This window comes from Periplaneta americana, chromosome 4 (assembly GCF_040183065.1).
Source record: "Periplaneta americana isolate PAMFEO1 chromosome 4, P.americana_PAMFEO1_priV1, whole genome shotgun sequence".
Classification (NCBI taxonomy): Eukaryota; Metazoa; Arthropoda; class Insecta; order Blattodea; family Blattidae; genus Periplaneta; species Periplaneta americana.
The window spans coordinates 84883273-85027451 of NC_091120.1; the positions used below are offsets into that span (position 1 = coordinate 84883273).

The 144179-nt window shown below is 36.9% G+C and overlaps 2 protein-coding genes across 4 annotated transcripts; one reads left to right on the forward strand and one right to left on the reverse strand.

Annotated features, from left to right (window-relative positions):
* Positions 1–46570: 46570 nt before the first annotated feature.
* Positions 46571–84893, reverse strand: LOC138698003 (protein wings apart-like). 3 transcript variants are annotated; one of them, XM_069823676.1, is made up of 12 exons: positions 84832–84893; positions 82907–83020; positions 78998–79118; positions 73345–73578; positions 68918–69124; positions 67935–68145; positions 65568–65689; positions 63772–63874; positions 61249–61386; positions 57996–58087; positions 57446–57547; positions 46571–46883 (listed from the first exon to the last, which is right to left on the reverse strand). In XM_069823676.1, exons 2-12 carry the CDS (start codon positions 82999–83001, stop codon positions 46773–46775), a joined length of 1536 nt encoding a protein of 511 aa, XP_069679777.1. In that variant the 5' UTR covers positions 83002–83020; positions 84832–84893; the 3' UTR covers positions 46571–46772. The 3 variants fall into 3 exon arrangements, with proteins under 3 accessions (XP_069679777.1, XP_069679779.1, XP_069679778.1); XM_069823678.1 differs by lacking the exon at positions 61249–61386 and having other exon boundaries at positions 57996–58042; XM_069823677.1 differs by lacking the exon at positions 61249–61386.
* Positions 84894–86785: 1892 nt separating this feature from the next.
* Positions 86786–107559, forward strand: LOC138698004 (F-box and leucine-rich repeat protein 13-like). Its single transcript, XM_069823679.1, has 6 exons — positions 86786–86923; positions 89951–90095; positions 90485–90669; positions 91311–91471; positions 97379–98512; positions 107161–107559. Exons 2-6 carry the CDS (start codon positions 89963–89965, stop codon positions 107228–107230), a joined length of 1683 nt encoding a protein of 560 aa, XP_069679780.1. The 5' UTR covers positions 86786–86923; positions 89951–89962; the 3' UTR covers positions 107231–107559.
* Positions 107560–144179: the final 36620 nt, after the last annotated feature.

Consider the following 144179-nt stretch of genomic DNA (forward strand, 5'->3'; position numbering starts at 1 on the left):
AGGACATAGAGTGTACTGAGAGGACATACAGTTGACTGAGAGGAGATAGAGTGGACTGAGACTACATACAGTGGACTGAGAGGAGATAAAGTGGACTGAGAGTGGAGTGAGAGGAGATAGAGTACACTGAGAGGACACAGAGTTGACTGAGAAGATATAGAGTGGACAGAGAGTACATATAGTGGACTGAGAGGACAGGAAGTGGACTTAGAGGGCACAGAGTGTACTGAGAGTACATAGAGTGAACTGAGAGGACAGAGAGTGTACTGAGAGAACACAGAGTGTACTGAGAGGACATAGAGTGGACTGAGAGGACATAGAGTGGACTGAGAGTACAGAAAGTTGACTGAGAGGACAGAAAGTTGACTGAGAGGACATAGAGTGGACTGAGAGGAGATAGAGTGGACTGAGAGGACATAGAGTGGACTGTGAGTACACAGAGTGTAGTGAGAGGACATAGAGTGGACTGAGAGGAAATAGAGTGGACTGAGAGAACATACATTCGACTGAGGGGACAGAAAGTGAACTGGGAGGACAGGAAGTGGTCTGAGAGGACGCAGAGTGTACTGAGATTACATGGAGCGGAGTGAGATGACATAGAGTGGACTGAGAGGACATAAAGTGGACTGAGAGGTGATAGAGTGGACTGAGAGAACATAGGGTGGACTGAGAGAACATAGGGTGGGCTGAGAAAATATAGAGAGGACTGAGAGAGAGGACATAGAGTGGACTGAGAGTTCTTAGAGTGGACTGAGAAGATATAGAGTGGATTGAGTGTACATAGAATGGACTCAGAGGACAGAAAGTGGACTGAGAGGACAGGAAGTGGACTGAGAGGACGCAGATTATATTGAGAGGACATAGATTGGACTGAGAGGACATAGAGTGTACTGAGAGGACATACAATGGACTGAGAGGAGATAGAGTGGACTGAGAGGACATAGAGTGGACTGAGAGGAGATAGAGTGGACTGAGGGGAGATAGAGTACCTTGAGAGGAGATAGAGCGGACTGAGAGGACACAGAGTGGACTGAAAAGATAGAGTGGACTGAGAGTACATAGAGTGGACTGAGAGGACACACAGTGGACTGAGAGGACATTGAGTGGACTGAGAGTACATAGAGTGGACTGAGAGTGATAGATTGGACTGAGAGGAGATAGAGTGGACTGATAGTACATAGAGTGGACTGGGAGGACATAGAGTGGACTAAGATGACATAAAGTGGACTGAGATGACATAGAGTGGACTGAGAGGACATAGATTGAACTGAGAGGACTTAGAGTGGACTGGGAAGAGATAGAATGGACTGAGAGGAGATAGAATAGACTGAGAGGAGATAGAGTGGACTGAGAGGACATAGAGTGGACTGAGATGACATAGAGTGGACTGATAGGAGATAGCGTGGACTGAGAGGAGATAGAGTGGACAGAGAGGAGATGGAATGAACTGAGAGGAATAGAATGGACTGGGAGGACAGGGATTGGAATAAAAGCACAGAGATTGGACTAAGATAAGTGAGGGTGGGCTGAGAGTGGGTTGGGAGGACTGTGAGTGAACTGGGAGGGACCAGATTGGATTGAGTCGAGTGAGTTTACTGAGAGGACGGATGTTGGACTGAGAGGACAGAGAGGGGACTAAGAGTTCAGAGAGTGGAATATGAATGCAGTGAGTGGACTGAGAGGCCAGACAGTGGTCTGAGAGATCATAGTGTGGACTGAGAGTTCAGAGACTGGGCTGTTTGAACTGAGAGTGGACTGAGAGCAAGCAGATTGGGCTGAGAGTAGAGAGAGTGGACTGAGAGGACAGAGAGTGGTCTGAGAGTTCTTAGAGGGGGCTCAGAGGACAGAGAATGGATTGAGAGTTCATAGAGTAGTCTGAGAGTTGGAGAGTGGAATCAGAGTACAGAGAGTGGTCTGAGAGAACATAGAATGGAGTGAGAGGACCAAAAGTGGACTGAGAGGACAGAAAGTGGACTGAGATGACAAAGATTGGACTGAGATGACAGAGAGTGGACTCAGAGGACAGTGAGAGGACTGAGAAAACATAGAGTACTCAGGGACAAAAAGAGAATTGTAATGGCACAAAGTGGACTGAGAGGACATAGAAGAATGTGACAGAGTATACAGAACAGAAATATAGGTTGATCTCAAGAAAATTATTCCCCTCACTGAGACATGTAATCTTACATTTGATTAATACGGGTAGGAAGAAATTTCTAAAAAAAAAAAAAAAATTCGAAAGCAGAAAATGTAGATGTAAGTCTCTTGCTGTGAATCTTACGGGCCACTGTTGGAACTCAGTGAAGGCATTCTGTCTTGAGTTCGATCCTAGTAAACTTATAACATATGGTTATGGATATGAAGGAGCTTGAAATAATGGTAGTCCTGTAAATATGACGTCCCTTGTCCACGTTTTAGCAGGCCATAGTTAGAATCCTGTCAGGACATTATTTCGCGAGTTCGATCCTTGTAAACTTTTGAATGACAGGTAGAAGTATGAAATGCTAAAAAAAAAATTGCATAATTAGTAAATATAAACGCCCTTAGTGGAATAGTAACAGATCATACTCTGAAGTAAGTCAGAGAATTATTATCCTAATTCGAGCCTAGTGTAAACATATAACATTAGTATAGGTATGAAGTAGTTAGTACTCTAAAGAATGCAGAATTTGTAAAGAAGTCCCTGTCCTAAATAGTAATAGACAATTGATTTAAGGCTGAGAGGGCATTAATTCCTAAGTTCGAGCATTGTGAACTTATGAGTTATAAGTGTGTGTATGAAGGGAAAGGCAAAGAATTGGAAGATTATTATACTTCACGACATCTTACTGAAATATGCTAAGTATCACACCTGGAAGGGCATTATTTTCTAGAGTGTAATAATGTAATCCAATAAGAATAGTTGACACAGATGGTAGGGATAGGCCTAGTATGAGGGAAAGTGAGACATTAATCATGAAACAAGTAAATAAATCATACCAATATTTTTGTACACATAGAATGTAATACATATTGAACAATCCTAACACATTCTGGTATAAACAATAATAAACTACAGATAATATGAAGAAACAAATAATGTTAAACCAGTACTGGTACCAAACTGCGTGACAATGTTTAGGTAATAATGAATGCAATGACGGTAAAGCATGAAAAAACGCGTGCAAATGCAATTATTTTACAACACCAATATAAACTTTAAAAATAAGGAAATAGCATAAACTGTAAAGGAGGGTATTTCCATATAATTGCCTAACGTAGGAACAAACCTATCTTTTTTTTTCGGTTTTTTTACAGTTTATATTTGGCGTGACATGGGCTTCGATGTCTAAATCAATGATTTCTTGTAATACCCTTGCCTATACGATAAATGAAACCCTCGTGCATCAGTATTGTACCTATGTTAAACATAGTATAACACCTGCACGTGGGCAATCGAAGGTGCTTCCCCATCTCCACTGCGTCTGTTATTATGAAGAGGCTGCAGTAAGTCAACATATTGCATACTGTTGAGCCTGACGTAATTGAAAGTTCTGCGTGGCTGTGCAGTGTCGTGCCTCAACAAGGTCGAAGTTATGTTTGGGTGATTATCAATGATCACTACACTCATACTTTACAGTCTACGTACCACGTTCATAATTTAATATTACACGAACTCAACATGCCGTATTATATTTATTAAACATTATAATGATTTTTTTTAAATATTGAGTTTCAAATATGAGCAGTCCCTACTTTTTACGGCACACTGCTTTCAAAATATATCACTTGTCAGTCTATTTTACGGCACACTGCTTTCAAAATATATCACTTGTCAGTCTAATATGTCTGTATGTAGCTCAGTTGGTAGAGCAGCTGACTACGGACTGGAAAGTCCGGGATTCGATCCCAGGTGGTGACAGAATTTTTTCTCGTTGCCAAACTTTCAGAACGGCCCCGAGGTTCACTCAGCCTCCTATAAAATTGAGTACCGGGTCTTTCCCCGGGGTAAAAGGCGGTCAGAGCGTGGTGCCGACCACACCACCTCATTCTAGTGCCGAGGTCATGGAAAGCATGGGGCTCTACCTCCATGCCGCCCAAGTGCCTCATGGCATGTTACGAGGATACCTTTACCTTTTTACTGTACATAACGCTCCCCTCGCTTAGAAAGGAATAGTTTTGTATTGGGGCCTGCGGTACTGTTACTGCAACATATTTGTGTGCACCTGTAAAGTACCTCGTGTAGGGCCACGTTTTGTAGCGAGCTGGACTCCGTAGTCCTGATTATGACGTAATCGCGATAAGCGAGTTATATTAACATCTACAAAAGCTGGTACTAGTGTACGAAAAACGTTTGCTCTATATACATAAGCAGCACAAATTATATTATAATTCCGATAAGGAGAACAAGATTTCACTGTATGGATGTAGTAGCAAGTCTTTATTTATGATAATAAGCTCATTCCCAAGTGTTGTGTACTGCACACATTTCTTACGACGTTCTTGAACGTTGAGGATAAGTAAATTATGAATATAGACATAGACTATCCAAGTTGAGTATTGTGTGAATTAGCAGTTAAATGCCATTTATTACATTCTTGAAAATTATATATTATATGGATCATAAGAGGAGACAAAGAGGAAAGCAGAAAATAGGAAAGACTGTAGAATAATGGGTGTGCATTGCAAGGTTGCAAGGTTGCGGGTTCGATCCCGGGCCAGGTCGATGGCATTTAAGTGTGCTTAAATGTGACAGGCTCATGTCAGTAGATTTACTGGCATGTAAAAGAACTCCTGCGGGACAAAATTCCGGCACATCCGGCGACGCTGATATAACCTCTGCAGTTGCGAGCGTCGTTAAATAAAAAAACATAACATTTAATAATATATATTCATACTGCTCATCTTCTGTGGACCTCTGGAGAAAGAACTAAGGAAGGGACTAGTGAAGTGCTTTGTGTGGAGTGTAGTATTGTATGGGGGCAGAAACATTGACATTACGACGAAGTGGATAGAACCGACTATGAACATTTGAAATGTGGATGTGGAGAAGGAAGGGACGTGTGAAATGCGCAGACAGAATAAGAAACGAAACTGTGTTGTAAACATTGGGTAAGAAATAATGATGCGGAAACTTATCAGAGAGAGGAAAAGGAATTGGCTGGGTCACTGGGTGAAAAGAAAGTGCCTACTTAAGGATGCACTGGAAGGAATGGTGAACGAGAGAAGAGTTCGGGGCAGAAGAAGATGTCAGATGATAGACGACATTAAGATATATGGATCATATGCGGAAACAAAGAGGACGACAGGAAATAGGAAAGACTGGAGAATGCTGGGTTCGTAATGAAATACCTGCCCAAGGGCAGAACACTATGAATGAATGAATGAATGAATGAATGAAAATTCATAGTTTTCTGCCCAAAGGCAGGCCTTACAATGCAAACCCAACAATCTCAAATCTTCACTACTTTCTGCCTTCCTCTTAACCTCCGCATATAATTCGTGTATCTTAAAGTTGTCTATCATCTGATATCTTCTTCTGCCTCGAACTTTTCTTCCGGTCACTATTCGTTCCAGTGCATACTTCAGTAGACAGTTTCTTCTCAGCCAGTGACCCAGCCAATTATTTCTTTTCCTCTTTCTGAACAGTTTCAGCATTATTCTTTCAGCTACTCTTTACAACACAGCTTCATTTATTATTCTGTCTGTCCATTTCATACGCTCCATTGTTCTCCATATCCGTATTTTAAATGCTTCTGGTCTCTTCTTTTCACTTCGTCGTAATGCCCATGTTTAAGCCTCACAGAATGCCACACTCCACACAAAGCACATCACTAGTCTCTTCCTCTTCTTTTTTCATAGGTCGGCAGAAGATGCTCATTATTGTATTAAAGCTTCTTTTGCCATTGCTATTCTCCTCCTGACTTCCTAACAACAACACATATTACTGCTTATACTACACTCATTTTATATAATTATGTACATAGTCTAACTTGTATATGTTATTATTGTCACATAAAACCATGTGTTTTTCACTCCAAAGGCATAGCTAAGGCAGAGCTATCACTAGCAATAGGACTTTCATTCCACTACCACCACCGCCATCATCACTATCACTTCCATCATCTCATCTCCACTTATTCGAATTATTTAGTCCATAGATGACTCGCACTGTTACAGAGGCAGGTTGCAAGTTTGGAGGTACTCGCTCTCTTAACCATTTCTCTAAGCTGGAGGAATTCATTTCTTGGTTGTAGTCACCACTAGTTGAACCAACTTTATAATTGAGGAGACCACCATCAGGAAATCAATTTCGAAACCTATATCTACTATTATTAGCCTTTTCACTTGTTTCCTTGTAACATCTTATCTTTTCTGGTACTATTTTTGGAAATTCAAATCGGTGTCTATCGAAGACTCATAGAGACAATTTGTCTTTGCTCTGCTCTAAAGCGTTTAACTTTTGTCATATTCTTGCAACGCAAATCAATAATGTTCGGTCGTCCTCGAATGAGTCTTCGATCCTGTAATATCTTCCGCAGAAATCTCATGCTTTTAGTATAGTATTAAAAACATTACAACATTTTGCCATCTCTCTTCCTTCTAAATGCAAACTGTGACTTGCATAGAGGCAGAGATTTAAAATGTTTCTTTACAGTCTATGGAGCGGTAATGTTTTTCAACGGATATACCCTACTGAATATTATCTCAGTTATCTCAGCTCGGCATATCGCACTCATAGGTCGAGAGGTTACGATCTCCTAGTCCCTCAACACCTCTCTCAGAAGTAGCTACTAGACGCTGCCCTACAATACTATACGCTTTTGGTAGAAGTGACTAAAAATATACGTAGTGATATAGACCGTTGTTCCTAGCAAGAAATTCATGGTTGTAACTTGTGTAGAAGCGCCTCTGATACTGAAATTGAAAAACAATTTCCATTAAAACTCGATTTTAAAAATTGTAACATAGACCGTTATTCTGCCCTACGCTTCAACTATAATAGCTATCTAGCGTCTGGCTAATATAAAGGTGATAATGCAAGCGAAATGAGTTTAGGGTCCAGCGGCGAAAGCTACCCAGCATCTGCTCTAAAACGGTTGAGGGAAAACCCTGGGAAAATCGTCAACCAGTCAATTTGTCCCATACACGATTTGAACTAGATAGGGAATAATACAGTTAAGAATCTGTTCAACTACAAGTTTTCCTTGCCGAAACTCACGAACAATTATTTCCTTTATACGGAATTTACTACTTGCACTGCATCTAAATATTAGGGTGGTATTAATTTAATTGAAGACCTTACTTTTCTCATCTTCCTCATGAGCAAAACGAGTTTGATCTTTTTGCGAGGAAGCTCTGAAATGTATTAATAAAAACTATCGGAGCTTGTTCCTACTGTACGTGCTGTAGCTTGCTCACATAGTTTGCTTCACCTCGCGTGGAAGTTCTTATCAGTAGAGTCATCGGTCGAGGTCAGTCCAGCCACAACAAGCGATACCGGCACGTGTATTTCGATCGAAAGAATTAGTGATTGAGCTATGAGTGACACGGAGGCTGATGTTGAGGAAAAGGGAAATATTATTTTATTTCTGTTTATGGACTTCATTAAGCATTTTTCAGTTATATTTCAGAAGTCAGTGTTACCGAATTGGTGGCAAAAATAAATCCGCCGCATTTTCAGAAATTAGAAGTATCAAAAAAAGGGTTAGAGTGCCTATAAACATACTTACTTACTGGCTTTTAAGAAACCCGGAGGTTCATTGCCGCCTTCACATAAGCCCGCCACTGGACCCTATCCTGAGCAAGATTAATCCAGTCTCTATCATCATATCCCACCTCCCTCAAATCCATTTTAATATTATCTTCCCATCTACGTCTCGGTCTCCTCAAAGGTCTTTTTCCCTCCGGCCTCCCAACTAACACTCTATATGCGTTTCTGGTTTCACCCATACGTGCTACATGCACTGCCCATCTCTAACGTCTAGATTTAATGTTCATAATTATATCAGATGTAGAATACAATGCATCCAGTTCTGTTGTGTGACTTTCTCCTTTCTAAAAAAAATAGGGTAGCAGTAAACTTAATTACTCGTATATACCGATATGCTAGGATTAAAAGAGAATTGAAAAAATACTAGGATTAAAAGACAAATGAAAAAAAGCAAAGCAAGTACCGAACAAAATAACGGTTCGACTAGGCCTACTTGTAAGAAATTGAGTACTACACATCATAACAAAACGAACTTCTAGGACAAATGAAACTTTTATGACAAGTCATAAGGCGTAACTCTCTGACAGAGTCGGGTTTGTATGGGATCTTTAATTGTAGAATCCATAGTGACACTTGTGATGAACAAGGCTGCAGTTGGGTTTTCCTCGGGGTTATCCCGTTTTCCCTGATTAGGAATCTACTTCATTCTGTCAACATTTCTCCATTCAGTCATTATTCCATAGCATTCCTCGAATGCCGGCTAGTGACGTAAGAAGGGGCTGGCCTAGGGATGAGTGGGTTTGCCTACTCGAAACCTGGATACATAGCGCACCTTATTGTAGTCAGCAGGTCTGAGTTTGGGAATGTGCCTAGCTTGAGTATTAGTGCAATAGATCGTTATAGGTAGCAGTGCTGGGTCATAGTGCCCCTCTCCCGAAATTCCATTTCATTCTAGTGCATAACAGGCCCACCAGAACTGATAATTTCATGTAATTTACATTTGGTGTAAGTTGTAAATAAAGAGGTAATCGATATTTCGTATGTTATCAGCTGTGATTTGACATGCATTTTTTTGAATACTAAATCCTTAATAGCCATACTAATGTCACATGTTTACACTAGGGTCGAATTAGGAAAATTATTCTTAATTCAAAGTACAGCCTGTTACTATTTCAGTAACGGCGTTAATATTTACTAATTCTACAATTTTTTTTAGCATTTTCTTCATACCTGTACCGGCTGTACCTGTCACTAATAAGTTTACAAGGATCGAACTAGGAAAATAATGTCCTGACAGGATTCCAACTATGGCCTGGTAATAGGTGGACACGGGATATTATGTTTACAGAAATAGCTTTTTTTTTTTCCATTTCCTTCATATCCATAACGATATGTTTTAAATTTACTAGTTTCGAACTCATGAAAGAATGCCCTCACTGAGTTCAAACAGTAGCCCGTAAATATCACAGCAAGAGACTTATATCTACATTTTCTGCTTTTGTTTTTTCCTTTTTCTTTTCTTTTCTTTTCTTTTAGCATTTCCTTCTTTCCCCTACTAATAACTAGCAAGATTACAAGTCTCACTGAGGGGAATAACTTTCTTCAGATCAACATATATTTCTGTTCTCTCTATCTACTCTGTCATTTTCTTCTATGTCCCTTCAGTCCAAATTCTGTCCTTTTAACCCCTTTTCTGTCCACTCACTTCTCTATGTTTTCTTAGTTCACTCTCTGTCCTCTGAGTCCACTCTCTGTTCTCTCAGTCCAATCTGGTTCCCGTCAGTCCACTCTCTGTCCTACCAGTCCACTATATGTACTCATAGTCCAATCTCTGGCATCTCAGTCCACTCTCTGTTCTCCCAGTCAACTCTCTGTACTCATATTCCACTCTCTGTACTCATATTCCACTCTCTGAACTCTTAGTCCATTCTATGTCCTCTCAGTCTACTCTCTGTCATCACAGTTCATTCTCTGTACTCTGAGTCCCCTCTCTGAACTCTCACTCCCCTCTCAAAACTCTCAGTCCAATCTCTGTCCTCTCAGTCCACTCTCTCCTCTCAGTAAAATCTACTTTCTCTCAGTAAACACACCGTCCAACCAGTCCACTATCTGATACTCAGTCAACTCTCTGCCCTCTCAGTCAACTCTGTGTCCTCTTAGACCTCTCCCTGTCTTCTCAGTCCACTCTATGTCCTCTCAGTCCACCCTCTGTTCTCTAAGTACAATCTGTATACACTCAGTTCACTCTCAGTTTTCTCAGTACACTCTAAGTCCTCTCAGTCCACTCCCTGTATTCTCAGTCCAATCTGCCTCATCTCAGTCCAATCCCTGTCTTCCCAGTCCACTCTATGTCCTCTTAGTCCACTCCTTGTCTTCTCAGTCCACTTTATGTATTCACAGTAAACTCTATGTCCACTCAGTAAACTCCCTGTATTCTCAGTCCACTCCCTCTCTTCTCAGTCCAATCTGTCTCATCTCAGTCCAATCCCTGTCTTCTCAGTCCACTCCATGTCCCCTTAGTCAAATCCTTGTCTTCTCAGACGCTCTATGTATTCTCAACAAACTCTGTGTCCTCTCAGTAAACTCCCTGTATTCTCAGTCCACTCTAAGTCATTTCAGTACACTCTGTGTACTCTCAGTCCAATCCTTGTATTCTCAGTCCAATCTAACTCATCCCAGTCCAATCCCTGTTTTCTCAGTACACTCTATGTTCTCCTCGTCCACTCCTTGTTTTCTCAGTCCACTCTATGGCGTCTCAGTCCACCCTCCGTTCTCTCAGTACACTCTGCATTCTCTCTGTCCACTCTAGGTTCTCTCAGTCGACTCAATGTCCTCTCAGTCCACTCTAAGTCCTCTCACTCCATTCTATATACTCTCAGTCCACTCTATCTCCTCTCAGTCCACTCTATGTCCTCTCAGTCCACTCTATATCATCTCAGTCCACTCTATATCATCTCAGTCCACTCTATGTCATCTCTGTCCACTCTATCTCCTATCAGTCCGCTCTATGTTCTCTCAGTCCAGTCTATCATCTCTCAGTCCACTCTATCTCCTCTCAGTCCACTCTATGTCCTCTCACTCCACTCTATATACCCTCAGTCCACTCTTTCTCCTCTCAGTCCACTCTATGACCTCTCAGTCCACTCTATATCATCTCAGTCCACTCTATGTCATCTCAGTCCACTCTATTTCCTATCAGTCCGCTCTATGTTCTCTCAGTCCAGTCTATCATCTCTCAGTCCACTCTATCTCCTCTCAGTCCACTCTATATCCTCTCAGTCCACTCTATCTCATCTCAGTCCACTCTATCTCCTCTCAGTCCATTCTATGTCCTCTCAGTCCACACCATGTACTCTCAGTCCACTCTATCTCCTCTCAGTCCACTCTAAGCACTCTCAGTCCACTCTATGTCATCTCAGGCCAGACTATCTCCTCTGAGTCCACTCAATCTCCTCTCAGTCCACTCTATCTCCTCTCTGTGTAGTCTATCCCCTCCCATTAAATTCTATGTCCTCTCATTCGACTCTATCTCCTCTCAGTCCACTCCATCTCCTCTCAGTCCACTCTATGTCCTCTCTGTCCACTCTATCACCCCTCAGTTCACTCTATGTCCTCTCAGTCCACTCTATCTCCTTTCAGTCCTCAATATGTCCTCTCAGTCCACTCTATGGCCTCTCCGTCCACTCTGTCATCTCAGTCCGCCGTATCTCATCTCAGTCCACTCTATCTCCTCTCAGACCACTCTATGTCCTCCCAGTCCACTCTATGTCCTTTCAGTCCACTCTATGTCCTTTCACTCCACTCTAACTCGTGTCAGTCCACATTATGTCCTCTCAGACCACTCTATGTCCTCTCAGTCCACTCCATGTGCTCTCAGTACACTCTACCTCCTCTCAGTCCACTCTACGTCCTCTCAGTCCACTCCATGTCCTCTCAGTCTACTCCACGTCCTCTCAGTCCACTCTACCTCCTCTCAGTCCACTCTACCTCCTCTCAGTCCACTCTACGTCCTCTCAGTCCACTCTACGACCTCTCAGTCTACTCTATGTCCTCTCAGTCCACTCCATGTCCTCTCAGTCCACTCTACCTCATCTCCGTTCACCCTATGTACTCTCAGTCCACTCTATCTCCTCTCAGTCCCCTCTATGTCATCTCAGTCCACTCTGTGTCGTCTCAGTCCACTCTATGACCTCTCAGTCCACTCTATGTCCTCTCAGTCCACTCTATGTCATCTCAGTCCACTCTATCTCCTCTCAGTCCACTCTGTCTCCTCAGTCCATTCTATGTCCTCTCATTCCACCCTTTGTCCTCTCAGTCCACTCTATGTCATCTCAGTCCGCTGTATCTATCTCATCTCTGTCCAATCTATCCCCTCTCAGTCCACTTTATGTCCTCTCAGTCCACTCTATGTCCTCTCAGTCCACTCTAACTCGTCTCAGTCCACTCTATGTCCTCTCAGTCCACACTATGTCGTCTCAGTCCACTCTATTTCCTCTCAGTCCACTCTATCTTCTCTCAGACCACTCTATCTCTCATTCCACTCCATGTCCTCTCAGTCCATTCTATCAACACTTAGTTCACTCTATATCCTCTCAGTCCACTCTATCTCCTATCAGTCCACTCTACGTCCTCTCAGTCCACTCAATCTCCTATCAGTCCACTCTATTTCCTCTTAGTCCACTCTTTGTTCCCTCAGTCCACTCTATCTCCCCTCAGTCCACTCTATGTACTCTCAGTCCACTCTATCTCCTCTCAGTCCTCTCAGTCCAGTCTATCACCTCTCAGTCCAATCTATCTCCTCTCAGTCCACTCTATGTCCTCTAATTCCACTCTATCTCCTCTCTGTCCACTCTATGGCATCTCAGTCCTCTCTACGTCCTCTCTGTCCAGTCTATCTCCTCTCTGTCCAGTCTACCTCCTCTCAGTCCACTCTATCTCCTCCCAGTCCACTCTATGTCCTCTCATTCCACTCTATCTCCTCTCAGTCCACTCTATCTCCTCTCAGTCCAGTCTATGTTCCCACAGTCCTCTCTATGTCCTGGCAATCCGCTCTATCTCCTCTCAGTCCACTCTATGACCTCTCAGTCCACTCTATGAATTCTTATTCCACTCTATCTCCTCTCCGTCCACTCTATCTCCTCTCAGTCCACTCTATGTCCTCTCAGTCCACTCTATGTCCTCTCAGTCCACTGTATGTCCTGTCAGTCCACTCTATCTTCTCTCAGTCCAGTCTATGTCCTCTCAGCCCACTCTATCTCCTCTCAGTCCCCTCTATGTCATCTCAGTCCACTCTATGTCCTCTCAGTCCTGTCTATGTCCTCTCAGCCCACTCTGTCTCCTCTCACTCCAATCTATGTCGTCTCAGTCCACTCTATGTCCTCTCAGTCCACTCTATCTCCTCTCAGTCCACTCTACGTCCTCTCAGTCCACTCAATCTCCTCTCAGTCCACTCTATGTCCTCTTAGTCCACTCTATCGCCTCTCAGTCCGCTCTATGTCCTCTCAGTCCAGTCTATCTCCTCTCAGTCAATTCTATCTCCTCTCAGTCCATTTTATCTCCCCTCAGTCCATTCTATCACCGCTCAGTCCACTCTATGTCCTCTCAGTCCACTCTATCTCCTCTCTATCCAGTCTATCTCCTCTCATTCCACTCTATGTCCTCTCAGTCCACTCTATCAACACTCAGTCCACTCTATATACTCTCAGTCCACTCTATCTCCTCTCAGTCCACTCTACGTCCTCTCAGTCCACTCAATCTCCTCTCAGTCCACTCTATGTCCTCTTAGTCCACTCTATGTCCCCTCAGTCCACTCTATCTCCCCTCAGTCCACTCTATGTCCAGTCACTCCACTCTATCTCCTCTCAGTCCAGTCTATGTCCTGTCAGCACACTCTATCTCCTCTCAGTCCTCTCTATGTCTTCTCAGTCCACTCTACCTTGTTTCACTCCACTCTATGTCCTCTAAGTCCACAGTATGTCGTCTCAGTCCACTCTACTTCCTATCAGTCCACTCTGTCTTCTCTCAATCCACTCTATCTCCTTTGATTCCACTCATTGTCCTCTCAGTCCACTCTATCAACACTCAGTCCACTCTATGTCCTCTTAGTCCACTCTATGTCCCCTCAGTCCACTCTATCTCCCCTCAGTCCACTCTATGTCCTCTCAGTCCACTCTATCTCCTCTCAATCCTCTCTATGTCCTCCTCAGTCCACTCTATGGCCTCTCAGTCCACTTTATCTCCTCTCAGTCCACTCTATATACTCTCAGTCCACTCTATCTCCTCTCAGTCCACTCTATGTCCTCTCAGTACAGTCTATCTCCTCTCAGTCCACTCAATCTCCTCTCAGTTCACTCTATGTGCTCTCAGTCCACTCTGTGTCCTCTCAGTCCACTGTATCTCCTCTCAGTCCACTCTATGTCCTCTCAGACTACTCTATGTCCTCTCAGTCCACTCGATGTTCTCTCAGTCCAGTCTATATATTCTAAGTCCAGTCTGTCTCCTCTCAGTCCACTCTATCTCCTTTCAGTCCAGTCTATTTCCTCTCAGTCCAGTCCATCTCCTCTCAGTCCACTCAATGTCCTCTCAGTCCACTCTACGTCCTGTCATTCCACTCTATGTCATCTCCGGCCACTCTACCTCCTCTCAGTCGACTCTACGTCCTCTCAGTCCACTCAATCTCCTCTCAGTCCACTCTATGTCCTATTAGTCCACTCTATGTCCCCTCAGTCCACTCTATCTCCCCTCAGTCCACTCTATCTCCTCTCAGTCCACTCTGTGTCCTGTCAGTCCACTCTATCTCCTCTCAGTCCAGACTATGTCCTCTCAGACCACTCTATCTCACCTCAGTCCCCCCTATGTCCTCTCAGTCCACTCTATCTTGTCTCAGTGCACTATGTCCTCTCAGTCAACACTATGTCGTCTCAGTCCACTCTATTTCCTTTCAGTCCACTCTCTCTTCTCTCAGTCCAGTCTATCTCCTCTCAGTCCACTCTATCTCCTCTCAGTCCACTCTATCTCCTCTCAGTCCACTCTGTCCTCTCAGTCCATTCTATCTCCCCGCAGTCAACTCTATCCCCTCTTAGTCCACTCAATCTCCTCTCAGTCCACTCTATGTTCTTTCAGTCCACTCTATCTCGTCTGAGTCCACTCTATGTCCTCTCAGTCCACTCCATGTCCTCTCAGTCCACTCTACCTCCTCTCAGTTCACTCTACGTTCTCTCTGTCTACTCTATGTCCTCTCAGTCCACTCTAACTCATCTCTGTTCACCCTATGTACTCTCAGTCCACTCTATGTCCTCTAAGTCCACTCTATGTCCCTTCTGTCCACTCTATGTACCCTTATTCCACTTTATCACCTCTCAGTCCACTCTATGTCATCTCAGTCCACTCTATGTCCTCTCAGTCCACTCTATGTCCTCTCAGTCAACTTTATCTCCTCTCAGTCCTGTCTATGTCCTTTCAGCCTACTCTATCTAGTCTCACTCCACTCTATATCCTCTTATTCCACTCTATCTCCTCTCAGTCCCCACTTCGTCATCTCAGTCCACTCTATGTCCTCTCAGTCCACTCTATCTCCTCTCAGTCCTGTCTATGTCCTCTCAGCCCACTCTATCTCCTCTCACTCCAATCTATGTCGTCTCAGTCCACTCTATGTCCTCTCAGTCCACTCTATCTCCTCTTAGTCCACTCCATGTCATCTCAGTCCAGTCTATCTCCTCTCAGTATACTCTATGTCGTCTCAGTCCACCCTATGTTCTCTCAGTCCACTCCATGTCCTCTCAGTCCACTCTTTCTCCTCTCAGTCCACTCTATCGCCTCTCAGTCCGCTCTATGTCCTCTCAGTCCAGTCTATCTCCTCTCAGTCCATTCTATCTTCTCTCAGTCCACTCTATCTCCTCTCAGGCCACTCTATGACCTCTCAGTCCACTCTATGTCCTCTCAGTCCACTCTATCTCCTCTCAGTCCACCTATGGCCTCTCTGTCCACTCTATGTCCTCTCAGTCCAGTCTATCTCCTCTCTGTCCAGTCTATTTCCTCTCAGCCCACTCTATCTCCTCTCAGTCCACTCTATCTCCTCTCAGTCCACTCTATGTCCTCTCATTCGACTCTACCTCCTCTCAGTCCACTCTATGTCATCTCAGTCCGCTGTATCTATCTCATCTCTGTCCAATCTATCTCTTCTCAGTCCACTTTATGTACTCTCAGTCCACTCTATGTCGTCTGAGTCCACTATATCTCGTCTCAGTCCACTCTATATCCTCTCAGTCCACACTATGTCGTCTCAGTCCACTCTATTTCCTCTCAGTCCAATATATCTTCTCTCAGTCCTTTCTATCTCCTCTCATTCCACTCCATGTCCTCTCAGTCCACTCTATCAACACTCAGTCCACCTTAAATCCTCTCAGTTCACTCTATCTCCTATCAGTCCACTCTACGTGCTCTCAGTCCACTCAATCTCCTATCAGTCCACTCTATTTCCTCTTAGTCCACTGTTTGTTCACTCAGTCCACTCTATCTCTCCTCAGTCCACTCTATCTCCCCTCAGTCCACTCTATTTCCCATCAGTCCACTCTACGTGCTCTCAGTCCACTCAATCTCCTATCAGTTCACTCTATTTCCTCTTAGTCCACTCTTTGTTCACTCAGTCCACTCTATCTCCCCTCAGTCCACTCTATGTCCTCTCAGTCCACTCTATCTCCCCTCAGTCCACTCTATGTCTTCTCAGTCCACTCTATCTCCTCTCAGTCCAGTCTATCTCCTCTCAGTCCACTATCTAATCTCAGTCCACTCTACGGCCTCTCAGTCCACTCTATGTCCTCTCAGTTCAGTCTATCTCCTCTCTGTCCAGTCTATCTCCTCTCAGACCACTCTGTCTCCTCTCAGTCCACTCTATGTCCTCTCATTCCATTCTATCTCCTCTCAGTCCACTCTATCTCCTCTCAGTCCAGTCTATGTCCCCACAGTCCACTGTATCTCCTGTCAGTCCGCTCTATCTCCTCTCAGTCCACTCTATCTCCTCTCAGTCCACTCTATCTCCTCTCAGTCCACTCTATGTACTCTCAGTCCACTCTATGTACTCTCTATGTCCTCTCAGTCCACTCTATGTCCTCTTATTCCACTCTATCTCCTCTCAGTCCAATCTATCTCCACTCTGTCCAGTCTAGGTCCTCTCAGTCCACTCTATGTCACATCAGTCCACTGTATGTCCTGAAAGTCCACTCTATCTCCTCTCAGTCCAGTCTATGTCCTCTCAGCCCACTCTATCTCCTCTCAGTCCCCTCTATGTCATCACAGTCCACTCTATGTCCTCTCAGTCCACTCTATGTCCTCTCAGTCCACTCTATCTCCTCTTAGTCCACTCCATGTCATCTCAGTCCAGTCTATCTCCTCTCATTCCACTCTATGTCGTCTCAGTCCACCCTATGTCCTCTCAGTCCACTCCATGTCCTCTCAGTCCACTCTCTCTCCTCTGAGTCCACTCTATCGCCTCTCAGTCCGCTCTATGTCCTCTCAGTCCAGTCTAACTCCTCTCAGTCCATTCTATCTCCTCTCAGTCCACTTTATCTCCTCTCAGTCCACTCTATCAACTCTCAGTCCACTCTATGTACTCTCAGTCCACTCTATCTCGTCTCAGTCCACTCTATGTCATCTCAGTGCAGTCTATCATCTCTCAGTCCACTCTTTCTCCTCTCAGTGCACTCTATCTCCTCTCAGTCCAGTCTATCTCCTCTCTGTCCAGTCTACTTCCTCTCAGTCCACTCTATCTCCTCTCAGTCCACTCTATCTCCTCTCAGTCCACTCCATGTCCTCTCATTCCACTCTAGTTCTTGTCAGTCCATTCTATCTCTCAGTCCAGTCTATGTCCTCTCAGACCACTCTAAGTCCTCTCAGTCCACTGTATGTACTGTGAGTCCACTCTATTTCCTCTCAGTCCAGTCTATGTCCTCTCAGCCCACTCTATCTCCTCTCAGTACACTCTATGTTCTCTCAGTCCACTCTATCTTGTCTCAGTCCACTCTATGTCCTCTCAGTCCACACTATGTCGTCTCAGTGCACTCTATTTCCTATCAGTCCACTCTCTCTCCTCTCAGTCCACTCTATCTCCTCTCATTCCACTCCATGTCCTCTCAGTCCCCTCTATCAACACTCAGTCCACTCTATATCCTCTCAGTCCACTCTATCTCCTCTTAGTCCACTCTACGTCCTCTCAGTCCACTCAATCTCCTCTCAGTCCACTCTATGTCCTCTTAGTCCACTCTATGTCCCCTCAGTCCACTCTATTTCCCCTCAGTCCACTCTATCTCCCTTCAGTCCACTCTATGTCCTGTCAGTCCACTCTATCTCCTCTCAGTCCAGTCTATGTCCTCTCAGACCACTCTATCTCCTCTCAGTCCCCCCTATGTCCTCTCAGTCCACCCTATCTTGTCTCAGTGCACTATGTCCTCTCTGTCCACACTATGTCGTCTCAGTCCACTCTATTTCCTTTCAGTCCACTCTCTCTTCTCTCAGTCCACTCTATCTCCACTCATTCCACTCTATATCCTCCCAGACCCCTCTATCAACACTCAGTCCTCTCTATATCCTCTCAGTCCGCTCTATCTACTCTCAGTCCACTCTACGTCCTCTCAGTCCACTCAATCTCCTCTCAGTCCACTCTATGTCCTCTTAGTCCTATCTATGTCCCCTCAGTCCACTCTATCTCCCCTCAGTCCACTCTATGTCCTGTCAGTCCACTATATGTCCTGTCAGTTCACTCTATCTCCTCTCGGTCCAGTCTATGTCCTCTCAGCCCACTCTATCTCCTCTCAGTCCCCCCTATGTCCTGTAAGTCCACTCTATCTTGCCTCAGTCCACTCTGTGTCCTCTCAGTCCACACTATGTCGTCTCAGTCCACTGTATTTCCTATCGGTCCACTCTCTCTTCTCTCAGTCCACTCTATCAACACTCAGTCCACTCTATATTCTCTCAGTCCACTCTATATTCTCTCAGTCCACTCTGTCTCCTCTCAGTCCACTCTTCGTCCTCTCAGTCCACTCAATCTCCTCTCAGTCCAACTTACGTCCTCTTAGTCCACTCTACGTCCTCTTAGTCCACTCTATGTCCTCTCAGTCTGCTCAATCTCCCCTCAGTCCACTCTATGTCCTCTCAGTCCACTCTATCTACTCTGAGTCCTCTCTATGTCCTCTCAGTACAGTCTATCTCCTCTCAGTCAACTCTATCTCCTCTCAGTCCAGTCAATCTCCTCTCTGTTCACTCAATGTGCTCTCAGTCCACTCTGTGGCCTCTCTGTCCACTGTATCTCCTCTCAGTCCACTCTATGTCCTCTCAGACTACTCTATGTCCTCTCAGTCCACTCTATCTCCGTTCAGTCCAGTCTATGTCCTCTCAGTCCACCCATCTCCTCTCAGTCCACTCAATGTCCTCTTAGTCCACTCTATGTCCTGCCATTCCACTCTATGTCATCTCAGGCCACTCTATCTCCTCTCAGTCCACTCTATCTCCTCTCAGTCCACTCTATCACCTCTCAGTCCACTCTATGTCCTCTCAGTCCACTCTATCTCCTCTCAGTCCACCCTATGGCTTCTCGGTCCACTCTATGTCCCCTCAGTCCAGTCTATCTCCTCTCTGTCCAGTCTATGTCCTCTCATTCCACTCTCTCTCCTCTCAGTCCACTCTATCTCCTCTCAGTCCACTCTATGTCCTCTCAGTCCACTGTATGTCCTGTCAGTCCACTCTATCTCCTCTCAGTCCAATCTATGTCCTCTCAGCCCACTCTATCTCCTCTCAGTCCCCTCTATGTAATCTCAGTCCACTCTATCTTGTTTCAGTCCACTCTATGTCCTCTCAGTCCACACTATGTCGTCTCAGTGCACTCTATTTCCTATCTGTCCACTCTCTCTTCTCTCAGTCCACTCTATCTCCTCTCATTCCATTCTATGTACTCTCAGTCCCCTCTATCAACACTCAGTCCACTCTATATCCCCTCAGTCCACTCTGTCTCCTCTCAGTCCACTCGTCGTCCTCTCAGTCCACTCAATCTCCTCTCAGTCCTCTCTATGTCCTCTTAGTCCACTCTATGTCCCCTCTGTCCACTCTATCTCCCCTCAGTCCAGTCTATGTCCTCTCAGCCCACTCTATCTCCTCTCAGTCCCCCCTACGTCCTATCAGTCCACTCTATCTTGTCTCAGTCCACTCTATGACCTCTCAGTCCACACTATTTCGTCTCAGTCCACTCTATTTCCTATCAGTCCATTCTCTCTTCTCTCAGTCCACTCTATCTCCTCTCAGTCCACTCTACGTCCTCTCAGTCCACTCAATCTCCTCTCAGTCCACTCTATGTCCTCTTAGTCCACTCTATGTCCCCTCAGTCCACTCTATCTTCCCTCAGTCCACTGTATGGTCACTCAGTCCACTCTATCTACGCTCAGTCCTCTCTATGTCCTCTCAGTCCACTCTATGGCCTCTCAGTCCACTTTATCTCTTCTCAGTCCACTCTATGTACTCTCAGTCCACTCTATCTCCTCTCAGTCCACTCTATGTCTTCTCAGTACAGTCTATCTCCTCTCAGTCAACTCTATCTGCTTTCAGTCCACTCAATCTCCTCTCAGTTCTCTCTATGTGCTCTCAGTCCACTCTGTGTCCTCTCAGTCCACTGTATCTCCTCTCAGTCCACTCTATGTCCTCTCAGACTAATCTATGTCCTCTCAGTCCACTCTATGTCCTCTCAGTCCAGTCTATGTCTTCTAAGTCCAGTCTGTCTCCTCTCAATCCACTCTATCTCCTTTCAGTCCAGTCTATGTCCTCTCAGTCCAGTGCATTTCCTCTCAGTCCACTCTATGTCCTGTAATTCCACTCTATGTCATCTCAGGCCACTCTACCTCCTCTCAGTCCACTCTATGTCCTCTCAGTGTAGTCTATCATCTCTCAGTCCACTCTATCTCCTCTCAGTCCACTCTATCTCCTCTCAGTCCACTCTGTCGTCTCAGTCCATTCTATGTCCTCTCATTCCACTCTTTGTCCTCTCAGTCCACACTACGTCATCTCAGTCCGCTGTATCTATCTCATCTCTGACCAATCTATCACCTCTCAGTCCACTTTATAACCTCTCAGCCCACTCTATGTTCTCTCAGTCCACTCTATCTCGTCTCAGTCCACTCTATGTCCTCTCAGTCCACACTATTTCGTCTCAGTCCACTCTATTTCCTCTCAGTCCACTCTAACTTCTCTCAGTCCACTCTATCTCCTCTCATTCCACTCCATGTCCTCTCAGTCCACTCTATCAGCACTCAGTCCACTCTATATCCTCTCAGTCCACTATCTCCTCTCAGTCCACTCTACGTCCTCTCAGTCCACTCAATCTCCTCTCAGTCCACTCTATTTCCTCTTAGTCCACTCTTTGTCCCCTCAGTCCACTCTATGTCCCCTCAGTCCACTCTATCTCCCCTCAGTCCATTCTATCTCCTCTCAGTCCTCTCTATGTCCTCTCAGTCCAGTGTATCTCCTCTCAGTCCAGTCTATCTCCTCTCAGTCCACTCTATCTCCTCTCCGTCCACTCTATCTCCTCTCAGTCCACCCTATGGCCTCTCGGTCCACTCTATGTCCTTTGAGTCAGGTCTATCTCCTCTCTGTCCAGTCTATTTCCTCTCAGTCCACTCTATCTCCTCACAGTCCACTCTATGGCCTCTCAGTCCACTATGTCCTCTCAGTCCAGTCTATCTCCTCTCAGTCCACTCTATCTCCTCTCAGTCCACTGTATGTCCTCTCAGTCCACTCTATCTCCTCTCAGTCCACTCTATCTCCTCTCAGTCCAGTCTATGTCCTCACAGTCCACTGTATGTCCTGTCAGTCCGCTCTATCTCCTCTCAGTCCACTCTATCTCCACTCAGTCCACTCTATGTCCTCTCAGTCCACTCTATGTCCTCTTATTCCACTCTAACTCCTCTCAGTCCACTCTATCTCCTCTCAGTCCAGTCTATGTCCTCTCAGTCCAATCTATGTCCTCTCAGTCCACTCTATGTCCTGTCAGTCCACTCTATCTCCTCTTAGTCCAGTCTATATCCTCTCAGCCCACTCTATCTCCTCTCAGTCCCCTCTATGTGATCTCAGTCCACTGTATCTCCTCTCACTCCAATCTATGTTGTCTGAGTCCACTCTATGTCCTCTCAGTCCACTCTATCTCCTCTCAGTCCATTCCATGTCATCTCAGTCCAGTCTACCTCCTCTAAGTCCACTCTATGTCTTCTCAGTCCACCATTACGTCCTCTCAGTCCACTCCATGTCCACTCAGTCCACTCTTTCTCCTCTCAGTGCACTGTATCGACTCTCAGTCCGCTGTATATCCTCTCACTCCAGTCTATCTCCTCTCAGTCCATTCTATCTCCTCTCAGTCCACTCTATCTCCTCTCAGTCCACTCTATCTCCTCTCAGTCCACACTATCACATCTCAGTCCACTCTATGTCCTCTCAGTCCACTCTATCTCCTCTCAGTCCACCCTATGGCCTCTCGGTCCACTCTATGTCCTTTGAGTCAGGTCTATCTCCTCTCTGTCCAGTCTATTTCCTCTCAGTCCACTCTATCTCCTCTCAGTCCACCCTATGTCCTGTCATTCCACCCTATCGCCTCTCAGTCCACTCTATCTCTTCTCAGTCCAGTCTATGTCCTCTCAGTCCACTGTATGTACTGTCAGTCCACTCTATCTCCTCTAAGTTCAGTCTATGTCCTCTCAGCCCACTCTATCTCCTCTCAGTCCCCTCTATGTCCTCTCAGTCCACTCTATCTCCTCTCAGTCCACACTATGTCCTCTCAGTCCACTCTATGGCCTCTCAGTTCACTCTCTCATCTCAGTCCGCTATATCTAATCTCAGTCCACTCTATCTCCACTCAGTCCACTCTACGTCCTCTCAGTCCACTCAATCTCCTCTCAGTCCACTCTATGGCCTCTTAGTCCACTCTATGTCCCCACAGTCCACTCTATCTCCCCTCAGTCCACTCTATGTCCTCTCAGTCCTCTCTATGTCCTCTCAGTCCACTCTATGGCCTCTCAGTCCACTCTCTCATCTCAGTCCGCTATATCTCATCTCAGTCCACTCTATCTCCTCTCAGTCCACTCTATGTCCTCTCAGTCCACACTATGTCCTCTCAGTCCACTCTATCTCGTCTCAGTCCACTCTATGTCCTCTCTGTCCTCTCTATGCCCTCTCAGTCCACTCTATGTCCTCTCATTCCGCTCTATCTCTTCTCAGTCCACTCCATGTCCTCTCCGTCCACTCTACCTCCTCTCAGTCCACTCTATGTCCTTTCAGTCCACTCTATGTCCTCTCAGTCCACTCTGTGTCCTATGAGTCCAGTCTGTGTCCTATCAGTCCAGTCTGTGTCCTCTCAGTCCACTCTTTGTCCTCTCAGTCCACTCAATGTCCTCTCATTCCGTTCTATGTCCTCTCTGTCCAGTCTATCTCCTCTCAGTCCACTGTGTGTCGTCTCAGTCCACTCTTTGTCCTCTCAGTCCACTCTATCTCCTCTGAGTCCACTCTATGTCCTCTCAGTGTACTATATTGCCTCTCAGCCCACTCTATGTCCTCTCAGTCCATTCTATGCCCTCTCAGTCCAGTCTATCTCATCTCAGTCCACTGTATCTTCTCTCAGTCCACTCTATGTCGTCTCCGTGCACACTTTGTGCTCTCTGTCCACTCTATGTCCTCTCAGTCCACTCTATCTCCTCTCAGTCCACTCTATCTCCTCTCAGTCCCCTCTATGTTTTCTTATTCCACTCTATCTCCTCTCAGCCCCCTCTATGTCATCTCAGTCCACTCTATGTCCTCTCAGTCCACTCTATCTCCTCTCAGTCCACTCTATCTCCTCTCAGTCCTGTCTATGTCCTGTCAGCCCACTCTATCTCCTCTCACTCCAATCTATGTCGTCCCAGTCCACTCTATGTCCTCTCAGTCCACTCTATGTCATCTCAGTCCAGTCTATCTCCTCTCACTCCACTCTATATCGTTTCAGTCCACCCTATGTCCTCTCAGTCCACTCTATCTCCTCTCAGTCCTTTCCATGTCCTCTCAGTCCACTCTTTCTTCTCTCAGTTCACTCTATCTCCTCTCAGTCCGCTCTATGTCCTCTCAGTACAGTGTATCTCCTCTCTGTCCAGTCTATCTCCTCTCAGTCCACTCTATCTCCTCTCAGTCCACTCTATCTCCTCTCAGTCCACTCTATCTCCTCTCAGTCCACTCTATCTCCTCTCAGTCCACTCTATGTCCTCTCATTCCACTCTATCTCCTCTCAGTCCACTCTATCTCCTCTCAGTCCACTGGATGTCCTGTCAGTCCACTCTATCTCCTCTCAGTCCACTCTATCTCCTCTCAGTCCACTCAATGTCCTCTTATTCCACTCTATCTCCTCTCAGTCCACCCTGTCTCCTCTCAGTCCAGTCTATGTCCTCTCAGTCTACTCTATGTCCTCTCAGTCCACTGTATGTCCTATCAGTCCACTCTATCTCCTCTCAGTCCAGTCTATTTCCTCTGAGCCCACTCTATCGCCTCTCACTCCACTCTATGTCCTCTCAGCCCACTCTATCTCCTCTCAGTCCACTCTATGTCCTCTCAGTCCACTCTATGTACTCTGAGTCCACTCTGTGTCCTGTCAGTCCACTCTATCTTCTTTCAATCCAGTCTATGTCCTCTCAGCCCACTCTATCTCCTCTCAGTCCACTCTATGTCTCAGTCCTCTCTATCTCCTCTCAGTTCACTCTATCTCCGCTCAGTCCACTCTATGTCCTCTCTGTACTCTCTGCGTCCTATCTGTCCACTCCCTGTCTTGTGTCCACTCTATGACATCTCAGTCCACTCTATGTCATCTCAGTATACTCTATGTCCTCTCAGTCCACTCTGTCTTCTCAGTCCACTCTATCTCCTCTCAGTTAAGTCTATGTCCTCTATGTCCTCTCAGTTCACTCTATCTCCTCTCAGTCCACTCTATGTCCTCTGAGTCCACTCTATGTCCTGTCAGTCCACTCTATCCTCTTTCAGTCCAGTCTATGTCCTCTCAGCCCACTCTATCTCCTCTCAGTCCACTCTATGTCGTCTCAGTCCACTCTATCTCCTCTCAGTCCACTGTATGTCCTCTCAGTACACTCTGCGTGCTTTCTGTCCACTCCCTGTCTTGTGTCCACTCTATGACATCTCAGTCCACTCTATGTCTTCTCAGTATACTCTATGTCCTTCAGTCCACTCTGTCTTCTCAGTCCACTCTGTCTTCTCAGTCCACTCTATCTCCTCTCAGTCCAGTCTATGTCCTCTATGTCCTCTCAGTCCATTCTATCTCCTGTCAGTCCACTCTATGTCCTCTGAGAACTCTCTCTGTCCTCTCTGTCCTCTCTGTCTACTCCCTATCTTGTGTCCACTCTATGACATCTCAGTCCACTCTATGTCATCTCAGTATACTCTATGTCTTCTCAGTCCACTCTCTGTCTTCTCAGTCTACGCTGTGTCCTCTCAGACCACTTCCTGTCTTCTCAATCCACTCTATGTCATCTCAATCCACGCCCTGTCTTGTCAGTCCACTCTCTGTCCTCTTAGTCCACTCCCTGTCTTCTCAGTATACTCTATGTGCACCCTCTGTTCTCTTAGTACACGCTGTGCCCTCTCAGTCCACTCTATGTTTTCTCAGTCCAGTCTGTGTCTTCTCTGTCCACTCCGAGTCTTCTCAGTCCACTCTAAGTCATCTCGGCCCACTGTCTGTCCTGTCAGTCCACCTCTGTTCTCTCGGTCCACTCTATGCTGTCCAATCTCTGCTCTATCACTACACTCTCTTTCCTACTAGTGCACTCTTTGCATTCTCAGTCCACTCTTTGTCTTCTCAGTCCACTCTGTGTGCTATCAGTCCAATCTTTGTCCTAGCTGTTCAGTCATTTTCCTCTCAGTCTTATCTCTGTGCTTTAACTACTCTGTCCGTCCTACCAGTCCATTGTCTGTCCTCGTAGTTCACTCTATGACCTCAGCGCATTACCTTTGCTGTCATTGGGGCATTATATGTCCTAGTATTACGATAATTTGCATATCTGTGGTACTTATACATGTTCCACGGAATTACATTTATACGGGGATCGAACCCGGGTAATAATTTGTTTGGTCAACAGTTTCTTTGTCGTACGGTTTTCCTGAGCTGGAAGCATCGTGTCAATGCGACTCTGGTGTTCTGTCTGTAAACTACGTCCATGATTTCATACAGTTACAACCGTTGCTTACGGGATTACATAAGCTGGCGCATAGCACGATCGAGAGTAGGTCTCTGTGAGTCATGACAATTTCTGCCGCTAGGTTCGCCTCTCTGCCCTATGAAATGAATAGTACCATTACAAAGCATTGTGCATCGTGAAAATAGTTCGATTAATTGTGCATTACTGATTGTGTACGAATATTATAAATATGCCAAGCATATTAGAGTGTTATTTGAAGTTTGTTCAGCTAAGTTATATTCGAAAATTGTCTGTGTTTTGCTATGTGAAGAACTCGGTACCAACAGGTCGTATCTTTATAGGTTAAGGTAAATGTCAAAGTTCTCTCATATAACAAGCAATGCTATGTTAAAAGTGGCGAATTGCATTTTCCGACTCTCGAATGATGTGACCCGAAATGTAAAATAATTTCATGCATTGTTTCACTTACCAAGCATTACTGATATAGGCCTAATGAAAATGTGAACGACGTGATGTAAACATTGAAGATAATGTTGTTACTGTTTTCCCTTTCTCTTTTAGAAAATACCGACAAAAGTAATGAATTATCTTCATGCTGTACTTATTAGGTAATTAATGTGTATTTGTCTGTATTTTATACCTGTGTATTGTTACGTAATTATCAGTGAATTAGGTTAGAGAAATTAACAAGGTTAGTATGAGATTCGGTATGCACCTCAAACTGTAACTAATAATGGCTGCTGCCGAAATAGGCTGAGGTGGTTATCGTGTGAAACAAATTATATCTGGAATATCTAGTTTTATTATATACGGATACGTAAAGTTTTTTTTTTTTAGCATGTGTTTGTAATTTTGTGAGGTTATGTCTAGCCTAATTTCTTTTTATTCTTGTATCATTACCAATACATTAATTTATTTTATAATATTCATTTCAGGTGTTACATCTATGGTGGCAACTCTACTTATGTTAGGATATGAAATAACAGTATATATTCAACTTCATCATTTGCTAAAAATTAAAGAAAACTGTATGTGTTAGACTCATTCCATCGTCATTTCTTCTTATGTATGTGAACCACGTTCGTTCTAAAAGTGCTACAATAAATGAACACTATAGACAACGTGATGGAACAATTTACAAGTTACTGTCAAAATGCTCAACATTTTCAAGTGGTGCTATACCCATTGTTTCAAAATGTACATACATATTTTTACATTTCTATAAGAGGTGTCATAAATTATTTCAGCATATTTGTAAATTCTTCAAAATTAATTCTTCTAATTAATATCATAAAGTAATGAAATAATATAGCCTAGGCCTATATGTGATTTTATACTACCGGTATTGATGTTGATCTTGGTAAATTAATCCAATTTCACAGTGTTGTCTTTTGTATTGTGGTTCATAACAATTATAACAGTATGTACGTGGAAATGTTTTTAAAATAATAAATTCTAGCTCATGATTTTAAGTGGCCGTTTCAATGGGAGGTTATATTGGAAAGATGATCACAAATGGATAATTTACTGCAAGATACAAGAACTGAATATAAGTGAGTGTTCCGTTGAAAGTGAAAGTGAAAATTTCGTTTTACAAGAGCTAAGTAGGCGTACACGCACTAAAATACTACAGCGTTTACTATTACTATGCTCAATAGATTAATCAGTAGGCCTATAGAAATGTTTTCACCACTGCAAGAAAAAATCGCGCAATAATTATACTTCTCAGTTATTGTGACGTTCGTATTTTTTTTTTAAAGAGAGAGAAAAGTTAGGCCTTCTTGCAAATGCGTAATTATGAATTCAAGGAAATTAAAGATAATGCAGTACCTTAATTAGTTGCAATATCTTATTTAATAACAATATTAATAATATTAGGTGAAAAGGGTAGGCTATGTGCGTATATGTAAGATGTCAAGTTAATTTATTTCCGGAAATGTTTGGTGTATGAACTGAAGTACAGAGCAGACAGTCCCTCAGTTTATATGTAATATGTTTTAATATCAAGAATGACAGCCTTTTATTGTAATATAATTGAGGAGTAGAAGTTTGCAAATTACGTCTATTGTCCATAAAATATTGTACGAAGCATTTAATAAGCAATGATGAGTCCTTTAAATGTCCCAAATGTCAATGTCTTTTAAGTGTTCTGCTATGAATATATAGGGCAGAACAGCGCTCCGAGCGGCGGAATTGGCATTACGAGGGAACCACTTCAGACTCGTTTTTCGAGCTCTATGCGCCAGCTTGTATAATCTCGTAAGCAACGGTTACAACATATTGGCTATGGAAATGCATGATAGCAGCTTTTCTCTCATCGCAAAGGAGTGTAGTGTTGGCTGCCATGCAGACATGCTTAATTTGATTTACGTAGTAGCCTTGCGCGCGTCCGCCATGACACTTCGCCTCGGCAACCTAAGATTGGATTTAACCTTCAAGAAAGAGGTTAGGGTGCCAACATTTGCTCTGTCCAGATTTCCAGTGACCTAAACCCAGGGCCTAAATATTCATAATAGGTGTCATCCTCTTGTATTATTTTTATTTCAGTTGCACTGTATGATTGCTTCATCGTCCATTATGAATTTTGATCAGATTATCATAAGTTGATTAACGTACACTGTAAGGTCCTGTGTTTAGACATGAAGAATTCAGGGAAAAAAGTAAGAATTTTAGTCCAGTAGAAATTGATTTACTGCTCTCTTTAGTTTGTACAAAGAAAGATATATTAGAGTGTAAGAAATCCGATAGTGTATCTTTAAAAGACAAAGAAAAAGCTTGGCGAGAGCTAGCAGAAAGTTTCAATGAAATTAGTGGAACTGTAGTACCGGTAAGAGATTGGAAGATATTAAAGGAGAAGTATGAAAACCTCAAAAAGACCTGTAAAATGAGATTTTCCGAAGATAAAAAAATACAGATCAGGTGCAGATGGAGGTTCAAATCAACCAAACTTCATAATAACTTATATTAAAATAAAAGAGATTATTGGGACAATACAACTTGAGGGGCTACCATCTGTATGTGACTCAGATTGTCCTGGCCAGTCATCACTACTCGCATCTGTGGAGCATCCATCTGCAAACATTGGAAAAGCACAATTTCCTCCTCAAATCCAATCAATTCAAAATTCCAATGTAATTCCCTTTTCATCTGTGAATCTGTACAAGTCTGTAGCCTCTGAATCCCAAGCATTTGTCGCAGGTGACGATTCAAATACCACTGATCAGGTAATTGAAGATAATATATACCAATAGTATCTCAGGATAATATAGGAATTAATGAAGTAGAAGCCATTCCATGTAGCAGTCAATTCAGTATTAGGGACCTGAGGAAACCTACTTCCACTCCACTCCTAGTAAAGAAGAAAAGACCATCACTAGACAGTTCATTGACAGGAAAGAAACTTATGGCATCATGGCAAGAAAAACAAGTTCTGCAGTTACAAAAACAAGCAACAGAGGCTCAAATTCAGTTCCAAAGGATGGAGCATGAATTTAAAGTACCGGTAACATAAATATGAAAGAAGAACATAGAGTGAAGATGGTACTCACAGAACTTCATATAAAAAAATAAAGATGAAAAGAATTCTTGAACTTGATGTTAGGAATAGGACCTTAAAACAAACAGCTAACTGAAATCACAAGATTTTGAAGTAGTTATGGTGTTTATTTTGTTCAAGTCTATATGTTCTTTTTTATTTAAATTAAAAAATTTAATCTATCATATTAAATCACATTAGGTAACTTATATACTGATAACTTCAGTTTTGTAATGGTTTGTAGTGGTCGTAATATGTTATGATGTCATTTTGATATTTTCATAATGTCATTCGGTTTATATCATTCACTGTATTAATAATACCATATTCAACATATCACATCCGGTTATCATGCTACTTAAAACATAAGATATTTAAATTTATGTAGCTTCTTAAATAATTGAATAACAAGTTAATCAGTAGGAATTTTAACTTAATTCCAATTGAAAAACGAAATTTACTGCATGTTATCACCTATCACATAATTTATATATGGCTTATTTATAATATAGTAATAATACATAAGAAAAAAACAGTAGGCTAGGCCTAATTATAACTTGACATCAAAATGTTCATAAATCAATTGTTAGTTTCATTTCTAATTATTTTAATAGACATGAGCATAATATGAAATATACAGTATATCCCCTCCAGTTAATTTCGTATATGTTATAAAATAAACATACTGCATATTTCAAGTAATTAGTTACGGTACTTTCTTTCATTGAAATCCGACATTAATATAATTTTGATACAAATGCAGATATATTTCAACTTGTAACATCACTGCGTAATTAAAATAAAGTGGGATTTTTACATAAATTGTGACTACACTATAATGTGTTAAAATATTTGTGTATCAGTAGTAATATTTTCTACAACACAGTTACAGTTAAGTCATGTCATCATTAGATTCTATATTATGGCGGTTGTGTTGCATCTAAAGCTACATCACACAAGATAATATGTCAGATTTAAAAGAAAATAACAATTTTAAGCTTAATAATTTATGGTGTAAGTTACTGGTACTGCTTAATTTTCAGTGAAGTAAAGTTATAATACTTTTGAAAATATCCAAGTTTAACATGAATAATAAACAATGTTACATGTATTACAGTGAATGAAACTTACTTTATGTTAATTTCATCCCTTTGTTTCACCGATTCACAAACAAATTTTAGTCATGAACGTACTGATGGATAAGGTGCTGGTAATGCTTAATTTCCAGTGAAGTAAAGTTATAATATACTTTTGAAAATATGCAAGTTTAACATGAATAATAAACAATGTTACATTTACCGCAGTGAATTAAACTTATTTTATGTTAATTTAATCTCTTCCTTCACTGGTTCACCAACAAATCATGGAAGTACTGATGGATAAGATGGTTTCGCCTGAGATTATTTTCTGCTACATTTGGGTGGTTGTTAGCTGCTTGAGGGAAGTTATGCACACCGTTAATGGCATCCAACTGGCCATCAGTAACAGGAGGTATATTTTCATTCTCATTGCAAGCTATATTGTGTAAAATAGCTGTTGCCACAATTACACTTTGAATTCTGTCCAATTTTAGTCTGATTCCAGTAGCTAAAACAGAAAATCTTATTTTCTACACCTCATAGCTCCTCTCTACTGGACTTCTAGTCCTTATGATGGCCTCCTGAAAAAGTTGTTCCTCTGGCGTGTATGTAATTGTCAGTAGTGTAATGAGATAATTTTGTACAGCATATCCACTATCTCCAACTAGAATGGCTGCACCAAATTCTCCATCTTCAAATCCCCTCTTAATTCTTGAAGAATTAAAAATATGTGAGTCATCAGATGAGACTGGCCACCTAGCCACAATGTTTCGAATCAACAAGGAAGAATCAGACAGTTTGCACATTAATTGAAAAAAACTCCTTGCGATTTCTGAAGATTTCTGCATCTCCTCCACCTGGTGATTGTATTTTCACATGTGTTCAGTCAATTGCACTTATATAGTTAGGAAAACGCGAAATGGTATAAAATCCGTGCTTAACCCTTGCCGTTTCTTTAGGTGTTGTTGGCATGTTGATATAATGCTGTGACAAATGTCCTATAGCTGTAGAAACTTTTGCAAGGACTGAGAGAACAGAGACTGGAATTAGAGTACAGAGAGTGAACTGAAAGTACAGAGAGTACTGAGAGTACAGAGAATGGACTAAGAGGACAGAGAGGAGCCTGGGAGGATAGATAGAGCACTGAGGGATATGGAGTAAGCTAAGAGAACAGAGACTGAACTGAGTGACAAGAAGGTGGAGAGCGAGGACGGTGAATAGACTGAGAGACCAGAGAGTGGACGGAGGGGACAGAGAGTAGACTGAGAGGAGAGGACAGAAAGTGGACAGAGATTACAGAGAGTGAATTGAGAGGACAGAGAGTAGACTGAGGGGCAGAGAATGGAATGAAGGGACAGAATGGACTGAGACGACAGGGAGAGGACTCAGACAACAGTATGTAGCCTGAGGATAGGGAGTGGACTGAGAGGATAGGGAATGAGCAAGAGGAGTGGGAATGAGCTAGGAGAACAGAGAATGAAATGAGAGAAAAGAGAGTGGACTGAGAGGACGGAGAAGGGTCAGAGATTACAGAGAGTGAATTGAGAGTACATTGTGTGGATTGAAAGGACGGAAAGTGATACAAAGAAAACTGAGAGGATGGAGTGGGCTGAGGAGAAAAAGAGTGAACTGAGAAGACGCAGATTGGACTGAGAGGAGAGAGAGAGGACTGAGGTAATAGAACAGGGAAAGGAAACAGAGTGGACCAATATGAAAGAGAGATTACTGAAATTACAGTGAGTGAGCACAGAGAGGACTGAGAGGAAAGAATTCTGACTCGCAATTTCCCCAGTTCACTCTCAGTCTTCTCTTTATCCTCTCAGTTCACTCTCTGTACACTCAATCCACTCTCAGTTTTTCACCCCACTCTGTCCTCTCAGTCTACTATCTGTCACCTGAGTCCATATTCTGTACTCTCTGTCCTCTCGATCCACACTCTGTCTACTCTCTGTTCTCTCAGTCTACTCTCTGTCACCTCAGTCCCTTCCCTGTTCTCTCAGATCACTCTCTGTTCACTCTCTGTCATATCAGTCCACTCTTTGTCTTCTCAGTCCATTCTGTCCTCTCAGTCCACTCTCTGTCTTCACTCTGTCCTCTGAGTCCACACTCTGTGCTCTCAGTACACTCTCTGTTCTCTCAGTCAACTCTATCCTCTCTGTCCACTCTCTCTTCTCTCAGTTCACTCTCTGGTCCCTCTCTATTCTTTTAGTTCCCTCGCTATCCCCACAGTGCTCCATTTATCCTCTCAGTCTACTCTCTGTCCTCTCAGACCACTTTCTGTCCTCTCAGTCCACTGTCTGTCCTTTCATTCCACTCTCTGTAGGCCTACTCACAGTCCACTCTCTGTACACTCAGTTCACTCTGTCATTTTTGTGCCTTCTCTGCCCTTTGTCTTCCCTCTGTCCACTCTGTCTCGTCTCAAAGTTCAGTTCATGAAGGAAAGAGAAGACTGAGAATAAAACCGTGACGAGAAGACAGTGATGACTGAAATTTAGTGGAAGGGGTTCAATATGTAAGGTTTTTTTAGATTCACATTTTCCAGCAAATCCTTCATAACCACATTAATGAATTTTAATTTTAAGGGGCTCGAACTAAGGAGATAACACGCTCACTAGGTTCAAACTACAGTCCGATATTTAACGGAGGGGGTTCATTATGTATAAAAGTTTAGATTTTTCCTGCAATTCTTTATTCCTACAATAAGCAATAATAACTCAGGACCTGTCATTGGGTTAAAACTACAGACTGTAATGTGGCGGAAGATTTGCATTGTGTATACAAGTTTTTAGTTTTTCCTGAAATTTTTTATTCCTTTAATAAAAAATTATAAATTTTCGAGGCTCGAACTCAGAAAATAATACCGTCATTGGGTTCAAACTACAGGCTGTAATTTGGCGGAAGATGTGCATTGTGTATACAAGTTTTAAATTTTTCCTGCAATTTTTATGTCTCAAATGAAGAATTATAAGTTTACGGGGCTCAAACCCAGGAAATAATGCCGTCACTGGGTGCAAACTACAGACTGTAATTTGGTGGAAGTCGAGCAGTGTGTACAGTATACAAGTATTTAGATTTTTCCTGGAAATATTTATGCCTCTAATAAACAATTACAGCCTCACTTTCGGTATTCGAACTCAGGAAATATTGCCGTCACTTTGTCCAAACAAGAGACTGTAATTTGGCGGAAGATGTGCATTGTCTATAAAAGTTTTTAGATTTTTCCTGCAATTTCTTATGTCTCTGATAAAGAATTATAAATTTTCGGGGTTCAAACTCAGGTTATAATGCCGTCACTTAATACAAACTACAGACTGTAATTTCGCGGAAGTGGAGGATGGAGTGTACATGTTTTTGGACTTTTCTGTAATTTTTTATAGCTATAATGATTAATTATATATTTTCGGGGCTCGAATTCGGCCTTAATTGGTTCCTATGGTGGCGGTTCCATAGATGAACAGTTCCTACTACAAATACAATCTTTGTAATAAGACAGCAGTATTTTACACTCTTTGCGCGTCTTGTACTCTCTGCTCGACCTGCATTAGGTTTTCATCGAGAGGAAGATTGGCATAAGTAACAATTTTCGTTACAGTGGAGGCAGATGAGGTAAGGTTGGTAGCGCAAAAAGCGCTAGAAATATGTTAGCACTCCTTCAGATGTTACAGCATACCGGGACAAATACTGCAGTTGAGCCAAAGAGTTTGTAATATACATGCAATGCATGCAAATGGGTTAAGATTGGTACCATTGTAAAGAGGAAATTGGGAAGTTTTAATCCATTGTTGTTACTTATTTTTAGAAGACTCACGCATGCGCAGATCATTAAATAAGAGAATTCGTATCGTATCTTTAGTCAGTCAGCATGTGGACGCCACAGCAGAAAGCCTTTTGTGTGCTGTCATTAGCAGAACATAGATCCATAATTCGTGTACAGCGCTTGTTTCGCCGTCAGTACAATCTTAGACCGAGGGAAGCTGTACCGACGTACGTCTCAATAATGAAATGGGATAGGCAGCTCAGAGAAACAGGAAGTTTGTTGTCTAATGCAGGTAAACATTCCAAGCGTAAAGTGTCTGACGAAAATGTCGAACGCATTCGCGAGGCATTTCAGAGAAGCCCGCGGAAATCCATTCGACAGGCTAGTGTGCAGTTGAACATCCCACCAACAACAGTGCATACAGTGCTCCATAAAAGATTGCGTTTGCGAGCGTACAAGCTGCAACTTCATCAGATGATTACGCCGAATGATAAACTGGAACGAAAACGCTTTGCAGAAACAATGTTGGATAAAGTGGACGATGACGACACATTTCTAACTCGAGTCTGTTTCTCAGATGAGGCAACCTTCCACGTCAGTGGAAAAGTAAACCGACACAATTGTCGCATCTGGGGGTCGGAAAATCCAAGTGTCGTAATTGAACACCAACGGGATTCCCCTAAATGGAATGTTTGGTGTGGGATCATGCGTGACAGAATCATTGGTCCCTATTTCTTTGCTGAAAAGACAGTCACTGCAAACACGTACCTGGATATGTTGCAACTGTATGCTGTGCCACAACTCCCAGATGGAGCAATTTTCCAGCAAGATGGGGCTCCACCACACTTTGCCAACATGGTTCGCACATTCTTAGACGAACAATTCCCTGCAAGATGGATCGGAAGAGGATCACCGTACATCACATGGCCTGCCAGATCACCAGATCTAACACCACCTGATTTTTTCCTGTGGGGGTTTGTTAAGGACCAGGTCTACAGGACGCCAGTACGTGATTTGGCAGACTTACAAGAAAGAATTTATGCTGCTGTCAACAATGTTACACCACAGATGCTTCATAACACTTGGGTCGAGGTTGAATACCGGTTGGATATTTCCCGTGCCACCAATGGAAGCCATGTTGAGGTTTATGGAACATAAGGTAACAAAAATTCCCAGTTTTCATTCTTTGTAGCAGTTGGTTTCAACTATATACTTGTATTAATTCAGAAGTTATAGCTATTTCTTTTGTTATACTTATAAGCGGAACACGGTGTATAACTAGAGACACCAACGGCGCTAGTTTCGCGTATAAAATTGAACAGCTGTTCGGCCGCCATTAAAGGGAGTTGATGCTTCGCCGGGAGTGCATGTTTATTGAGGAGTACGAATAAATATAAGTACACTTGAAGGGAAATAATAAGAAAATGGTGAAATACTGCGCCGCAAATATTTGTTCGAACATAGCTACTATTGTAGGATGCCCAGGAAAGCATGCATATCTCAATATTTGGAAGAATGTTCCAAATGCAGTTCCTCCTTTGAATGTGTTTACAGAATGTCGGAATATTTCTTGGATAAAGTTTTTCCAGAAACACATTAATCAGGTTTATAAGGCTGATTTCAACAATGTATGCAAGGGTTAGGTGCCATCACATTACAGTACCGGTAGATTATAATAGCAGAGTGCATAAGAAAATCCGCAGACTATATTTGTCTAAAACTGTTTTGTTTCACAATAAATGAATTAACCATGTAATTTCCGTACAGCATGTACTTCTAGTTTTTGGTTCTATTAAATGCAAAGAAATTAGTGAAATTAGTGAAAATATAGCTGATGGCCTAGCTAGGCCTATTATTACCACTGCTACTAGGTCTACTATGACCACTACTACTAGGCCTACTATTACCACAAAACTAGGCCTACTACCACTAATACTAGGCCTACTATTACCACTACTGTTAGGCCTACCATTGCCACTACTACTAGGCCTACTACTACCACTACTACTACTAGGCCTACTACTACCACTACTACTACTAGGCCTACTACTACCATTACTACTAGGCCTACTACTACCATTACTACTAGGCCTACTATTACCATTACTACTAGGCCTACTATTACCATTACTACTAGGCCTACTATTACCACTACTACTAGGCCTACTATTACCACTACTAATAGGCCTACTATTACCACTACTAATAGGCCTACTATTACCACTACTAATACTGGTAGCAGTGGTAATAGTAGACCTAGTAGTAGTGGTAATAGTAGACGTAGTAGTAGTGGTAATAGTAGGCCTATTAGTAGTGGTAATAATAGGCCTATTATTACCACTACTAATAGGCCTACTATTACCACTACTACTACGTCTACTATTACCACTACTACTAGGTCTACTATTACCACTGCTACTAGGCCTACTAATACTACCAAAACTAGCCCTCCTATTACCATTACTACTAGGCCTATTACCACTACTACAAGGCCTATCATTACCACTACTACTAGGTCTATCACTACTACTACTACTACTAGGCCTACTATTACCACTACTACTAGGCCTACTAATACTACCAAAACTAGCCCTCCTATTACCATTACTACTAGGCCTATTACCACTACTACTAGGTCTATTATTACCACTACTACTAGGCCTACTATTACCACTACTCCTAGGCCTACTATTACCGCTACGAATTGTATTAAAAAGTCTGTACTGGCCTCTAACTTGGTGGTCATCAACTACACAATGAATAAATTGTTTTATGATAAAATTTATTCTCATTATATTTTTAATCAGTTTCCAGAATTTTTATGATCTCATATTGCACCACTAAATATTCTCTAAGCACCATATACCTTCCTCTTCCTTTGCATGAAAGGACTGAAATATAGATCATTTTAAATATTACAGTAAATGTCCATTATTATGTCCTTAAAACAATACTAGTAGGCCTAATACTGAAAATTAATGTTGACATTGCCATTATTCAATATTTCACATACTTATCCCGAGTGTATATGGTGATTTAATTTAATTTTTAGAATATCGCCAAAGATGAATCATTATAATACTGTAATAAATATAGCGCTCCTCTGCCATTCATGTTTATTTCATCACGACTCATCATTTGTAAAAGATGTTTAAAACAGTGTCTATCACCATGCTACATCAATGTATTGTGGTACTGTTTTCGAATTTCGCGCTGCAAGCACTCCCTTTAATGGCGGATGCTAGCCGATTCAATTTGTGACATTTTTCTTGCCTGCCACTCACGGGTATGTGTCTGTAGTAAGTATTACAAACTCTTTGAGTTGAGCCTAACCGTTATTTTATGTGTTGCGTTGCGGTTGCAATTCAAGATTATAGTTAGATAAGTGTAAATAAATATAACATCACAGTCTACTATATACAGTCGCGAAGCTTGAGGTGATTTTTTGCAAATCTCGTGATAAAGCGCTCCAAGCGGTTAGCAACTAGAAACAATAGACTGTCCACGGTCGACTTTGGACTGTGTCGTATTTCCATCGAGTGCTATAGCTCGTTGCGTATTTCACATTGATGCTTGTGAAATGTTCGTTATTGGTTGTAATGAAAATGTTAATGGCTAAAATACAATAATTGGCATAATAATATTTTACTAGAGACGTAGAAAAATTAAGTTTGTTTTAGTGAAATTTATCGATCACATTTTATTTTCAATTCTGGTGGGATTATTATTGCTTATGCCTATTTTTTTCAAAGGACGTGTTTTTAATTATAGCTGTTAATTTTGTTGTTATTTTTATTTGTTACTTTACTAGAGACGTAGAAAAAGTCTGTTACAATAAAATTTATTGATCACGTTTTATTTCCAATTCTGGCGTGATTATTATTGCTTCACCTCATCCCACTTTGTTAACTACGTAAGCCTACACTACAAGTACCGGTACACATGTTACTCCATTAATTCATATTTCCATTATTATTGTTGTAAAGGAAAATGCAAATTAATATTTATTGGTTTCATAGTTAATTATCGCTATAATCTTGAATGAGTGAAGCGATTATAGTAAATTTCAGTTCGTTTTGCACAAACAAAAATAATATTAACCTATTTCTTGCAGGTATCTTCGAGTTTATGGTGGAATTTAATATACTTCATTAAAATAATAAATTAACTTTATGCATTTAATATTTCAATAATGGAAGGAAGGTGTTAATTTTTCCAAAAGAACACAACGAAAGTGTAATATATTTTGTGCGAGATCGTGCGTATTTGCTTGCTTTCCGCACAAAACCAATACGCGGTAAGTGTGAAATATCACATTCAGTATTCCCAACGTAACACACATAACAATTTCCCTCTTCTTACCGCTTAAGCGCTATATTCATTTTACTGCTTTAGGCTTTTAACATATTATTTTTAGATACGTTTAACATAGTGATAATTATAAATTGGAAACTTACCACTGCAATTTCACCTAAATTGCACTGTTAATTATTGTTTTTAAATATTTGCAAAAATTAAGTAAACTCTACAACACCACAAAAGTTACTGCATTTGTAATGCAAGTAACATCAAGGAAGCCGTGAAAAAATCAACAAGATTCCAGACTCATCATAGACTGGGGGGGGGGGAACAGACGTATATCACGGCCTGCTGGAGTATAGTAAACACAGAAAACATTTTAAAGCAACAATGTTGAAGATAGATATTTTTGTTTTCCAAATTTGCAGTCATTGAACAGAAACCAAGATGGAGATTTCATTGCAACTAATTAGAAATTCCTCTTTCAGGTATGTAATAAACGATCTTCGCACAAAATAATGTACGATACACGAGCGGTATGTTTTCTTTCAATTCTCGGAAATTAAAAAAGCTCAACTACGTTTGCTTTTTCAAACTTTTCCTCGAACATGAAAACTTCAAAATACCGCTCTTGTAACGCATATTACTATTGTCGTCTACTAGGAGAGAGATCTGCGATGATGAGGCGATAGTAGCGATCCTAGTGGTGGGCAACTACCCATGCTTGCATTTTTACTACATATTGAGCTTCGCGACTTTATATAGTAGACTGTGATAACATGGTGTGATACATGCACTTGGGTAATCGATAGAAAATGCGCACGGAGACAGCAATTATAACTAGAATAGCAAAATTATTAGGAGTAAATATGTATTCTTAAGCAAATATTTCAAAGTGGCATTCGGTTTTCGGAGTTTGTACTAATCATTTCACGTGATAAAAAAAATACATTTTTAGGTTAGATCTCGTGAATCGTAAACTATTTAGTCAAAGCAATGAATTTCATGTTGTCAGATAAAATACATGTTAGTATTAGATCATATGATCATCTACTAATTCACAACAGGTAATGTGCGAGAGGTCCAGGAGAAAAATATAGGCCTACTCTTTCATAAATTATTGAACCATTTAGAAAACGCCTTCCAACATAAAGATGAGATGTAGTAAATAAATAAAAAAGCAAGACATTGTTATTGTTAATAGTATATTTTTATTATTGTACATGGCATTGTGATTTTACCCTCTTTGGTGATATCTGGTATTAGTTGGCAACACTGAAGAGACGGCCGAATTAGCCTTTTAAGAACTGCTCTTACATGATCCTCACTATAGAATGCGATGAATGTTGGGTCCAACAGGTGGCCTGGGTGGAATTCGTGAATCCGATGCTGACAGGTGGCCCTTCTGTCTCAGCCTTGACAGAGCTAGGTCTCATCCTCAAACAAATACAGTGAAACCTCTCTATAACGGACACCATAGGGACTGCAAAAAGTGTCCGTTATGGAGAGGTGTCCGCATAAGAGAGGTTTTTAAGAAAAAAGCTTTCATAATATAAAACTATTATAGTAAGGAAATTATCAATTTACTCTTATATAAAACTATTGAATTGAATGCTGAAATCAAAATTGTAATACATGCTCTATTAAGTTTATAATAAAAAAAAAACTTGCAATGTTTGTTTGTTTGGTACATTTTGGTTTCACAGTAATGCTCTCATTATGTATGATTAAGTCTTGTACCATTCTCAATCCGTTTTCATCTTCCTTTGCACTGTAGAACTGCTTTAACCGCTTAACACAATCCAGTGCTTCACTATATGACATTATTGGTGGAACATCACTGTTGTTGACAATTTCTACATCACCACCATCATCATCGTCGTCATCACTGTCATGGTTGTCATCGTCACCATTTTCATTTTCCTGAATGGACTGAAGGATCATTTTTGCATCTTCACTAGAACATTCGGTTAGAATATCCAGATCAATACAAACATAATCATTCACACCGACGGTGTATCCTGCACTATTTATGAGGTTCTGTGTGGTGTTCATTTCGTCAGAAATATCTGACTCCACATTCATTTCATCATTACCAGCAGGGAAACCAGCTTTCCGAAAGCAACTCTGAATTGTTGTTGTTGAAACTTATTTCCATGCATTTGTTATCCAACAAATTGCTTGGAAAACATTCAGTTCTTTCGTAAGACTTTGCAGTGACGTTCCATCTTCATCAAGTCTTGAAACAATGTGCTTCAATACTAAGTGTCTGTATTTCACTTTGAAGTTTTGGATCACTCCTTGGTCTAATGGTTGAGAGAGGGATGTGACATTGGGTGGGAAAAACATGACCTTGACATTGTTCAATTTGATGTCTGGATGTGAAGTGGCGTTATCCAGAAACAGCAACACTTTTCTATTTTGACGCATCATTTTCCCGTCCAGTTGTTCCAGCCATTCCGTCATTATCTCTCTCGTCATCCATGCTTTTCTGTTCGCATTCCAATCTACGCCGAACTTCGTTACATCCATGTTCTTAAAACAACGTGGTTTTAACGACTTGCCTATGACGAGGGGTTTCTCACGTTCTCCGCTCATACTTGCGCATAAGAGTACGGTTAGTCGTTCCTTAACCACTTTACCTCCAGCACAGGATTGCCCTTTGAAACACAAAGTTTTATCGGGTAAAGCACGAAAGAACAACCCTGTCTCATCAGCATTAAAAATGTTCTCAGGAGAATAACCACTGATGAGTGAAGGCAGCTTTTCCTCCCAGTTCGTAACAGTCTCCATATCAACACTAGAAGATTCTCCACAAATAGACCTGAATTTAATGACATGACGCTTTCTAAATTTTTCAAGCCAGCCATTCGAAGCTTTGAATTCGGAATCACCCAATTCAACTGCGAATTCTAACGCTTTAGCTTGAATCATTGGTCCCGATACAGGAACATTTTGGCTTCTGATTCTGGGCGTATACTGGTTAAAGGGTTTGGGCTACCGCTGACCCTATTATTACACAAAATATATCTAACAATTACTTTAATTTTAATTACTATGGTAAAACTAATAATACAAAATTATTACATTATGTTATATTATAAACTTTTTCTTTTGTAATTTCCTTGGGCTACCGCCGGTAGCCCGCAAAATACGCCCCTGTAAAGAACCACTCTATGACAGCCTTGCTAATAAGGGCATCACTCCCACTTTGAAATTGTCGGATGCGCTGCTCATTACCATTAAGGTGCCAATCCCTGAGAAGCTCGTCTTGTTTCTTCACAATTTGTGCTGCCTGTGTTTTCCCTATCTTGAACACTTCCGATAGTTTTCTTACTCCACACTTTTCACGCCTATGATAGTCGATCATGTCTACCTTTTCTTTTAAAGTCAAAGATTTACGCGGAGCCATCACAAACACGTGCTTGCCAGTTCGTTTGTTGTTGCAGACTATAAATACCGAGGCAAGGGATTTTTCAACCACTAGTGTGACCTTGGCACACTTTGTTTATTCCTATTAAGATCGGTTTTCACCAACCTTACAAGAAAAAGAGAGTCAAATATTTTTGTCTCTCTTTACTAGAAAAATACGATCCCTCTGTCAAGTTACTGTATTCCTCACACATAATAGCAGTCGGTCCCGTTAGGTTTGCGGACTATGAGAGGGGTGAGAGTCAAGCCTCCCGAGAAGCCTGAGTGAAAGTACTGTGGTACAGGCTGCTTCAAAAATACGTTTATGCATAATACGTTATGTTCCCATGTACATTTATTCCAATATTTTTTTAAGCAGTGTCCGTTAAGAGAGGTTTTGATCGTCATTTTTGGTACATATTTTGTGTCCGTGTAAGTAATAGAGAGTGTCCGTCTTAAAGAGGTTAATTAATGTGGAGTTTTGATATATTGACCTACGGACCGATAAAATCGTCCGTTAAGAAGAGGTGTCCGTTATAAGGAGGTTTCACTGTATCTGATATGTCCAGGGCCCAGAACCCCAAATTCTTTCTATATCAGCATCAGAAACCAGTACTGCCCCCATGACTTTATCCCTGCTTAATTCTATTACAAATGATATATGAAATGGGGAGGTGAAGAGTTTTGGTGAAATTATGACGAGAAACGGGAGTACTTCGAGAAAACCACAGCACAACGTCAGTTTTGTTCACCACAAATTCCATCACAGTCTGGCTAGGGATCGAACCTGGGTCGCCTGGATGGACGATCAGACGGTAGGTAGGGTAGGAGCATATGCTAACATTTACTCACTCTGAACTGCTTGTTTATATTAAGTGCTCAATGTGTTCCATCGTAGTAGGAGTAAGCGACAACAGTGGCGTGCATGCCATTGCAGTATATATATATATATATTTTTTATATGCTTTGTAATTAAATGTATTATAATTTATAATCAGGATTCAGATTCTTAGGATTTAACCTATTTTATTCCTTGCCACATATCCCGAATATTTTAACACTATTGTTTGTTTCATGCATCCCGCAGTAAATATATTGATCTTCTGAAACCTAAAAAGAGAGAAAAAAAAAAGGAGAACCAGACTAAATGGCGCATGTAAACCTGAACAGAGGAAATGAAGCCTAAAGACCAAGAAAGGCTAAATAACACAAAAATAACTTTAAAAAATGGATAATTAATAAATAATAATTATATTTACAATAAAGGAAAACTGTCTTAAGAAGGTAGCAATCTAACTGTACTACGGGACATTTAAATAACTTAATCTTATTGCTTCGATAGTAAGTTACGTATGTCTGTATCAACAATGTATTTCGACTATGGTAACATTAACACATTTTCGTCTGAATCCAATTCTGTATTTTGAAGCGGTAGTATTGAAGTTTGTGCATTAACATAGGTCTATACATTGTTACGTCAATCTGTGATGTTATGGCATAAGCTGATGTGTACATTTTCCTTATTTTACAGGAGAATAGTTTACAGCCGATTCTTTCAGGGAAACATTAGAAGACATATTTTTTTTTTTATCAGCAAATATTTTTTATGAAATTGTACATATCAGCTTGTGCCATATATTATCTGGACTACACTTGTACAATAAAATTATTCCTTTTATTCATCACTATTATTTCACGATGATGTTCGTTCGATAAATTTGTCACCTCTTGGCAGATCCAAGTATTTTCCAGAAGAAACTCAAAACAATGTGGAATGTTGAAACTATACTTTTTTCGCAGAATATGGACCAGTTTTGAATAAAAAAACACCTTGAGCTTGCAAAAGAAGCTCTTAAATTTTTTTGTAAAATTTGCAAACTTGCAGGGTGCGAATTAAGATTTCTGATGAGGGGGGAATAGAATCCTAGATAGAGAATATCATATATAAAATTATTATTATTATTATTATTATTATTATTATTATTATTATTATTATTATTATTGTTGTTGTTGTTTAGTAACTGTCTGAAGACAGGTTTGAACCACATAAGTAACACCAATAAAGCATCACTCATGAGGCAACTTGACTTACTTACCTATATCCAGGGGCGTATATTGCGGATGTTCAAGGTGTGTGCTGGACACCCTGTAAATTCGGTAATCTCATTTTTTATTTTAAGTTGTTTTATATAATGCAACAATAATTTTAATTTATCACAATTTAAATGCGTGGTAATCTCATTGGAAGTTGACGTATATAGTTCAAGACTAATTTTAATTCATTACCATTTAAATATTTTAAATGCCTGCTGGTTTAATGTGCACACCATCCCCAGAACGGCTTTCGTTTTATAACATACGCTCTGCCTGACGAAGTGGGATGAGTTCTGGTTTGGCTGTCCTGTCCGTACAAAAGAACATCCCCTGCTGAGAGTTACTGCTATAATTCTCTGCGTGTGCAAGGTGGCATGGTGGGGATACTCGCTCCTCTCAAGCTCGCAGGTCGTCCTGTATACAGGCAGCTCAACTTGTCAATAGCGTTAAAAATATTGTGTTTGAGGTGTGTGTTTACGGTTTGTGTGAGTGAATTTACTGTGTTTAGGTTTTACTAGGGTTCATAGTTGTGTGCCAGCACAGGTGAACAATTTAAATTACTTATTTAATGATAATAGCACTTGGAAATGTACACTGTGAAAGATCTTTTGCAAAAGCCATTCTCTTCTCGCCCACTAGGAGAGAAATTACATGTAGTGAATAAGGGTAAACCTACCCCGCCACTTCCGAATTTAGTGCAACAATATAAAACAAAAAGCGAACAATATACTAGACATTTTTCTATTTCACAATATGAAATTGTAGAATAGTTAGCGGGTTGTGGAACTTCAAACAGGTTATTTTGCTAGCCATGGTTATTGTTTGATCATAAATAATGCAATTTTGAATAACGTTATATTTGTAGTTGCTTCCTTTCTCCGGCATTTGCAGGGCAGTCATTGAAACAAGGTGATTAATTTTTAAGAAGTTGTGGTGCGAGGACTTTGAATAATATTTAAATGTCATTTTCTTTTAATTTCATGTCATTTTCCCTTTAGTTTAAGGGCATTTTAATGATCATTTTAAGTAGATTTTTAGGTCATCAACATCCGCCCCATAGTTATTATTTATAAATAATACTAAATTATATATTAAAAATGGCAGTTAATGTTGACCCGATATTTCACTTAGGCCTATAATAATTGTGCGACATAGACCAACTATATATTTTTAACAGAACACCCAAACTGCAGGTTCAGCATACGCCACTGCCTATATCCTGTTGTTCCTAGGTGGAACCTAGGGCAGCAGTGAAGTTCCTCCAGCGTACTCTGTCGCCAGCCATCCATTTCACCTCTTTCCAGCTTTTCCCACATCTCTCTACTTCCTCCTCTATTGATCGTTTTCATGTTTTTTTAGGCTGTCCTCTCTTCCTTACTCCCTGTGGATTCCAGTCAATTGCAGTCTTCTCAACAGCTCCATCTAGCTTTCTCAGAGTGTGGCCTATCCAATTCCATTTTCTTTGTTTTATTTGGTAGCATATTTGTGATTGGTTAGATCTTCTCCACAGTTCATTTGCTATTGTTTCCGGCCATGAGGCAACTAGGCCAGGAGATAATGGGGTGTGTAGCCAGTTCCTTTCATTATTATTATTATTATTATTATTATTATTATTATTATTATTATTATTATGGCTCAACGCTTGGTCACACTGAAGTGCTTGTCTTGCATCTTTATAATAATAATAATTATTATATGCATGAGCAGGCTTAAGCTAAGGTGTGTAATTCCTAAGTAAGTTATTGATTGTTGTCAGCTTGCCGGTGCTGATAATACATCAATATAATTTTCTTTGCTTACTTTATACTTTATAAAGTATACTCGTATTAAAAAAATTATATTTTGTGAGGGGGATAGACATTATCCCTGCTGGCAGGGATGTTTATGAATTTATGAGAGGAGGATAACTTCCAACAGGGGGGAAAATCTCCCCCATCCCTCTCGTTAATTCGCACCCTGCAAACTTGTGTTTATGTTTGTGGATTTTCTCCTAAAATATTAAAGCCATCCGCATAGACAAGAAGCTGATGTAACCAGTTCAATTCCAAACCCTCTCTGTTATCTTGAACTTTCCTAATGGCATATTCTGGAGCGAAATTAAAAAGTAAAGATGATAGTGTATCTCCTTGCTTTAGCCCACAGTGAATTGGAAAAGCATCAGATAGAAACTGGCCTATACGGACTCTGCTGTAAGTTTCACTGAGACACATTTTAATTAATCAAACTAGTTTCTAGGGGATTCCAATTGCAATAAGAATATTATATAAAACTTCTTTCTTAACCGAGTCATATGCCTTTCTGAAATCTATGAATAACTGATGTACTGTATCCTTATGCTCTCATTTTTTCTCCAATATCTGTCAAATTATCTGAAAATTGCGAATTATTATTTATTAATTTCTAGTACTGTATGTACTATGAATAAAAAAAGCAAAATATCTCTTAATAATTGTAACTATGTTTCAATACTAATAGAATATTTTATTTTTGAAATTATGAACACAATATATTACTCTTATTTACAGTGTAAGAAAAAATACAATAATTTCGGACATTTTTTCATACTTCTTTGACACTGGAATATTTATAACTGGAGAATGTTATAATTGCTTAGATGAATAAAAAGAAAGTTGTTCAAGTAAGCTTATTTAATAAATTAGTGTCTGCAATTCCTAAAATTGCTCTTTTGATTGAATCTTGTCTGTAGTTCTTATGATGAAGTTATTGGATCCATTTCAGCATTAGTGATGGCAATATTCAACTTCTTGAAGTATGTCATTGTGTAGGAAACATGGTTAATGATATCGCCACTATCAATAACCTAAAACAAAGACACTATGTTAGTAAAATCATCGTCATCTCTATTAAAATAATATATGTTCAGACTATATACAGTAGATCTCACCGAACAGTGTTTATTCACTTGACCAAATGAATCGATTAAAAATGTAATTTTTTCATTGGCTTCTCATTTTAGAAATTTTTCACTACACCACGCTACTCCCTCTACCACCACTTCCACAACAACTCTCTTCCTCATCTGGTATCTTAGTCAGGTACTCTGTTATTATTTCATTTCAGACATTCTCAGATTTTTTTATGCTGGTAATGCTGATTTTGATGAAAAATTCTGAGTATGGCATATATTGTGTTCCTACTTTAACCTAAGATCTTTAATGTATTCCAACATATGATGTTAATTCAATTCTTTTATAAATCCAGAATGTTTTTATGATAAAATTGAGTACTATCAGCAGTTCGTTTCATAAACTTTCATATGATTTAATTTTTTGTAATGATGTGATGATCTCTTCCGGTGCCCACCCAGCATTGTGAGGAATTTAAAGAGCTATAACAGGTAGCAAAATCAAGTTTCGAAAATCAGCTACAGTCCTGATTGGATGACTGTTAACCTCTGATGAGGCCTGTTGACGTGAGGTTGGCCCTTCATGGGCTGTCATGCCACGGATTAACAAATGTGTATTTTTGCCATCATCAATATTTTGATATTCATAAAGATATTGGAGAGTGCTGTAGTAAAAAATATAATTATTTTAGCATAGGTATCATATTTTTATATTATGGCAGCATATCACCTACATACAACCCCAAGCTGTTTGGAGAACCACACTTGCTGTTGGTTAGCAAGTCCATAATATGGATAATATTATGATCTAGCAGGGAGGATAGTCAGCCAACTCCGATGATTATATATCAACTTCACCATTTAGGGAATGCTTATGCATTCCATGGCAGATCAGCATGCTGCAATGGAATTTCCTCCATTTCTGATGAACAGTTATACCGCTGTTCATTCATTTACTTTATTCCATAGATCTTACATGAGCAATGAAGCTTTAAGATGTGGAACAAGTCAAAATTTTACAATATTACAATTACAATTTTTACAAATTTTTATAGTTTTACAATTTAGTAATTTTCTACAATTTTTACAATTTTGTGCAATTTTTTACAATATTTTCGCGAGATATAGTGAGATGAGGTGAGGTCCGAGGATTCGCCAAAATATTACCCGGCATTTGCCTTTTGGTTGGGGAAAACCTCGGAAAAACCCAACCAGGGTTGATGCCAAGTATTCGCCATAGACCATCCGGCTTCAGTCCCCAGCATAGGCGGAGTTATGTGGGGGCAGTACCCCCCCTCCTTCCAGACTTGGCCGAACTCTTTTTTTTTTTTCTATTAACGTTAGAAAATATTGAATTCAAAAGATTTTTCTTGCTTTTGTTTATGATTAAGTTTCTGTGCTTAAATTGACGAATTAATGTCTTCAGATCATGTGTCTGGACTATAATATTTATTTTTAATTTCTGAATGTATAAGAATTTCTATACTTCATTTGAGGAATGGAAGCACTGTAATGTTTTTTTGTACCGGTAACAGCCTGTACTGATGTGTTAGAAGTCTGCAGGTGTTCAGGATGCCACTTGGAGAAGTATAAATAACATACTGCACAACAATGCAGAAAAAAGAAAAGTGATCCTGATATAATGTGTAAACTTAAAGACGAGATTAAATAAAATAATTAGAATTTACATTTCATATGATATCTTGCTTTTTTAAATAAACAGATAAAGTAAATGTAAAATTGGTTCACTGCTGTGAAGTAATGGTTAACACGTCTGACCATGAAACAAGTGGGCCAAGGTTCAAATCCTGGTGTTAATTTTCGGTGTTGAACCTCGGACTCATTTCGCTATCATTAATTCACATATCATCATCCATACAATAGCCCGGGCTAAGTTCATGGTGCACTGTGCTGCATTTGCACAAGAGCGTGGTCATTTGGCTACCCAATCATTCACAAGAATGGGAGTGGTGAGCACAGTAAGCCTCAGACTGCAGTGCAAGCCTTCAGGTCCCTCCTCCGTACAAGAGGAAAAAAAAAAGTACAATTGTCTGTGTATTTTGTTACAATTTTACTCAATTTACAATACCTTTATTAAATGATCATATTCCGATATACTGTATCAAGTAGAGTCGGGCAAACAGCCTCTTACTCCCGCTCGTTCTCGCAGGCGATACTAGCTGGCCAATAACGCCAGTTCCGAGAATCGTATTCTCGAGATCGCCACTCTCGGGCACAAGGAATACCGGGTCCCGGCCTGTTATCGCACGGCCGACTTGTTATGAAATGCGTACACTGACTGCCGGCTTAATTACCGCTCATCACAACAACTCGTGACTCTTATTGAAATGTTAATGTTCATAAAGTGTGTAGGCTACACAATAATACAACATATTATGATGACGACATTCTTGTACAATTCATATTATTTTAATTAATTGTTGCATTTTCAGTATTAGCCTAAGCTCTTCAATAACAAGCTGTGATTGGATCTATAACGTGTTTTCTTGTTATCAGTATTTCGTTCACATTGTTTTTATTCATTCAATAGTGTTTTTGAATACAGTACCGCTATTGTAATGGATATCACAAGAGTGTATATTTACAATAGTAAGCAAAAACTAGTCCGCCTCCTTGGTCTGATCAAGATGGACCGGGTTCGATTCTCGGTCGTGAAGTCAGGGGTATTTAATTCGGACCTCTTCACGGGGACTGGTTGTCTGTCCAGTGTCCAAGTGTGTGTGATGTCTTGCAGTAGCCCCTGAATACTCTGACCCAGTAAAGGGGGAAGTCCTGCAGTGTGTGCATGTGTTCAATATAGTTGTGGGTCTAGGTACAATAAGCCTCAGGCTACGGTTCCGAAATTAGTAAAAATAAAAGCTAATTAAACAGTAGGTACTGGACAACAAATTACACGAACGATTTTACAATAAGAGTACATATTATAAAACAAAATGATATAATTTGAGTTAGTATGATTGACAATAAAATAATTAATACGGCAGTATAATATGTTAGAACGCATAATAGAGTAATTAGGCATTCGAATTTCATCATCATGAAATAAAATGACATAAAAAATAAATTGAGGTAGTAGAATATTGGCAATAAAAAATTAATTATAGGACGCATAGTAGACAAGCAAAGTATTCCAATAATTTTTTCACATGAAATAAAACGTTACAAAATGAAATAAAGTGAGATAGTTTAACTGGCAATTTAAAATCATTAATAATAGGAATTTAAATGTTAGAACTCATAAAAGACAAAGTATGGTTTCAAATTATGTCATTACAAAATTAAATATTACAAAATTAAATAATTTGAGATAGTATAATGGCAATTTAAAATCATTAATAATAGGAATATAAATGTTCGAACTCATAAAAGACAAAGTATGGTTTCAAATTATGTCATTACAAAATTAAATACTACAAAATGAGATAATTTGAGATAGTAATTTTAAATATTTAAGATTTAAAAAAGTGTACTATTATAAATAAAGTAAAACCAACCCCATGACATGCCAAATAGGTCTAGAGGATGGCGAGAGGTTAAGGCTTCCACCTTTACAGACACTCGGCATTTAATGGCAGTAGGGGTGTCAGTCCTACGTGCTCGCCGCCTTTACCTCCCAATGAAGTATGTCTCTACGGGTAGTAGGCCTACTCATTCCTGTTAGAGATTGAGTAGACCTCAGGGCCATAGTGCGGCTGGAAGGATTAGATCATTGGAAAAATCCATGACCCCATCGGGAATCGAACCCGCGACCTTCCGGCTTGAGCGTTATGCCTTAACAGCGACGCTACCATGCGTTTCTTTACATACAGTAAATACTAGTCTTTAATTCACGAATTTATAGTATTACCGTGGATTAGTATTAATTTGTCAAAATGAAATATTATAACTAAAGAACAACTTCCTTAACTTCCTTAAAAATTCATACCAGAAAATTTATCCAACATGCACTTGTTTTGTCATTTACAATCTTTCCCACTAATTTGTAGGTTCCATCCGCTAATTTACTCCTCACGGTTTCTTTTGTATTAGACTGCATTGTATTTAGCAAGCGCAATTCATCACCACGTATAGAATACTGGGTTAATGAATGATCTCTACAGAGTCTACACTTCATAAATAGCTTGAGATATCAATGACATTTGCTCTTTAGCATATCGTCCAATCTGCGAAAAAATGTGACGGCTGTTATCATCTCACATCCAAGTTGACCCGTTTTAACCCAAGTAACCATAACACAGATACCTGTCTCCATACGTCCTTATTCCCTGAAGGTTATACAGTTTGTGTTGAAATCGAAGTGAGATGTACTATTTTATACTTGAGCTTAATTTTGTGTTTGATTGATTGATTGGATTGATTTCACAAGGGCTGGATCCGGGATGGATCCTTGCACTTAGGCCAGTTAGGCCCATTGTACTCCCTATATGCGATGATTGCCTAACAATAAGTCCGAAGGATGGCCCGGGTGGCATCCGTGTATCGACACTGACAAGCACGCCATCCTTCTTGTACCTTGCAGGCAAGGTCCCATAATCTACTAACAAGCCCAAACCCGGGGCCCGGAGCTTCAAGCTCTTACAACCTCGGTAAACATCGGAAATCCGCACTACTCCTGGATATCATTCCAGCCTCTTTTTGACTATTACAGATGATAAGCGAAATGAGAGAGGGTGGAGTGTATTGGTGGAATGAATGAGAGAAACGGGAGTAACACGAGGAAAACCATTTGCAACGTCTATTTTATCCACCACAAATTCCATCCAGACATGACCGGGGTGTGAACCCGAACCGCCTAGATCAGTGGTACTCACTAGCAATTATTGAAGAGCCAACATTGAGAAAATGGTTATTTTCCGAGAGCCACAATGCATTTCATAGTATTGAAGCTTAACAAAATGCGTGGATTTATTATTATTATTATTATTATTATTATTATTATTAAATAATTAATAATAATAATAATAATAATAATAATAATAATTATAATAATAGTATGTGATTGGTGTTTCTGAAAATTAAGGGCGAACTTTGCTACTCTTCTGCAAAATCACATCAATAGTACGAGAAGGTTGAATTGTTATTTAATCTGTTTTTAATTTCCAAATTTTGAAAATAAAGTGTCACATAGGCCTACAACTGAAAGACACTCCTTTAACAATCTCCGCACCTGTAAATGGCTTAATTTCTGCTACGTGATACGATACTTTGGTTTTAGTTCGTTTTTATGTACAGTGGAATACATCGATTTCTGTTCAGATATCAGAGACATTTTTAATATTTTCAGCCTCCTGTTCTTGGATGAGAATATTTTGGACACTTCTTATCAAATTCTGAATGCATGCTATTGTAATATATATTAAGATAAACATGTTTACAACCCATTATTATATCAAGACATAATAGGCACATGGGACATCATGACTATCCTTTTATAAAGAAAACAAATAGCTACGTGTATTAGCTGAAAATCTTCATTGGCAGTAATGATACAGGGTAACCAAAGTTTTCTCCGGTTGCACATTATTACAGAAATTTATATATATATGTGTGTATATATATATATATATATATATATATATATATATATGTATATATATATATATATATATACACATATATATATAAATAATAATAGTAATAGTAATAGGCCTATTAGTTCAGGGGCCGCAATAAATGTTTCTGAGTGCCGAAAGCGGGCTGCGGACCGCGTAATGAGTACCACTGGCCTAGATGGAAGGTCAGCCTCATGTTATACATACTATATTAAAATACCATTTAATACCATCCGTACAATAACGGGTTTTAATGCGTAGAAGGGTTCCGTACTAATTTTACGGAACAAACGTTTGAGTCATGAGTCCTGCGACAACAGCTTCTTTGGTTAACTCGCCGTTATTCGAGAACCAGTAAAGATTTTGAGTGGCCATCACTTTTAAAAGTAATTTCCATCCTTTCTCAACATTTCTCTCGCTTTGACCCCCCATCTAACGTGAAAAATAAAAAAGTTTTCCGCTTACCAGAGGTGAAGTAGCAAATGTCTATTCTGAACAGATCAATCTCCATCGAAGTTAATATTTTTTTTCTCACTTTCCAAAAAAGATTTTCAGTTCGATTTTTTTCTATGCTTTCCTTAGACATTGAGCTATCAATCCAAAAAATTACAGCGCGATTGATTAAGTATTATAGGAGCTACGACATGATATATATAGGACCGGGAAATGTATAAGCCAATGCTTCTTATAGAAGCACGGCCGAGCGATATTGCTTCCTTATCAGTACTACAGTCCCGTCTAGACCTCCGAGACTGTCGGGAATGATCTAGTATCGGTAATCTCGGGACTAGGAGAATCTCGTGTTCTCTATCAATGAGTCATTTGGCTACGCTCGGTACGCGCGCACTAAGCGAGACTGTGGAGATTAAGCAACCGAGAACGGGTGATAATATGAGGCAGCCTGCCCGACTCTAGTATCAAGGTCAAGCTATAACGGGGGGAGGAGATAATGATGTCCCCCATAACCCCATTATATGGGGATTCTATGGTTTTGCTTTCCCCCCCAAGGAAACGGTTCTCTCTTCGCCTATGGTTTGTTAAGGTATGTATTAACGTTTTGGAGGAAAATCTAAATTTTTTAACCAACCTTTTTAAGATATTTATCAGACAACATATGAAAGTAGACTAACATAACCATATATCAGAAACTTCAATTTCACTTTTTGATTCCTTAAAAAAAATAATTAATTAAAAATTATTCTATTTCTTCAAAATGCCATATATTTTCTAAAAATTACTCAATTTTGAAATTTCTTTCACTGAGTTATTGCTGTTTATGCGTACAATGCTCTGTACTAGGATTTTGCAGCTAACATTATTACAAAGAAAATTTTAGTCAAAAAAAAAACGCCATTTCAAACATTAATACATACCTTAATAAAGGTTGCACTATGGGAAGGTGAGGAAGGGATTTGAGTAAGAGAGGTTATGGAAAACATTTCACTACTCCACTATGTGTGAGAAATGTTGGAGCAAGAGAGTTAATGGCTTTATTGCAAAAAACTCAGCATTTGCTCTTAACATATTTTGGTATTCTTCAGAGATAAGGTTAATACATATGGGATGAAAATATATCATTTAAACGCTTCAGAATTACTGTTACAGTTTCTAAACTTTATGTGAATAATGCTGAACTATCACCAAATATGATGGCTTGGAAGGTCCTCCCACCAACTTTAACATCCACACTGGAGTTCTGCAATGACCGATATAAGATAAGCTCAGCAAAGACATTAAAGTCCTGCAGAGAATAAATAATCGACCGTACTCCTTTACAAATTTTTGCACAGTCGACAATTTCTGTTTGAGTTTAATAACAGCAGTGTGGTGTTGGTAAAGATCATAATATACACATATTAGTCTGGTTATTTGCTGTGGGCAACCAATTTGTTTGAGTAGAGAAAAACATTTATACTAGTTCACCTTATCGAATGCTTTTCCATAGACAAAGAAACACACATTAAGATTTCTATTCATACTCAATATCCTTTCACCCACTCAGTATAAAGAACCAAACGCATCAAGCCGATTTTTATGGAAAGCAAACTCTGTATCATCTAGATACTGTTCAGTATAGCATTCTATTCGTTTTTCACTATCTGCAATAGGATTCCCAAAGCATAAGGAACAAGACTTACAGTCCAATAACCTTTAGATTCTACAGGCCATATTTTCTTTAGTATTGGAATGATGACTGAAGTGTAAAATTCTTCTGACCCTTTTCACTCTGCATAAATTTTTTCAGTTAGTTTGAAGATCCACTCAAGTGTAATTTTTCTTCTATTTTGATGACTTTGGCAATAAGTGCGACTTCAAATTCTTCTCTTAAGATGCTGTCTTCTGCTGTAGTCCTTATATTGTATTTGTACCGATACTGACCAATTAAATGTAACATGTTCACAGTGAAGATCTTTTAGACATTTCCTCCAAAGCTTCTTTTTGTAGTTCTTATCTAAGACTGGATTTCCTTGAACATTTCGTGCCAGTCTTGTACGAAATCTCTTTGTTTACTAGTTGTTTAGTTTATTCTTCTATAAGCCTATCTGGTCTACCATGCTTTCCTGAAATTTCACTTTCTTTATATTTTAATTTCTATCAATACGCTTTCTTTTTCTGCAGAACCTGTCGATTTCGTTTGTTTAGTTTTTGAACTTCCTTCTCTCGTCCATTTTTTTTAAGATTATGATATCCTAAGTGAGCCAAGGTTTTAGATTTTTTTTCGTTCCACTGATCATATCACTTTTGCAGCATTATGAAGGGAGAGTTCCAATGATTTCATGTAGATTATTCACTTGATTATACTTATTCATCAACAGCTACTTGATAATTCCTTTTAGTTTGTTCATTTCTAAGATTTTCAAAATTCCATTTCTTTGTTGGTTTTCACTAATATAGATACTCTTATGAGTTTCAACATAGCATTCATCACTACTAGTGTGTGATCAAAATTTATGTCTGCGTCTGGATAAAAAATACTTCTTAACTTGGTTTCTGTGTATTTTTTTAATCAGGATATAATCGATCTGTTGACATTGATTGTCTCTGGCAGTTTTCACATGTTGCAAACCATTTACTGGTTAGAATGTACCTTCTTTTTACAAAATTCCTAGAGGCATTGTCCCCATAAATTTCGTTATTTAATTTTAAATAGCTCTTTAATTTCTATCTCATCTTTCACTGTTAGAGCCTTGAAACCTTAAATTTTGTACTAGGACTGGGTCAAAAAGTACAGTATTTTTATAATGTATAAAATAGACCACGACATATGTATTTACACGAGTGTAAAAACTTTATTAGTACTTTAGTATTTAGTGTATCACTACCTCCATATCAGTTTCATAGTTTTTTTCTTAGAGGAAGGGACAGGAACAGAGATAACTTTTCAACCTATAATTACCAGACGACAAGACTTTTACATTTAGAAAAGGGCGTTTAATCAAGTGATGCACAGTACTTTTCACTATATGCAGACAAAACAACACCTTTCAATAGGACTACTGTTAAATATAATACTATACATTGTATTTCGTAAGAAAACTAATTTGAAACTTATATAGATACTAGGCCTACATATTTTGAATAATTTCGAGGGAAAAATTGTTCTAGGGCCGGGTATCGAACCCAGGGCCTTTAGTTAAACATACCAACGCTCTACCAACTGAGCTACCTGGGAACTCTACCAGACACCGATCCAATTTTTCCCTTTATATCCACAGACCTCAAAGTGGGCTGACAACCGTCAAGCAACCAACATTGAGTGCACACTAACTCTATGTGACTTAAATTGCGGGTTTCTGTTAACGAACAGTGACGTGTATTATGCAAATCAAGCTTTCAGGCATAACTCTCTGTAAAGTTGATTAGAATAATTTTGAGGGAAAAATTGTTCCGGGGCCGGGTGTTGAACCCGGAACCTTTGGTAAAACGTCTGGTGTCTCTCTCTGCCATAAGCTTATCATCATCATCATCATCATCATCATCATCATCATCATCATCATCATCATCATCATCATCAGCAGCAGCAGCATTTTTGCTGTAAGCGTCACTGTCACTAGAAATGTCATCTTTTTCTATGGCATAATGCCAGACAAATGACTTTCCATGTTAAACCTGAAATTAGGTGCAATTGAGTCCAAGATGGAACTTACAGTAGATAGATACAGTGTCAAGAAAAGTTTTCTTGGGATATACCAGTCCTATCAATTATCAGTAATGATGATAATGACGAAGTTTATTATTATTATGTTTAATATATCATTCTCTATGAATTTTCAATGACTACGGAAATTAACTAAACAGCCACCATCTCACATTTCAATCATAGTCAGGAACTTCCTCGCAATAGGTATGTGCTGTATTCAAGAAGGTGGCTTCCTGCGGTTAAAAGAGATTATTGTTTGATAGTTACAGGCATTTCGTAGCATCCTCATGCTTTCTGATGGAAAATTCACATAAATAGTCCGTAATAATATTGTCATAATTATCAAGTGGTGCAAATCATTAATCTCATGAACAAACCCAAGGAATCTTCTTGCCTTTTCTTTCTCTCTTTCATTATTCATTCATTCATTCACTTTTTGTAATTTTTCATCATTATCGTCATCGTCATCATTATCATCATCATCATCATCATCATCATCGCTACCATTCTATGAGAGAAAATCCTACAATAACTAAAAATGCAAAAACAGACTCTTCAACACTTCGTACAAATATCGTACTACTGGAGCCGAATACAGATTAAGAATTACACAGGAATGAATGTCCTTTTGTGTTCCAAAAAATAAGGGGAATAAATTATGCAAAACTGAAGGGCAACATTAAAATTAAACTAATGTTTACCTAAGGTTATTATCATTATCTGTAATTACCTCAACTAGTCAATGTCAAGTAATTAATCATATATTTGAACATATGTTAGTATAGCTGACAAAATATACTTACAGCTGATGAAATATCCAGAAACTTAAACACCTTCTCCAAAATGATAATTATTTTCTTGAAATTGTTTTCATGCCATCTTTGACAAACATACATTTCGTATTCCTATTAACAAAAATTACCAGACACAATTAATATTCACAAAAGTCATACTTCTTGATGCCATAGAGCCAATGATTGGAGATTTATATTATAAAAAATAGCTAGTTTCCTTTCATTTATTTTCACAGTGCACTATAATATTAGGAAATGGCCAATTCAGTGAGAAAATTATGGGTAGGGGAAAAATGACATCTAGAAAGAACAATCTTATAACACTATAAACATAAAATCATAAAACTTCTCTTATCATAACACTTATACAGTTGTAATACATGAACTCGAAAATTACTTAGATCATTATAACCCTTGAATCGTCTATATACTGTACCTTACAAGCACTTTGGGCATTCATTAAATTGACTATAGCCTACTCGTTGTATAATTATCCCACTTGTAAGCAAAATTCAGTATAATCAATTACTTTCATTCTATATTTGCAAGAATTTCTTACCTTACATCCCTTCATAATATACCCCAAGAGAATTCCAACGTGACCAGCTATCAGGGAATGTAGCATATTAGAATGTGCATCCTCTAATATTACTGAACAGAACAAAAAGAAAATTAATGCATGACATGAAACTGCATAATTTATGATTTGAGAATGAAAAAGAGAAGATAAAATATATTTAGTATGATATTACAAAAAATGTTAAAATATTCCACTGTAATGTATATAAACATACAATTCGATTATGCCTCCATAAGCAGGGCCTTAACGATAGCCTCTTTTGGTTTGTTTCTTATTTCTTCTTCGGTTGTTTTTGTATTAAGAATTATGAGTTAAGAACAAAAGTCCTCAGCTCTTGACTTTGCTATCAATTCCAACTCAATTAATAACAGTTGATATGAGACGGAAGTGCTAAATTATTAAAAAATACTAGGACATTCGAAAAGTAATGGCAATATAGTTACTGTTTCATACTCAATTTATTTAGGTTACTTTTGAGATTACATACTTCAAATATAGTCTTCTGCCATGTTAACGATAAGTTGTCAAATTCTTTGAAGACAGTGGACTCCATCTGCAGCAGCATTTCTGGATATCTCTCCCACTGATCAATCTAAAGCTCTTCGGATGTCAACTATCGACTGAAAGCGAATGCCTTGCTTCCACCCAACTTGCAATAGTTCAATATGGTAGGACATCTCTCCCACAGGCTTCTTGTAATGCCCTAAAGCACTGAGTTGCATGTTTTTCTCTTGTAACTTGGATTTTTATGAAGCACCTTTGTTCGTACCTTTAGTGCTGCATTGTTTACTACAAATCAGAAACAGCCTCTGTATTTATAAAATATGGCTACTTCGAGACTTTCAATATTGTAAATTTATAAATCTATTACATAGTACAAGATTTAAATGGTCACCACTAGGAGCACTGACTTACAGCATTGTTGCCATTACTTATAAAATGTTCTAGTATACGAGATGTGTAAATAAAGTAATGAGTGTTCAATTGGGCAACACTGGTGACGCAGGACTTGGAGGGGAGGCAGGTGAACATGTGATACATCATCAGTGCGAGTTGTACGTCACTAGAGTCACGTTGGTTGTCTGTAGCGCGTGTTTTAGTGAAGCAGGTTTTGCTTGTGCATTCTGACAATGAGTGACACGAATTTCGAGCCAATGGTGTGTGATCAGGTTTTGCTTCAGACTTGGACACAGTGCAACAGAAACATTTACAAAACTTCGGCAGGCCTACAGAGATAATGCTTGTCAAGGGCCCAGGTGTTTCGGTGGTTTAAGGCATTTGGAGAAGGGAGAGAGTCGTAGCGGAAGGCCTTCAGTTGCAAGAACTGATGCAAATGTCGACAGAGTCCAGGATCTTGTGGGTGCAGACCATTGGTTGACAGTCAGAATGATTGGGTAGAGTTGAATTTGAGTCACACCACCATTTATCAGATCTTGACCAATGAATTGGGGATGAGAAAAATCTGCTCAAAAGTGGTTGCAAGAAACCTCACGCAGGACCAAAAGGACATGAGGAGGGACAGGTCCGTTGGCTTTTTGGAATCAATTGAAAATGATCTCCTTTTCTGGAACGTCTCATTACCGGTGACGAAACGCCAGAGCATGGAATGGCACACTCCAAGATCTCCAAGGCCAAAAAAGCACGAATGAGCAAATCAAAGATCAAAAGCATGCTGATGTGCTTTTTTGATAGCCAGAGATTAGTTCACAGAGTTTGTCTCTCCACGCCAAAGGGTTAATCAACACTTTTACTGAGAGACTTCACAAAAGGATCATGAGTGAGAGACCAAATATAAAAAACAACTGGGTATTGCATCACGACAATGTGCCTTGTCATACAGCAATTTCAGTAAACCATTTTTTGGCCAGTAAGAACATTCCTGTGGCTCTTCAGCCTCCTTATTCCTCCGACTTGAGTCCTTTTGAATTTTTCCTCTTCCCGAGATTGAAAACACACCAAAAAGGACGTCGTTTTGGGGCCCTGGACAACATTCAAACGGCTGTAGCCGACCAGCTGAAGGCTATTTCAGTATCTGAGTTCCAGCACAGCTATGAGAAGTGGAAGAACCGTCTCCAGCGCTGTGTGGCTTCCCAAGGTAATTACTTTGAAGGGAACAATGTTCAATCGTAATGTTATTGGAATAAAACAGGTGAAAAAAAAAGTCAGTCTCATTACTTTATTTACTTAAACATATAGCAATACAGTGGATTCCAGCTAATGTAGGAATCCAGGGAAATTAAATTGCTGATACTCTAGTAAAAAAAAAGGTACAATTCTTTCCAAAATCAACAAAATTCTGGATGCCCAAGAAATAAAGTCACTTCTTAGGAGAATGACTCTGCAAATTTATAAAACTACAACCCAGAATGATACCAAAGATAAACAGTGGGCTAAAATAAAAGAAGAATGAACAGTCAATAAACAAAAACCACGGAAAGAAGCAGTAGCAACATTTAGACTGAAGACAGGTCATGATTATCTAGCAGCACATCTCTGCAAAATAAAGATCTTCACTTCTGAGGAGTGTACTCTCTGTCAACAGCCAGGGACAACAATGAATGTCGACCACCTTCTTACCTGCAGGAAACTTGATGCTAAATGATAGCAGACAGCCGACTTAGCCAAATTGGACAGCAAGATTCCAAATGAACTAGATGATTTCAGTTGGAAGAAGAAGAAGAAGAAGAAGAAGAAGAAGAAGAAGAAGAAGAAGAAGAAGAAGAAGACTTTATTTACACACCTTGTATACGTACGGTAGCCAATCAGAAATAATATAAAAATATTAAAATTTCCTTTCAAAAATATATCTAACACGAGCTTCAGAATTCATTGATACGAAGCAGAGAAAGAAAAAAAATTACTAAAGGAAGTAATGAGACACAAGAAAATATTAGGAGGGGACATAGCACCCTGGTCTTATTATATTAAAGATGAGAGTTAATACCTCACAAACTGGATTAATGACATTAGAATGAATGTTGTTTCATTTGGTTCCATCAATCACCTTTCTTGTTAACTTAATAATAATAATAATAATAATAATAATAATAATAATAATAATAATAATAATAATAATAATAATAATAATAATAATAATAATAATAATAATAATAATAATAATAATAATAATAACAATAATAATAATAATCTTCCCTGACACTATTATTTAAAACTATATATTGTTTACAATAAAAATAATACCGGTATATGATTTATCAGTTTTGTTACCTACATTGACTCCATTTTTGACGGCTTGGCATTTCTTCTCCCTTATTTACTATGACTTCAGAGAGATTTCTTTTAATATTTGCAAGTTTCGTATGTTCGAAGAACAATTCAATTAGGGCATCTACAGCTCTTCTGTTAGTTGCTGAAGAATAAAACATTTTAAGAGCATAATTTTAATCTAATGTCTCAGCTTAACCACACACATTACAGCATGAAAACTATGTAACTAACTCCCTATTTTATGAAATATGTTAATGTATATACTGATATACAGTGAATTCCAGTGAACATTTCCAGTGTTCTGCTGGTTGACCAGCAGCAGATCTTCCCCACTGCTGGCGCTGCTTACATCCGCGAATTTACGGCACTTCGCCAGCTTAAATCTCATGTACTAGTTATTAAAATAACATTCCGACTCACCATTCGCACAGTAGCTGTTAGAAGTGCTGCCCATCTTGTGTGATACATAATTCACACCATATCATTCCATTACTCACAAAGTCCGTTTCATTAAAACTATTCACTAAATTTAATATTGTTTTTCTACATGGAACTGGACGACCAGAAAATATACGTTTAAAGATTTCCCTTGTTTTGCTATAAGATTTCTTTTCTTGTATGTACGTTTTCAAAATGTGCACGTACACGAACTGAATATGTAACCATTGTAAAAGACAACACAACATAATAAAATGCATTTATTTTTAGCTGCGAGTCTTTACTGAAGGTTGATAAAGACAGACACAGCTAATTTAGAGGGACCATGCAGCTTTCATGCGATGATCTTCTATCTCTCTTTTTCTCATTCCCTCTCTTGGCATGTACTCAATAAAAGCTGATATGTGAAGATAACATAACAAACACCAGTCAGGAGTGACAAAATAAACTAAACACTAAGGGATTCACCAGCCATGCAGATGAACTCGTGAATAGTTATAAAACAGAGATGCCCAAATTTAAAAACTTATTAAATTTATTAATATAACATAGTACATAATTTTTAATCTGACAATGCAAGTAGCTCGAGGATGCAAGTAGCAGCAGTAGTGGGGGGCTTGGCTGATTGGGTTGACGGGTCCATACACGTAGGCACATTTGGCCCATTGTATGCCCTATGGTATGATTGTCCAAGTCTGATAGGTAGCATTCGTAAATCCGACGCTGACAGGTGGGCCATCCTGCCTCAACCCCTGATAGAGCCAGGTCCCGTTTTGCAGACGAGTAGCCTGATAAGCTCTAGGGGCCTGAAGCCCCAAGTCTTTCCTGATCAGCCAACGCTGAGTAGATAGGCCATCCTGCCTCAGTCCCCAATAGAGCCAAGGGCACGTCCGCATATGAGTAGCCTGATAAGCCTCAGGGGTCTGGAGCCCCAAGCCCTTCCTAAATCAGCATCGGGAACCTGCACTACCCCCAGACTTCACTAAATCAACATTATGTATCACTGATTTCTACTGCTACTCAGTACCAATTGTCTTATGAGGTGGTACCCATAACATCCTCCACATGAAAAGTCTTTCGAGGCCAATGAGACAGCTTCGCTTTGCTTTTGTTCCCTAAATTATTTGAAACAGGATATATTTTTCGACTAAAATGTCATAATTCACATGTATCCCTTCCATGTAAACAGGATCATTAGCTCTAAATATGAACAAAGTCAGTGGAATCATTCGTTCGATCTGCCAGCCAGGGCAAATCAGAATAGAATAAGAAATTAAGTAAGCCAATCCAGTCTATTAGACAGTTCAGTTCTGCTAGTACAGTGAGTCAACCAGTCCAGTCCTTCAGTGAGTGAGTCTATCAGCTAATTATGGTGCGAAGAATATGAAGTGTGGAGATCTAAATGATCCTATATAGTTTCCTTCATTTTCCATTATAAAAGGTAAAAGGTAAAGGTATCCCCATAACATGCCATGGAGGCACTTGGGGGGCATGGAGGTAGAGACCCATGCTTTTCATGACCTCGGCACTAGAATGAGATGGTGTGGTCGGCACCACGCTCTGACCGCCTTTTACCCCCGGGAAAGACCCGGTACTCAATTTTGTAGGAGGCTGAGTGAACCTCAGGGCCGTTCTGAAAGTTTGGCAACGAGAAAAAATCCTGTCACCACCTGGGATCGAACCCCGGACCTTCCAGTCCGTAGCCAGCTGCTCTACCAATTGAGCTTTCCATTATAGCATTCATAAGTTCAATTTATGCCAATTTACTTATGCATGTAATTCGTATTTGTTATGTTCGTGTTCAAATATCTAAATTAAAAAAAAAAAATGTCAATTCGAAACCTTATGTTCGAACTTTTTGTTAAGTGTGACATTTTATGATTTTATGTTAAAATTACAATGTAGCAGTCATTCAGGGCAATAAACTTGTTTTCATTTTCACTGGCATAGCTAGCTATACATTTAATCTTTGTCTTTATGCTGCTAAAATGTTTAAGAAATGCATTTCTATGTCACTTCCATCACACAAAAAACCTTGGTGAATTTATCACTTACATACATTATTATACTTTCTTAGCATAAAACTTACATACAAGGAGAAAGTGGTCGGGACATGATTGAATCTTTGCTTCAAACAATATTTTCCTATTGTACATATTGCTTTCCACCAAGTTTGTCAGTAGGAACAGCTCCTGCAAGTTTAGAAGTGAAATGTAAGCCAAACAGATCAATAATCTAATATTACCAATACATATTATAACTAAGATACCTTATTAATACCATCTTAAGAAAAATAAATTATTGTTGTTGTTGTTGACCAATGCTAAGGATCTTGGATTTTTCCATTCTCCTGTATATTGTAAATACACGGATTTTTTAAAGTAAATTATTTAAAAAGGACAAATGAGAAAATACAATACTTGCTCACAAAAGTATTGCTTGTATTATAAAGTACTGGTATTAATGAGATATTATGGATATAATTCTTAATGACGCAAGTAGAGAGGCGGGGGCAATACACAAAATATAATTAGGTATTAGATACATAATTTGACATTTTTTTCGTCTTCTTTCCTGTTCTGCAAATAGTCAACCATTATTGCATTACTTGAATGAAGAAGGATAACATTTGTACATTTGTAATAATACAGACAAATTATGCCCATTTTTTCGCAATAAAATACTAATGTCCTAATTGCATTTCAAGTTTATTACTTTCTATGATATTATGCATGAGCAGATTGGTTCAGAGAGTGGTTATACAACTTACTTACAAATGGCTTTTAAGGAACCCGGAGGTTCATTGCTGCCCTCACATAAGCCTGCCATCGGCCCCTATCCTGTGCAAGATTAATCCAGTCTCTATCATCATATCTCACCTCCCTCAAATCCATTTTAATATTATCCTCTCATCTACGTCTTGGTCTTTTTATGCTGTTCACAAATTATTATCTTCCCTTTTTTTAATCAGAAATTTAAAAATCATTTTGCACAAAACACTAATCCAACCTGTACTATTATATGGATCGGAAACATGGAGCTTACTAAAAAGAGAAAAACACAAATTAATGATTTTTGAAAACAAAACGTTGAGGAAAAAGTTTTGGTCAAATTTTTGACCCACTTGAAAACAAGTGGAAAATTCGACATAATAATCATATTTACAAACTTTACAATCAATCGTCAATTTTATATGTAATAGGAACCAGAAGATTAAATTTGGCAGGACATATTATATGTATGGATGACTACAGAAGCACAAAACAAATATATATGAACACCTTTAACAACACAAGGCCACTGGAAAGACCTCGAAGTAGATGGAAAGATGAAATTCATAAGGAATGCATGAAAATGGGAATTACCAACTGGGAGGAACTAGCAAAAGACAGAACAGAGTGGAATCGTTTTGTGAAATTGACATGGAGTCGACATGCTCCATAATCTCCTTTGATTGATTTACTGATTGATTGATTCTGACCCCTTTGGTTGGTTATTTAAAAAATAATGCAGCTCACATCTGATTTTTTGCACGAAACACCACTGGATCTGAGAGATCTGTCTGCAAAGATTTGAAGTCATTTTGTATGTGGATATTTTGAGTTAATGTTTTCAAATGTTAAAGCTCTCATTATTGTTGTGCCAGTATCCAATTTTTTAAAGTTTTGGTCTAAATATAAGTTATGTTCTACAAGAGGTTTTCTGCCAGCTACTGTGGGATTTCTAACTCTTGATTTATATCTTTCACAATAGTCAAAACATTCTTTCATGTTTTGAGTCTTACTGATATCCATTTGTTTCAGTGACTTTCAAATGTTAAAGAAACCTTTGATGCTATGTAAAAATGCAAATCTTCAGAACAAAATTATTGTGTTTCCTACTTACCAGAAAAATAAGATTAAGTTTCTCCTCATCTGGAATGTGAGCAGGAACTTGTAGCAGAAAACGCAGACAAACATCTATGAACCCTAGTCTCTTTTCGGTTAAAATTGTTCCTTGAGCTGAAACTAATTTTATTGCATCAAATTAATAATAATGCAATGAGTGTGGCAGCATAAAGATAATGTTATTAAAATTATTTTTGTTGTAATAATAATTTGAGAAATTTAACTAAAAGAACGAAATGTTTATGGTACGTACATAAGATATGGTATTTGGATAATTACGCCTTCAACATTTTAAAATTTCGTAAGGTCTCATCTTCAACAAGGGAGAGGCAACACACATGAATGAATATCTAACAAGGCCGTTTAAAGAAAGAAAACACAATTTCATGGAAAGATTTATTGGAACAGATACAGAAATTGTTGAACTATTTTTCATCATATTCCTCACCAGAATTGAGACATTTGTCATACCGTAGGATCAGCTTTTGTATCCCTGTGTCGTAGAAGTCTGCGATTTGGGATCGAAACCAGTGTGTGACAACTGTCTGCACCTCTCTGTCACTATGAAAATGCTGCCAGTGTTCTTATTGTACGATAACACTCGGCCACATATGCAGGGCCGGATTTAAGTACCGTATAATGTCACCCCTAGACAGTGATTAAATTTGCGCCCCCCTCCCCCCCCCCAACTCCCACAAACAATTTATAAGCAGCTATTATACAGGTCATGTTTAATTTAAATTAGTTTTAAATGTTACAAGTAAGAAAACAATAAATTACTGGAATCAAAATGCATACATCTAACTTGTGAATTATAAAGATTTCCTTCGCACTTTCTTCACAGAGAACGCATTGATGATGTCATCAAAGTTGATCTCACAAAGCACATCAGACTCGATGCAAAGAAACATATTATTCAAATTTATTCAATGTTGAAACAAAATTGATTTGTGAAAGCCAGACTGTGGTTTATTTTCAAGCATTGGTTTTGTTGATGATATAATTATTACAAGTATTTCTTACTTCAATAGGAAGTATAAAGTAAATTGAAAAATAAACTCCGACTCTTTGTGGAATAAACCTTTCATATCGAATTATATAGTGCACATGTTGGAAAGTGATTAAATATTATTGTCGACGATATACAGTATACTGGATATGTAACTCAGAGTTGTGATTACTATTCATAGCGATAAATTATAAACACACATCCAATTTGATTTTCAACAATGAATTATTGTTTATACAACCAGTTAAATAATTTAAGCAGTTTCGTAGTATAATATAGTGATACCAGTATTACAATATAATAAATGCAGCTGCACACTTTCCTTTTACTCTTGCTGCGACAATGCGAATTCCGACTTCCACAAGGTGTTCAAGAACAAAGTTCAGTAAAAATTTACAAACAAGTGTTATAAAAATAAATTTCACTGTGAAATGAAAATGGGGTGGGGAGGGGGAAGGAAAAAAAAGGAAGAGTGAGAGGGAGGAAAGAGAGAAAAAGAGAGAATGCCGCCCCTGGAAACTGCCGCCTTAGGCACTGCCTAGGTTGCCTAGGCCTAAATTTGGCATTGCACATATGGCTTGGTGCACAATAATCTTCTGCAGGATCGCTCCCAGCACTTATACTTCAAGAAATTCCTGTCTGGGCAGCATTTTCACAGTGACAGAGAGGTGCAGACAGCTGTCTGCACACTGGTACCAATCCCAGGCTGCAGACTTCTATGACACAAGAATACAAAAGTTGATCTCACAGCATGATAAATATCTCAATTCTGGTGGGCAATATGTGAAAAATAGCTCAACAATTATTACTTATCATCTTATGTTTCATTTCTCTAATCGGCCCCGGGGAAACTTACTTTCTGGACGCGTTTCGTTTTTATAATAGCAGAAAATGTTAACTCAAATCTTAACAATTAGTGCAATATGGTTCGTGATTGAAATGTAAATGATAAATGAATGTATACAATAAAGAATTCGTAGTATATTTGTGGAAATGAACAACAGGAAATTGTGAAATGGTTGGAAGAATTTCCTCTACAACAGAGTACTCAAGTACTTTCTTTGCTCTTTATGTATACATCTTTATAGTAAGTAGATAACTTCACAAAAAGAGAATTGACTAATAATTATGTAAATACTGTATACAGTATATTGGTACTGGTAATTAAATATATGAGAATATGTTCATTATATGATGAGAAAATTCTATAGACTCACTAATCAATAGACTGTATTTCAAACACGAATCGAAGTTTTACTGCACAGAGATGTATACATTTACAGTAGTAAATTAAAAAATGTCATCTTTAAAGTTTTTCTGCATATGTCAGCCTAAAACGTGTAAATCTATACTTACATTCGAATCCGTAGTCATGTGTGAGACATACAAGAATGTTTAATGAAACAATAAGAGATTTTAATAACATCGTGGTTGGTGAATCATCATTTATGAAAGAACTTGTGGGAATTTCTATGTCACAAACTTGACATATCTTGATCAGACTGTCAATCAGCATCCCATCTTTATGCTTCAAAAGGTACTGCTGATTTTTTGCATCTTTTGAAACCTACAAACGTTTTATCATAACATCACAATTCAATAAAATAATAAAATTACTATATTTAATTATTTGATCTCTTCAGTTATTGTAAGGTATGCAAAGATAAAATTAAGAGAATGTTACAATAGAAAAATTACAGCTTTAATGTAGTATAGAAATTGCATTATTAAATTAAGACACCACTTAATAGAAGCCATTCCATGGTGATTGAAGCATGACCTTGGAGCCCTGTGGACGAATATGTGTCTACTCTGTAATGTGCTGCAGCTCACATAACTTGCGTGAGATAACTAGGCCATGCTTCAACTACGGTGGAACGGCTTCTAATAATTAAATCTTAACTGAAATAATAACTCAAGTCACAAAATCCCCTGGTAGAGGGGAAGAGAAGGCCTGATGGCCTTATCTCTACCAGGTTAAATAAATAAATAATAATAATAATAAATAAAATAGAAAGTACAGTAAAATGTCGTTATAACGTATGCCAGTATTATGAAATTATCTGTTCCCTACCTTTTTCCCCATATAATTTAATGTTATAATATTTCAATGTAACGAATTTCGTTTCTATGGAAGCAACAAAATAAACATTTTGTTCCCTTGTCGAAAAAAAAATGTACTTTTTTAACGAAAAATATTTTGAGTATAGGCAAGTAGGGACATATTTTATACCCTATTACAATAATACTACAACTGTATAGTGGCCACATGGTCATTAAATATAAGAAAAACCATATGATGAAATGAATTAAATAATCATTATTATCGGTATACTTACATTTCCAAGTAATTTCAAGTTTCGTAACAAAAGATTCATTATGGAGTATGACGACTTTACTCTGTTGTTACTCACATGAAGACTGTACATATCCACAACTTCGACAATTTGTTCCAAAATTCCACATTCTCTTAAAATTCCTTTGAACCAAGCACTATAGCAGTCAGATGGTAGGTTTAGCAGTACTTCCATACAGAGTTCCTTAATCTAAAATTAATAGTTTTATATTACTGTAATAACTGAAACTCTAGGTACATATTACATCATGGTTTCACATAAATTAAAATAGCAAGAATTTGTTTAAGATGCTCGTGTACAAAAACATTACACTACATATGCACACCCTCACTCACATTCGTTTATTCATTCATTCATTCATTCATTCATTCATTCATTCATTCATTCATTCATTCATTCATTCATTCATTCATTCATTCATTCATTCATTCATTCATATTGTGGCAACCGTGCTGGAAAATTCTAATTGCCTCGGGGAGTTTCGCACGTGTCTGGGGAGAAAGGAGGCGTGTGGGAAGGAAGGCACGGGAAGAGGAGCACGAGCTTCAGCGGGCGCTGGGGCACGGCGCAGAGAGAGGGGAAGAAAACAGACTGCGTGGAAGTAAGGAAACACCTGGAGACCGATTGTTATAGAATCTTCGCGACGCAGTACATTCGAGAACGTGTGATTTAATAAATAAAAGGGGCAAGTGAGCCGTAAAAAGTCAGTCAGTGAATCAGCATCGAGCAAGCAAGGAAGCCAGCCTTCGAGACCGGGGTTCGACGTGAGGAGGACTGCAACGGTGGCAGTGACCAGGCGAGGATCTGAGTTCGACGTGCAGTGAATTTGAGTGGGTCCGCAACTGTGGCAGCATCCAGGCGAGGATGAGTTCGACATGCAGTGAACTTGAGTAGGTCCGTAACTGTGGCAGCGTCTAGGTCAGTGCGGCGTATCCGGAAGTCTTGGGTTCGAAGTCCAGTGAACTGTATCTGGAAGTCTTGGGTTCGAAGTGCAGTGAACTGTATGAGTGAGCTAGAAGAACTAGCCAAGGCGAACGAACTGTGAACTGAGAATTGACAGTTTTGTTTGTACATAGTGCTTTGTGAATATTAGTTGAGATTAGGAGCACATTGTTGTTCTTCTCAATAATCTACGTGAATAGTCATTATCGTTCTGTGGAGTGCAATAACGACTACTGTGTTGCAGAGTTGAATGGAATACCCATTGTTGACGGGTGTGTGGTTGTTGTTGAAATAAAAGTCACATTGTTGTTGTTTAAAAGTTACAATATGAAATCATTCTTGAAGTGGACAACCATGATCATCTCTAAACGTTTTGACGTAATGAGATTTGTTAATGAAGAAACTAAATTTCAAAATAAAAAAATAGGTTAAAACAAACCTTTTCTTTTTGCATCAAATAAAAAATTATTTCTTCAGTTTGTAGAAGCATAAAAAAGTTGACATAATAAAGTGCAGACAGATATTAGAAAAAGTTGTAATTCGTTACTAAAAGATGCAGCTAATAAAGTTGAAATTACATTTCTGATTGCATCCATCAAGTGGAAGATATGAAAAGTTTCATACACCTTCAGTACATTGTACATTTTTGTCTTTGTTACTTATGTACAGTATAAAGTGTATTTTTTCAATACCTTATAATAAGTAATCGAGGAATTCACTTGTAGTATTAATCATTTATACCTATTTAATTAAAATAAAACTTTATTACATAGATGCCATGAATGACAGACTGAATATTTATTCAATTGCAGAAGATTAATCCTAATACAAATAGAGGAGAACTAATTTCTTGTATCGTAACTATTTACGAAATAATGTTTGCCTGTGATGAAGTATAATTTTATTCTAATTATATAAGAAATACTTACACACTGAACTAAAACTACTTTTAACAAATGATTAGATTACATACCGTAAATCAAAGTTGAACCCAGGTTCAAAGATTTCAATTAGATCTATTATGTGGAATACTGTAATTTTAATATTTAGGTATTATTGTATATTTTTGTAGTCTGAAGATGCTCAACAGGCGAAAACATTAATTATTGTAATAAATGTAAATAATATGATGTAACATGCTAGTTGCAAATATTGTATGATAAGTCATATGTACTGAGTGTTTTAATAAAATAAGGATATTGTGATTAAAAGTATTGAATTGAGGGTTTTTCTTGTCTGTAGCAGGTGTATATACAGTAGAAGTCTCATTTAACGCGGTTGTTGGGGACAAATTTTGGTCCAGCGTTATAACTTAACCATGATATATCGGGAAATAACGGTAAACAGGTTATTAAACAAGCAAGCAAGTAAGCAAGCGAACAAATAAGTAAACGAACATACAAACAAACAAGTAAATAGTTTAGGTGACTGCATGAAGAGTCACTTATGACCAGTGAGTTCTATACTAAACTGGATGCACAACTCAATGCTTTAAAAGTGTGACGAAAATGCTGAGAGCCTAAGCGTATTGCTATCTTTTTCTAACATAGCCTAGTGTTGTCCTTATCTGTCTTGCAGTGAATGCTATCTTACACTAACGATATTTTTTTTTGCTTACTGCGCATATGCAACATCAACTTCATGAAAGACTCATTGAAACACATTAGTTAGAAAGAGAGCAAGTCACACTTTCAGACAGGAAAGAGCATTGCGGTGATGCCTCCAGTTTAGTTTATGGTTACCGAATTTATCTCTAGTATCATGTAATCACTTCACATATACGAGGCGCATCCAGAAAGTAAGTTTCCCGATTTTTCCCCTTGAAAGTAAACGTAATTAGCCGTGTCAATTGCGCATGCATAACAGATCTATGACGTATCAATCATATGCCAGCCGGACAGGTCCCGTCTGGTGCCAGCAGCATGGCAGCAGTGGTCCGAAATGGAAGCTCTTATTCCTTCTCCCACCGCCTGCGAGGTTCGGTCGGTGATAAAGTTCTTTAATGCACAAAGCATTGCGCCAATTGAAATTCATCAGCAGCTCTGTCAGGTCTATGGGCCAAACATCATGAGTAAGCAGATGGTGCGTCGCTGGTGTAGGCAGTTTTCCGAAGGTCGTCAAAGTGTCCATGATGAAGAGAGCAGTGGGCGACCATCCTTCATCAATGATGATCGTGTTGAGCTGGTGCGGCAGTGCATCATGGAGAACCATTGCTTCACGATTACGGAGCTGAGCAGCCATTTTCCTCAGATATCACGATCCTTGTTGCATGAGATTGTCACTAAGCACCTGCTGTTCAAAAAAGTGTGTGCCAGGTGGGTGCCAAAAAAACTGACACCCGAACACAAAATGCAACGTTTAGGAGCAGCACTGACATTTCTGCAATGGTATCACGACGGTGACGAGTTCCTCGACAGGATCGTCATGGGCGATGAGACTTGGATTTCGCACTTCACCCCGGAAACCAACCAGCAGTCAATGCATTGGCGGCATAGTGGATCTCCGGTCAGGACGAAATTCAAACAGATGCTGTCGGTATGGAAAGTGATGTGCACGGTGTTCTGGGACAGGAAGGGCATTCTGCTCATTGACTTCCTTCCAAGAGGTGACACAATGAACGCTGACCATTACTGTGAAACACTGCAAAAATTGCGACGTGCCATTCAAAACAAGAGGCGTGGAATGCTTACTGCAGGTGTTGTGCTCCTCCATGACAATGCTCGTCCACATACGGCTCAGCGCACAGCAGCTGTTTTGACGGAATTTGGCTGGGAGTTGTTTCATCATCTACCCTACAGTCCTGATCTTGCTCCTTGCGATTTTCACGTTTTCTTGCACCTCAAGAAATTCCTGTCCTCCGGTGAACGTTTTGGCAACGACAAAGAGCTGAAGACATCTGTCACACGCTGATTCCATTCACAGGCGGCAGAGTTCTACGACAGAGGGATACAAAAGTTGATCCCACAATACGACAAGTGTCTCAATTCTGATGGTGGCTATGTTGAAAAATAGCTGAAACATTGCTGTACCTGTTGCCAATAAATGTTTTCCTGAAAGTATGTGTGTTCTTTTTTTTTTTTTAAATAGGGAAACTTACTTTCTGGATGTGCCTCGTATTTAAATATCAACTGAAACAGTAAATACGACTTCAAGTAAAATTTACATGTAAAAATCTTATCTTGAAAATCAACCAGAAAAATATGAAGATAAACCAAAATCTCGTATTTCTTACTCTCTCTTCCTCTCCCTCTCTGTGAATGTGCACTTAGGTGAGTGCATGGAAGTTCACTTCACTAATTCAGGTCAACTATAAAAAGTTTTAAATTTGAAACCGAGTTTACTCTCATTACAAAGAAATTTCAATAAATTCTTTCTCAAACAATGAATCACTAATGCACTAAGAAGTTTCAGAAAATTTAATTATCTTGGATATTTTCAAGAAGCAATAAAATTGTCAAGCTACTTACTGTCAAATTATCCAAATTAAGATGTATTGCTTGATTCTGGTTTTGTAACTTTCCACACAGTTGTCGTACCTCTTGTTTTAACGTCAGACTTTGAGAATTGCTCAATTCATTTTTATGAATAACTTCATTTTTCAGTAAATTTACCAAGAGGTGTAAGAATTCCATATCCACATCCTCGTTTTTTATATTCTGACTCAATATAAGCATGACCATGGATGTACAGATCCCGAGAGACTGTAAAGTAATCCATACATACAGTTATTATACTAATTTTTATTGCAATTTATTCAAATTCTGATAGCTGTGACTGATTTGAAAAAATGCTATGGAAGTAAACATGAGAATAGGCCTACTGTAAGATAGTCTACGCTCAGAAAGTGAAAGATCCGTATTTCTATCAACTAATAATAACTTACACTGGTACAGGTACTTGAAAATTCGTTACATAGAATAAAAATTAAATCCTTAAAAAAATTAAAGTTAAGAAGTTAGTTAATGGGATTTAAAAAAGGCGTGTCAGCTATTACGGCTATTTACGGCCTTTCGTTAAGAATGTCCATACTCTGGACATACATGCAGGGTCCCAACAAAGGGGGAGGTGAGTTGGGTCTCCTCTTTGGTACCGGACCCCCCAAATATTATATATATATATATATATATATATATATATATATATATATATATATATATATATATATATATATACAGTGAAACCTCTCCTTAAGGACACCCCCAAGATACGGACAGTCCCCATATACGGACAGATTTTTATGTCCCAACTGAAATAATATAGAAATAATGATAAATTTAACTCTTATTTACGGACACTCTCAGACACGGACATGGGCAGTTGTTTCACAATCCTAAAGCTTGCTTTACCTCCTGACTGCGGACAGAGCTTGGATTTCAAGACCTAATGTGTTACAAAAATGGAAAATTTAGTTTTGAGAACTGTAGAGAAATTCTTTAACATGAAAGAAGACAATAAGGGTCTCGTAGGCTACCACTAGCCCAGTCGGCTAGCCCTTGTTAGCTGGTAGCAGGTGGATAAACAAACTCATAAAATTTAACCTGTCTGATGGGTCCAAGGTTTCAGTGATCGTGAAATTGTATTCGACACATGATAGGGTTAGTAGGATTATTCTCTTCACTTCAATCAATTGTTCTATTTCGAGAGACATGGCACCTGAACGTAAAGGTTAATTTGAAAACTGTAAATTACAGTACCGGTACTGCATAACTGTAGACCTAAAATAAAATTGCCTTGCACAGTACTGTATTTTCCTTTTTCGGTCTTATCTACTGTAGTAAAAGTTGCAAAGAATTTACTGTAGTACAGTAGACTGCATTTAGAATTAAACTACAGTAATACATTTAATTTAAAGTGTGAAGAGAAACATAATGCATATTATAAATTTACTGTTAGATTGGGGAGCCTCCCTCCCAATAAAAGACACCTCTCAGATGCGGACAGATTGTTAAGTCCCTTCAATGTCCGTAAATGAGAGGTTTCACTGTATGTATACATATATATATATATATATATATATATATATATATATATATATAATGATCAATTATACATACCAGTATCACTTTTCTGCACAAACTGTCTGCATACATTTATTGTGCAGTACAATATCAGAATAGAGTGTGCAGTGCTAAAAATTAACACAGCTTCAACAGGCAACAATGAATATCAATGGTATCATGTTTACACTTCAATACAAAATTGGCTTATACAAAACTTCCCTGGGGATTACGTTAGAGCTTTCGTCTCAATTATAACACGCAGTGCAATATCCTTCTCCTTATGTCGTTTTAAAATTTAAACTTTTTAAGATAGGCCATATTTAAAAAAAAATATATGGTTTATTTAACGATGCTTGCAACTGCCGAGGTTATATCAGTGTCGTCAGCATGCCAGAATTTTGTCCTGAAAAAGTTCTTTTACATGCCAGTAAATCCACTGACATGAGCCTGTTACATTCAAGCACACTTAAATGCCATCGACCAGGGTCGGGATCAACCCGCAACCTCAAGCACAGAAGGCCAGCGTTATACCAACTATGCTACCCACGCCGATGGCTATATTTAAATATGTTGCATATACTGTAAGGGCAAATTTAGTGAGTAAGGTTAGTTTAACATTATGCAACTCCATTTAGATGTCATTCTCGTCTTCTCATGCAAAATTATTGACGCAACCAACAATGGTTCCATTTATTAACAGGACACCATACTATAAAATTATTCCGTATTTCAGACTTCTGTCTCCAGTCCGAGACTGAATGTGTTTTTTCATTACAGATCAGTGAGCAGTGACTGTTACAAGTGCATAGTGAATGTGTTTATTTTTTATTGCTTTATTAGTATCATCAGTGTACTAGTACTGGAATTTTAATATTCATATTGTCTAGTGGTCATCTTTACCAAATTTTGTTATTTTAATTGCACTAATTATGTCCAATAGTTATAAAAATAAATCAGGCAGTCAAAAGAGGAAACTGAAAACGAAAGGGAGAAAAATCGTCAGAAAATCACGAAGTTTGTCAAATCTTTTTCAGAACATGAGGGTCACGATATTATTTCATCAGCTTCTGGTTCCAGTTGCATTCATGAAACTTGCCCCATTACCACAGACAGGGAAACTAAAGAGGCATTACCTGAAAACGTTTAGGGGGAGATATTACATGGAATCCAAAAAGACGAACTGAATTTCAAAGATCATGCTCTTCGTTACTGTTATAAAATAATGAATTAAATACTATTATAGTCACAATCATGCCATGGTATGAAAGAAAAATTTCACAACCACGAGCGGGAATCGAACCTGCGACTTCCTGTTCTCCGGTCATAAGCAGTGCCGACTAGGATCAGACGCTATGGACAGTACTCTATAACAGAGTCGCCAGTATGAAAGGATAATTCCGAGCCTTTGGCGTGAGACGAACTCGATAGCTCAGTGGTAGAGCGCCTGACCGGAGAACAGGAAGTCGCAGGTTCGATTCCTGCTCGAGGTTGTGAAATTTTTCTTTCATACCACGGCATGATTGTGACTATAATAGTATTTAATTCATTAATATGTCACATCAACGGACGTATATACGTCACCCAAACATCGTAAGATGAAGATTACATTTGTTATAAAATATTTTAAAATGCATTAAAACAATACCAAAGGATTTAAATAGTAAGTTATTCACAGAACTTCTGCTGTATTCTACATCATCAAACAACAGAGAAGAAAACTCCTCTCGACTGGTTAATTTATTGCACATCACAACAAACGTTGTATTCTTCCATGTCTTTTATTCAATTAAACCTTTACGAATCCAACTGTAAACAGTACCGTACCTAGCAATTTGACTAGAATCGTAGGATTTTCTCTAACAGAAGTACAGTGGAAAAAGTTGCATACTAAATTGCCACTTCATGAAAATAGTGTACTTCATCGCAATTGTTACTGTAGATGGAAAGAATTGCAGCAATCTTTGTTGTGTCGTGGAATAGATAATGCCTTACAAAAACATTGTCTCCATGAAGCTGAAAAATGGAAAGCTTTATTGAAAAGACTGCTTGGTGTGACATTATTTTTTGCATCCGGAGGTTTGCCCTTTCAAGGACACAGCTCGAGAATTGGCGACAGTCACAATAGAAACTTTCCAGCAATTTACTATAGTATTGTTTATGATGCTGCACCTGATGTCTCGCACGAAGAGAAAAATGTTTTTATTTTAAGATATTTGTTACAGAACAAGGGAACTGGACAATTCCAAATTAAGGAGAGGTTATTAAATTCCTGAATTTAATGAGAAAACTGGTGATAGTATTGCTTCTAAACTGCTTTCAGTCTTAGAACGTCATTAATCTCCTTAGCTGACTGCCATGGCCAAGGGAATGATAATGGTTCTAACATGAATTAGAAAATAAAGGGTGTAAAATCGAGAATACTAGAGAAAAACAGTTTTGCATTGTATTCTCCATGCAGTGCACATTCCCTTAATTTTAGACTGGCGTAAATGCTGTCAAGATGAATCATCATGTGGTCACATTTTTTTGTGAGTACGTGTGCAGAGGTTATAATGGTATGCGCTTTTCAGCAACAGTCCTGCAAAGTGAACCATTTTAAGGGAAGAGATTGGTATTTGTTATATCCAGTCTAAAACATGTTGGATCCTCGAGTAGAAACCAATCAGCCAATTGTCTACTATCTGTCGGTATTTTGAATTCTCTTCAATGTACTGTGGCAGAAATAAATTTGCCAGAAAAAAATCACGATAAAGTAAATTCTCTACGAAGATATTTCTCTTCATTTGAATGCATTTTGGCACAAAGTCCTGTCTTCTATAAATGAAAGAAATGTAATAATAAAATCTAGAGGGATATCACTTGATGTTGAGAAAAATTCAATGGATGACTTAAATAAAGAACTGCAGAATTTACGATACTGTATAATAGGCATCACATTTTTAATAAAGCACAATTATTTGCTGAAAATATGGACATTGATTCAAGTTTTCCTGAAGATGGAAAAAACAGTGAAAAAGAGGAAAAGGTTTCATGATGAGGATAATTCAGAAGACACTGACAAGGAAGTTGCAGCAGAAGATATCTTTAAAAGATAAATAATGTTTACTGCTTTGGACTTCGTGATAAATGACCTATAAAATCGCTCTGAAGCACATAAAGAAATTCTTAGTTTATTTTCGCCAGTGTTGAATTATAGGTACATGTATTTCACTATCCACAATAAATATTGAATAAAGGTCAAAAGATCTTGTTGAATAATACCCTGATGATCTCCTCACTTCATTTAAAAGATAAATTACTGCATTTAAGAAAAATTCACAATTCAGTATATCAAAAGGACAAGGAAATTCTTCACTGATGCTTTTAAATGAAATTATTCTAAAAAAACTGCAAGCTATTTTTGTGAATGTTTGTATTGCTCTGCGTATATTCTGTACTCTTCCAGTAACTGTTTCAGAGACAGAAAGAGCTTTTAGTAGCTGGGAAATCAACTGAAAACTTGGCAGAGATCTACCACAGAAGAAGAACACCTTAACTCTCTTTCTCGTTTAGCTATTGAACATAAACTGGCTCCAGAAATTGATTTCAATGAAACAATAAATGATTTTGCTTCAATGAAAGCCATGAAAATAAACTTAGGTTAGAAAAATGAGCTACAGTTTATAGCCAACATATAGGTCATTATAAATAATTATATAGTTTTTTGGCCTATTATATTTAAAGTGTAAATAGTGCAAAATGTTATACTTTATATTCTACATAATATGATTAAGTACCGGTTGCCTATATAGGCCTAGTTTTTGTTTTCTGTGAAACATGAACAGCAGTACACCTATGAAAAGGAGCAACCATGGAAGAAAAAAACTCGAGCTACTAGGTGAGCAACACTATTTCTGGTTACAACTAGAATAAGTTAAAACCTGTTTATGCTATTTTTGTTCTAAAAACAAGCGATTCCGACATTTTTAACATGCCCGCTACTGTATTTAGTTCCTGGACCCAGAATTTAATGTGAGGGATTGCATACATGCAACATTTATAGAGTTCTGATGTACAAAATAGCAGAAAACTTCGTATTCCTACCAATTAATTTTACAGAGAAGAAAAGACTATAACTTACCTGATATTTTGGAGCATCATATAACGCACAAAGTAACTTTTCCATTTTTCTATCAGACCACATACGCACTCTGAAGTCAGAAATCATACATTGGGTTGCTAAATAAATAGTTGACTGACATCTGTAACATAAAAATGGTCTCTTCATAGGTAAAAAAACATACGATTGCTTTTTTGTAAGACTTTTATTTTAATTTCTTACATACTGGTATGGTAGCCTATGTGAAATGAAATTTTATTTGGTGATCACTAGGTGATTACAACAGCTGCAGAGTGTGCAAGGAGTGGTACATGCCTGGACTCATATATTTAACAAATATACCGGTAACCTGAGAATATTAGAAAATAAAACAAAGACAATGACTCTAAAAGCTAAAACGAATGTAAAATAAAAAATTGTAATAAATAAGATTACTGAACAAATAAAATATGCTTTTAACAATCTAGATACTTAGCTGTCAGATCGCCAATATGATTGTTACGGTCAGGCACAGTCTCTTAGCTATCAGATTGCCAAAGAACTTAAAAAAAATTTAGGTTACACTATGTCTATAACATATACCGGTAATGTATAAAGATATAGTGAGAAAATTAAACAAATTCAAGCAAATGTGCAGCACAACCGGCACAATTAAAAGAATACTTGAAGAAGACACATAATTAAAATTTTATGAAACTATAACAATACCCACATTAGGCTCTAGGAAGAAGTTATACCGGTAATAAAACAGATATAGCTGTAACTGAGAGAGCAAAATTGATCCAACTGTACAGTTCTATTTATTCAGTAACAATCCGGTCATGATTGCACTGAAATTTACCGTTTATACGTAAATTTTAATGTTTTATTTATTAATTACTTAAATCATATTTGTGGGTAAACTTTTATTACTATTATTTTAATTGTGAAAAATTTATACTTTATTCTACATTGGGCTTTCATTTCAAAACTTTCCAGTCTAAATAACTATTTCTTTCAATTACATTTATTTTAAATAAAAAACATACCAATTTAGACATCGAGGGGTAAGTTTAAAACCAGTGTTAACTGCATTTGAAGAGTCCACTGCAAGAATGATGGATGTCATTTGGAATACATTTTTCAGGAGAAGCAATTGAAAGTTTGAAATGCTTAGTGCTCAAAGCTTAACTGTGATTTTCCGATCATTACTGGACAATGACTATCAGTGTTAATGCCATATAACTCTCTATGTACAGTCTATATGTCTTAACCTATGCATTGACAGTCTTGGTTCATTCTCGAATAGAAAGTGACATCCATCATTCTTGCAGTGGACTCTTCATTTTAGATTTCACTCCCTAACCCTCCTTTGAAATTTAAAATTGGCACCTCTATATAATTATTATGATACTTAAATTTGAAAGAGTATTCAGTTGTTTATAATTACATATCATTCCTTTGTTCTCACATTTTTTATTTCTGTCATCACCTGGCAACCTGGATTCTTATTATTGTTGATTAGCACTAAAGAGAATAAAACCACAAAGACTTATTTCAAGTAGTAACACAAACTAATATTGAATAATATTATAGTTGTGTATTATAAATCTATTCTTTAAAAATGTAAAACAGGATAGAGGATAATAAAGCCGAAGTTTAAATTTACGTTATTTATGTATGTTAATAAGATTTTGTTACTATGGTAATGCTATGTAGAGGAGTTCCGAAATAGACTGTATTATTGCCTTGACATGTTTTTGTTTAAATTAAGTTTAATTCAAATACATAGTTATTTAGACTGGGACGTTTCGAAATGAAAGCCCGGTATAGGCTTAAATTATAGAATTAAAAATATGTCAAATTTACGAGAAAATTTAAAAACTGTTAATAGGCCTACATCAATCATAGATTACTTTTTGGCATCAGTTGGAAGAAACCACTTCACATTTATTAAGTTTACTATCTGGTATTAAAGATGATGAGCCATAGGCTCTTAATAACAAAGTCTTATGTGAAATTGGTGGAATATACAGGGACAAAAATATACATATTAAAGGTGATAATGTAGCTTATGTAATCTTGAAGCTTGAAACACTTAAATAGTTTGAGTGTTACCAGGGTGCGAATTAAAATTTCTGATGAGGGGGGATAGAAGCCTAGATAGAGAATACCAAACATAAAATTATTATTATCCTCATTCGATACGGCTCAACTCTTGGTCGCACTGAGTTGCTTGTCTTGCATCTTGATCATAATAATAAAAATTATACCCATGAGCAGGCTTAAGATAAGATGTGTAATTCCAGTTATTGATTGTTGTCAGCTTGCTGGTGATGATAATACATCAATATATATATATATATATATATATATATATATATATATATATATATATATATTGCCTACTTTATAATTTATAAAGTACATATACTCGTATTAAAACAATTATATTTTGTGAGGGGGGGATAGGAGTTATCCCTGGCAGGGATGATGTAAATATGAATTTATGAGAGGGGGATAACTTTCCAACAGGGGAGGGGAATCCCCCCATCCCCTCCGTTATTTCCTACCCTGAATATTACTGTCTATACAAAAATATTTTTGTTATACTTCACTCAATATATAGCATAAAGAACCACCGTGTTTAAAATCTAGTGAATGTGTAACTCAGTATGATTTGAGACTCTCAAAGCATGCAACGTGGTGCAAGACTTTAGGGTTGGTGTGCCTTCCCTGATAATGAAGCCAATATGTTAGAGCTCTGAAACATCGGATGACTTTACATGTATGACACAGTGCAGCAATCCTTAAATATGGCACCAAATGCAGCAGAACTTTCCTATTTAATTATTAGTTTAGGTTTGTATGATTTTAAATCGGTTAGAATTATGTACTTATAATTTCAATAAGAACACAGATACAGTACGTAGTTTTCACAAAGGGAAAGCAATCATAATTCGCGGGTGCTCATGTAAAGGGGGCTAAGTCAAATTGCAAGGTATGTAAACTTCTCTCCTTTGGTACTGAACAAAACCCCTTTGTCACAAAATATGGAGCACTGTAACTGCATCATAGATGGAAGAATGACTTAACCCCTTTAACACAAGAGAAAAGTAATTGTGGATAGTTCAAATCTGTACTTATTCCAGTTTAGCCAAATCAACTTAACCCCCTTTACACGAGCACCCGCGAATTAGGGTGACCAGATGTCCTGCTTTTTGCAGAATTACTTTTGGTCCATTATCTTGTGGTCCGCATAAAAATATATAGGGTGATTCACGAAGATTGTGCAATACTCTAGGATGTGATTTCTGACATCATTCTGATGAAAAAAGTTAATATATACATATGTCCGATTTTGAACAGTTTCGGATAAAATAACGTTTCTTTCTTCTGTAACACGCATTCTTGTGAACTCTCTATCTTTGGATGTCTGGAGCTGTATGTGTTACAATACAGCTGATAGCAGCAACACAAAATCTCGTTACATCAGGGTCACGGTTAGAGATAACTCAACACCAGTACATCGTATCTACCTAGCATCCAAACAATGGAAATTAGGGAATGCGGCATATGCAGTTCACACTCAGTCGGCTACATGTATTGCTGCAGAAGGTGGGGGTCTTTGAAAACCGGCTTTAATACAGATTTTTCGGCGAGTAATAACGTGAATGTTCTTTAATGAATTTATAATACACCCAGTACCATTGTTGTAAATAATTTTAATGCTTAAACCTTCATAATATCTACGTTTATGTTTAACATTCAGGAGGGCGTAACTCAGTCAATTTAAAAAATATGACGTACCGATATGTTTATATGAACTTTTTTCATCGGAATGATGCCAGAAATCACATCCTAGAGTATTGCACAATCTTCGTGAATCACCCTGTATATAAATTTATAATCAGTATAACAGGTACTGGTACCTATAGAACAATATACAACCTTGTAATGAGGGTGTTTTCATCCGTAAGTCCTTTGGAAATATACTGTATATTGATATTAAAATCTTCAAAATCGTCCTTCTTGGATTCACTCATGTTTCTAAGTCGATTCTTCCTATAAAGAAAGAGTGTAGGGTACTTAATATCTTGAACTAGCAGATATTTTTCAATAGCCTAGTGACTCTAAAATTTGAAGTCACATCCATAAACACGTATAACTAAATCTCTTAGTGGACTGGAATCACTTATATATTACTTAAACTAAATTATAATAGGCTAGATAGAATTACCAAGTGTGCATTAGAAATTTACTTGTCATATCAATAGGTGGCCCTATAAGACGACTTTCCTCATTAACCAGTATACTGTATACGTTATGGAGTCATTCCATGTCGAATGATCCAATGCAAATATCACTTCCTTTTCATTTGATTTTTTTGCACAACTTCGATATAATATTTTAAGAGACAAATCCAAATGTTTATATTTTTCTCGTATCTATTTTTTGGGAGTTTAAAAATGTTAAAAGCCTGCAAATTTTGACATTCGTGAGTACACATAACTTACATGTGATTTTCTCGAGCTTTAATAAAACTGATATTAAAGCAAAATAAAAAAAACAGTGATAAGATATTAACATTCTTTAATTTCATATGAAATATCACTAGATTTAAGGAAGCTGACATTTTAGATTATTATGGACCCAAAAACTAAAAACCTATTTCAAATAAAAAAAAAACAAGATTAAAAATATGCAAATATAGCTTTCAGGTAAAGCTCCCTGTGAAGCAGACTTGAATAATTTCAAGGGAAAAATTGTTCTAGAGCCGGGTATCGATCCCAGGACTTTTGGCTGAATACACCAATGCTTTTACCGACTGAGCTATCCAGGAACTTCACCAGACACAGTCTCAATTTTTCCCTTTATATACTTGAATTGAAGTGCGTAACTGAGGTTCGTTTTGCAACCAAAGTTTGCAATTACGCGTGTTAACTCCACCATTAATATTTTTTTAGTAGGTTCTTTTACGGGGCTTTATCAACATCTTAGGTTATTTATCGACTGAATGAGATGAAGGTGATAATGCCAGTGAAATGAGTCCGGGATCCAGCACCGAAAGTTACCCAGCATTTGCTCATACTGGGTTGAGGGAAAACTCCGGTAAAAATCTCAACCAGATAACTTGCCCCGACCGGGAATCGAACCTGGGCCACCTGGTTTCCCGACCAGACGCGCTAACCGTTACTCCACAGGTGTGGACAATAATGGAATAAGGCAGACTGTTACAGTAAACGGAGAGCGCTACTACAGCATGTTACAGAACTTCGTCATTCCTGGATTGAGAAATCGCGATATGGAAAACATAATCTTCATGCAAAATGGCGCTCCACCCCACATCTTTATCCCTGCAAAACAATTATTTACGCAGATATTTGGCGATCGTATCATCAGTAGGCACTTTCCAACAATGTGGCCTTCGCGATCTCCAGACCTCAATCCGGCCGACTTTTGGTTGTGGGGTTACCTTAAAGAACGAGGTTTCCTGACACATCCAACAACCCTACTGCAACTGAAAGATGCCATCTCGCAAGAAATTGCTAATAGGCTATTCCAAGACATTATCTGCAAAATGCTGTGCATGGTGTCGCAGACAGAATGCTTACGTTGAACAAGAGAACGGTGAACATCTTCCCAATGTTTTGTAAACCCCGTTGTTTGCCCAACATTGTGACGTTTTTGTTTTTCCCTATCTCAAATATTATAATATTTATAGCAGTTTAATGTTTGAACTGACTTTTTAAATACCCTATATTTTAAATAAAACAGGGACTAAAACAATAATGATGTAAAAAATACACACATTAACACAAATTCCACTTTTAAAAAGAAGTGTAATCAGAAACACACATACTCAAAAAACGCACCTTTATAAATACTGTTGCTGCCTTCGAGCATTAAAGTATTTTATTTTATGTTCGAAGGTTGCTGCCGACAGTAGCATGAAAAAAAAAAAGAAAGACTATCGTCATAAGCATCGCCAACATCGCAATAGAAATTTATTGATGAAGAATGTTTCCTTAATCTGCCACCAGAAGTCATGGTCATATTTTTTAGTTCAATCATAGTCAGCAGATGATGGAAATAGCATCAAAACTAGTCAATCAGATACAATAACATCATAATATTTGGAAAGTTTGTTGTATGAGCATTAAACTACCGGTACCGTAGGTACTGTAATAATTAACCATAATACCACTAATACTGGCATTTCTATTCGCTAGGTACTGTCCTAGATCTAGGGTACTGTGCATAAAGTAGGCCGGATGTAGGGAAGCGTGACAAAACTTTTGGGTAAGCTGGGCTGAAGTATTGTACGGTAGTACAGTATCAAGATGAATGCTAAAGTGATTCTCCCTCTCTCGCCCCCCCCCCACCCTTCCTCATCACATTGTAGCGTTGTGAACAATGCTGCTTGCTGAAGTTTGTCGTCAATACAGTGGAGGAAAGTCAGAAAGCAGGCTGGATGCTATTACGAATTACATACCGTGAGAGATTTAAAGAGAATGAAAGCATTAAATACTTCTGTACCTCTCTGTCTCCCTTCCCCCCCCCCCAACAACCCATTGTTGCAAGCAGGCCGGAAGCTAACATCTCACATCGACCAGCTCGTTCAAATTTATCCAGAGTCAAACATTATACAGCATAAACATATTCACAATTTTAAAATCTGACTACTTTTTTTCCTTTATCCTTTCAATCTCTTCATGAAGCACTACGATATTTTTCGCGGAGTGCTTTAGCCTACAATATTGATAATTGTGAACATCACTGCTGTACATTTTTGATGTGGACTGTTCTGCCTATTCTAATCCACAATAGCTTAAAAATCAGAATTTTGAAATTCCTTTATAATTAATCGTAAATTTTTACCAGGAGAAATAAATAAACTTCTAGTTCAAAGATCTAACGGCTTCAAAGCTGAGTACTTGGTTCTAATGAGTGCATTGATGTTATAATTAACATGGAGGCATGAGATAATTACTCTGTCTGTTACAATCTACTCTGGCTTCACCATTACCGTGTCTGATTGATTGATTGATTTTAGATGGTTGCTGAGTAGACCTTTCTACTCAATGAATGAATTCATGGAGTGTGCTGTAAATATTATATTTAAAAAATGTAACCTTTAATACTTTAATTTTTATCTTTGTATTTTAATTTTTCATGTTGTCTTTGTATAAATGTGTTAACCTGCATCACACTCTGTTTATTTGTCAGTGTTTATTTATTTGTTTATGTTTATTTGTGCTAAGCTTGTTTGTCTGTGTATGTGTGCGTGCGTAGGTACGTATATTATCTAATCTGACGATATCATATCCAGGCTTTGTATACTGGCTTCTGACAAATAACAATAACAACAACAACAACAATAATAATAATAATAATAATAATAATAATAATAATAATAATAATAATACAGGACTGTCCTTGGACGAACCCTAACATAATTATATTTGCGCTTTATCCGACAGACGATCCGCATATTCTTGTAATTATTGTAAGCGCCGTAAAAACGTACGAAAATTAATTTATTATCGCCAGTTTGGAGATACCATCATTGTTGCTACCCAAAGGGTAGATTCAATTTTTGTCAACTTGCTAGCGAGGCTCGGCCCGCTCGGCTTGCCGTGCAACTTGGTTACACAGATCGATACTAAAATGTTGACGTTTGAAAATAAATCTTATTTCATTAATGAACATTGTTACTGGATTTTTAGTGGCAAACTTTAATAATGCAATTTGAAATAAAATTTATTAATTGTTATTTATGTTAGTTCCTAAATTCCCAATACAAGCAGCAGTCGTATAGTATGAATGGGAGAATCCCACGGTCTCATGTTGATTCTTGTTAATCAATAGAGCAGAATGACTCTTTATAGCTAATATAATTTTATATGTACTTGTAGAAGTTTGGTGGTTAGAAATAAACTTTTGTCCAAGAACAAACGTATATAAGTAAGTGTACAAATAAAATTTGTTGAACATTATGGTTTTAAGTGAAGTCTCTGTGTAAAGAATGATCTTAACCTCAATAATTCATAGCGGCTGACTCTATACTATATGTTTTAATAATGCTGCTTATATATCCAGTAAGAAAATACTGACTTCGTATAGCAATTTGTATCATAATTTGGTGGCTTTAAACATAGAGCTATTCATTAGTTTGAATAAATGTAGATTTTTTTTATTATTGATTATGGTTACATTTGTAATAGATCTTATTGAAATGGTTACTCGCCTTTATTGAGATGTAAAATAATAGCTTGCAGCTAGATATTTGTACATTATTTGTTGGAGCCTCTTTTACACCAGTGTGTAAACTTTATAATAATTCGATAACACAAGGAGTATCCTAAATGTTAGGGGTTAAGTGCAATATGAATAAGAGACTAGTAATTATTTACTTTAACAAGATCGTGGGTTTGCCGTATTTAAGCACGTATTAATGGTAGCCTGTGATCGTGGGGATCATGTTGCACTGTGTTTTATCTTTCACCGGCGTGTATTTCCGTAAATATTGCGAGTTAACGGTAAGGTTATGTTAGGTGAAGGAATAGCTAAGTTACATCAGGTTGAGGACTGTAACAAGGTTAGAGTGAGTTAGATGAGGGGATAAGTAAGTGACATAAGGTGGAGGAATGTGACAAGGAGTGCGTTAGATTAAGAGATAGATAAGTGACAGAAGGCCGAGGATTGTGACAGATGTCGCTACTGTCGACCCACATCTGGCTGCAGTTGGTGCTGCTGTAGTAAACAAATATTAAGACTTATAATTTTTTTGGTTTATTGAGGCCTAATATTTTTTATTTTGTTTGAATTCTGTCGTGATAGGAATAGAATTACATATTGACTTACTGTCAGAAACTATACAATTTATCATAAGTTGTTATAACATTATAAATTGATGTCAAAACTCTGTGCCTTTGTCTTTATTTTCTTTTGAGTTCCCTGCAGAGTGAATCAACTTTAAGAGACTGGCGCTCCTGCCATCTTTCGGTTCTACAGTGTGGCAAGCAGATCGCCAGCTCTCGCAGATAACGTCCTTGCCATCTCACAGCACTACAACCTAGCAATCGGTCTATCATTTAACTATGAAAATGAAAAGGATTTTGCCTAAATTTCAGGGCAATTGTCCAAAATTCTCTCCACTACGTTCTATACACATGGTGCAGTTATTTATGAAGTTCTGGGACATTTGCTGGAGCTCATCCTCACAAATATTGCGTATTATCTAGATGTGTACAACGTTTCTTATCGAAAACAGGACCCGTTTCTCCCCACCATAAAACTTCGTTTACCTTCACCGCGCTATCTTCAACGTAATAACTATAGATTAGGGGCTAAAGCAAGGATGCAGTAACTGGCGAGAGAGGGGTGGAAACATGGGAAAAGCGTTGGCCCCGTCCATAGTCCACCTGTGTTGAATGATGTCTCTGTGACACATATGCAATCACATAACACAGACGCTGGATACAAACCCTCTCCCTACCAAGTCAATGATACGTAGAGTGAAAGGAAGGGATGAGTGACGTATTCCGGCTTGTGATGTATGCCACAATTGGCGCCCAGTTCTGCAAGCCTGGCCTAAAATGTACAATCCATGGTGATCCTTATGTTTTTTCGCGTTAAAAATTAGTATTATTCTCCTGAAAAAAAAATGACGCCTTCTATAAATCTATGAATAAAAGATGAATATTTCCCTAAAAGACGAGTATTTCCCCTGGAATACACTTTTGTATTCTATTGTGGACCAAAATAATAAAAATAGAATAGGCTATATTGCCTTGATATACTGTAATTAGCGACATGTACACTTCCGAAGGCTATGGTACGGGTTACTTTAGAACAAGAATTTAATGACTTCAGTCAATTTGCTTTCTTAGCTGTTGTAGTGAAGGTGATTGAAATGTAATGCTCACCACTTATTAAATAATTTACCAACACAATGTTTCGATAGTTGTGTAGTCTCTTGAAAGATCCTCCAACACTTAAGAGAACACAACTCTTACGATTTCTTCAGTGGGTACATTTCAAAGAGGGAAATGTGTTGTTTTACTGTGTATCTAACCATGGTTAAAAATACGTATTTTTCAATACAGTTCAAACAGTTTGCTAACTGAGACTGACAGTGTTAAGTGCAAGTATGGTGCAACAACTCATAAGGAATACCCACGCATTGTGTCCTGGGCCGACCGTAAAGCAAACCTAAGTGCCAGGATTCATATCGGTCTGTGAAAAGACAGTGTGGCATCTAGTGCAGTTAGTTTTCCCTACCTCATGTATAGAGTGGAGTGCGCCAGAACTTCATACATGACTGCAACATGTGTATAGAATGTAATGGAGAACATTTTGAGCAAATACTCTGAAATTCAAGTAATATTCTCTCCATTTCCTTAAATAAATAATTCACTAGTTATGCAAAAGAGCACTTGCCAGACTGTATTCCTGTGAGACAGCAAGAACATTTTCTGTAAAAGCTGGAGATCTGTTTGACAGACTTGACAGACTGCAGTGTCAAGAGACTGCAGGAAGTGCAAGCCTTGGGTTTGACCCTCTGTGTAAAGATAGAAACACAGCATTTTGGAGAGATTAATGATAATAAAAAAAAAAAATAAAAAAAATGGAGCAGATGTTGTCATTCGTGTTTCTCCCAGATGAACGAATTGTTTGGGTATCTACCTTATTTTGATAACTGATCTTGAATCAAAGCAACAGCAGACACAAAAGTGAAATGTCTGTTCATAACTTGTGGAATCAGTTTTACTGTCTGTTGACATGGTACTGAAACAAAGATTGTAGGCCTGTTTCTTCTGCTAATATTGCTTTGGGAAAATTATAAAACTGATTATGTTTTGGAAGTGTGTCATATGTAACAGTATAAGTAATGCAGCTAGTGCTTTAATACATTATTTGTAAGGTGTGATAGAATGAATAGTCCAAATGGCATGATTGTGATGATGTTTGTTTTTATTTCTTTTGCAGATAATTTTCGAAATGCCTACCCATAAGATGCAAAGATTGTACCAGCTTTGCCTTGAAAACATTGTTCAAAATGCAAACTTCTGGCTGCAAGTGAAACAGATTCAAGAAAAGACAGGATTATTAGGCAGTCCATTTGATAGTCTGCGTGAGTAGTGTACTGGATATATTACTTAAAAAAATAGTCATGTTGTAATCTGAAGTTTAGCTATGTAAACTAGAAAGTATTTAGTGTAAGTACATTAACACGTTGCTAAATTGGAACACTTTCAGAAGATGCAGGTTACAGCCTTCAAGTGACACGAGAAAAGGAGAAGAGTGTGAATCAATTTATTTTTCTCCACTATTGTTTTAAAAGATAATAAGTAGGCCTATGTGCCTGTATTTTATCATTGTGATTTAGTCTTCATACGCACTTGTTTGTGATAATGCACATAATATCAAGTTTATAGGCCTAGTTATTACTTTAGCTTATTATTTTATTTTTTGACTGTCTTTTCAAGAATTATCATTGCTATAATAACGTTATTCTTACAGCTGCAAGTTTGGAACAAGATCTTCTTGATATGTATGAACGGATTCATGGTCTGCCAGGTCGAAATAATTTCTGGTTGGAAAGACAGGAGAAATGGAGGCTGTTTATTACACGAAGAATTACACGCCTGTCAATCACTGAGTACACAGAGAAAATAAGTCTTGTGCATATCGCTGCCACTTGTAGGGTAATATTCCAAATTACCTTTTGCTTCTATAATCAGATTCCATTTAAAATACAGCATTTTAGAGAGATTGAGAAAATAAAGTTTTTCACGTTGTTACATTTCGAATGTACAAACCCAGAAAGTACTGCGGATGCGTAGTATGTTATAACTGGAACTTCAGATGTCTCAAATTTTGTTTCTGGGTCTGTACATAAAAATAGTGCTAATGAATAAAATTATATAAAGTGCTACTAAGTGAAAATTGAATCGCTATAGCCATTTGTTTTTTCAGATGGATAAAAAATAAAGAATAAATAAATTGTTTGACTTTGGTGTATCTATTGTTGAAATGAAATTAGAGACAACTTATCAGTTTGAATCTAATAAAAACATAGTGACATAAGAAGTGGATATTAGTACATATGCTCTGAAGCATTTCATTAGTAAAAATCATTTTTGCTAATTGTAGTTTCAATGTTACTCTTCTTTGTTGACTTTTTTTATTTATAATCTCTCTGAACGTAATGAAAGTAAGATAAATTACAAAAAGTAGATAGGTCTAACTGGTTACATGAATGTACTGTATGTATTTACGAAATTAATTCTTACTCTTTTCGAATAATATGAGAGTATAACATATACTAATAATGATTTATTTTCAGAATTTAAAACACTTAGAAGTAAGGGATGTGCAAGAAGCCTTGCCATACCTGAAGGCTGTTGCTCCGTGCTTAACCACAATTGTATCTCTCAACATAGACACAATGGCACATGTCACAAGTGCATCACTGAAGTACATCCGCAACCACTGTCCAAATCTCAGGTAATGACAACCACTGAACCTATATTTATACTATCTGCCTAATTGCTCTGTTCTCAAGAATATTTAGCTGCGTGAAATATACTAAAAATCAAGGAGCGTGGAAATAATATATTCCAATTTTATTTTTGTTACTCACAAGTGCTATTTACTAATTATGCATTTGTTTGTTCCTGAGAAATGATATTAAGCATCTTATACTTCATTAAAAGACATGGTGAAAAACATAGGAGAGCTACAGAACATTAGATAGTCCCCTTTCCTCCTTCCATCTTTATTTGAAATTGTTCGACTGTTTGTTCTGCATATTCATTGATAACTGGCGCTACAGCCCGTTGAGTGCGTGGGCCTCCTCCAATATTTGTAGCCATTCTGTCCTGTGCTAGTCTCTTCTACCTCCTAACTCCAGTCTTCCTTAAGTCATCCTGCACATCTTGCACCACCTAAGTCTGGGTCTTCCTCTTCGTCTTGCTCCATCTGGGTGTCCATGCAGTGCTCGATTGGATAACCTAGAGTCTGGGATCCGCTCAACATGGTCCAACATATATAATGGTATATACTGTATGTTAAATAGGTAAATAGGAGAAAAATAATTATCATAATAATATAAAAAATAGTCTTGTTGCTGGTACATATTGATACAAAAATAAAAGCAAATGTTACAAAGAAACAAATACAAGCAAATATAGCATAGCCAGTTAGTTTGCTAATGTTTCTTATTTACACTACATGTAGTTTGCTTCATGTTCAGAACCAACTTTTTTCTTTAATAACAGCAGAATTCGTGATTAAATTAGACATTTACGTGAAACAAAATTCAACAAGTTTCGTTGGGTATTGAAATTAATATCACGTGTAATTACAATACAGTTTCATATTATTTTCAGCAAACAAAACTTGACAGAACTGCACGCATTGTATTCTTCACCTGACATAATTAGGAACATTAAATTCAGATGTTTGAGATGGGCAGGGCATGTAGCACGTATGGGCGAATCCAGAAATGCATATAGAGTATTAGTTGGGAGGCCAGAGGGAAAAAGACCTTTGGGGAGGCCGACGTAGATGGGAAGATAATATTAAAATGAATTTGAGGGAGGTGGGATATGATGATAGAGACTGGATTAATCTTGCTCAGGATAGGAACCAATGGCGGGCTTATGTGAGGGCGGCAATGAACCTCCGGGTTCCTTAAAAGTAAGTAAGTAAGTAAGTAAGTAAACAAAATTTGACAATAAAGTAAATTTAACATAGTAGCAGCAACCTTTCAAAATCGTAGTACTTTACATTGATGATGGCTTATATGATGAAAATTGCCAGGTTTTGTTTTTCATAGTCTTTTCTTTTTCATATGTTTTACATTCCCCATATTGAACACCTCTATAGCCATGTAAGTCATTATTCAAAAGACCTAACGTATCATATGTAACTGAACATCATATGAAACAACAGGAACCTATTACAGTTATTTTTGTATGGATACATTGTTGTTTAGTCAACTGTCTCAAGACAGGTCTGAACTTCACAAATGATACCAACAAGGCACCACTTATGAGGCAATTAGGCCAAGAGATAATGGCAAATTCCTTTCTCCCTCCATTGCATACATTGCCGACTAGCTACACGGATACATATTAGATTCTAATTTCTGTAAAATAATAACTTCTCACAAAGAAAGGGAAATATCTGCCTGACATAGCAGATGACCATTCAGATCCAGATTGCAAACATACAAGAATTTAATTTAATTAACATGAAAACTATACTAATTTGGAAACTAATATTAGTAACTATAAAAATTGGTATAAAATTTTGATAAAATCACATTAATATTTAGAATACAAATGAGTATTTAGTATAAGTATAGAGTCCTTAAGAATTTGTAGACAAATACTTTCTATATCATGCTGCAGTATACCTGGAGAATTCAAATAATTATTATTAGTAGACCCTTTACCTCCCATACATCCGATTTTTTTAGTGTACAAGAATATTTACATTTGTTGTTTGTTTTGGTATTTATATTTTATTACTTTCATCACATATGTATGAATTATTTTAAATACAGTTATTCACCTTTCCATTTAAATCCATGTGCGTGGAGTTTAGAAACAATTCTAAAATTGCAGTCGACTTAAATATTTTAGTCATTGATTTTACAACTTCACTTTAGTCAAAGGGTTCGAATAACTGTCAGTGCTAATGTGTCCTTTAAATATATCACTGTTACTATTGAATTGATAACTATTCTGACTAGGGTTCTATGAAAGCCATTCTTGATCTACAGAAATGGCCCCAATGAAATCTCTGAATTTGATTGCTTTCTCTATGCGTCCAACCACACAATATATAGTCATTTTGGTTAATATGCAAATTAATGAGTGAACCTGTTCATTGACCAACATCTGTCTCAAGGGAATGATGTAAGGACTTTGTAGGTGTGTAGTAATAGGGCAGTGATCAGCAACCCATGCTCATTGTGCAAGAGCACTCTCCGCTGCACCAAGAGCAGATCCAAAGACATTCGAGGGATAGATAGACTACTGTGGCTGAGCACTGAAGCACCTCTGTCACCCACTCCTTCACTATGAGGGTATACTTAGCACGAAAATATGACGACCTTCCCTCATCCCCTTCACCAGTTAACTGCAGGCACGCGCAAGGGATAAACCCTTAGCCGAGTTGCCAATTCTTGAAGTCATTGTGATTTGCGAACGTTTTTCAAACTGTGTTCCGTGAAACCGCGATTTTCAGCGAGACTATATTATATTTGTAATATACCTTAATTTATGATTACTAAAACAAAATTGGTATAAAAATGAACAAACTTATTTTAAAAATACTTTATATTTATATTTTCAATAACATGTTTTGCCTAAATAAACAAGGAAATGCAGAATTATATAAGTGTTAAATTCTCATGTTATTGAAGTTCCAGAATTTTATACTTAATTAAGGATGTTGTGCTGGTAAAATTTTCGGAAACTGTAATCATTGAATAGAAATTTATAGTGCAAGAGAGTAAAATTAAATTTTGGGTGATAATTTCCACGAGCACATAAAATCTGTTTACATACCAGTAATGAATAAAATATTGTATAGCATACAATATTTTATTCATTACTGGTATGTAAATTTAATTTTAAATTGTAAGTCTTTTCTTTGGAAAAGAAGTTCATATATATTCATTTTGTTATTGCGAATATGTTGGTTGTCATGTAGAGAGAGATTTAAAAACATTTAATTTACTGCTGTAAGTTAGAAAACTTTTAAGCACTGCTGTGAATAACGTCATTATTTAGGTTGCTAAGGACGGTGAAATAAAGACCAGTTTAGATACCAGTCATGGATAAATGTATTCCTTTTACATCATTATTTCATAACACGAAAATCATATTAAAGCACAAAAGAATATATTTGTTTCTCTGCCAGTTTAGTTGCCGATTCGATGCAAATTTTCTGTAGGCCTAAGGAACGTTATAAGATACGAAATACGATTGAATTAATTAAGGTGGCATTTACACTTCTTATACCTTAAAATTCTGTTATGTAATATATAGGCCTAATATAAAATTTAAATTTCTACACCAACTATTGAAGTTCATTCAGGTAAAACAACCTATATTAGCTTTTTTTTTTTTTAGTTATTTAACGACACTGTATCAATTACTAGGTTATTTAATATCGATGGGATTGGTGATAGCAAAATGGTATTTGACGAGATAAGGACGAGGGTTCGCTATAGATTACCTAACATTCGCCTTACTGTTGAGAAAAACCTCGGAAAAAACCCAATCAGATAAATCAGACAAAGCGGGAACTGAACCCACGCCCGAGTGTAACTTCGGATCGGCAGTCAACTCAGCCAACTGAGCTATGCCAGTGACTCTGTATTAGTTCTGAAATTATGATTTTTAATGTAAAGTGCAGCATTGGCTATAATAGCTGTTACGTGGAATACGGCATAAGCTTTTTTTTTCTTCTTCGCAAACTATATTCCTTAAAACCCTTTTCCGAAAGTGCTGATTAGAATCGAATGAAAATTTTTCTGCATTCTTAAACATAATGTAAAATTCAGGCCAGAATATTTCCGCAAATTTATTTGCTGTTGGCGATATCTCTTTCAAGTACTGTTCGCATACTGTTCGACGAAGTAAATCACGCATAAAATCGTCTATCTTACCGAATTCTGTTTTAATTCTTAATTTCTATGTCCCATATATATATTTTTTACCAACTCCGCCGGTTGTGTCCGATGTTAAGTGGTTAAGATTTGTACTTATCAAACTGCCTCAACTTTCGATTACTCTATGGATAGAATTTCTAATGTTAGACATAAATTTAACACTTCGTTTTCTTAGCTACGCTCCTCTGCAAATAACATATTCTGTTTTCTTCGATGGTGTTATTTGTTCTTGTCATGATCTTCAGGTGAATCAGGAGGCCTGAATGCTCCAACACTCTTTAATCATGGCCAGAATAAATTAGATATATTGAAGCGCACAACGGTATAAAACAACACATCGACAAATGTCTAAAAAGACACTGAGAACGGGTGAAACCGAACAGGTATAGAGGCAATGACTGCTACATTTGGCAATGCTGGGATCTATTGTATTTCTGCCACGCGGCTAGGGGTTGAGTAGAGAATGGGGGTTTATGAGGGATTACCAATTCCAAGAAGAGAGGCCGTCATGTTTTCGAGCCAAGTATACATACTATATTATGTACCGAGTGAAAATACTATAGGCATCCAACAAGGAAAACTCAGTGCGCAGAAACCAGCGGGCATGACTGTTTCATGCAGATGACGTATGCTCCCATTGCAGCATGCTCTCACGCATACTGCAAGGGGATAAGAGGGGTATAAGTATGCACTCTGCGAGGAGTCCAAGCTGAGTTTTGCTTATAGGATATCTATATTTACATTTCATATTTGCTAACTTTCTTGGTTGTAGAAATAGAACAAAAGCATGGAATCTAAAGTTAGATATGTGGAAGATATGTTTTAATGAATTGAGAAACAGTTAAGGCATGTAGATATTAATGTATAGCTATGGTATAATTTTAATTGCGTCACATGATATACACAGTCCTATTACCTGAAGTGCACGTCATTTGATTAAAATTTGTATTAAAATTTGTGATTTTACGTAGGTATAATATTTTTCTTTATCCTCAGACTTAATGAGTTTATGTATTTTGTTTTGCACTATACAGCACAATTAGGCATAGTGAGATTTATTCCTGTTGTTTGGCAAAATAAACAAATACATATAATTTTACAGTGCTCAGTCTGTTTTAGTAATCTTCATAGAGGTTACATTCATTCACTTCATGCGTTACCCTGATTGTATGGTACTCAAAAGCTACAGCAAATAAAGACTTTTGAAGTCAATTGTAAAAGAGTCAAAATCAAGCGAATGGTCATTCAGATTTTCAAGTATGGCAATTTCTGCAGTCTGCTTGGTAATACATGCTCTATAAAACTATAATATTGCTACGTCCCTCCCTCAAACCGACTTCAAGTTATAGCATGACAAGTGTCTCCTATTCCTCCAATATCTTCGGAATCTTGCACATGGCTGGCTTGCTTGCTCGCGGGTGCATTTACTGCCTCGAAAGAGCACCTGAGTTGATGACCACTGTAATAGGGTATGTTACAATAGATAACAAGGTTAATGCTTTCTTAGAGTCAGTGATAATGTGATGATCGAGAATTGTTGAAATACGAAAATATTCCAAAGATCTATATTGTCAACCGATTTCTTCTCTTAGTGTCCAAGAATTGAATCCAAGTCTCTGGCTTCCATAGCGATTCACTAACTATTTAGCTAACAATATTTTGGTTTTTTGACTGAATTCCTGTTTTTCTTTGTGGTTAATGATAACACATTTTTTTTTTTTCAGAGTGTTGGGATTGAAGTCATGCTTCTTGAATGACAAAGCAATGGGCCATTTGAAGCACATATCAACACTGGCAGAGCTAGATCTGCGTGACACAGAGGTCACTGCTGCAGGCGTCAGCCAAGTTCTCAAGTCAAACCCTCAGTTACGCAGTTTGCATCATCCTGAAGTTGTTCGTGCTCTATACAAACTCCACTCTACTCGCACGTGGTTAGTGAGAGTGGAGGCCAGCCTGTTGACACCTTCTACAGCAGCCTGTTATCACTTACGAGAGATAGAGCTTGAACTGTCTCGTAAGGATAACCCCAGCATGCTTGCTGTAGTTGTATCTGTTTGTCCTGAAATAGAAAGGGTTCGCATTGAATTTGATGCTAGAGCATCACCTTATGCTCTTGTTCCACTTGCAGCATTGAAATGTTTGACAGAATTGGACGTTCAGTGTGTGGCCGATACTAACAGGAAACCTTGGGATGATCATCCAACAAATTCAACTGTGTTGGAATGTGTAACATTATTTGAGGGAAGCATATTACCCATACTTCAGTCATGTGGAAATCGTCTACTTACACTATCACTTGAAGGAGTTTCAGGAGTAGATATGAAAGCTGTTGAGTGCCATTGTCCCCATCTTGTGAGTCTTGGTTTATATTACAACACTTATGCTAGAAATTCGTTCAGAATTCCCGACAATAAAGCATCTGTCAAGCCATTTCCTTCCTTACGCCGACTCCTCTTTGGATCCAACTCTGGCAATGATGATTTTTCGGCAGCCTATCTTGAATGGCTTCTTTCTAATGAAAATTTGGAGGAACTATCGTTATCAGGTTCACCTCTCTTCACAGACGAGCTGTTTGCTTGTGCATTTACCAATTCTGCCGCATTTCCTCGGTTAAGACGTCTGGAATTGGATTATTGCAATGTGACTGCAGAAGTTATTACTGGGTTTTTGTATCACTGTGGACGTAAGTCCCTGCGAGAACTGAGTATATGTGGACCATTTGTTCGTGAACAGGCTTCACCAGCTCTCTGCTATATTATCTGTGAAAAACTGGATGTACAACTGGAGGCATACTTCTATTCATTCATCAAAATGAAGAAACGTATGGTGCGATATAAGCAAGATCTCAACTTCATCAGGTAAATTTTACATTATAGAGTTACGCATATTCAAATGTATATGCAAAATTTCAGAGGAAGATAACAATTTTCATATATCTTTAGATATGTTTCTGAGTGTTGTCTTGAGTTCATGATAATATGATGTAATGACTTGATTAGAGTCCAGATTTTAATGACCTGAAAATACTTAAAAAAAATGACCTAAAAAGATGACTTTAAAATCAATGAAAAATGACATAAAAAGAAAAAAAAAATGATTTAAAACTTATCTTTATTTGATCTTCATACACAATTATTTCTCCGTTGCATTTTTCTTTGTCTCTGTGCTTCAAGACCTCGCCTATGTTTTTCTCTATTTACATGTTGGTCGATAGTGAATCTTTTTTCTGCTGCCACTTTGACATCACAAATTTTACAGTACAGAATACTGTATGTGGGGGTGTAATGGACACCCCCACATAATAGATGCACCGCAATTTTTCGCGTAAAAAAAAAAAACTCCACATAATAGACACATCTCATTTTAAATAAAGATCATTTTAATAATATCGAAAGTCGTAAGATTGGATGCACTGCTTAGTATGTTTAAATTCAAGTTTTTAAACAACAATGCATGGTACCACTGCAATCGTAATTGGTTCTTTTTTATGCGCGCAAAATATAGGTACTTTCCAATTAATAACGCAATATTATTAGGACATCTGCAGTAATCAGTTGTGTTGATAAAATTGTGTTTCGACAATGGATAAGAACCGACCGAAATATTCAAGTGTCTTGTCTTATTGTTGCTGTATTCATTGTTACAAGTTATCATCTGTTTATATAACTGCTGCTAACTATCAATTGTCTTAAGTGCGACGCAATTGATATATAAATTAGTCGAGGCCCTTATATCGTTATGTATTCTATTGATTATTTCAACATTCGAGCTGGTGCACCTTTAATGCGGGTTTTTTTTTTTTTTTTGCACTAAAATTTTTTCCTTGCATAAGGACGCACCCTAATTTTTTGTTATAAAAGTCGAAAAAAAAAAATGCGTCTATTACGCGGGTAAATACAGTACTACTGTCACTTGAAAATACAGTATCACCGTACTCTAAAACAAACTGTTTTAATTTCGCGGAAATACTTGTTTTTATTTTCAGCATGATTTAACACTTGACTGAGACATGGTATGTGGAAAACTTAATCGTAGATGCAGAATGGAAATTGACTGGGTTGTAAAACCCTCAAACAATACATTGAAAATAGTGACACCCTCACACTCTGTAAAGAAAAAGTTTTCACTCTCATGTGTTGACAATAAGAATGAACCCTTGCAGTTGAACTAGTCCAAGTTCGAACAAAATATCGAGGAGTAAAGATTTTTTTTTATTTTTTTATTTTAGTTGGTTATTTAACGATGCTGTATCAACTACTAGGTTATTTAGCGTCGATGAGATTGATGATAGCAAGATGTTATTTGGCGAGATGAGGCCGAGGATTCGCCATAGGCTACCTTGCATTCACATTACGGTTGGGGAAAACCTCGGAAAAAACCCAACCAGGTAATCAGCCCAAGCTGGGATCGAACCCGTGCCCTGATGCAACTTCAGACCAGCAGGCAAGTGCCTTAACCGACTGAGCCATGCCGGTGGCTAGGAGTGAAGATTCTGGAAATTGATTTTCACTAATATTTTGATAATAATGCATTAAAACTGGCTAAAAATGACAAATACCTTAATTTATACTTGAAAATAACTTTGAAATTGCATAAAAACTGCAAAAATGTCCTGTTCTAGAAAAATAGCAAAACAATTTTAAAAAGATCATAAAACAAGGTGCAAAGCCATTGAAATCTGGACCCTAGACATGACACACAGTCTACACTTCAACAAATTAAGTACCTGTAAGAATAAAATAAGCTATTCATGAGCGTGATTTTTATTTCTTGCATAAAATGAATATAATTCATTAACTGTTGTTCTCTCATTTTGGGACAACTGGATAAATAATTGATTGAGACCTTAACAAGCCAAGAGACCTAAACCTGAAAAGTTGATGATGATGATGATGATGATGATGATGATGATGATGATTAACATACAAAATATTAATTGTAAAAAATTATTAATGAAATTACGTAAAGTTATGAGAAGTGACTAATATTTAGATGTTAATGTTGCAATAGAATGTGTATGTGATGGTCATACGAATTTTATACAAAGTGGACTCTTCAGACATCATTAGGATTTTAACGTAGTATATTTTCCCTTCCCCCTACTGAAAATGTAGACAACTGTTGTTGTTTTCTGATGCCAGGCATTTGGCAATAAAGTCATTTGACCTCTTGAACTCCAATATTTTTCAAAGATATTATCATGGCCAGCCACTGAAGCACAGATTTTGAGGTGTTCCGAATCCATTTCTTGGTTTGAGTTGCAGAATGGGCAGTTAGGGGACTGATATATTCCAATTCTATGCAGGTGTTTGGCCAAACAATCATGGCCTGTTGTCAATCTAAATGTACTACAGACTATTTTCGTGGTAAATCGGGAATTAACTGTGGATTATGATGCGGAGAGTTCCATTTTCTCCCTTGAGATTGTGTTACCAAATTTTGTTTGTTGGTCTAAGTATGTAGATTTAATAAATCTTTTCAGAGAGTAATACGTAGATTTAGGTCTGTAAGTAACAGTGCTGCCCTTCTTTGCTAAAGCATCTGCATTCTCGTTTCCCAGGATTCCACAATGGGATGGTATCCATTGGAATACAATTCTTTTATTGAGTGATATTAGAATGTAGACAACTACAAAAGGACTTAGGTGGTATTCATAGTCGACACTTTCGATTAAACTATCCTTTGGAAGATGCAAAGTATCACTTTTCTGTTGCACAGTCGACACTTTGGTGCAAAGGAACACTTTGGATGAAAGTGTACTTCCGACCACACTTTGACCCGAAAGTGTCACTTTGTAGAAAAATGGCGGACGTCTTGGAAGTTGTCGAATTATTTATTAGAACAATTAGTGGACAATGTACAAAAGCACTACATTAGGGATAGGCCTAAAGGCAATCCCGTGGAAGTTTATAATGATATAGAATTAAAAAAAGGTTCCGATTTGATAAAGAAACTGTTATTGAGATTGCTTATCTTTTCGATGACCAGTTGACAAAAACGAATAATAGAGGTTTGCCAGTGCCTTCAATAATACAGTTATTGACTGCATTAAAATTCTATGCTACAGATATGTACCATACATTAATATCTATAATATTATAGTTATGGTATTTCTGTAGTAACATTCGTATATTTATAATCTCAATTCGATGAAGTGATATGTAGGTAGATATGCCTATATAACCTATTTTTATTACTGAAACGAATTTTTTAACTTAAATAATATTAAACTAACTTCAATCTCAGTCATCTCTTAAATTAGCATTGTGAGACCTCACGTGCCTGCTTTGTAACCAGATTCCATAATTATATTAGGTTTTAAATGATTTTGATTTTTGTTGACTACCTGTATTTTGAGATAAGATTTATCTTGATGCTGATATAATCATTACTGTTTTGATAATATATATTTTCATGACGGTAAGCAATACATCTGAAATGGCTGCTTCTGCTGAGATACTATCTCTAGTTCATATGCAGTCATAACCTCACCATGAAAAGAGATCTCATACCATTAGGCCTATTTTGTTTTGCATTGTAGAAAAATTTGGCATTCAAAGTATTCCTGAAGAGCAGGCAATAATGGAAACAAGAGAGAGAGAGAGAGAGAGAGAGAGAGAGAGAGAGAGGGAGAGAGATATAATAATAATAATAATAATAATAATAATAACAATAATAGTAGTAATATGTTTATTTCATTCTTTTGACTTCTATTCACGAAAAAGACAAAAATGAAAGTGAAGGGAATAAAACGATATATCAGTTACGCAGATACATATAAAACCTAACCTAACAATATAAATATTTTATATATATATATATATATATATATATACACACACACACATACATACTCAGTCCAACCCTAGATCATATATGTAACAGATAACTCATCGCTATGTTAAAATCGGCAGCACTTTGAAGAGAACAACTGCCAGGATCACCACCTGTCCGCCGTAAACGAATACGAGATGGCAGTACAGTCGCTAATGCAATTTAAATGGGAATTATGACGTGATTCCTAATGTAACAATTAGATGGCAGCGTAGTAAACCTGATAAAAGTTGTTAATGTCAAAGCCTATAAGGCCGACTTATCTGTTACATATATGATCTAGGGTCCAACTTAACCTAACTATACAGGGTGTTTCAAAAATACGGATCATAATTTCAGGTATGTATTTCCCACATGTAGACAATCAAAATAGTTCATTACAACATGTGTCCGGAAATGCTTCATTTCCGAGTTATGGCCTTCACAACATTGAAATTCACTGGAACGTTTTTCTTTCCGCAGGTCATTGCCGTCAAAGGAGACATTAAGAGGGCACTCTGACAGTTCATTCCAAGGCGAAGGTTACATTCAGTGTTGTGTAGGCGTTAGACTGTGCTACATGTATTCAAATCAAGAGCTGGCAGAGATACACTTCATGTACGGTAAGGTGAACGGCAATGCTGCGCTGGCTCGTCGTTTGTACCAGGAGAGGTACCCACAGCGACAATGTCCAGATCGGAAGACATTTGTACGTCTCCATTACCGTCTGTGCGAGTATGGAAAATTTAACTCTCCTGGTTTGGGAAGGGGACGACCAAGTTCTACAACTCCAGAAGTACAGGAGGAGATTCTGGAGGCTGTGAACATGACTCCTTCTATCAGCACACGAAGGGTAGCGTTGCAAGTCAATGTTCCTCATACGACTGTCTGGAGACTGTTGAAAGAGTATCAATTATATCCTTATCATTTGCAACGTGTACAGGCCCTGTCATCAGCAGATTACCCTGCACGAGTTAGGCTCTGTCAGTGGCTCTTGCAGCATTGTGGTGTAAATCCGAACTTTCCTGCCTTAGTATTATTTACAGATGAAGCACAGTTCACACGAGATGGCATAACAAATTTCCACAATCAGCATGTATGGGCATATGAAAACCCACGTGCAACTGTTCCATCTCATCACCAGGTGCGGTTCTCCCTCAACATGTGGGCCGGTATCATTGGTGATCGATTAGTTGGACCTCATGTACTTGTAAACAGACTTACGGGGCAGGTGTACACAAACTTCCTGGAAAATACAATACCTCATGTTTTAGAAGACACTCTACTGATCAATCGTCAACACATTCACTTCTTGCATGATGGTGCTCCTGCACACTTCAGTCGTACGGCTCGCCAGTACTTGGATCGAAGGTTTCCTGATTGATGGATAGGTAGAGGTGGCCCAATTGCTTGGTATCCACGCTCACCTGATCTGAACCCTCTCAATTTCTACTTGTGGGGCCATTTAAAATGATTGGTTTATTCGTCTCCAGTGCCTGATTTGGAATCCCTTCGGAATCGAATTGTGGCATGTTCTGAGGACATATGCAATATTCCTGGAGTTTGGAATCGTGTTCGCAGGTCAATGAGACATCGATGTGAGGTCTGTATTCAAGCAGGAGGTGGACATTTTGAACATCTTCTGTAATGACAACGACCTGCGGAAAGAAAAACGTTCCAGTGAATTTCAATGTTGTGAAGGCCATAACTCGGAAATGAAGCATTTCCGGACACATGTTGTAATGAACTATTTTGATTGTCTACATGTGGGAAATACATACCTGAAATTATGCCCCGTATTTTTGAAACACCCTGTATAAACCAATAAAAGATACCTATGTACAAAATCTAACCTAACTATATAAATCAGTGGAACAGATACATACAAAACCTAACTTAACGATATAAATCAATCAAAAAGATATGTACAAAACCTAATCTAACTATATAAATCAATGGATCAGCTATGTACTGTACAAAACCTAACCTAATATCACCAGCAGTATCACTATCTATTTAATAAAATATTATATATCTGAACTGACTGAAATAATCTAAATTATCGGCAACACAAACTAAAAACTGAAATAAAACAACTTTAAATATATATTTTCTTTCTTGCGCGATCAATTAGGCTCCCAACTCAAATCACAAGCATTATAATCGGTGGGTTACACATTAATTTGTTATTGTTTGTTCACATGTTTTGAAAGGCATTGTGGGACTTCTGTTACCAACCAAATTGTAACTCTACACTTTGCTGGCGTAAAGTGACACTTTGTAAAGTGCAATTCTTGAATCGTCTATGAATACCACTAATATGAAAGAGCCACTTTCGTCAAAAGTGTCACTTTGCAAAGGGGTGATATAAAGTGTCGACTATGAATACCAGCCTTAGACGCGAATTCTGACTAGAGAATGAATGTTACTCATTGCCTATATGAAATCATGGTTTGTCATACATGAAGATCAGACATCCTGCTGCTCTCGTGACATGGGAATTCACAATGTGTTCAGTGCTAAATTGGAAAACTCAAAATAATATAGCTTTTTCTGGATTAGATTTACATTGTAGAGTCAAGAATTAATTAATATTAAGCTTAGCTTACATATACGTAAATAATTTCCCAAAATATTTTATTTTATATTCACACACAGCAAATCTCTATTTTTATGTACAGTGCTCAAAGAAATTGTTGCATATCATTTTTTAGCACAAAAATTTTTTAAGTTTGCAATAAAATACTATGTAAATTTCTTTGAACACTGTATTAATATTTATTTATTCAGACAGAAGAAAATAATATGTAATCCTCATTTTTCCCCCCATTATCTTAAATATATTTTAACATTTTGTTTTCCCAGATACGCCTGTTGTCCTTTTAAAAGGACAGTGATCATTATTTCAAATTACCCTCTCTACAGCTTTGCTTTTTCACAGGTGTCACTATTACTGGTCTTAATTAGAGGCTTGTTAGATGTGGCAATACAGGTAATGTGAGTTCTTGTCATTGTTGAGTTTGAGATGTGGACGTGAGAGTGGTTTCTTTTATTTCAGCTATGACATCCGAAACGCAAATCAGATACGAAAGTTGAATATTGTTACAGTTCGAAATTATTTTACAAATTGTTATAGATCAAATGACTCCTAATAAACATAAATAATACGTGAAACAATACGTTTGAAATATCTATTCATTGCGACATTACAATGACGAAAACTTGTGTGTCCTTTCAAAAGGACAATAGAAATATCCCCATACACTTTGAAATTGCGTCTCTTTTTCAAATTTTAGTGGATTTTCCCTGTATGAAATGCTATCTATGTTTGAAAATTATGATATGGGCAAAATTTCATCTCAAATACAGACATATGCTATAATGCCGCCTGCAAATGCCATTGAAGACGTAACAGACGAGGATTCAGGGGACAAACGTGATGTAACACCTACTAATCTATCTGGTTCACAGCTTGCAGCAGGAGCAGAAATATTTCAGCATAGCCTTCTTGAAGAGGAGGGGGAGGGGACTATATATTACATAAATCTGGCTTTCAGGTATACGTTAACAGAAAACCACAATTAAAGTTGCACAGAGATTGTGTGCACTCAAAGTCGGGTTTCTGGCATCTTGTCAGCCCACTTGAGGTGTGGATATAAAGGGAAAAGTTGAGACAGTGTCGGGTGTAGTTCTGGGTAGCTCAGTCGGCAAAGCATTGGTGTGCTAAGCCAGAGGTCCCAGGATTGATACCCAGCCTTGGAACAATTTTTCCCTTGAGATTATTCAAGTCTGCTTCACAGGGAGCTATACCTGAAAGCCAGATTTGCACAGCAAGATCTGTTTACAAGTGGAAGACTGGTGATGTTCTGGAGGGAGGTAATGAATGGACATAAGTTTATATTGTTTTTCATTCAGCATTTTTGGGAGAGGTCTTATTTTCGTCATTTAAATTGTCATTGTCATAACAATGTAGATTTGAGAAAATGAACTCTAACCTCTCTCTTGACATCGCCACAGCAATTGCTTCATTATTTATGTATCATCACTTCTCTCCCAACATAGCCTCCTCCTCGAAACTTAAGCACTCTTTTCCCCTATTACGTCATTTTTACGTATCAATAGCAATACTGTACTCAATGACGATAGCATTCTAGAATTAAAATGAATGTAGCCACAATGCATCACTTTTCAGAATAATATTAGTAATAATAATAAAGAAACAGTAACAAAATAACAATGTAATAATTTGATGATGATAATAATAATAATAATAATAATAATAATAATAATAATAATAATAATTGTAAATTACAACAATGACATTGTTTCCTTTCATGTAAGCATAGTATACAATTCTTCCTCAAAATTTATGCTCATATGCCTACTGTCCTTTTAAAAGGACACCTGTTTCTAGCTCAACCATTTAAAACTAGAATGTTTCGACACCATACATGTACTTATATAGTGCATTAAATGTGATTTGTAAAATACACAAAAATTGCAAAAAAAAATATTTCAGGCATATCTAGATTAAGCTCTTGGCTGTGTTAAACAATTTTACATAATGGCATTCATTCATTCATTGTGAATGCAATCGTGGAGTAAGCTGAAATCTTGATATTCAGTATATTTTCAGAGCACAAGCTATATAAAAGATACTATATTTTACTATTTTACTTTTTTTTTTTTTCAGTTCTAAGTCTGATATTGCATCTCCAAGACATCTGCGAGAGAACTGCCGCCATGCAGATCGACACCAGTAGGGGATGCTGCTTTCAGAGAAAAACATGTTCCTCTCAGGCTAAAACATTCTAGTCACGATCTGCATTACGACTGGTTTCGTCTGCTATAGGTCATGTGTGTTGTAACTACCCACTCCACTATGCTGTGATGTATTCAATATGTACATATCATTTTACCCAACCAAAGAGCAAGGAATCTATTACAACATTTCCATTCAAGATTCAAGCATTTTAAGTACGGTATCTCCTCAGCTCCTATTTGTTAATATTGTACCCTATTCTGTCCTCTTATCCTTTTTATTGTTGAGACTCAGTTCACGACTCTTTGTACAGATTATGATTCAGGTGGTAATAACAGCCAGCCTATTTAAAATTCAAAACTGTTGATATGTTTTTGAAGTAGGCTACTGGTAATTATCGTTTCTGCCTAACATTTCAAACAACCTTTTGTGGTAAATTATAAATTTACTTATAAAAATGGCTGTAAAAAAATTCAGTAACTGAAAAGTGACTAATATTTGGATGTTTATTTATTTATTTCATCGCTACTACAGAACATGTGTTCCAATTACAGTAGGATATATGATTATAACTATAACTAACATGCAACTAAAAGTTAACATATCATGAAACTATTGCTAAGTATATAGATACAATAGAATATGTATGTGATGATCAGACGAATTTTATACAAAGTGGACTGTTCAGACATCATTATTTCATTATATTTTTAATTATCAATCTATTATCCATACTAATAAAGTACACACCATTCCGTATCAGGTTACAATTCATTTATCTACTTCACATTTTTAAGATTTTTAGAACACAGGCTATGTTATGTACAGTGAAACCTATTCAAGACGGAAGTGACAGTCCTAATTTTTTTTCCGTTGTGGACAGGTTTCCGTATTATTCAGGTGTGACATTAAAATGGAATATTTTGTCATTCATATACATGAAAAACAAAATGGCATGTCCCAAACTGCAAGAAGTACAAAATATTCCATTTAACACTCATCACATTAAATCAGCTTTCTGTCGCTTATTACGTTAGTGAATCATCTTGATTAAAGTCTCATTTTCTGTATAAATATTATTGTAACTCATTCATTAGTCATTAAACATTACTAAAGTTTACTAATCTCATTATATTTAATATCTAACACTATACTCTAATACTGTACTGCATATCACTGCACATTATTAATTAATTAGACTAGGAGCCATCTATTAGAAGCCTTGAATTTTGGTTTATTTAATTTCTTTTCCAGTTCAATGACTTGCTTTGCAGAACGGATCCAGAAATTGGCTTGTTCTTTGAAAGGTCATGAAGAACCCACTCTTACAACAGTTCATTTATTTTCACATAAACAGTTGCTTTCTGGTTCCTTTTGTGTCACCAATATAGGCCGCATGCCACTCACTTATGATCTTTATTTTTTAAAGTGTCACACCTGAGTTTTCCACACCTGTACTTCAATATTATTTCACATAGACTTTGTTTCTAATTTTCCTTTATCTCGATAACTTTTACTTCATCAATGTTAATGCCACATTTTATGCAACTTTTTTTTTTTTACCTGTAAATCACTACACTTGCGCTCTGTCTAGCTACAACAGTATACGGGTGTGAAAATCTTTGAAGGGACTCGTTTGCCTAATCAACAGGATAATAAAATTTATGACTGACAGGCCAACACATCCTCATATCCTCTAAAATTTTGCAAAGAAAACTTGTTTTTATCTTAGTGACCTGTTATCTTGAAATTACACCCTGTTTCAAAATATAGTTACAAAATATAGTGTGTCCAAAATATTGTTTCCATTTTGAACAGTAGCAGACAGTATCCATTTCCGCGGTGGACAGTTTCCGTTTTATTCAGCAAAAATTACACATAATACATACAAATTTCGCCGGGACCAATAAATTGTTCCGAAATAGACAGGATTCCGGATTATTTAGGTTCCGATTTGAATAGGTTTCACTGTATCTCTGAACTTTATTTTTCCTTGTTTACCTGTATAATTTGTAAGTAATTTGTCTCTTTGTATGATTGAAAGGGTCACAATACTACATTTTATTAAAATTACTTTTTTAGAGACAAAAGAGAAATTATATAGTTGAATCTCAAAAATAAGGCCTCATAACACTTATACTTTTTTTTTTTTTTGATTTAGTGGAGACTTTTCCTTTAAAGCTGAAAAATGCTTGAATCTTCTCTAAACATATCAAATTAATGTGGTCCTCATAAATATTTTTGTGTATGCTGATTACATAATGGGCATACTATTGTACTTTATGCATAAAAATGTAAAAGTAAAATTTATTTTAATTTGTTAACTTGCTATTTCTGTTGTAACATCATACAATATGTATATAATATAAAGACTGGTTCACATTGTATATGAAGAGGAAAATTCTGGAACACTACTGATATGAAACATTATTTTCCGCATATAAAAACAGTAGGTTTTCCATTAACAATTAGCCCCAACCTATACTTCCTAAGTCAATGATGTCACTTTATGCTTACTGTAAGAATGATTTCGCATGTGATCAACATGAGCAATAATTTCCAGAAGATGAACCATCAATGGCTATATTTACTAGAACAATTTACTTATTTCATTAAACCTTACACCTATAAGTACTTCTGGAAATGTCTGCAATCTTATCAAATGCATGTCTCACACCTCTGAATAAATTCTGAGATGAATGCTGCAGCTCATACAGGTATTTAATTACTGTTATTCTAGGATATTGTTTGTAAGTGCTGCAGTGTGAAAGGGTTTGTTTCATGAATCTTATTTTTAAGATCTCCCCATATTTAAAAATGAAGAAATCTCAGTGACAAAAATTGAAGTTTATCGAATCATGAAACACAAATTCCAGTACATACATAGAATAACCAGTAATGTTTCAGTAGCATAGTGTTGTTGGAAATAGCAATAACTTTTTTTTTTTTTTTTTCCACCTGTTAGTTCCTTAAAGAATGGCCAAATATAGTCTTGGCATAGTTTTCTAATCTTAGAGTGTCATACAATTTTGGTTCTAAATTTATTTTATCACTAACTTTCTGTGACTCTTTCTTAGTTAAAAAAAAAAGACTTGTTTTTCGTTCATCTTGTTAAAAAAAACTGCAATTTTGTTGCACCATTTTTACTATGTCTGAAATATCTTCTTGTTACATATTATCATTGTTAGTATTGTGTATAAACATACGTTGATTTAATATATCTATCATCAAACCACACTGAACCATAGAAAACATACTTCTGTCTTTTATTTTCAAAGTAAAAGATACCACGTGATATTTTACTGTCAAACTTCCCTGCTGCTGTGTCAGCTCTGGCTGATAACATTTCCAACATAAATAAGTAGGCTAGAGACAATTATTGTCAACAGAACACCTGCTATTACATAACTGAAGAAATTACTATAAACTCTGAATGTATATTAATTATGCTGTTCTTTACTCAACATCTATTCATTACATTATGTAAAATATTTGAAAACTGTTAAACTTTTGCTTACATGAGCAAAAGCTGTCTTATACTTTAGCAATTCTTTAACTATCCAGTATAATGTGCTAATTTTCTAAAATAGTTGTTTTCAAGGTCACTGAGATGTAAGACATACTTTTCAGTTTTATACCAGAAAGACTCGTATTCTAATTTAATTCTAAGAATGGAAAGTATAAGTTACGCAACTTCTTATTGTGGAACTGTGCAAAGATGCATTTGATGAGATCTGAATAAGAATTTAATTATTTCACCTGTTTTTTTTTTTGGTTTTTAATTTCTATAGAACTGTATACAATTTTAGTTGCATTGATTTGAGAAAGAAGTGAATGTCTTATACTAAAATTCTTAATTCTGTTAGTTAAAATTAATGTAACAGAATTAATTTATTATGTAGAGATGTTAACCATAAACCAGTCTTTAATATATAATATACGTGAATTTAATTTAAAGTTACGAATTATTTGTGATGAAAAGAACCAACAACTTCGCAAAATCGTCATTTTTGATGGTATTATCATTTACAGAGTTAATTAAGATGATTCATTCAATTTCAAGTGAGCATAATTTCGTACTTATTAACCCTGTATTAACTTGGCTTACACCAAATGAAAGGGAAAATCTCTCGAGTTTTGTAAGATTGCCATGAGATGACTCCACTGTCACTAGCTCTATGACAGTCTGTGAGAAAATGACGATTGTACAGCAGAAGGCTTTTTGTATGCTGCAGTTTTCGAGATGTGAATCGGTAGCCATATTACAGCATTATTTCGTCGACATTATGAAATTAATCCTCCATGTGCTCATGGTTCCATCAGTGATATTAGCAGTACGAGAAAATAAGATGGCTGTTATGGAGTCAGTGACAGTGGGTATGTTGCAGCTGATGTGGAAGGAATTAAACTGTTGTCGTGATGTTGCTCATTCAACTATGGGATGTCGGAATGTCGTATAGAACACTTACAAAGTGAGAGACAAAACTTGGACAGATTTTCTTTTGATTGATACATCACTAATTACTTTATATTTGTAAACTTGAAAATTATAATCACTTGAAATGGGAATAACCATGCATAGTACGTGTATTTATTAGACGTGAACACTCACCAACACGTGAGGAGAAGGTAGGGAAATGTAGTGGGACTGATTCCTTTGCATTCCTATGTTATGTAGTATGAGGAAAAAAGCAGATTGAGATACTAAAACATTTAGTTTTACCTGTTACACTTGCTTTATCTCGAGTTGCTCAAAGTCAATATCTGCCATACCACATTTTCTCACAATAGTCTTATTTAACCACAGTGATAATCAGTATAATCACAGAAGTCATGGTAAGTAATCATAACATAGAACACGAAGATAACAGTTCTCAGTCGGTTTATTAGCCTTGATAATGGAGTATAAGTCTGTATAACATATCCTCATTTTAAGAGATAGGCCTACTCCTCTTCATAAGTAAAAATATTTCACTTATGTTTGAATTTAAAGTAAGAGCAGAATTAATTTATTAATATGGGGCATTGTTAATAAATAAAATACTATTAGAAGAAAGTCTGGGTATTAATTTTTTTAGTCTCTTCTTACATGTTGAACTGTTCATGTTGCCATGATAATCTTCTGTCTTGTTTTGGTGTTAGACTTGAATCTGACATAGGTGTTATGTACAAAATCCTGTTCACTGCCAGCATGCAAGATGATGGCCATGAATACATACATGTAACCCATATACAGGGTGTTTCAGAAATACTTTGACAAACCTTGGGGGCATGTTCCTCACACCAAAACAAGAAAAGAAATTCATATAAACCTATGTCCGAAAACCCTTAGTATTTTAGTTATTAATGAAAGAACATAATGAAACAGCTAGATGTTAGATATTGTCAGCTTGGTTGCAAGTGTTGCAACTTTAATCAATCCAGAAACTCATAACAATGAAAGTGAAAGCAAGAGGAGAACATTTTGAACATATGTTATGAGTTTCTGAATTGATTAAAGTTGCAACACTTGCTGCCAAGCTGACAATATCTAAATGTTTCATTATGTTCTTTTATTAATAACTAAAACATTAGGGATTTTCGGACATATGTTTATATGAACTTTTTGTCTTATTTTGGTGTGAGGAACATGCCCCCCAAGGTTTGTCGAAGTATTTCTGAAACACCCTGTGTATTATTTTGTCGAGACATCATTTCTTAATGCATCTCAAGTATGATGATCTTTGTCTTCTGATATAATTTTGCGCCATAAGAATTTGGTAGTAGTTTTTCACCTTTTTCCATTTGAAAGTGAGGAGAATTTTTTCTTAATATTGATATGTTTCTGTTGAAATTAATTGTTCATTTCAATTTTGCGTGTGATTTCTCCTCTTCAGTGTTATAATTCCTGAACAGTAATGTAATTTTCCTTCTTTCGCATTCGTGACCACTCTTTGTGACAGGTGGAAAGTGATCTAGGTGCACATGCTGTTTGTGATCCAGTTGATCTCTTATTTGGTGAAGAGACCTATTTAATGCTTTTGTTACTTCGGCTGTTCTGCGCTGTCATTAGGGAAATAGATGCTCTCAAGCCTGTTGCTTTCTTCATAAACACATATACTGTACATTACTAATCTCCTCACGTGTTCGAGTGTGTAGGACTTTGCCATTTAATTTGCTTAATTTAAGTGGCATTTTATCAAAAAGAAAATGTTTTCAGTTCTAGTAGTACACCATAGGCCTAAGTAAATTGGACACAATGTTATGCACGTGCATATAACTGAAACTAAATTAATTCATACATCCTTCATATTTCCTTGACATTGGCAACTACGCACTTTATGTACAGTGTTCACGTCTAAGTAATCAAACTGTATCTATAGAAAAATAAATCTGTAAATACTTATGGTCACTTGAGAATTAGTGGTTTCATCAAGAGGAAAATTCACATATAACTAAACAAATTATAAATAAATATTCTTAATGATCATTAACTGACATTGGAACCTTTATGAAGGGACTGTAATGTTTGGAGGAAATAGTTTAGAAACCACACTCTATAATATTTAAAGTTTTTCTCCCCAAGTTAATTAATCAGGCTCAACTTTTATTGATACAAGAGATTTTTATAATTCTGCGGATACAATTATTGTTATAATATTTGTTTAATAATTTCTGTATATTCAGTAGCGTGAAGCTTGACTCTATGTGTCCCATTATTAACTGATCATAAACTTTTCATTGCTTTATGTACTTAGTGTCTCTTATTTTTCATTTAATATATTTCCCATTTAAGATATCACTGATGTAATACCAGTACAGAATGTTGAAATATGGGGAGACCAGAATCTGTCTTACATCATGATATATAGAACTATGTTAAAGCAAACATATCCTCTTTTCCAGAACTCCTCGTAACTCTGTACGTAATAAAGTGACTGTGCAAAGTTCATAGCAGGGTTGGACGTAATGAGGTCTTCAGTTGAATTATACTGTATTTGGAAATAGCGTTTAAAAGTGTTTTAAGTGAAATGTTATACTTATTCCCGTGATATTCTTAAATTTGATTTGTCAGGTTTAGAGTGTGGTTACCATTCAGATGTATATTTTATTTACCATAGATGAAATGGATTATGCTTTAAATGTATGTATGTCCATTTGTGTTTCAGAATTGTTGCAAAAAGTGTGCTTTATTTTCATGTGTGAACATATTAGACAGCTTCTGCATACATACACCTCACACATATGGCAGTATCGTTCAGTTGCTGATATTGTTACAGGACATTCATGTTCATGGTACAAAGAATGAGCATAAGTGTGTACCAATCACTAGACCCACTATTACATTAAGAATTTTATCTTTTCATTGACCATTTTTTTCATTCTATTTTATTCGTTTTGGTTGTTATTATTTGAGATTTGAATTCTAGTTATTTACAATTTCATGATATAATGAATGCTGACCATCTGCATAATTGCTCCGTTCTAAGGAGTACTTTACACAAGTTTTACTGGAAAGTCGGGGAGCATTTTTTTTTTAACTTTTGCTATTTATTATGCATTTATCTGTGTTTGAGAATTGATAATGTCAAACTTCTTGTGCTGCATTCAAGACAGAAAAACAGTGGAACTTTAAATATCTCAAGACTTTATGTTAAGCCACATTAATAACGAACTCCTGTGAAAGCAATGTACGACTTGGATGCATTAGATTAAAAAAAAAAAAATTAAAATAGTTAAAGTTATAATGATTTGCAAAATATACCAGAGAAGAAGTCGTAGTTTCTAATGATATGAAGACAGAAGCACTCTTGCATCAACAAAATATTTGGGAGCAAAAATCAGTTAGTTTCATAAGTTAAGTAATTGGCATATTCATTCTATTTTTGCATTTTTCGAAAGGTGTAACTTAATATAGCTATCATTATTAAGACTATGTTATTTTTTTCCCCATTTAAATGTTTGTTATTTAAAGATGATATAAATATACTTTACAAGAACATAGTAAAATCTTTTCCATACTTTGAAGTGGAAATGTAACAAGAAGAAAAGGAAAGGATATTGTCAATACTTATTTGCTTTGTGCTGATGTTATGTTGTATATGTATCCATCATATAGGAAGTTACCAAAGAGATATTTATATTTTGTGTTCGCAATATAAACATTTAAAACTAGTCATTAGCATTGCTGGGCGTTTCAATCACAAATGAATGTAGATCCAAAAGCATGTGTGTACTGCTATATACATGTATGGAAACAGAGAGAGTGAGAATTGGAACGTACATATTTTAATGAAAAATGTTCGAAGGTAATGGTTGTATATCCGAAATGAAATTTCAGAGACCACTGGCTTTCATGACATTTGTTCCTTTTTTTTTTTTTTTTTGCATAGAAATTGAGAAAAAATAATAAAACCGGTTTTAAAATACATGCATTGCAGAATAGTAAATAGGCATTCTTCATTTATACTCTTTGATGGATAATACTGTATGATTAATATGGTGTTCCCTTCTGTAACATTTGCCTCATTTAAATCTTGGGTGAAAACTAAAGTAAATCCAAAACTAATTAAATTATTTATATTGTTGCCTCAACAGTAATTGAGAAATTTAGACCACAAAATTACTCTCTTATACTTATTGGTGGAAATCTGACATGTATTCAGCGATATTTTATTTTTGATATTTGATATGTGGCATACATAATGTTATTTAAATGTGTTTAGTATAGTGTTTCAGTATCTTATTATGGGGTTCTTGCATAGACTTGTACAACTATGATATTACAACTTATCATGTCAGCATGGTAGTACAGCAGTTATATAAAGTACCAGTACATAACTTTACTGACAGGAGATGTGAAAGAGAAACATACAGTTCTGATTTGTCACACTTTAGTAGGAGATTAAGTAGCAATTATTTTGGTCGAGAATTATCATTAATGATCAATATTACAGGATTTAAGAAGTAACTTTCTTACGTGGCTAACGAGAAAGATAGGCAAATCAGAGTCACATGGCCATCTTGACAATCGCCTAATATAAATACACGTTCAAAGTTCTAAAAAACAAAGGAATTGCTATATTAAACTCATGTTAAACCTGCATTTATATATAAACTTGTTCACTGTTGGCCATGTTATGACTAAGGATGTGACGTCGCGCCGTAGAGCCTGTCTTTCTCGTTAGCCACGCCTTCTTACATGTTAATACATGAACATGCACTTATGCTCAATCTTCTATTTACTAACTGCAGCTTTCTCCTTGTAATTTGTTGTTTTATTTCAAATTCTAAATGGTGAAATATTCACAGCTTGTGTACAGTGCTACATGGAAACTGTTGTTACTACTAGCTTGCAACATATGTCCCTTTCATGTTATCATGTTACATTTGTACAACTCCCCTTGCTCCTCCTTTTGTTTTTACAAATATTCCATAGTTTAAAGTTTTGACATCAAGAAAGTTTTTATTCATTTGCTTGTGACATGCAGATGTCTACTGTTAATTAATTATAAGTTGAAATATAATTGATCTCATACATATTATATAATATACTGTATTTAATTTTAGCTTAGTGTACTGTATATCTATACGTGTATGTAATCTGAAATGAGCTGGTGTTACGGCAGAATAATGCTCATTGTATTACTGTATATGTGCCAAGTCTTCCAATGTTTCATTATGGTCGTGAATGACTTATTACTATTTTTTTTAATGGAATCTTATCAATCTAAGGGAAGAATTTTTACCTGATTACTAACGCATTATTCAATTCAACCATTAGACTTGTAAATTCTGTAAGTTATGGCATACAATCGAACAGTCATTGTGATTTCAACCAATGTCAGGTTTATCTCAGGAAAACTAAAGCCATTTCCTGCTGAAATTTGGCTACTATCATTTGAAATTTTTCTTCGTCTTGTGGCAGACACATTAAACTATCTGCATTATAGATCTGAAATCATTGTCTGAGATTTTAAGCCACGGCAACGTCATGCAGCTAATTCTTCTTTTTTCATTTACTTATCCTCAGTGCTTTTCTTCTGTGTAGAATATACAGAATGTCCCGCAGCGGATTGTCCATAGCTTACCTACATGTTCCTGGGCTTATTTTGAGTGAAAAAGTTCTAATCAACATGGGTCTGAATTGCAACAGTATCTACAGAAAACACAATTCTAAATTCATAATTTTATTACTTGTGATTGACTTACAATTTTGTTTTGAGGAATACACATTCTGAATTGTCACATTTGAGGTTCGAAATGAGGTTGTTGAGGCATCTTTCAGCTATAAACTCTCTTACAGACAGGTATGAGAGTTTATCGCTTTCTTTCTGATAAAAAGAGGAATGTCCTCCACCAGCAATGGTAATGCAGATCATATTGAGCTGTCAAGGTGTTTGGAAAACTCAACAGGTCCGACAAATTGGTTTCCAATCATACCACACGAAATATTTACCGAGAACCAGGTTTGGAAATGTGTTTCCTCAGATGCATGTGGATTCCCAAACCGGTCAGCCCACATGTGCGTTTCTTGTGTTTGTGATGCCATCTCTTTTGAAAATTGCTTTATCTATGAATAAAATCTTCGAGCACAACTCAAGCTTTCAAAAGAGGCAAGTGTAAAAGTTTTCACGTACAATGTAATTATTTGATTGCAGAGCCTGTACACTTTGGTTTATACCCATTTCACAACCAAAGTCATGTAGCTGAGCGATGTATGCGTATTCTGTTCAGGATTGTATTGTATTGTATTTATTAACATTCCATGGTATTCATACATGCTTACAGCTAGAATATGGAACAAGTCAAAAAACTTAATACTATTATAAAATCTTAATTTATAGTCACAGTCTAGATGAAATATATACAGACGAGATTTACAATATAGTCTACTAGTACAACACATAGTTTTAGTATCAATTTCATGAAGTGTTATTGAATGTCATGAATTCACCTACAGAATAGAAGGCGTGAGAAATTAGGTACTTCTTTAATTTGGCCCTAAATAATTTTATGTTTTGAGTTTCATTTTTTATATCGATAGGGAGGCTATTAAAAATTTTTACTGCCATATAACGCACTCCTTTTTGATAGCACGATAGACTTGCCGATGGAGTATGAAAGTCATTTTTTTGACGTGTATTTATGCTATGAACTGTTGAATTAGTTACAAAGTTTTCACGATTACATACGAGGAAGACTACTAATGAAAAGATATACTGACAAGCCATGGGCATTATTTGTAGTTTTTTTAAAATAGTCCTACACGATTCCCTAGATTTGGCGCATACTATTATTCTAATTACTCTTTTTTGTAATAGAAATATATTGTTACTATCTGTGGAATTTCCCCAGAATATTATTCCAAAACTCATTACCGAGTGGAAGTATACAAAGTATATTGTTTTTAAGGTATTGATATTTACTATCTTTTGCATAGATCTAATAGCAAAACAAGCTGAATTTAGTTTGGGGGTAATTTCTTTAATATGATTTTTCCAATTTAACACATCGATTTTTAAGCCAAGAAATTTGGTTGTTGTTGTTTCTACTAGGGATCTATTGTTAATTATTGCGCTAGAAATTTGCGACGTTGAATTTGGACAGGATTTAAATTGAATTATGTTAGTTTTGTTACAATTTAATACTAATTTATTGACTGAGAACCAGTCAATAAATTAACTGAGGATTAACTGAACTACACCCATACGAGGTTGCATACTGTTGTAAGTAAATCACAAGTAAAATTATTAATTTAGAATTGTGTTTTCTGTAGATACCGTTGCAATTTGGACCCATGTTGATTAGAACTTTTTCAGTCAAAATAATTCCAGAAACACGTAGGTAAGCTATTGGTATAGACTGTGTATTATAACAAACGGGGACATGGTTACTGTTCAGTGCAAGGGAATTTTGTCATTTTTAACCTTCTTTTCGTCCAGCTTTAAGACTGTAAAGGTCTACGCGGAGCTCGAAGAATAATTATGTTAAAAATATAATTATTAACACATTTCTCAGTTCCATGAAAAACATAACAAAAAGGTGCCGAAATGCTGTTCCACCAGAAAAAAAGCACTGCTTATCCTTCCATAATATGTATATAGAAGGACATATTTTTTGTACCTGAAAATATACCAGATGTGTGATACTAGTGGTGAAACCTCCCAAGTTTTCTGCTTTTTGTGCAGAATTAAGTGTTATTCAACTTCTCTGATTAAGATATGCTTAGCATAATTTAAATATCTCGATATCATTAATAGTGTATACTTTGAGTATCTTCCCTTGAATGTGATAGCACTGATATTATAAAATATTTCACTGTTATCTCATTTTAAGTTTTAATTTTAATTCTCCATTGCACTTTTTATTTATTTTTTTTATGAATTCATTACTATTTTCATTCTCTGTTGTATCCCAAATTCAGAATTACATGTTTCAATTATACAACACTTATTTTTTAACCTTTTAGTTCTTCCTAGATGATTTCTCGCAACAGAAAACTGGAATGTGCTTTCATTTTCTTCACTAACAATTGTCTACTTAGTTTTATGTATATTTATTTTTAGATTGTATTCAGTACTAGCTTTAGAAACTTTGGTAGTAAATAGTAAATTGTTCAAATTATTACATTATGTGAATATGAAGATCTGAATGAGTAAAGAAATCAGAAGTTTGGCTTCTATTCATAATAGTGCATAATGTCTACTTCTGAAGCTTGTGTTGCTAAACTATTATAATCCATTAGTACCAATTAAAATCGATGCCAGAAGCAATTCTGTCGTATTTAATCTTTTACAAATATGAGACATTGCGAGTTTTTAATTGCAGCTGATTAGCAAGTTTGGTCAATTGTGAGGCAGAAATATATGTCATCATCGTATCAACATATGTAGTAGGTACTCAAAAATGTATGTCAAGTCTTTGTTTTTTAATGATCTGAAAGAATTATTTTTACTGAGAACAACAATGAACTGTCATCAGATGTTAAGATTTATAATATGTATTTTTAACTCCACTGTTTAGGGAGAACTTCCACTTTCAAGTGAGGAAAAAAATATATCCTATTACAACACAAACTACTGGCACTTAACTTATATTCTTTAAAATTAAATACCTAACATATATCTGTTACTGAAATGACAAAAAAAATAATAATCACGTAAGATTTCATAAATCTGGGCACATTACATAGGCCTACCCAATTTTCTATAAATATGAAGCATATTCTGTCGAAACACTGGCCAAGATATCAAAAGCTTCTTTCCTTGCCATTGTGGATGGACTGGCACGAAGTGTGTGACATTCTAATGGGAGAGGCTCGGAGCCATACCCAGTTACAGCATTTAGTGTTCTAGAAGGTTGATTATTGCTGTGATATACTGTAATTAATATGCTGCCATTGTGAACTTTATTGCTGCCTCTGCTGCTGTTGTGTCCGTGGTATGTACAATATATTGATAAAGTCCGTGACAGGTTAGGCCTACAATAATTATTTTGTGCTCACATGTCTTGTCTCTGTTTTAATAAATGTGTTCTACAGGTTTTTACCTCTGTCAAAGAAGCTAAGACAGTACTTACAGCTTTACAAAATAAAGTTAGTGTAGTCAAAGCCCATGTACAATAATTCACATTTCGATTAAAAAATGCTTATCTTCTCTTAAAATATATATTATGTATTGAAACTGATTGCAAATAAAAAAATATGTTTGAGTTAGTTAATTAGTTTTGCTTGTAATATTATGTAGGCCCAGTGTCTTACGATTTTCTCCTTAATTGTTGAAGTCCTGTGGACAGTTTATGCCATTCTTAATAGTCATTTGAAATCTGTTCATCTAACTAATGTGCACATAATACTAGCTAGCTTTGTAATTAAACTACCCCTTAACCAGTTGTCAATTGTCTCGTCAGATACTACTATTGAGATTAGGAATTGAAGAGTCTGAAAGGGTTCAGTTGAGAATGGGAGATATGTCTTGTCTTAAAATAATTTAAGAATGTGTCTTACCTTTGCGAAGATAAAGGTCGGACTATTAAAAAATCGTGACAGGAAGAGGTAATGAATGCAATGTCATCATATTGTCAGAATTTGTACATATAGCCTAACAAAGAAGACTGCTTCATGTATACACAAACTAATAGTAAAGATTTACAAATAAATGTTTGCTTATGAAAGTGATACAGCATTTTTAACTTTCTAATAGGGCAATATCATATTTCCCTCGGAAGAATAAAAAACTTGTAATTTGAATTTATTAAGAAAAATAAACATTTAAAAAGTTTGGTAACTACTATTTTCTAGCAACATTCCTAATATTTTGCTCTGGAATTAATTTAGTTTCAATTTGCGCTTTTAAAAGTGTATAATATTGGAAGATTAAATAAAACATCATAATTGTGTTAGAAAATTGTTTATTCTCTTTATGTCTGGTTTATGTACAAATAGTATCATCCATAATTTTATCGAATTAAAAGTAACCTTGCTGTTTTTTTGCACTTATGTAATAACATATCAAACTACATGAAATTAATTAATTTTGACTAATCACTGGAGTAACGAACAATGTTATCGAAGTTTTATTTTTGGGAACCTGCACCGGACTTTATTAAATGTATTGTATCTGTGTGTTGCAGGAATTTATACATAGCTCTGTTGCAGTCATGTAGAACATAATCTTTGAGATACAATGAAGTCAATTTTATACACGGGAATTTCATAATGTGTAGGTAAAATAAATAAAAGACACCAATCACGTGTGTTTTCAGTAGCTTTTTAGTGTATCAAAAATAAAATGGAAATGTATGCTAGATCTTTATTAAAATGAATTTAGTATTAGTGACTGAAGAAAATGAAACATTTTTGAAATTGTTAATATGCATAAGCTGGAAATGAAGGTTTTATCATTTGTTTTTATTTTTATATAACATGAAACTGAATTTTTATGTGAATTTGGTACATAATTTTAACATTTATTACTGTGATAAGAATGAGCTTAACATAAAATTCCTGCCAAACCACAGTTTGACAATTTAATTCACTGTTTTGTTAAACACCATACTGCTGCTATCACAAGCATTAAACATAGGGTTATATACTTGTAGTTTTATCAGATGCTATGCAGAGATTTATTTAAATCGTCACCTGTTTTATTTAATTCTTGCTGTTACATCCAAACAAATAAATAAATCAATTTGTCAGTCAAGTTCTGTTTCTTTAATGGTATATCATATCCCAATAGCTTTTTGTGTATGCTGAAAATTGTTTGTTTATTTTAAGGATATTTAATTTCGATCTTAAAAGATTATGCGTTAATTATATAAAGAATGGCTGAATAAATGGCAGAGGTTGATCACAATCATCTTATGCTTCCACGCTTATTTTATACTGTTACTGAGGTGCATATTTTTTATTTAAATAAATTATACATGGCAGAGAGTAAACAGAATGGAACAAATATATTATTAGGAGCAATATCTACATACATTTTGAAACACAAATAAATTACTGGTACTGGTATGTGAACAATAAATCTTATGTAGGCCATATCCTACAAGATCTTACATTAAGATTTTTACATATTAGACATAAAAGAATTGTATTCCAATGGATACCATCCCATTGTGGAATCCTGGGAAATGGAAATGCGGATGCTTTAGCAAAGAAGGGCAACACTGCTACTTGCAGACCTGTTACTAAATCTACATATTACGTGAAAAGATTTATTAAATTTACATACTTAGACTTCAACAAACAAAATTTGATAACACAATCTCAAGGGAAAAAATGGAACTCTCTGCATCATAATCCACAGTTAATTCCCGATTTACCACGCAAATCGTCTGTAGCTGCATTTAGATTGGCAACAGGTCATGACTGTTTGGCCAAACACCTGCATAGAATTGGAATATATCAGTCCCCTAACTGCTCATTGTGCAACTCAAACCAAGAAATGGAGTCGGGACACCTCAGAATCTGTGCTTCAGTAGCTGACAATGACAATATCTTTGAAAAATATTGGAATGCAAGAGGTCAAATGACTTTACTGTCAAATGCCTGGGCATTAGAAAACAACAACATATAATAGACATAATATTTACATGAAATTATGTTGATCCGTAATACAATAAATATTTTTGTAAATATTTATTTTCAGTAATTTTTTATACTAATTAAGTAAGAAGAAGGAAAATTAACTTTCAGACTGCTTACGAAAATTCTCTGTCCATACTTATACAACTCTGAAATTAGATGTCACGCATGAGTGAAGTGTGTTCAATTAAAAATTGATGATTTTATGAAAGTGCAATAGTAAATTTACTTATTTAACCATACTAAATTCTAAATAAAACCAGGTAATATTTTACCCTTAAATATTGAATTTGAAGGATTGTGGTTTTTTATTATGTAAACTTCTATTGCTTCTTAGAAAGTGTTGCTTGAAATATTCCTTAAATTTATATGCTGTATTTTTAAAAGCTCTGAATATATTTTGATTAATAATGATATATGTTTTAAGCTATCCTATAGTACCTAGAGTATAAAATATTGGAAAATTACAACTCCATCCCTTTAAATGTATGTGTCCTGAATTCTGCCTATTTAATACTGGATTAGAAATATTTTGATTACTGTTTGAGTCGTGATCATAGATTCTAACGCATCTTAATTGTGAAAGATAAAATCTGTTCAGGGAATCTCAGAGCATAAGTTTTTGAATTATTTAAAATGTACTATATTACAACATGTATATTCAACGAAATTATTTTATCTAAAAACTCCATAATTTCGAATATAGCCTTTGATAAACACTGACAAGCTAATGATTATCAAAGAGACATACTGTCTTCGAAAGTTCTATCATTTTACATACCACAAGTCACTGGCAATGATATCGCATTGCATATGAGACAACTAGCATTGAATATGATACTTCCCTTTGATACGCTCTGTAATCTTCGCACTTTTTTGTTCCTTGTGCAACCGAGAACCGTAGCAACATTAGATCACGTTTCTTAAACCACACTTCGATAGAAGTATACTTTTACTATTTTAGAAAAGGCCTATGGAAATGCTATCTAGATCTGTTTAGATTACGATAATTTAATTCAGATTGAAGAGTTTTTTTTAACATTCTTTCTGCCATAATAGACTGCCTAAATAACAAAGAATACTATACAAATTTAAATTTCCTGATGCAATAGTTGTAACAGAAACTAAGATTCAATTTGCTAATACACGATAGTATGAGAAAAATTAATTATTTTTCATAATTTAAATTATAAATGAATAAACTATGCAATAAATACAATGCAAGAAAATGGGGTAATGAGCCAAACAGATTATGTTGCGCTGTTGTAAAAGTTGTTCCTCCTGATATTCAAGAGCCTCCAGAACCAATTGAAACCTTACTTATCGTAGTACATCCGTTATCTACATACTTTTTAAATAATATAAAACAGTGCAACACCTTATTCCAACTGGCTTCGTTTGTTGCAAAAGAAATCCATAAAGTCAATTCTACGCCATCATTTAGGCTAAAGTTCAAGCATAGGCTTATCATTTAATTGGAAATCTTCTTCCAGCTGAGAGTAAGAGCCTTCAACTGTTACAAGTATATTCCATTTCAGATGGTGACCAATTGTCTATTAGGTCTAATATAGTATCAATCTTGAAAGTAGAATTTACGGAACAACTCCAGAAAATATTGCATGATAATAACAGTTAAATTCATAGTTTTAAATACACTTTTCAGAATGATTCAGGAGCAAATGACTTACAACATACAAAAAGCTATTATCCACCAAGTAATTAGAAAACTGTATTTAGATTTAAGTCAATATTTATTTCGGAAAACGTATTATTTGTCTTTCTTGTGTTAAATTTTATATTACCCTGTTAACATGTTTCAGCTTGCTATTGGCCATCATCAGAACTGGTTGTTGCTGGTCTTGGCGCCTTTTGTTTTGTTTCTTGTGGGATTGTGTTTGTGTAGTGTAATATGGAGTCAAAGAGTGTGTGTGTTCGCCACATTACACTACACAAACACACCCCCACAGAAAACAAAACAAATGGCGCCAAGACCAGCACAACCAGTTCTGATGATGGCGAATAGCAGGCTGCAACATGTTAACATTGTAATATAAAATTTAACATAAGAAAGACAAATAATATGTTTACCGAAGTGATATAGTGTTAAAAGTTGTGCAATCAAGATGTACAATATTTATTTCTAACAAGTGCAGTGAAGCGCAGGGGTATGGCTAGTATAATAATAAAAGTGTTTATTTGTTTACTCGTTATGAATAAAACCATAAAAACTCTTATTATTGTATTCTTTGACACAAAGAAATAAAAAATAGTACAAATTCTGCTCTATTCATCCCGTTTTATTGTATATGTATTTGGAAGATATTGTTAAGCTTTGTCCAAAAGAAGAGATAAACTTGACTCAAACTTCTTTCTCTCTACATCACTCATGCTCAAAAACTGTTTTAATCGGAAATTATTCTAATTTCCAGATTTGTGCTGTCCCAGTGAAGTAAAAAATTCTTCCGGGAACATAGCATATGATTTCTGGTTAATCGTGTCCAATCCTGGAAAGTTGGACCCTTTTAACCCTAATCTGAGTGATAGCCTAGTCACTTGAAGGACGTCCATTTCAAGAAATAAATGGTAGACTATGTACTTTAAGATCTCATATATGTCATTGTGAAAAAAATAAATTGAGACAGTAACCAACAATTTGCCCATACTTCTGCTGAACCCTATATTTCTATGTATATGTACCTATTTAGATTTGGTGGATGAAAATCAGTTACAAAAGGATGCTTACTGAATCATTTGAATTTGTACAAATGGTATTAACAATAATGAGAGGAACATAGGTTAAGGGTGTTTGAGCATAAGGTGCTTAGGAAAATATTTGGGGCTAAGCGGGATGAAGTTACAGGAGAATGGAGAAAGTTACACAACACAACACAGAACTGCACGCATTGTATTCTTCACCTGACATAATTAGGAACATTAAATCCAGATGTTTGAGATGGGCAGGGCATGTAGCACGTATGGGCGAATCCAGAAATGCATATAGAGTGTTAGTTGGGAGACCGGAGGGAAAAATACCTTTGGGGAGGACGAGACGTAGATGGGAGGATAATATTAAAATGGATTTGAGGGAGGTGGGATATGATGATAGAGACTGGATTAATCTTGCACAGGATAGGGACCGATGGCGGGCTTATATGAGGGCGGCAATGAACCTTCGGGTTCCTTAAAAGCCATTTGTAAGTAAGTAAGGTATTAACAATAATGACTGGATTTTAATTACATAGGTACCATATTTTTTAATTTACAGACACACAAATTCTGGTCATGGTATTCTTCGTCTTGGAAAAATGTAGAATACGGCCTACATTTTTTTTGTACTATTTTGTTGTTTATTTCATTTTACCATTTCGAATTTTTCGGATATTATTTTAATTTGTCACGAATATATAGTTTTTTTTACATACTTATTTTTTTGTGTCTCTTTTTTTTAATTTACTGTTCACTTGAAATTTTTGTTTCACCACAATTTTGTACGTCTGTCAGAAGGAAGTTTTAACAAAATGTACATCTGAGTAAAAAATATCAACTATCTGAACTCAAATAAGGCGGACTTGTTGTGGCTCTTATCGTTGCAATCCCACATAGCAGCCACAAAAATAAGAAAGCCTCTTACAACACATATTATCACACTCCAACCTACAAAAACTGCCATCTTATTACAGTAGATCCTAGTTAGCCTACTACTACAACCGTTCCCGCCATAACATTATGGAATAATACTATAATGCCGTGATGAAGTATTGGAAGCTTAGCTATATTTCAAAATATGGTTGTGTGTATTTACAAATATCATTTGCTTGATTTATAGGCTTTGACTGGTTCAGCATACTACCGTATGTAATGCAAATGCGCACAATTTGTCTTTGTTTCATATATTCTGCTGAACAATATGGAAGAGTAAGAAGATATTTTTAAATAGAACAAGAGTGGAAAATTTGTAAATATTCTTACTGAGAAATGCCTCAAGGATTCACAAAGAGAAGTAAATTGTTCACAAAATAAACTTGTTTTAGAAGAATACGTAACTTTTATTTGTATTTTACTGTTTTTTTTTAATTCTACACAATACACAATATACAGATTCTGAATGTCTTATGTATATTTTGACATCAATTCGGATATAGTAGAAATGACATTGGTGATTCAGTTAATTAATGAATGTGAAAGAATTAATTTGTTCACCAGTAAATTGAATCACCAATACGAAGATATAATTATTATAATTATTTCTCTGCAGGAATACGCTATAGTCACTACAGATGTTTCTTATTAACACCGACATCAATTTCTTTAAGTTACATATTGTAGTAGACTATGATAGACATTTTTTCGATGCTTCATAGTAGATTTACAGGTATAATTTTTAATGATTCTTTCAAATGTTTCTCTCTCCTTGTTATAATGGAAGACGAGTATTATCATGATTGGAATGAACTGATGGGGATCCCAATGGTGAACGAGAGAAGAGTTTGGGGGAGAAGAAGATATCAGATGTTAGACGACATTAAGATCCTATACGGCTATGAATCAAATGCAGGGACTAAGAGCAGTGGCGGCTCGTGAACTTGTGGATTGGGGGAGCTGCAGTAGATTTTGGTACATACAAATTTCACTTCTTGATATCATTACTAATAAGTATAGGACAAAAATAAATGCACTACATATCGAAAAATCAAAACTTCCTGACTTAGTTGGGAGATGTCTGTGGCATCATTTGTCATAATCGCTTTAAAAAAAAAAAAAAAAAAAAAACTAATACCATCGATTTCATCTGAATTTCAAATCGGCAGACACTCAACATGCAATCTATCAGTTCATCCTGAATTGTTTTAGAATTACCTTTAAACAGTGGCATGTTCCAAATGATTTTTGAGAGACTCGTTTAGATTACTCACGAAATACAACAGAGTTCTTCGATCGTTTTTTCGTCATGTCTCCTAGGGGGAAGTTCATATTGGCCCCAATATTTGATACAACCAATATTTTTAAAAATAATTTCACGATTTTTTCTCACTTCTTGATTATGTCTGAGAATGTTTGTTCTGTTTGCTTCACTTAGTTGCGCAGCAATATTAGTTTTTCCTAACATAGCCAATGAAACAACATTTTTCAGAGGAGATTGCGAAGATTCGTGCTTTTTAATTTTTAGGGGCAATTGTCCTAAATCTGTCACACCACTCCTAGTCCATACAATATCACCACCAGAGAGGAGGCAAGAAAAACAAAACACGGCATTTTTTTTTTGTTCACATCCACGTAACCACAAATGCTTAGCGTAAATTTCATTGTAATACTTCCTTACATATATGCACTATTTCGGCTGGATGAAGCTTGAGTAAGATTTAAGTCGGGTAACGGACGAAACCAACCTTATTAGGGCCTTTACGAATATGAATATATCCAAGAACTTTACGTTCCAATAAGGTCAAGAAAGCAACCCCAACTATAACAAAAATAACTAACAAAATAAAAATAATAAATAAACCAAAAATTCCCCCCCCCCCCTGTAATTTCACTTCATTACATCAATCTTCTCCGCGAGGGAAAGTTGAGAAAAATAAAATTAATATTCTGTAATTCACACATACTCATGCTTGCACATTTGCACTGGTTAAGTTAGGGTACTAAGACGTCACACCAAAACAACACTCAGATATAATGATGGTCAACAATGTTCTAAAACTGGAAAAGAAGTTTCTTTCGTATTTTACATGCTATATCAAAAGGATTCTACTCGTGCAATCATTTTGAGTTAAGGCAAATCCTAAGGTTCTACTGGAGGCTGGATATATACGTAATAATAAAGCAAAAAAAAAAATTAATTTCGTTATATTAACTCGATAAGATTCTACAACAATAAGTATGTGAAGAGAAAATAAAAATGTTGTCATTAAGTTTCAAGGGAATAGAGAATTCATTTGACGTAGCATTACAATATAGCGGTGTGGGAGGGGAGGAAAGATCTTCCCTTGTCGCCTGGCTCTGCAAGTCACTGCAGCGAAAAATGGGTTTTAAACAGCGGCAGTTTCCCTTTGTTTCCCTTCACCTCTCTACCCCCTGACCATCAAGACACCTCTCTATGAGCTGTCCCACCCTGCAGATCCCAGGATGACTTTGAATGCAGTGTCAATTCCAGTACAGTCGACGCGCAAAAAGATTATGCATAAGATAATAGTACATATTCCCGGCCAGATGAAATATAAAGCAATTTACCAATAAAAGCTGTAACATTTCTTCTACAAATTAAAACAAATATTATTATTATTTTCCTGTCAAAGCAGGGAGTGCTGCAGCTCCGCAGCTCTTATGGACTAAGAGGAAGCATAAAATAGGAAAGACTGGAGAATGTTGGGTTTTTCCGTGAAAGAACTGCATTTGGGCAAAACACTATGAATGAAAAATGTTAAAATGTTATGTTTTATTTAACGACGCTCGCAACTGCCGAGGTTATACATATCGGCGTCACCGGTGTGCCAGAATTTTGTCCTGCTAGAGTTCTTTTACATGCCAGTAAATCTACTGACATGAGCCTGTCGCATTTAAGCACACTTAAATGCCATCGACTGGCCCGGGATCGAACCCGCAACCTCGGACATAGAAGGCCAGCGCTATACCAACTGCGCCAACCAGGCCGACTACTATGTATGAATGAATGAATGAATGAATAATAATAATAATAATAATAATAATAATAATAATAATAATAATAATAATAATAATAATCGTCGTCTTTCTATAATGATTAGGCTATTAACTATTTTCATCCTCCTCTTTTGTGAAAAATATAGTCAACATTAGGCATTTTTCAAGAAGCGCGACCCAAGAGCGCAATCAGTAGGGCGCACTATCGTAGCTTTTTGACAATATAGGATAAACACTAGACAAGAGACGTGCACCATTTTGTGATGAGAGAAGATAAATTTCGACTTACTACTGCCGGTGAATGGATTGCTCAGTTGGTAGAGACGTTGACTACGGACTGGATGTCCCAGGTTCAAACCTGGGTAACGGCGGAATTTTTCTTGTACAGAATCTTTCCCGATGATAAAGGTGAAGCGTGATACCAATTACGTCACCTCACTGTAGTGTCGAGGTCATGGAAACATGAAATTTTACTTCCATACCCCCATGCGTCTCCATGGCTTCTAAAAAAAGAAATATCTACTTTACCTAACTTACTGTCTATATTCAAACCCGAGTCCGCTCGTTTTGAATAACTGTATTAACGAGAAGTTTACTTGTAAAAATGTGAACATAATAAACTTTTTAAATAAAAAAATAGCCGCAATAAAAATAAGTATTAAGTTTAGAGACTGTGAAATGAATGATATCAAGTTACGGTTTGCTTTACAACTCGTGCTTAGAGCGTAACGACATGGAGTTGACAGACGATCTGCAACATATCGTGTTACACAGGAAACTAGACATAACGTTGGTGCTGTACAGTCTGGGAATTCAGGACTTAATAACACAAGTTCCCTCTTAAAAAACGCAGGACTATAACAGACCTCATGTTCGAAAGCGGATTAGGGTCTAGGATCTATAATTTTCCTCTCTCAGATGAAACTTTCATTTCCATTTATGGTATTAATAAAATTATATTCCATTCATACTCCAGAATTAGCATAAATATGCCGTATTTAATTAAGAATTATAATTATTTATTATACTATAAAATATATTGCGTTATTAATACAGGCAGACCCATTGATATATTGTTAAGTACATTTGAGCGATATAGAGTCATACTTCAAAAGTGGATTAAAATAAAAAAAAATCTGGTGTTCGTAAGCTATAGCTCTACACATGTGATTTCGCGCATTGAACATTTTTGCTAAGAATATTTAAAGTTTTAAAAATTGATAAACAATTTGTAATAAAAAGAAATAGTTATATTACAAAACTGAAGCATTTATTGGTCATCGTTATTCAAACGTTGTACCTTGCTCTATACTTATTACTTTCTGGCTTTTAAGGAATCCGGAGGTTCATTGCCTCCCTCACATAAGCCCGTCATTAGTTCCTATCCTAAGCAAGATTAATCCAGTCTCTACCATCATATCCCACCTCCCTCAAATCCATTTTAATATTATCTTCCCATCTACGTCTCGGCCTCCCCAAAGGTCTTTTTCTCTCCGCCCTCCGACCTTCTAACTAACACTCTATATACATTTCTGGATTCGCTCATACGTGCTACATGTCCCGCCCATCTCAAACGTCTGGACTTAATGTACCTAATTATGTCAGGTGAAGAATACAATACGTGCAGTCCTTACTCTATATTATAGTAATTTAAATTACTAATAGGCCTATATATCTCATATTGCATCGTAATATTCGGGTAAAAGGAATAAAAGAAGACTAGTTTAAAGAATGCTATTTTATGAATTAGGCTACTATAAAATTCAAACTTGTGTTCCTAAAAGAACACATTCATGACATTTCTGAAGCAATGTGCGTATGAAATTATTTTTGTGTGACAATGGCAAATTATTTATTTATTCATTATTTTAGTTGAACGTGTGTATTGACAATCTATTTCAAAAACAGTTATTTTAATTTTCTGCTTTTATACTTTACTGACATGTAATTTTACTGTTCATGAGGAATGAGGCATTTTGGACAAAAATTTCCGAACAAACCAACCTCTGACCAAAAGAGGATTTTTGGGATCTACATCCTTCAACTATATGCTTTATGCTATGCTGAGGTTAATGCACCCTCCGTTTCTATGAGGGTGGTCCCACTTGTGACGTTCTTGGTCCAAGCGCATTCAAAGTTCAGGAACCTCTATCCTTTTGAAAAAAAATCCACAGTTTTACTTCAAAGAGAGTGATGTATAGACTGTGAAGTCTAAAATATGTCAACGATGCGAGGAGAAATAATAAAAATTACGTAGTGATTGAATGATTTCTTGTAAATCATGTAAATAGAAGTATGTTATGTAAGATTATGATGCATAATTATATCAACAGCGCACATGTTCGCATGTAGTATTATCCGACCATTCTGTGTGTGGAACGGCAGTAGCTTGTCATTAAGGTTTAAATTATGTGAACGTGTCAATTGTTATTGTAGACTGTCTGCATTGCCAATTATTTTAGATTCTTACAGTAACTTATTTACCTGACTACATAAATCTTATTCAGCTTGTGTTCCATACTAAAAGCGTATTGCCAGATGAAAACTAGGCCTATACCAAAGTCTCTTAATCTACTTGCCTGTTCATATATGTTCAGTGTAAGCTGATCATAATAAGCTATGGCGTTGACAGAAAAAAAGTCTTTGAAAGACGATAATGAATACTGGACGTAACTACAAAGGTAGAGATGAAGCAAAAGCGGTTGATAATACGATTATGTCAGTGGAACACTGCAGTCCATATATAACTGAAGTATTATCTCTGTCTGCTCGAGATCTGAAGAGAAATTAAATGTAACAAACATCAAAATGTAAGAGTGGCCTACATCTCCACTCAAATCAAATTATAATTATTTCACTACCATCAGAATAACAACAACCACCACCACAATACTTTAAGTAACATAATTTTAAGCTTGGCAGTTCAATGCAACGTTGTCAAACCGTAAAGCGCACTACATCAACATGCAATTGTGTGAATTCAGTATCGAAATCACCAATCAACGTCAAGACTTTCATTTGTATTTTTTGTTTTATTTTAAGTGAAATATAAATTCTACACCCGTGATTGAGGTTCTGGCTAATATATACATATATTATCAGGCAGTAAATCTTACTTGACGAAATGTCAGATGAAGAACAATTGTTTGTGTACATCTGAAGTCTGATTAGCGTAATATGTTACTAGTCAGCTGTGTATGCAATGGAGGGGAAAAGCAATGGCGGCTCCTGCATATTTCTTAAGAGGAGGAAAGAAGTTAACAGCACGAAATGACACCTTCTTGAATGTACGTGCTACAAATTAGCCTACATGCATACATGTAAGACCAGGTAGTGTTGGGGTTGGCCTTCCCTTATGTATAGCAATAATCTGTTCTTGTAAACTGAGTTTCCTAAATTGTCCAAAATATATTATGTTTTCACTTCCATTCATTGTTGAATAATTGCGCAAATTAACAATTACAAGGAAATTGACAACCTCGTAGCATTTTTCGAGCACACTACAGCATCACAAGTGTTGGAAGAGACAAGCTAATAACTCGTAACCGGAACCGCTTTATGGAAATGGAAATGGGAATGGGAATGGGAAATAATCTGAGGAAAGCGAGAACACTGCACCCACCCTCGTGGTCTGTGTTGCCACATGTACATTTTACAAGTTCAGTATCACATGCTTTTGAAGAATGTCAGTTCTTGTGAAGTCATACTATCATTATTGTTCAAAGCTGCCGGTGGCCCATTAATTTTTTATGTTAAAAATGATGTAGTTTGGAGTACCTACTTTCAGTTTCAAATATATTTGTACAAAATTGACAACTTGGCTGTTGCCCTGTCTAGTAAACAATGAATAGAAGTGAATTTCAAGGGCCAACTACGTAGAACTACTTCCTCTTTGTTTTACATAAATCCGACTTTAACTTTCAAATATCCACGAAAGTTTAAAACCATGAATAGTAGCCTATATAAAGTGCAATGAATAATATTTTTCATTTATAATTAAAAAAAAGTTTACATGATGTCTTTCATAGCATTGCAGTAAAACTGTTTTTGTTGTGTCTACTCCTAGATGTGTTATTGTCCGGTTGAATGCAATATCGTTAGGTGGCAGCGGTAGCGAGCTTGCTGCACGACCAGTCAGTTTCTATTTCCCGCCCATGCGCTGATTCAGAGGAGGATCTCCTCCCTCTCCGTTCATTTACTTGCTTTAAAACTCTGCTTCTTTCTCTAGCCGCTAGTGCGCTGTTGTCTATGTGTGTTAACTGTAGTAGAGGAGGAATGGAGTGCCTTTCCTCAACACAGATAATCTCGCATCTTTCTCACAGTTTTCTACAGCACATGAGCGCGCGTCGTTTAAAACTCGATCAACCGAGTTTTTCTTATAGCTGTGAACTTAAAAATGATAGAATCTTCCTCGAATTTCAAGGCACATATTTTATTTGGTATTTACTTTCAAAAGAAGAAAATGTGAGGAGGACGTTCCTCCCATCCCTCCCCCGAGGAACCGCCACTGGGGAAAAGGAACTGGCCACCCTTTCCCATTATCTTCTGACTTTGCTGCCTCATAAGTAATATCTTATTGGTGTCACTTATGAGGTTCAAAGTCTGTCTTCGGACAGTTGACTAAACAAACCCCATCAGCTTCTCAAGATGGAACAGGCAAATTGGCATGAACTGTGACAACTACCATCACCACCACCACCATTATTAATTATTATTATTATTATTATTATTATTATTATTATTATTATTATTATTATTGTTATTGTTATTGGTAACTGCACAACTTGAAGTTCTCTGTTAAGTGAAGAATATATTATATATTATAACCAAGTTCGGAAGTTGGCAATTCCTTTCCACTTCCGCTGACTAGTAACACAGTTCACTAATCAGACTTCAGATGTATACAAACAATAATTGTTCTTCCTCTGACACATTTCTCAAGTGAGATGTACTGCTTAATAGTAAATGTATCAGCCAGAACCTCAATCAGAGGTACTAGACTGCTGGGGCTTCTGATAAATGAAGTAGGAAACAAGGTAGTAAATGTGAGAGCAGAAATAAGCAGTGTATCTATAATTATTTCTTTGGTTGATCTTAATTAAATTCCACGTGGTATTTACCTTTTCATTTCCATTTGTCTTTATATGAAGACCTTGTAAACGGGATATTAGAATTTTCAATCTTTATTTGAGATTTAGTTTTCCTAACGATCTGGAGTAACTTAATTTTCCATTCTGGGAATAGTATTCCTTGAGACGGATTACCCGAAGGCACTGGAAAAGGTATGCAGTTACTTAAATGGGAAACAGTACAAAAAGAAACACACAAATGAAGGTTTCCTAAAAATAGACGATAAAAAATTTGAGAAAGTAGATAATTTCGTATACTTAGAATCTTTAATGAATAATACTAATGATATTAAAGAAGAAATAAACAGGCGAATACAAAGTGCCAATAGATGTTACTTTACGCTACTAAATTAATTCAAATCTAAAATACACACAAGAGAAACGAAGGTAAGACTTCATAAGACATAAATAATACCTGTACCGACATATGGAGTAGAAACATGGGTACTGTCTGTGGGCGATATGGCTAGACTTCGTGTTTGAAAGGAAGATTCTGAGGAAGATTATGGACCGACCAAAGAAGACGGAGAGTGACGCATAAGATACAACAGAGACTCTACCAACTATATGATTTCTCAGACATTATTACGGATATTAGAGTGGCAAGACTAAGATGGGCTGGACATGTTCAGAGGAAGGAGAGAGGGGATATGGTGAGGAGGATAATGGAAAGCAGGGTGGAGAATAGAAGAAATGTTGGGAGATCGAGACTGAGATGGATGGGTGGAGTCGAAGAGGATGTGAAACGGTTAGGGATCAGGAATTGGTGGCCAGGTCGCCAGAAACAGTGACGCCTGGAAATCAGTAAGAGGGAGGCTGTGACTCGCTTTGGCTGTTAAGCCAATGCTGCTAATGATGATGATGATGATGAAGAAATGGGAAAGAGTAAATTAACTACTAAGATGAGTGGGTGGGTGGGTAGGTAGCATAAAATAAAAAATGAGTTGCCATCAAGAGTACTGGGATTAGACAAAAGAGGTCTGTTTTTAGGCAAAGATTATCACCGGTATGTCTATTGGAGTATTCTGGTCGTTTTTGTTTTTTGTTCCGTAATCTTGAAATGCATTCGGTAGCCGAGCATATAACAGCTTTTACTATATTTTTACTAAATTGTATCAATTGTGTTACATTGTATAGGCATATGCAATACTGTGCAAATTTTAACAGCTTATTCTTTGAATAGAATCCGTGGCGCCACAGCCCTTGAAGGGCCCAGACCGACTAGCCGGCTGCTGACCTCACGTTCACATGCCGAAGCAGAGGTGGACGATCATCCAACCAGAATGGAGGTATCGTGTGGTTAGCACAATGATCCCTCCCAGCCGTTAAAGCTGTCTTTTGCAACCGGATTTCGCTACCTATCGTAGTTCAAGTGCATCACGATGCTGGGTGAGCACTGGTCCCATACACTGGCCGAAATTTCATGAGAAAATTTCTTCCCCCATGAGGATTCGAACCAGCGCGTATTCCGTAACGCGAGTCCTAGGCAGGATGCCTTAGACCACGACGCCACGGCGCGGGACATTCTTTGAATAAAGTACAGTATAATAAAAATTATTATAATAGACCTAATATGTAAATCCCAAATGAATACTTTTTTCATAAAAATAATTTCGCCCTAATTGTTAACACTATTTTACCACAGTCTAGTACAGTATATACAGTCACGAAGCTCAATACGTAGTAAATATGCATCCACAGATAGTTGCTAACCACTAGAATCGCTAATATCGCCTCATTACAGACAATTCGAAATAGTACCGGCACAGTCCATTGTCCCTAGCATCCTCACAACTCAAGCTTCGTGACTGTGTATGTTAGACTGTGATTTTACTCAGTCAGTACTATCCGTACGATTCTGATTTTTACTCCTCTCATTGGAGAAACTGATGAGGAATGATTGATCCCTTTGAACTTGTTCAATAAAATGGACGATTTTAGTGAAAATTAAATAAAAAGATTAACACGTATCGTTGCTTCCTGTCATTAGGAAGTCTGGCAACTTTATTGGAGTGACTAAGGCATGGAACTCTGCTGTTCAGACCGAATGCGTATGTGTTTTCGTACGCAAGCAGGCGCTGTTGTCAAACTACACAGACTTTCAGCATAATTTTCAAATTAATCATGCACTTAATTAACAAAACGCATAATAGGTTTTTTACTTATTTTAATGTAAGCTATTTCTCCCTCCATGTGCATAGTTACGAGTGCAGGCTACCACTTCCATTTTGTATATCTTAGTTTCTTCTGTTGTCCAATATTTTGAAGTCTGCTACAACTTTTAGGAGCCATTATACACTTCAATATATGATACTGGATCTTTCTCAAAACCAAAATTTCGAAAATGAAAACCAAATTGAAATAATTTCAGATTACAAAATTTAAGGATTAAGTGTAATTATTCAAAATATTCCATTGTAGCTCAGTGGCAATTAGGGAAAATACGGGAATTTTACTTGAAGCAAGTAAAGAGATAGATTTGCAAGTAAATCCCGAAAAGACAAAGTATATGATCATGTCTCGTGACGAGAATATTGTACGAAATGGAAATATAAAAATTGGAAATTTATCCTTGGACGAGGTGGAAAAATTCAAATACCTGGGAGCAACAATAACAAATATAAATGATACTCGGGAGGAAATTAAACACAGAATAAATATGGGAAATGCCTATTATTATTCGGTTGAGAAGATTTTTATCATCCAGTCTGCTGTCAAAAAATCTGAATGTTAGAATTTATAAAACAGTTATATTACCGGTTGTTCTTTATGGTTGTGAAACTTGGACTCTCGCTTTGAGAGAGGGACAGAGATTAGAGGTGTTTGAGAATGAGGTTCTTAGGAAAATATTTGGGGCTAAGAGGGATTGAGTTACAGGAGAATGGAGAAAGTTACATAACACAGAACTGCACGCATTGTATTCTTCACCTGACATAATTAGGAACATTAAATCCAGACGTTTGAGATGGGCTGGGCATGTAGCACGTACGGGCGAATCCAGAAATGCATATGGAGTGTTAGTTGGGAGGCTGGAGGGAAGAAGACCTTTGGGGAGGCCGAGACCTAGATGAGAAAATATTAAAATGAATTTGAGGAAGGAGGGATATGATGATAGAGACTGGATTAATCTTGCTCAGGATAGGGACCACTGGCGGGCTTATGTGAGGGCGGCAATGAACCTCCGGGTTCCTTAAAAGCCAGTAAGTAAGTAAGTAAGTAAGTAAGTAAGTAAGTAAGTAAGTAAGTAAGTAAGTAAGTAAGTAAGTAAGTAAGTAAGTAAGTAAGTAAGTAAGTAAGTAAGTTCAGTGGCAGCCTATGAATCTAGATTGTAGACATAAACTTCTCGTTTTCTCTTGCATATGTTGAATTTGAAAAATTTAGAGCATTGATATTGACTTACCGGGCCTTCGAAACTATAAGAAAGTAAGCAAGCCTATTATATTGTTCGTGAATTGTATTTAGATGCTATTTTTCCTATTTCCTAACTCCGCTATTACAATTTGATATCAATAAATAATACACTTAACTCTTTTCTATCACTTATATAAATTACAGGATCACGTAATTAGCATGCTGTTGAAATTCACTTTTCTGCTAACAAATAAAGCTCGCTCTGTGCCATGTTCCACTGTCCAATTGAACGTTGTCCGGTTACAAGTTTCGGGTGACCGTTAAGCCGCTTGACCAGTCGTCATTATGAGAGAGACTTTTGCATGCAACCTGATATAATGAGGACGAGGTTTTACGTTTGACTATAACAAAACTTCATTAATGCCGCTAATAAAAAGGGATCAGCCTCGTTACACGTACGTCATGTGCCTGCAGCTTCTACTTGCAAGGCGCGGCACAGCTATCGCCACTGAGAAGGACAGTGGTTAATTACTCCACAGTTCTAATTGCGATTCTTTATTTAACACCATTTTTCAGCTACAAAGGCTATTCAGAGGTGATACGACAATGGAGCAATAGCATAACGAGAAAAGTTAGCAGCAATCGAATATCTCCTATAACATAGAACACACAGAAGACGAAGAATATACTTACTTTCCTTTCTACGGGAGGATTTCCTTTCAGGAATTGCATCCCCCCATTTAAAAGAAAAAGTGTCACGAAGTTTACATTTATTTTCTAATAGGCCTAGTAAGGCTATGTATAAGCTTAATTTACGTATTTCGCAAATATTAAATTATTTTATTATGTTGAAAATGATTCTTTCGTTTATAATTTAGTCTATATTTTTGAAATACTTTTTATTTAGGATTTATTAATGATCATTTTAATGCGAGGTCATATCGCAATTGTCTGTTGGGAACGACACCTTTGATATATTTGGTTTCCATCTACCACCTTTGTTGTAGTGGAAGTGAGAATCAATCAGGCATTTTCCTTTTGAAATAGCCAGATTCCTAGATACAGTATTTATAATCGAAGAAATCACTGAAAACCCCGAAGAGTTTCTCCGACACTGGGATTTCAACCCGAGATAGCTGGAATGCGAGTCTACTGTTTTACCATTGAGACACCTCGCTCGTTTATTATTATTATTATTATTATTATTATTATTATTATTATTATTATTATTATTATTATTATAGATATATAGCCTACAAATAAATATAATCCTGCACTATGCATTCAAATGAAAACAATGTTTCATTTCCTGAACTGCACACACAAGATATTTTTATAACGCGAAAGTAGTAGGCCTAAGTTATCAGACTTCATTTATAAATTGTAATGCGGCAAACAGTAGTATGTTGTTAATTTTGCACGAATGCACGTAAAATAGCTATTCGTAGACCTATTTTGTAATCATAATCATTCAAACATTTTACTACGTACAAAATAGACATTTAGAATATCAATAATATCGAAATATTAGTGATCTACAGGGTGATTCAAATGGTTGCGCACGAACTTAAGGAGCTTATAGAGGGATCGAAAAATTAAATTATTAAATTATAGTTTATTTAACGACGCTCGCAACTGCAGAGGTTATATTAGCGTCGCCGGTGTGCCGGAATTTTGTCCCGCAGGAGTTCTTTTACATGCCAGTAAATCTACTGACATGAGCCTGTCGCATTTAAACACACTTAAATGCCATCGACCTCGGCCGGGATCGAACCCGCAACCTCGAGCATAGAAGGCCAGCGCTATACCAACTACGCTACCGAGGGCGACTTGGATTGAAATACAACTTTAGAATAGGAACTTATGTTCTAGGATACTTCTATACCATAAGTTCCTGGGTCAGTGCAAGCCTGGGAATGTCAGGAACTTCATAATGGACAATCACACATTTAAGTTAAGCAAAGATAATATTTACTCAACACTTTTTTTTTACAAAATTTATTCAAATTGGCGACCACCACACTCAATACAGGTAACTTATAACATCGTCTTAAGAAATTCTAATGCACTCTAACAAGTACATCACACATCTCACAAACCTCATCAAATGCTGTAAGTATCCTGGCGGGAAGTTTTTCTTGGTCGGAGCTGGTATCTCGTACACGATGCCCCCCAGAAAAATAAATCAAAAGGCGCCAGTTCAGGGGAACGGGGTGACAATCAATTGGACCTTCTCTTCCGATCCAACGCCCGGAATATGTGTCATTTAGTATGTCACGTACTTGAAGAGAAAAGTGTGCAGGTGCTCCGTCTAGTTCAGGGATGTCGAACAGCGCTCTCGAGCTGTGAACTGCAGAGCCTTCATTCCTCCCTTACCGTGCAACGGTTGAACACAGGTAGCAGGCAGTCCGGCCGAATGATCGTAAACAAAAACGAAACAGTGGCGGCTGGTACTTTGATAACTTTTATACATCTTACCAATTGATTAGGAACTCAGTTTAGATTTGCACTTTATGAACTCTGATAAACAAAGAATGTGGCCTACATGAGGATGAATTATGATGATGATGATGATGATGATGATGATAATAATAATAATAATAATAATAATAATAATAATAATAATGATATAATGTTTTATCTAATGAGTCATTCCATGAATGTTGTTCGTTAGTGACGGAAATAAATAATAATAATAATAATAATAATAATAATAATAATAATAATAATAATAATAATAATGTTGTTAATATCATGTTTAAAATATTAACTTTGTGTGTATGTGTTGTAGCAGTGCAACTTCAAATTGATGTATAAAATGTATTACTTTTCGCGTGACTTGAAATTTGTTCATAGTTTTCGTTACAGATTCAAAAATATCTACTCCTCCTCGAGTTCGATCCTTTAGTGAAATGACATCTACAAGATCTCCATGAACATTGAAATCTGAATCGACACTCCTTATGAATATAGTCTACTGTAGCTAGCTGCGCCGTATCTTTCCGGTCGGTACTTTCATCAAGAGCTATAGTGAGTAATAAGTGAAAGTTTTCATTCTTACTATCAGTTGTTCCTCCAAGTTATCTCCCATTTATGATACGCGCTCTGCAAAAATATTACGAGACAAACATATAGGTTTAAAATCATTAACGTATTCCGGACATATCCTTTTTGCAATAGCTATGAGACAGCCTTTCACAAATTCTCCGTTAGTAAATAGCTTTGAAGCCGTTGCAATAATTTCACAAATTTTGTAGCTAGCACGAATCAAGCTTATTCTGCTAACACCCGATGATGATGGAAGCTTTTTCTGAATTTAATCTTGATTTTAATTCTTCTACAGCCTTTTCACGAGTGAAACCGGATAAATTTTCTGGTCCATAAGCTTCAGCATGACGTGTAGAATTAAAATGTCTTTTAATATTATGATGGCTAATGTATCCAAGTTCTTTTCTACATATTAAGCAATGTGCCTTTCCGTCTTTTAAGATAAATAAATATTTATCTGTCCACCCACTATTGAATCGTCGTTCCATATTCATACCAGCCGCCATTGTTGATAAACACACACATTGACTGTCGTTTCAGCTCAGCTACTGTAGGAAACAGTATTAATCGTTTCACAGTTTGAGAGCGCTGTTCGACATCCCTGGTCTCGTTGCATCCACAACTGATGACGCATGGTAAGTGGTAGGTACATTCTCTAACAGTTCTGCAAGAACGTCTCGTATGAAGACTTTGTACCTCACCCCATTCAAACGTGGTGGCAGAGAAACGTCATCGTCGTCATCATCATTCATAGTGTATCGAACCAAGTGCTCATTGCAAAGTAAGCTTACATCTACAATATAGTTCCTGACATTCCCAAGCTTGCACTGACTCAGGATTACTTCATTACTTCTTAGACCATAAGTTCCTATTCGAAAGTTGTATTTCGATCCCTTTATAACCTCCTTTAGTAAGCAGTTCTGTGAAAAGTCCGTCGAAGAACAAGCTTCTCCGGGCTTTCGTGAACACATAGGCCTAATAGGGAGAACTTATAGATAGTGGGCGCTAATTCTTTGAGAAGTTTTTCTGCCCTAATTTTTCTGCGAACTATAGGACATACTATTTCATTTGTCAGTATATTATACAAAAATGGTAGACCCTAAAGAAAGTCGCTGGATTTGATTTTGAGCAAATCGCCATTTTGTGTTTCGTATCAAATAGAACATATTATATACAGCTCCCACAAATGACCTTTTCAGTTTCGAACACATGTAACTTATGTTTAATAAATTAAATTAAGATAAAACCCGAACAGTAACCAGCGAGATGAAATGTCTGCGAAGAACAGCTGGCTGTACTAGATTAGACCACAAGAGGAACGAAGATGTTCAGGAACTTGAAATATCGTCTATTTTGGGTTACATCTATAGCTACAGAACTAACTGGCAGCAACATGTTCACCGCATGGAAAGGCCTCGCATTCCTCGTCACATTTCTACCTACTGTCCAAGAGGGAAGAGAACACTAGACTAGACGGCATTTCGGAAGGCGGTCAGCTGCTATATGCGCCGTAGCATTTCTGGTATGTGACGTCACAAGCTTGTACAGTAGAACCAATCGAAATCAGTCTATAACAAATACTTCCCGAGTTCGTTTGTTCACGTGTGAGTGTTTCAATACATTGAATAAGTGAACGTAACATTTATTGTGTGCGTGTAAGATAAATAAATGGAATAAGAGACTCTAAAAAGACAAATATTGCACAGGCAGGCGCGGAAAATAGTGTTTAAGGTGTAAAATTATTTTTAAAATGTTGAAGAGCAGACCGCTGCCGGCCATCTTGATGCTCGCTACAACGTTGTCAACGCGCAAGAAACGACTGCAGAAGCATGTGGTGTGGGATTGAGAACTGTGCAAAGAATATGGTTAGTGAAGGAAAGAGGGTTTGTTTGGTGTCATGCTTACAGTAATCAACAGCTAAGGTTATTATTGTCTTTTGATAATTTAAATTCTCTCCTGCGCTATTTGTATTGCACGTGCTCGTGAAGTACGATGTGGCAATGTTGTACGCTGCCTTGCTCTCTCTATCTGTCTCTCTCGACGCAAACGCTAGCAGACTACCGCCTTCCGAATTGCCGTCGACTCTAGGAAGACCTTTAAAGAGATGGCTTGAGACAGTAACGGGCCATTAGGCCCAATACTTGTCGATGATGATGAATTCAGATACAATAATTAAAATTCATCAATCAGGTCAGGCCAGTCAGTTGTCAATCTTGTCAATCAGTCAGTCCAGTCATGTCCAAGTCAGTCAGGTCAGTCATGTCCAAGTCAGTCAGGTCAGTCATGTTCAAGTCAGTCAGGTCAGTCATGTCCAAGTCAGTCAGGTCTAGGCCAGTCAGTTTAGTGAATCAGGTCAGTCATGTAAAAGTCAGTCAGGCCAATCATTCAGGTCCAGCTCAGCCAGGTCCAGGTCAGTCTAGTCAGTCAGTCAGTCAGTCAGTCTAATTAGTCTAGTCAGGTCAGTGAGGTCAGTCAGTCAGGTTATTCGGGTCCACGTCAATCAGATTATTCAGTCAGTCAGGCCAGTCATGTCCAAGTCAGGTCCAGATTAGTCAGGTCCAGGTCAGTCTAGTCAGTCAGTCAGTCTAATTAGTCTAGTCAGGTCAATGAGGTCAGTCAGTCAGTCAGGTCATTCGGGTCCACGTCAATCAGATTATTCAGTCAGTCAGGCCAGTCATGTCCAAGTCAGGTCC

Coding starts and splice junctions, on each gene's coding strand:
- LOC138698003 (XM_069823676.1), bottom strand. CDS start 83,001: ATGAGTGAATCCAAGAAGGACGATTTTGAAGATTTTAATATCAATATA. Junction 69,125..73,344: donor TTAATTTGGATAATTTGACA/GTAAGTAGCTTG, acceptor TATTAATTTTAG/ATTAAGGAACTCTGTATGGA. Junction 63,875..65,567: donor AACTTAATCTTATTTTTCTG/GTAAGTAGGAAA, acceptor CTAAACTTGCAG/GAGCTGTTCCTACTGACAAA.
- LOC138698004 (XM_069823679.1), top strand. CDS start 89,963: ATGCCTACCCATAAGATGCAAAGATTGTACCAGCTTTGCCTTGAAAAC. Junction 91,472..97,378: donor AACCACTGTCCAAATCTCAG/GTAATGACAACC, acceptor TTTTTTTTTCAG/AGTGTTGGGATTGAAGTCAT. Junction 98,513..107,160: donor CAAGATCTCAACTTCATCAG/GTAAATTTTACA, acceptor TTTTTTTTTCAG/TTCTAAGTCTGATATTGCAT.